At 39.5% G+C, this 144,179-nt stretch overlaps 7 protein-coding genes and 1 pseudogene across 7 annotated transcripts; 4 read left to right on the top strand and 4 right to left on the bottom strand.

The window, feature by feature from the left end:
- The first annotated feature begins 1,317 nt into the window (after nt 1-1,317).
- Nucleotides 1,318-8,343, top strand: LOC143632124 (protein SHORT ROOT IN SALT MEDIUM 1-like). Its single transcript, XM_077100704.1, has 19 exons — nt 1,318-1,426; nt 2,246-2,368; nt 2,451-2,669; nt 2,769-2,851; nt 3,039-3,711; nt 4,144-4,236; nt 4,304-4,359; nt 4,532-4,649; nt 4,745-4,956; nt 5,038-5,101; nt 5,186-5,359; nt 5,473-5,503; nt 5,583-6,787; nt 6,919-7,068; nt 7,165-7,539; nt 7,612-7,791; nt 7,901-7,942; nt 8,029-8,091; nt 8,226-8,343. The coding sequence occupies exons 1-19, from the start codon at nt 1,340-1,342 to the stop codon at nt 8,313-8,315; spliced, it is 4,038 nt and encodes a 1,345-aa protein (XP_076956819.1). The 5' UTR covers nt 1,318-1,339; the 3' UTR covers nt 8,316-8,343.
- Nucleotides 8,344-27,095: 18,752 nt separating this feature from the next.
- On the bottom strand, nt 27,096-32,914 carry LOC143632149 (high mobility group B protein 7-like). The gene is made up of 6 exons (XM_077100726.1): nt 32,805-32,914; nt 32,379-32,458; nt 32,231-32,282; nt 27,451-27,508; nt 27,305-27,349; nt 27,096-27,197 (listed from the first exon to the last, which is right to left on the bottom strand). The coding sequence occupies exons 1-6, from the start codon at nt 32,912-32,914 to the stop codon at nt 27,096-27,098; spliced, it is 447 nt and encodes a 148-aa protein (XP_076956841.1).
- Nucleotides 32,915-37,268: 4,354 nt separating this feature from the next.
- Nucleotides 37,269-38,579, bottom strand: LOC143632095 (high mobility group B protein 7-like). Its single transcript, XM_077100679.1, has 8 exons — nt 38,415-38,579; nt 38,257-38,339; nt 38,103-38,157; nt 37,920-38,015; nt 37,777-37,834; nt 37,624-37,668; nt 37,449-37,547; nt 37,269-37,372 (listed from the first exon to the last, which is right to left on the bottom strand). Exons 1-8 carry the CDS (start codon nt 38,537-38,539, stop codon nt 37,310-37,312), a joined length of 624 nt encoding a protein of 207 aa, XP_076956794.1. The 5' UTR covers nt 38,540-38,579; the 3' UTR covers nt 37,269-37,309.
- Nucleotides 38,580-54,423: 15,844 nt separating this feature from the next.
- On the bottom strand, nt 54,424-60,253 carry LOC143632125 (ADP-ribosylation factor GTPase-activating protein AGD4-like). The gene is made up of 19 exons (XM_077100705.1): nt 60,176-60,253; nt 58,672-58,748; nt 58,468-58,568; nt 58,311-58,381; nt 57,886-57,948; nt 57,636-57,680; nt 57,384-57,449; nt 57,267-57,314; nt 57,067-57,162; nt 56,899-56,940; nt 56,619-56,822; nt 56,402-56,533; nt 56,111-56,329; nt 55,939-56,022; nt 55,606-55,866; nt 55,390-55,502; nt 55,233-55,317; nt 54,723-55,156; nt 54,424-54,647 (listed from the first exon to the last, which is right to left on the bottom strand). The coding sequence occupies exons 1-19, from the start codon at nt 60,221-60,223 to the stop codon at nt 54,533-54,535; spliced, it is 2,304 nt and encodes a 767-aa protein (XP_076956820.1). The 5' UTR covers nt 60,224-60,253; the 3' UTR covers nt 54,424-54,532.
- A 5,242-nt stretch (nt 60,254-65,495) lies between these two features.
- Nucleotides 65,496-69,902, bottom strand: LOC143632126 (uncharacterized). Its single transcript, XM_077100706.1, has 9 exons — nt 69,810-69,902; nt 68,347-68,936; nt 66,744-67,273; nt 66,557-66,607; nt 66,355-66,462; nt 66,180-66,275; nt 66,005-66,103; nt 65,876-65,935; nt 65,496-65,594 (listed from the first exon to the last, which is right to left on the bottom strand). The coding sequence occupies exons 2-9, from the start codon at nt 68,888-68,890 to the stop codon at nt 65,529-65,531; spliced, it is 1,554 nt and encodes a 517-aa protein (XP_076956821.1). The 5' UTR covers nt 68,891-68,936; nt 69,810-69,902; the 3' UTR covers nt 65,496-65,528.
- Nucleotides 69,903-82,111: 12,209 nt separating this feature from the next.
- Nucleotides 82,112-88,454, top strand: LOC143632150 (pre-mRNA-processing protein 40C-like). The gene is made up of 16 exons (XM_077100727.1): nt 82,112-82,386; nt 82,536-82,661; nt 82,851-83,084; nt 83,639-84,125; nt 84,204-84,367; nt 84,777-84,814; nt 85,810-85,888; nt 86,029-86,451; nt 86,541-86,624; nt 86,714-86,854; nt 86,982-87,088; nt 87,229-87,352; nt 87,445-87,588; nt 87,663-87,809; nt 87,912-88,034; nt 88,127-88,454. Exons 1-16 carry the CDS (start codon nt 82,114-82,116, stop codon nt 88,442-88,444), a joined length of 3,012 nt encoding a protein of 1,003 aa, XP_076956842.1. The 5' UTR covers nt 82,112-82,113; the 3' UTR covers nt 88,445-88,454.
- Nucleotides 88,455-96,510: 8,056 nt separating this feature from the next.
- Nucleotides 96,511-99,045, top strand: LOC143632096 (uncharacterized; annotated as a pseudogene).
- Nucleotides 99,046-107,394: 8,349 nt separating this feature from the next.
- LOC143632097 (subtilisin-like protease) lies at nt 107,395-109,587 on the top strand. The gene is made up of 3 exons (XM_077100680.1): nt 107,395-108,495; nt 108,688-108,691; nt 108,728-109,587. Exons 1-3 carry the CDS (start codon nt 107,395-107,397, stop codon nt 109,585-109,587), a joined length of 1,965 nt encoding a protein of 654 aa, XP_076956795.1.
- Nucleotides 109,588-144,179: the final 34,592 nt, after the last annotated feature.

Below are 144,179 nucleotides of genomic sequence, written 5' to 3' on the forward strand. Positions count from 1 at the left end.
ATGTTATCATCCTGTAAGTGTTTGAGAGCATGAATAGTCATGAAAATAGACATTACAATCAGTTTAATGCTTAAATTGATCATGCAACAGCTCGCATGTGAGTAAAAGTCACCCAAATTTGTTTGATGCTAAAATTGGGTAGCCAAATGCTATCAAGTGTCAACTAATCAAAAAGTGAGAACAAAACTTGTGTCGTGTCGTTTTGTGTCGTGTCGTTGTTGTAAGTATAAAAAAAAAGATGTTGGGGGTCTTCATTATGTATACACATATATGTCTTAGTGTGTGCAAATTCTAGCGGTCAATGATCAATACTAGCAGTATAACTATAGTACCAATATCACGTTACTTTGCTAGAATTTAACTATGGTAGGGCCTTTGAAAAACATTGTTATTGTTATTATTGTGAAAACAACCTATCAACAACATAAAGAGAAGATAAAGATTTAAGAAGAATTGTTATGATATCACCAAATAACGATACTAAATAACCAGACATATACACACTTTTGGTAATACAATGAATATATAGTTGTCATCACCGCTTTGATAAGATGATTATGAAGGTTTTCTTTAATGACTTATAGGACTAGGAGTGTTTTTTTCTAAAATGAGAACAGTCTACGGTATGATTGGGTGAGCGCGGTTTTGAACCCCCATAACCCCTGGCTCCCTGGTCCTGTCCACATCCTCTGGGGAACCTTCTCCCTTGATGCCATTTAACACCTGTCGCACTACTACAAAAATTGAAACCCTTAGACGTAATACAACAGGATAAAACCCCATTTTGACTCGGATTCAAACTTACGAGTTACGACCTCCCGAAGGAAGCCTACTTCTTATATTCATTGCCATAATTTACTGGGCTAGCCCCGAAGGTTGTTAAAAAATTATTGATTAGTTTTCCATTTTTATTCTATATCAATGCTAATTCTTTATCCTTAACGAAAGCAGGCCCAATTATAAAGGGCCGGTTAAAGTCTAACGCAACCGGTACTTGAGAACCTTTCTAGGGCTGCTAGTTTTCCCCCAAATTGGCTTCCGATTGGTTCATAACACAACACAGTTCGATTGGTGAACTCAATTCAGCTGGCGATCGGCTTACAGGTACCCTTCACTCCATACAACCTTATGCTAATTTGATTTCATTGCCCAAAAACCCTAATTTCCCCCTTACAATTGAACTTGTAGTGAATTGAATGTTGTGAAATTGATTAGCCTGCCTATGCTATAAGTTGTCAAGGTTTTAATTGAGTCAATTGATTGACGTGTTTGGAGTATTATTATTTTATTATTATGTAGGGTTTATTGAAGAAGTTACTGGTCTGGTGAGAATATTATTATGTATTCTTCGAGAGGGAATAATGCTTATGATCAACAGCAGCCAAAGCCACAGCCTTACTCTTCTCAATCGGCTTATGGTCAAAATGTAAGCGTCACATGTTAACTTAGTTTGTTGTTTTATGTTGTGATTATTTACACTGTGATCTGACATGTTATATGAATCATGAAGAAAGAAAATAAAATCTATTTTACAACCAGCTTGCTATTTTAAAACCAGGCAGTGTCTTTTATATGTTTTAGAATCACTTTGAAACCAGCCAAAGCCTTTTATATTTTCAAGAATAAGGTTTTTCGGTATAAAGATACTTTCTAGTTTTATTGTTTTTTTCATTCTGTCTATAGTGTTCCTATTTGGAATAACAATCATTTCCTTATTAAGTTCTATATACTACAGAAGCAAAGCTCTAGCACGGTACCACTTTTCTCAAATTTGCTATTCGGTATTGGCACGGTATTAGATACTGATTCTCATTCCTACTAAAAAATGGTCGAACACACCAGTTTAGCCTTTTTGGTATCAGTTTGGTGCATGTACCGGTATTGGTTCTAAGATCAATGGATTAGGGAAAAAGAACCAAAGCGGTACCGAGTACCAATAAATTCGGTACGGTATTTGGTACCCAGTTTTGTTTAGATATGGTATTGGTACGGGTATGGTGCCGATCTGGTCCCTACAAAGCTCATTACAGCAACATCTTTTGGAAAGTTTATTTGTTTTGGCATTTAAACTCGCAGGCTTTGTAATCTGTCTCCTTAGTGTTTTTTTTAATTATGTAACAAGCCACTTTTATTTCTAGTAACATCCTTAGTGAATTAAATGTTTGAATGAGATTTACTGTTCTTTTCTTCAAAAGAAAGAAAACTTTCTTCCTCTTTCTGACTTTTCCATTGTTGTTTTGAAAAGCCTGGATCTGATGGTGTCTCAAGGCATTCAGCTTTGTTAGGTAGCCATCCATCTGCTGGAGCTCATTATTGCGGTCAGTATTCCTCATTGTATGGTTCAACAGCACACAATAGTGCTTTACAGGTCAGTGAACTGTATGGTCAGTGAAATTAGTTTTAATTGGGTATGTAGTTCAGTGTATGTGACCTGTAATGCATCTATGCAGGTTCCAACTTCTAGTACCAAAGGAGCCGGTTCATCTGTTCTAGAAGGCCGAAGTGGCTATGGCTCGCCAAAATACCCATCTGACTACCCTTCTGCTAGTCGGAAATATGATGATAGGCTTTCATATGCTGAACAAGCAAGTGCATATTCCGGGAGAGATTTGCCAAATGATCCACCTGCTCGGTTTGCTGATTCAATTGCTTTTGGTCATCAACATAAGGTTTTTTGACTCAATATCTGGTTAAAGTTTTTATGCGTATGTTTTAAATTGCACGTTAGATTATACCTATTTAACCTTGAATATAACGCTTTTGGGCAGACTGATATTTATGATCGTTTGGATGCGGCTACCGCACTACGACAAGAACTGCTACAATCTGCTTCTGTAGATGGGAGTTCCAGGTATACTTATTAATTCTTTAATAGATTGTACTTTTATTTGTTCATAAGTTGTTATTGCTAATGAACGAGATACAATAGATGTAATGGATACTGATGTGATGTCAACAACTTAAGAGGAACTCTTGAAGTAACGATTGATAAGTTAATAATATCTTGTAAGACTAAGTAGCAAAACGGTTTCTGGCAGACAAGCTGATTATCTAGCAGCAAGATCAGCTACAGCTCGCTCGGGCCAAGAACTTTTGTCGTATGGCGGGAGATTTGATACTGATCTTCATGGTTTATCGATGACACAACATGCACCATCGATTCTAGGGGCTGCTCCAAGGAGAGAAGTTGAAGATCTAATGTATGCTCATGGTGCTGCTAATCCTGGTTATGGAGTTAGCCTGCCACCTGGCAGGTCATATGTTTCAGAAAAGAGTCTACGTGGCACGGCCCTGGACCCACCAGATTATCCAGGCAGCATTCTGGCACGTGCGGGTTATTCGAGACTCGATGATCGAAAAGATGACGTCGTATATGCTCGGGAAATCGAACAAAGAGAGGAAGATCGTCGTAGGGAGATTCTACGAGAACGCGAACGGTCCCGTGAACGGCATAGGGAGCGAGAACGGGAAAGGGAACGAGAACGAGAGCGTAGGAAGGAACGAGAAAGAATGTTGGAAAGACAGGAGAGGGAAAAAGAACGTGAAATTAGGCGGGAGCGGACCCCACCAAGAATCTCAAGGGACAGAGGTCGTTCCTCATCAGCAAAGCGAGGTCGTTCAACATCAGCAAAGCCCGGGAAGTCTTCAAAACGGGAATCACCTAGGCGACATTCACCTGTTAGAGAAATACGAAGAGAATATGTCTGCAAGGTAAAACAACACATCAGACCTTTTCTTATTGGCTATCGTGATCTCCAATTCTTCCTGTTGACTTCGCTTTTACTGAAGATTACTACCCGTTGACCATCGTCTATGTGTGCTTTCTGTGCTTTCACATTCGTGTTCTTTTGTCTCTAACCTATGGTGCAATTTCTGGGATTAGTGATCGCCCATCTGTCATGAGTTGTTCTCTTCAGTTACCCTCAACTCGTGTTCTGTTCACCCTTGTTGGGATTTGCAGACATCAGCTTGGTGAAGATGTCTGTAGAAATATTTTGGGTTCATCCTCTTTGAAAGATAAAGTTTTTTGGCTCCAATTACACCATATATTGAGTTCATTGAACTTCGAAGATATTATGACTGCTCTTTTGAATGGATTCATTTTCTCATACATTTCAATGATTAAAGTATTGTATATTGTAGGTTTACTCATCCAATTTGGTGGACCCTGAGAGAGATTATCTGTCCATGGATAAACGTTATCCTAGGCTATATGTTTCACCTGAATGTTCCAAGGTACATTTTTTTTTCAAATTATTATCTTAATTCTTCATCTTGTCATTGAATTGAGTATGTGTTCCAGGTTGTTGTTAATTGGTCAAGGGAGGACCTGAGTATTCCTTTTAATACCCCTGTTAGGTATGATTGCTGATATCTTGCTTTATTTCTTTTTGTTCACTCATTTTTTGTTTGCTAGCTCATATAATATATATTCGTAAGTTATTAAGGAACTTGACTGAAATTATGATTTGACAACCAACATCCTGAGTCCTGACCCTTTTTTGTTAACAATTTTGATGCTGTTGAACAGTTTTGAACATGATTTTGTGCAAGAGGAAACCTCAAGTGAGCATAAATCAGCATCCGCTGAAACATTAACTAATGATCATGTAAAATTGGAAAGTGGAACTACTCGATGGAACGCCAAGGTAGATAATTTCAACTTTAAGCATTTACAGGCTTGATCTTTTCTGTAGCATACAGTATCATTTCATATTTTATATTTTTTACTTGTTTGATTCAGCTGTTATTAATGAGCGGACTTAGCCATAATGCTTGGGAGGAATTGTCATCTGAAAGAAAGTATGAGGATCGTATCCCCCATCTTTGTAATATGCTTAGGTTTGCTCTTCTTAAAGATGGAAGTTCTTTCATGCCAATTGGTGGCTCATGGAACCCTGCTGATGGCAATGATCCTTTAGTAGATAAAACTGCTTTAGTTCAAACCGTTTTAAGGTTGGTTCTTTTGTGATCAATTTTGTGTTTTTTGTCTTTGTATTTCATCTGTCTTGTCTGAATTTAATTTATGATCTTTAGGTATGCCAAAGAGCTCACAGGACTTGACTTAAAGAACTGTCGAAAGTGGAATCCATTTCTTGAGGTAATGCAAAATTTATTCTTATATATTAGTTATTTCTTCTATTCTTTTATGATTATAATTATTTTAATTTTTTGACATTTGCAGGTTCACTATGACAGAATTGGAAAGGATGGGCTTTTTAGCCATAAGGAAATCACTGTACTCTATATTCCTGATTTATCTGATTGCTTACCGTCAATAGATGCATGGAAAGATCAGTGGCTTGCTCACAAGAAGGCAGTTGCAGAGCGAGAACGCTTGGACGCTCTTAAAAAGGAGGTATAAAAAATATAATATAAAGGTTATCAAATAAATGTTAATATGAAACATTATTAACCTTAGAGCCTTTCTGGTACAATTTCTTTCCATCTGATGGTTTGTTTCTTCTGTAGAAATCACGCGAAAAGAAGGAAACTCCAAAAGGTAATATTTTGGATTGCTTTATTTTTTTTAATTAAGGTTGTTATTGAAATGTTGATTTATCTCTGTTGCTTCTGCACAGACAAGGAGTCCGGGAAGAAAAAAGATTCAGATAAGGTTGCAAAGACAGAGAAAAAGATTGAGGCTGGATCAGCATCAAAAGTTAATGGAAAAGGAAAAGATAGCTCTAAAGTGAAAGCAAAGGAAGCTGGCAAAGATGGGGACAAAGCCGTTACTGTGAAGAAAAATGGGGACAAAACCATTACTGAGAAGAAAGACGAGAAGAAAACCGTTACCGAGAAGAAAGACGGGGACAAAACCGTTACTGAGAAGAAAGAGGAGGGCAAAGCTGCCACCGAGAAGAAAGACGAGGGCAAAGCCGTCACCAAGAAGAAAGACGAGGGCAAAGCCGTCCCCGAGAAGAAAGACGAGGGCAAAGCCGTTACCGAGAAGAAAGACGAGGGCAAAGCTGTTACTGAGAAGAAAGATGCAGGCGAGACAGTTGTGCAGACACCTGGTAGTGGGAAAAAGAAGATTATTAAAAAAGTTATTAAAAAGAAGGTTGTTCCTAAAAAAACTGAAAATGCACCCAAACAAGATGGCGATACAAACATGGAGGGTATTGGTGAAGCTGCTGAGTCATCTAGTACACCTTTGACTGCTAACACTTCTACTAAAAAGAAAGCTGTCAAAAAGACTCCAGTGGCGAAATCGGTTAAGAAAGAAGATGAAGTTAAAGAATCCGAGGTTTCTGAGGATAAGACAAAAAATGATGATGTGGTAGGTGCAAGTGATAAAACTGCTGTTAAGAAGAAAATAGTTAAAATTAAAAAGATTACTAAGAAAAAGGTAGCTGTTAAGGTTGCGAATACCAAGGATAATGTGGTTAAGGAAAATGAAGCAGCAGGGTCAACTATTGGGGAGCAAAATGCAAGCAAAGTCAAGTTGGAGAATAACGAGTCAGCCTCTGAGGCGGTCCCACCGAGTGTTGGTGGTTCAAATGGAACTGGAAATAAAAGTGAGAAAGTTCAAGTGAAGGAAGAGAAGAAAGTTAAAGTAGAGGGTGGTTCTAACACAAATGAGAAATCAAAGGATGTAAAAGAGAAGAAAGCTAAAGTGGAGGGTGGATCTGACAAAAAAGAGAAACTGAAGGATGGAAAAGAGAACAAAGGCAAAGATGTTAAAACTGAATCCAAGGGTAAAGAGGTAAAAGATAAGAAAAAGGTTGAGGAGCCACCTAGACATCCCGGGTTGATCCTCCAGACAAAAGGCAGCAAGAATAAAAAAGTATTTTTTGTTTTTTCATTTTCTTCTTCTTAATCATCTTTTGCATTGTATGCATATTGCAAAATGTTCATTTGATCTAGTTGTGTAATGCTTTGCTTACTTTATTTAATTGTCACATTTTTCTGCAGCAGCTGCATTCATTTTCACTTTCACTGGACTCACTCATGGATTATACTGATAAAGATATTGAAGAATCAACATTTGAGCTATCTGTATTTGCTGAAACATTTTATGAAATGCTTCAATTTCAAATGGGTTCTCGGATATTAGCATTTCTGCAGGTGAGTATTTGCTAAAGATATGATGTTTACAGTTTATTTTATAATTCCATTTTCAACTATAATGTTATTAATCCTTCTTGTTGGTTTCTCTGTTAGAAATTGAGGATCAAGTATGTGGCTAAAAGGAACTTAAGGAAGAGACAAAGGGAAGAAGCTTCTGATAAGAAGGAAAAAGAGAAAGCATCATCTGCTAAAAAATCATCCCCTAAACGCCAAAAAACTGATGATGTCGCTGTCGAAAACAAACCAATTAAAACTGAAACATTGGTTGAAAGTGAGGAAAAAACTGATAAGGATGAAAACATGGTTGTTGAGGATAATGCAGAGGACACGAAAGCAGAAGATGAGTCAGTAAAAGATGAAGATTCTGAAGATGTAGAAGAAGAGGAGGAAGTAGAAGAAGAAGATCCTGAAGAGGAAGAGGAAGAGGAACATGAAGAAGATGAAAACATGTCTGATGCAGAAAACCAGGCACGTGCTGACTGTTCTAACTAAACAAGAAACTGAAAATTCATATTTTTATTAAATGATATCTTTTTACAGGAGAAAGCTGAGGAGGATAAAGTTGGCATGGATGTGAAGTCTGAGAAAGCGGATGAAAAAGTCAAAGGTGAGCAAGAGGAAAGTGTTAAAACAACTGTGAATCAGGAGAAAAAGGAAAACCAAAAGGTGGACACGAAGAAGAAAGAAAGTGCAGTTACCATTGACAAGAAACTTTTGCAGGTATGTCATTTTTAAATGTCATTCTAGTGAACCATTTATATTATACTTTTTTTTGTTAAAACATTTAAATATATATGTTTTTGATGTGCACTTGCTTTTTTGTTAACAGGCGTATAGGTTTTTTGACCGAAATCGACTGGGCTACGTCAGGGTAACTTGAGTTATTAATTAATATTAGCTATTTTTTGATTTGAGAGTGCAATGTTTTAATACCATTTTTTTCATATGTATTTGCAGGTTGAAGATTTACGATTGCTCCTGCATGCATTGGGAAACAGCATGTCTCACAGGGATGTCAAGGTTAGATTAATTGTCTGTTTAGCCCTTGTTTTAGATGGCATTTTCAGCCCAATAGGTTAAACTTCGCTGAATAGAGAACATGTCAGCATACGTTAAAAGTAACCGAACCGAATTTGTTATCTTTGTGGATTCAGGAACTTGTACAAAGTGCATTGCTGGAGAGCAACACCGGGAGGGATGACCGTGTGCTTTACAATAAGCTGGTGAAGATGACTGATATCTGAACTGTAAGACACTGGCATTTTAGTAATTACTTCTACATGCCAAAATCATTTTGATTAATCACAGCAACTTGTGCCTTTCGCAGTTCATGGCAGATCGCTTATAGTGTTCTGGTTCATAGCAACAACTATATGAATACTTTGGATAGATGGTTGAAGTTTGATCTATACAAGGAGGTCTATAATAGGTTTGCAGAAACAGAGATTGTGATAATTTAATTGTAAAATAATTGGTCAAAGACATGTTGCTTGACTTCTTGCAATATTATCTTTAAGGACAATTATTTTCGCAAGACATTGTCAGGAGTAGGTTGTGGTTTAAGATGTATTTCACAAGACATTCTTGCAATATTCTCTTAGTGCTAGTTAACTTTCACTATTATATCTATTTTTATTTTTGCTCCCATAAATTTTATCCTTGATTTTGTGAAATTGTTTACTAATTTTTTGAAAATAACGTTAAAAGTGGTGGAAGGTTGATCAGACATCATATAGCGGTGTTGATAGCCTAAAGACAATGGTACATGCATGATAGTTGAGTGCAATGTGTCTTGTGTCCAAGACTTGATGCAAAACTACTGAGCTGGGGGTCACATTGGAAGTAGTCTCTCTATTCCTATGTGGTAGGGTAAGGGTTGTCTATATCTTACATTCATCAGACAACACCATAGCTTTGCTATTAGTGAGATCTACTGAGTACGATGGTAGCGGTGGTTGTTGTCAGGTTCAGTAAATTACAACGCAACTAACATCCACTACAAGACCAGACAAAATCATCAACACTTAGCACAGGTCCCCCACAACCACCTCCCTTCCTCGCCCTTGACTATGGTGTTCATGAGTATAACCAACTCCAATGTTAGCCTTCACACGGACTATTCCACGTAAGCTGAGGGCGACCTCATGTCTCATGTGTAGCACATTGACGATTTTCTAAGTATTATTTTCTGTTATGACTGATTTAAGGCTTAGGATCAGTTTTGAGTTTGGGCTCAAATTAGTGACAAGAAGAACACGGGCTCGGGCCCACATTGGTTTCTGGTTCATTAAGCTATTAAACTAGTTTAGAATAAAAAAACTGTTGGACGACTACCTTACTCCATTTTCCACATTTACTATTAATATGTGCTTTTAGGGTTTAATAGGGTCTACTCATCTCCATTCCTTTGCAAACCATGAGATTTCAAAGAGGCAATTGTGTTAAGGTGTTCAATACCGGAGATGAATTCATGGGTTCGTACTATCTGTGCAACATAATATCTACCATAAGCAGTAATGAATGCATCGTTTCTTACAAGACTCTGGTTGAAAGTGACGGAAGCGGCCCTCTAAGAGAGATTATGTTGATTGACAAGATACGTCCGGTGCCACTGGATATACTGTGACATTTGTCGCTTTGGGTTCGATTTGTAATTGTTTTTGTATTGTAAACCCGACCCGTATTGTAAACCCAAACTTGGTATTATATTAAGACCGGGCCAACTTACACTCGCTTAAAACCGAGTTTGAGACTTTAATTAATAAAAATGCTTAAACTTGTTTAAGCTGCTGATTTTATTGAAGTAATTCATATATTTAAATAGTTTGGTAAGTTGAATTAGGATTTGGTGCTTTATCAAGTCCCGAACGGACTAAGCCAAACAAATCTTTAAAAGTCGGATCTTGATGCATACATTAGTGGGATCGTGCATGCTAGCACTAAGCCAACTCCCCTATGTAAAACTTAACAAAGGTTAAGTAAAACTAAAAATCAAAGACCCGGTTTCATGTAAAACTCATTTTATTTTATGCATACTTTATCAACCGTATTTTGTAAAATATAACTTTAAATCCTGAAAACACAAGCATTGTTTTTACGAACTACTTTATCATTTATATTCTATCTTCAAGACATAATATTAACTCAAGATCTTTCAATCTAGGACGCGCACGTTAAACCGTTGGACTCGCTTTCTTGAAGTTTTTATTCTAAATATTTCTTCATCAAAGTCACTTATTCCAAGTGAATAATGTCATTGTTTTCGCTTTTATACTTTGGGGTAGCTTGCATACTTACTCAAACAAAATGATTTAAGACTTGGATCCTCAAACCGCAAACTCTTACTTAGAATAATTGTTCGATTGTGTGTTATATCCCTCATATGATTAATTGTTAAATGTTTATTGCTTTTGTTGGTTGGCCTCATCCTTATCCTCATCCTCAATAAGTATGATCATACGCCCTCCTTGTAATTTGGTAGTTTTTACCTATTAGAAAGGAGCCTCATTTATTTATGATTTGTATACCACAATTGTCATTATTTGTGGTTTCACATAAGAGTTGTGGATTTTACCTCATATTACATATACAAAAATCATGGAATTATTCACCAACATTCGTGCTGACAAAATATTTTTATGCGACGTTACAGGTTTGATTATTGGTTGATTGAAGATTTGAAGATGTTATTTTTATTTTTGACCATTAGGTTATTAGTTAAATGAACTATTTATTTCCTTGTATTATGTTGTATTTGTATGAACAAGATGTGTTGTATTTGATGTTGAATGAAATGAATGAGTTGCTTAAATATTGTCACTTTAATAGTGTCGTGTGCATTGAAACAATCACGCCGCACCCCGGCATGTTCCACCGCTTTTGGTCGTTGTGTGACATATACAGGTTAACAATTTTAGTATCGGAGATGAAGTGGATGCCTATGACAACGTCGGGTGGTGGATTGGAAAGATTATTATCATAGAGGGATCCAATTACTTGGTGAATTTCGAATACACAGGTCAACAAATTGCATACCCAAAAGAACATTTGAGACTTCATCAAAACTGGAATTCAGCAGATGGTTTTTGCGTTTATTCTAAGTAACATTATTGTTTATTTGAAATGTAATGTCTTCATGTTATCTTGGGTAGGGGTGAGCATCTCACGAATTGTACCTATCAAACCCGTGTAGACCCATCAAACCTGTTAAACATACCCGGATTAAAAACCGTTTCCGGGTTCCGGGTTTGAAAATCATAGCTAAATGGGTTACGGTCCGGGTCGGTTCTATACTCGCCGGAAATGCCAAAACCCATTAAACCCGTGAAGTTTAAAAGGCAACAAGATTCTTGGAAAGTCATATACTTGGTTATCCTTTATTATAGGAAACACAATCGTCATGAATAACTTTCTAAAACCCTAGATATTCCTAACCTCTAAACACGTTTAAATTGGACGGCTTTTGTTTCTTTAACTTCAAGCTAATTTCAAGCAATCCAAGATCTGGTTGTTTATTCTTCTTCATCAATCTGTCTAATCAAATGTATACTTGTGTTTTAGATAAATATGTAAGTGTGTGCATGTATAGTTAGGGGTGTAATATGTAACCGGATATCTCGAATTAGTGTGCCCAGCTTTGAGTGAATCCAGCTTTGGTGTGTCTTCCTTCAAATGCATAATTTGCAAAAATGGTTCTCATGGTGAACACGTTTAAAGGTTCCAAAACCCGTTTTAAACCCGGTGTCACACCTCGATTCAGGGCCTAGGAGTGTGACAACCAGTTGGTACATGTTTTGTAAATATATCAGAGTTGCGGGTTTATTTTAGCGAAATACTTTTATAAAATATTAATTTACATTGAAAACTTCTTGGGAAGTAAATACCCGAGTATACGGTTACAAAATATTGTTTTATATTATTACAAGGATTTTATTGAAAATTGAGCCATCTTGTGTCGCGATCATCTATCTCCATGACTCTGAATCCTTGTCTATAGCTACCTGCACTTAATTACCTGCAATGGGTTGAGAAAATACGTCAACGATGAGCTGATGAAACGTTGACCGGCTCTATTAAATAATTTATAACAGTCGTTAAATACAAACATAGTTTTCTGTTTCACAATCTCAGCAGGAACGCCTGTCATTCCCGGGATTTGTACCACTTAGCCCCTGTTTGGAGACAGCTTCCCCGAGCTATGTTACCCTAATTGGAGAACCGGTTATGACTGACTTGGTTTTGCATGCCAATTGGTCGGTTATGTATGGATCCAGACACATGTATAATCGGTCTTAGCTGCTTTTTATTTTATATTTTGTATTATAATGATTTAGAGATATAAAATCTCATGCAAACATTTATCAGACTCTTTGCAATAAACAACCTGTTTACTACAGGAGTAAAAACTGTCCTGTCTGTAAAAAGTTTAACGTATTCAACTGTGATTGTCAGTTTGGTGTCGTTTGGAAACCTTTTCTTTTAGTATGCTGTTAACCTATATTTGAAATAGGTTTGCATAAATATCTTGACGGTGTTTCTTGACTAATCGGCAGACCTTAGGTCTGATTTAACCTTGATAGAGTTATAGTCGTTTATGAAAATATACTTGTATTTACATATGCCGTTTGGGATAGCATGCTTTGGGTTAGTAGGTTTTATCACGTTGATAAGTTTATCCAGGTAAGTAACGGGTCCCGTGTTTGATTGGGATTTGTACAAATTACTTTTCTTTATGCAAGAAACTTATTACTAATGATATCGTCCTTACAGTTACTACATGCCTGACGTGTGCGAATATATATATAAAAAATTTTAATAAAAGTTTCACACAAATCGGGTTTTAAAAATGGTTTTCACCAACAACCAAACCACACACGAAAGGCAAGTGTACCTATCGTTTGTAGCAAAGTATAGGTAAGAACCGAGTGTCAATCCATGGACACGGCGAACTTTTGATAATAAATCTTTGTAATTAATTTAACCAAACAAGCAATCACATTGATTTTTCAAATTACTAAACTAACATATAACAATAACAAAGCAAATAAAATAAAATACAACTAACAATCAATCCAAACAAAGCTACTTAGACTATGCATCCACTTAAACTTAGTGATAAAATGACAATGACAATGGCAAACATCATGTATTAAGCATCAATATCAAATTCCAATCAAGACAACCTAATACTAACAACAAAACATCATGATGGGTATTCAACAAGTTATTAACCATAGATTAGTAAGTTTATCAAAACTACCTAATCTCACAATTAAAGGAAAGCTAGTATGAAAACAACAAACTAACCACCTAAAATCATGTAAAATAGACAAGTTCAACAACACTAGTTAAACAAATGAGTCTTATAAATTAGTTAAATATAAACTAAGGATTATGGCCTTAATCTCTAGCAAACATCAACCAACTCAAAGAATCATGGTATCACCATACAATTTTCCAATATCAAGTGATATGTTTCATACTTGTTAAAATTCATAACCAAGTTAATTTCCACTAGTCATTCCTAACTTAGTGATATAAACAAAGTATGCATACACAAACTAAGTTCATAAACAAATACTCAACACATAGTTTTCCAACATATTATGGCTAAGCATCTATCAAACTAACAAGGCTAGGAATTAAAACAAGCATTCAACCATTAAACTCTATTCAAGAACATATCATAAACTTGAAGACACCAACTTGCCAAAATCATGCATAGATAAAATATCACATAAGTAGAAGTTTCAACATAATCTAAGTAACAAAAGTATTAGCCCATAAGGCTTGATACAACAAAAAAATTGTAACACCCCGACCAAAGGCGGATTATACATCGGGGCGCCACATATTGTTTCATTACTCGTGACACTATTGGGTGTCAATATTTAATAAATATATTCATTCACGCACGCGCAACGTAAACACAAGATAATATAAATCAACATAAATCAATATATTATAAGGCAAAATATTCGAACAACAATAACTTGTCTTGATACATTTTAATCTAGGTCCAAAAGTAAAAACATCCTACGTGACCACAAGCTCCAAATGTAGCTACAGCAAACCTGAACATGTGTTAAAATAAAACGTCAAACACTTGCGTGTTGGTGAGAAATCAAGTTTAATACAATACATAGATAACAATAAATCTGCGCGCAACACGTGTATGTCTGGTGTTTAACAAGGGTGTAATCAGATTGTGATCAAGCCTAAATAGATCATAGTTCATAGTTCAATCCGTGCTCCCAAATGAGCACAAAAACAAGAAAACATCTGTGCAAGTGTAAACAAAGAAAACCGTAACGATAGGTCTCCCGTGTTCATCCAATGGATCCATGAAAACTTCGGAATAGGCCGAACAAAGCGGTTAATGATACACACATACAAATAAACAGCCATGTAAAACGTCCTCAACACATGGGATACTGCGCGACTAAAGTTCATAAACAAGTTTAAGACTCTAAGTTTGTATGAACACATGAACATCCCAAAACATTAAAAATAAAAAGGGATTAGATACGAGATTACTCACTTGATAAACGGTGCGGTGAAAGATAAAGCAAGAACCAACTTTAAACAAGCACAAGTTAACCTATAATTAAATATTATTGTTTTAAATGATTTGATTTAAGTCTTGACTATAAGTTAGCATAATTAATAAGTAAATTATTATATATAATATATATTACCGGAAGAGCAGGGCAGAACAGGGAGGAAGACGGAGGCAGAGAGGGAGGCGGCTGAGGAAGAACAACGGCAAGGAGCAAGAGAGAACAGGAGAGTTTAAGTGCTTTGTGTGTGTAGTGTTATGAAATTAACATTATTATTTATAGGGAAACCCTAGGAAACACAATCCCTAGAAAAGGGGAAAAATCTCAAAAAGCAAAAGATTCCAAAAGCAAAAGATATCAAAAGATATGGCAGCTGCAGGGGGCAAAGGAAAAGCTGACAGGTAACAGTAAACAGTCAAGAGCGGGTCAGATAAAGGTACTGGTCAAGCATGGAAAAAGCAGATCTCAAAAGATAATGTCAGTCACTTTTCCTGCCAACCAATGGGGTTGGTGCGCATGCTACGCCGAAAGTAACTTTTCAGACATAAGACAGGTTAGGTCAACAGCACAAAAGATAAGATATCAAAAGCAAACAAGCAAGTTAAAACAGAAGAAAGGACACAAGACAGCGCGAGAAAGCTGCGCGCGCGAGAGGCTGCGCACACGAGAAGATTGAGCGCGCGAGGGCGAAGGCAGACAGAACAAACCTTAGCGCGCCGCGGGAAGAACTAAAATCCTTAGCGCGTCGCGGGAAGAACTACAAATCCTTAGCGCGTCGCGGGAAGAACTACCATTCTTAGCGCGCTGCGAGAAGAACTACAATTCTTAGCGCGTCGCGGGAAGAACTATTGTTCTTAGCGCGCTACGAGAAGAACTACAATTCTTAGCGCGCTGCGAGAACAGTCAATCTTCACGTAGGCTTCCTTGTAAGGAGTCTAGCGCGTGGAGCTGCGCAGACAACCTTAGGCGGGAAGAAACAAAGGACAAACAAAGAGAGAAGGGGGGGAGGTTCAAGGCTCAAAGGGCGGGACGGCGACAAGAGGGAAAAGAAGGCGGAGAGAAGAAGAGGGACGGGACGACGGAAAGGAAGAGAGAGGGAGAGGCGGGAAGGAAAATATTATTAGTAATATATATATTTTAAATGTCAAGTTTTAAAAGAAAATAATTAAATTTTAAATCATAAAAAGAATCGGATCAGAAAACGGGTACCTGGGTCGGGTCGGATCGGGCAGATGTCACAAAAATCAAAGTAGTTTTATAAAGCATTGTTAAGAAGAAATTGCAAACTAAGATGAATGATGATTGCTACTTGAATGGATGATCACACAAGATGGAAGTCTTGAATTCTCTCTAGCAAACACACAATAAATTTCCAGCAATTTCAGAGAATTCCCCTAAGGCTCCACACTTGAAATGGAGGTAATGGAGGTGTATTTATGCTTTCTGGACGTCTAGCACGGGCCCATGCACGGTCATGCATATAAGTGGAAAGTCAACTCCCTGCTTTAGTCTGATCAAAAGGTCAGATTTCTCTGATTTGGCACGGTCATCGGCACGGTCAAGCACGGTCGTGCATGGTCTTGCACGGGCATCCGCACGGTCATGCACGGTCGTGCACTTTTGAATTTTTGTGGCATTGGAACCTGCACTGGCTTGCATTGGTAAAATCTTCTGGAAGCACGGTCGTGCGGGATCGGCAGATTGCTGATTTTGTCCACGAGACGCCCTCTTTTCATGTTTTCTTTGTCGGGCGGGCGCCCGGACTTGCAAATTCACAAATAACCCAAATAAGTACCAAAAACAATGAATTCGCATGGAGTTCGGCTAAAATATGAGGAAAATTTGGTGTAATAAGATGTACACTTTGTGTTACATCAAACATACCCACACTTGAACTTTGCTTGTCCTCAAGCAAATAAAACAAACTCCACAATAGCAATAATAACCCGCAAGCAATAATCATTCAATTCTTTAATAAATCAAGTAAGCATTGTATGTATATATATATATATATATCCAAACAAGCCTAATAAGAATGAAGACATAATCTAGAGAACATTACAAATTTTCATCACATTCCCACCTTGCAAACCTCACAATGTTCACTCATACACTCGGCTATATTCAGTGATCATGCGTGTAATAGTGCATGTTGAGAACACTCGATGCCAAGACGATGACTAAGCAAGGCATAGGCTTGTTTAAGGGTCAAATCAAACCGACACATACATGGCATAAAACACGAGTACTTGAGGTTGTAACTTGGCTTAGGGTTAGAGTGAGGAATTTTTTTGGGAAAAGTGGCTAAACGGCTAGAAAATCCAGAACTAAGTTAGCTATAAAACAAAATCTAACTAAACCAAATGGTTTAAATGGGCCGAGAGCTAACAAGCCAAAAATTTCTCTTTGAAATCAAGTTTCACCTAATATGTGATGAACTAACTTCTTATTTTTCTCTTCTTTTCTTGTAAGGAGTTTTTTTTTTTTACATACAAACTTGGAAGATAGCATTGTGTTTTCCCAAGTGAACAACATACAACATGAAAGAAATACAAAAATAAACTAACTAACTTAGCCGAACCGGATTTCTAACCAAAAATGGGTGAAAATATAAAAGGCTATATGGCTAAGTGGCGATAAAAATAGGGTGAAATAGAAAAAACACGGGAAAAAGCTAAACATGGGCTACTAAGCGGATAATGTGTGTAAGGAAAATATAAATGGAAAAATGGCTAGACAAAGGGTTTATCCTAAATTCCTCAATGGTTTATGCCATGTATATGTATATAGTTTTAAAATGCAATCCCAAAAACAAGTTCTACCTTACAATAATCACCCGGCTCACTCAATTGCCCGCAAAAACATGAGAAAAAATATGATGAGGCCAACTCAAGGAAACGGGCGGAATGGGTAACTTTTGCAAGGTAAGAATGTGAATCTTGTTTGTCATGCTTAAAGGTATCTCTTTTTAAAGATTTTCGGCTTGAATGTCTTAAAGATTTATGCTTTGGCAAAACAATTAAAGTTGTATTAAAATTGCTTAGTGGTTATTATTTGCTACAAAAATTTTCGTAGAAGTTTTGTAAGAAAATTTAAGTTTGGACAAACAAATTTCACAAAATTCCCTCCCCACACTTGAATTGTGCAACGCCCTCGTTGCACAACAAAAAACTATAAAAGTAAGTGCAAAAGAGAGAACAGAAAACTCCCCCGAAAAATGCAAAACTGCCAGACTAGAGACCCGGTTAGATCCAAGTGAAAATCCGGCAACACCAATTGTGCAATAGGACCACCTGCAATGACAAAGCAAGACAAGACAAAACCACAGCAAGACAACAGAATGCAAAACATAATCCAAAACACATCCAAAGATAGCATTCATCATAAACCCGAAAGAGAAAGAAAAGTCTACAAAACACAATGAGAACTACCAAAGTCTAGAAAACACAATTAAAAAGAAACTGCTAATCATCACTCATATCATCGAATACTGAGCCAGTAAGCTCCGCGTCCCGGTTTGCGAAAAGGGAGGCACCGTACGGATCGGCGGACATGGTGAACTAGCCAGGCTGCGCTAGAGGGCTCTGGAAAGGATCAACATAAGGGTGGGACGACGGGCCGGGCTGCGAAAACTGTGCGTCAAAGGGCGGTGGCTGCTCGCCTACGGTATGACTTGAAGAAGACGCGCCGTAAGACCAAGAAGGCGCAGCCGGGACCGTGAAGCCACTGTGGGTCGCATGGGCCTGTCCATAGGCGAACATCCACTCAAATCCACGGCGGGTGTAATCAGCCGTGTAGTCAAGCAGACCCCGCTGATCGATCTGCTCCGCTCGAAATTGCTGCTGGGCAAACTGGAACTGCTCCTGGTTGAGGCTAAACCGGTCAAATATCTGCCATAGATGTTCGTAGTCCATCGGTATCAGACCTGGCTGTGGCTCCTCCTGACCAGGTATGTCATCGTCATCAGCAGGGGGTAGCGGGTCCCAACTACGACCCTGCCTGTCAACCAATCTAGTCCGGTTCCCTACCGCCCTCACAATCCTCATTGCCTGGAGTTGGGTCATATCCATGAGAATCCCCTCACCCATCCTCGTCAAATTCCGAGCAGCTGGTAAGTCTATAACTCCAAGTCGATGGGCGAGCTCAGTGATGAGCATCCCAGCACAAATGGAACTACCTGAAGTGGACCCACCTGCTCGACTGAAACATTCGGCCACACTAAACCCAAGATTACAATCGTACCCGTCAATAATGCAATATAAGTGAAAAAGATCCCGAGTCACGACATTGCCCACACTATCACCGCGGGCCCCAATGCAATAAAGAACACAATGATGCAATAGGCGGTGTAGGGGGTCGAAAAGTAGTGTGGCCTTTGACGAACGGCCGTCATGCGGTTCTCCGGTAACCCGCATCCAAAAGGCGCGCCTATCCTCCGTACTCGGGAAATCTCTCAACCAGTCAAACAAATCAGTCTCAATCTCCTCTTCGATATATAGACCCATAGTGCTAGCCAGGGTGGCGAGCGACCACGTATACCACTTTCCCCCCAACCAAAACCGGACCCCATTATTACTGTCATGAGGATCCATAAAAAAGACGGGCCGACGAATAAATAGAAGGCGCCTCCACGGTGCTGTGAGCAATGCATCAAAACGCTCGCGCTGGTTTATATGTTCAAGCGTCTCATAGCACGGGATACGTCCCATCACGAATTTACCCCTCCTCGGCCATAGTTCAGCAAAACGTTCACGAGCGGTGCGGCTCCTTTCATTATTTCCAGTAAACTGGCAGAACGGGTGCCTGCGGCCTGATATCTGTCAAACAAGAGATGAATGAGCAAAGATGGACAAAAAAACGAGAAACAGGTTGATTGATACTTTGGCATGGTCATGCCAAAAGCAGTGCAAGGCAGTGCGAACTGACAGGACCATGTACAGGGGCTTAAGAGAACAGACTGGTCAACTGGGGAATTCTGGCCGGAAAAATGACCGTGCACGGCCGTGCGGGACCGTGCCGGCGACCGTGCCGTCATCTGCATCAACAAAGAACAATCCGGCAGAATAACGGCCAAGCACAGCCGTGCGTGCCCGTGCCGGCGGTCGTGCGTGGTCTGCAGAAATAGTGCAGACGGCGGTCTGCTGCCATAAAACAACCCATTCGACCAAATTCAACGCAATCAAGCCCAAAATAGGCAAATACAACCCTAAAACTAACCAATACAACAAGGGATTAGGGCAAATCCGACCCAAAAGTGATAGGATTGGAAAAGCCCCAAATTCCTCAAGAACAAACCCTGGAATCTATAAAAAACAAGGAAAAGGAAGACGGAAAGGAAGATTAAACATACCTTTGGTGTGAAAATCCGATGGAGAGCAAGAGATTCGGGGGCTAAGGGGTCAAAATCGCAGGTTTGGAAGAGTGGAATGGATGAAAATGGGGGTAGGTAGGGTATAAAACTGATAAAAACCGTCTGCACAGTTCCCGAGATACAACAGCACGGTCGTGCTGGCCCGTGCACGAGCCTGGGCATGGTCGTTTTTGGCTACCAATTTCCATTCTGCCAACTTGGCAGTATTCCACTCAATTCCAAACCAAAATGGTTCCCGATTCAAACCATTATGAGCCCTAACCCATAATCTCTCGCTCAAAGAACGAAACCAGAAAGAAACGAAGATAGCTTAACTCTTTGAAAACAAACAAGAATAAAACAAACACACAAAATCTACAAAGTCCTAAACATGCTAAATTTTTACGGAGTCGATAGCTAGACTCACACTCCCCACACTAGATCATAGGTGGAGGTCCACAACCTCCAAATAGTGTTTCAAACGGTGACCGTTCACCTTGAAGATGCGTCCATCCTCATGGCCAATCTCAACGGTACCGTACTCGAACACCTATCTCACACTAAAGGGGTCGGACCATCGGGATTTCAACTTCCCGGGGAATAAACGAAGGCGAGAATTGTAAAGCAAAACATGATCGCCCGCTTGGAATTGTTTGTGGTCCTTCAACCGGGTGTCATGAAGCTTCTTGATCCTCTCCTTGTAAATCCGTGAATTCTCATAAGCTTGGCCTCTCAACTCCTCAAGCTCATGCAACTGACCCATCCTGTTTTTACCCGCGCATGTAAGATCAAGATTCGCACATTTCAATGCCCAATATGCCTTATGCTCGAGTTCAACAGGGAGATGACACGCTTTCCCGTACACCAATTTGAACGTATGTTGTACCAATCGGTGTCTTGTAGGCTGTACGGAAAGCCCACAGTGCGTCATCTAATTTTTCGAACCAATCCTTACGGTTCTGATTAACTGTCTTCTCCAAAATCCTCTTGATGCCCCGATTCGTGACCTCAACCTGCCCACTCGTGTGCGGGTGATATGGTGTAGAGAAGCGATGATGGACACCATACCGGGACAATGCCTTTTCCAACTAGGCATTACAGAAATGTGTCCCTCGGTCACTAATCAGTGCTTTGGGGGCACCAAAGCGGGAGAACAACTTCTTCAAGAATTTCACCACCGACCTAGCATCATTTGTGGGCAAGGCTTGCACCTCGGCCCATTTCAAAACGTAATCAACGGCTACTAGGATGTAACGGTGGCTGAAAGAAGTCGGGAAAGGTCCCATGAAGTCGATGCCCCAGACATCAAAAACCTCACAGACCTAAATCGGTCGCCGGGGCATCTCATCTCGTGATGAGATGTTGCTCGCCCTCTGGCAAGCATCACAAGACTGCAACACGTCGTGAGCATCACGGAAGACGGTTGGCCAGAAAAAACTGGCGTCAAAGACCTTCTTCGTCGTGGATGTGGCTCCATGGTGTCCTCCGGTCGGGTCCTCATGGCAGTGTTTCAAGATCTTTCGAGCCTCATCACCATACATACACCTACGCACGAGCTGATAGGCACCAACACGAAACAAGTAAGGATCCTCCCAAAAGTAATGCTTAACATCAGAAAAGAATTTCTTCTTTTTCTGTTGAGTCAGACCCTTAAGCACGATCCCACTAGCAAGAAAAATCGCAATGTCAGCGAACCAAGGGTGATCCTCATCCCGTGTCTCAATATGAATGAGGAACTCGTGGGGGAAATTGTCATTTATGTGAACCCCCACTTGTTCCGATGAAGCTGAGCACTCAAGACGGGAGAGATGGTCGGCCGCGACATTTTCAGCATCCTTTTTGTCACGAATCTCAATGTCAAACTCCTGCAGCAACAAAATCCAACGAATAAGTCTCGGCTTCGCATCTTGTTTACTGAGCAAGTAACGAAGGGCTGCATGATCCGTGAACACAATGATATTAGAAAGGACAAGATAAGACCGAAATTTATCGAATGCGAAGACAACAGCAAGGAGCTCCTTTTCAGTGGTCGTGTAATGCTCCTGCGCATCGTTCAGTGTCCTACTCGCATAATAAATCAGGTGAAAGTGCTTATCCCGCCGTTGACCTAAGACTGCCCCGACTGCAAAGTCACTCGCATCACACATCAACTCGAAAGGTAAGGACCAGTAGGGGGTAGGGGTGTTCATGAAATCCGCAATCCGAAAAAATCCAAAATCCGAACCGAAACCAAAACCCGATTAACCCGATCCGAATTCTTATTCGGATATTCGGATCGGATTGATCCGAATATCCGAATAAATAATTCAGATTCGGATCGGATTCGGATATTAATTTCAAAAAAATTCGGATGGTTCGGATTTTTCGGATATCTGAACTATCCGATTAAATAACATGTGTTTTCATTAGTTTTATTTATAGCACAGGCCCAATAGTGAATAACCCACTAAAATTTTCAATAGCCCTAATTCCCTAACCACCGTTCATTCATTATTTCATTTCAAAAAATGACCAGCCGCTATATTTCTGTTCCTTCTAACCCTAAATCCTAACCACCGCTCCATCGTCCGGCGTCCGTCATCCGGCGTCCGCCATCCTCCGTCCTCCGTCCTCCGTCTGCCACCTGCTACCAGCCCACCACAGCTCCATTGTGTTTCTAAATCGGTATGTTATGGAGCATGTTGATGTGCAGAGTGCTTTTTGGAACACAAAGGCTTTTTGTTTGAAGTTTGGCATGTGTCGTGCACTGTTTTAATTTCTAATTATGATGGGATTTAATTTGGCTTTTGTATGAAGTTTGACCTATGTTCATGTAATGTTTTTATTTTTTGAATTGTGATGGATTTAGACTTTGGTCCCCTATTTTATTTGTGATTTTTCTGTTTGTATATTAATTTAATTAGAATTTTGGTATGTTTGTTAAACATGTTATTTCGGGTTATTTCGAATAGTTCGGATTATCCGAATCCGATCCGAATCCTATCCGAACTAATTCGGATCAGATTCGGATCGGATATGAAAGTTCCCAATTCGGATCGGATTGAATTTCGGATACGTTTCTAAAATTTTCAAATCCAAACAATCCGAACCGAATAAACCAAATAACCCATTATCCGATCCGATGAACACCCCTAGTCGGGGGCAACCATGATAGGGGCATTCACCAATTTCTCCTTTAACAGCTCGAACGCCTGAAGACATTCGGAGGAGAAAACGAACGGGGCATCTTTCTTGAGGAGTTTCGTCATCGGGCGGGCGATTTGGGAAAAGTCCTTTATGAATCACCGATAAAATCCCACGTGACTGAGAAAACTCCTAATATACTTCACCGAATTCGGTGGCGGAAGCTTCGAAATGGTATCAGTTTTGGCTCGATCAACCTCAAACCCCGCCTGTGAAATCTTATGCCCTAACACAATGCCCTCATTCACCATGAAGTGGCATTTCTCGCAATTAAGAACAAGGTTGGCCTCCTCACAACGGGCCAACATTCTCTCCAAATTTCTTAAACAATGATCAAAAGAACTCCCGAAAACAGAAAAATCATCCATGAAAACCTCCATGGAGTCCTCGATCATATCATGAAAAATCGCCACCATACATCTCTAAAACGTGGCTGGGGCATTACACAGTCCAAAGGGCATCCGCAGGTAGGCGAATGTGCCATAGGGACATGTGAATATCGTCTTCTCCTGATCCTCAGGAGAGATGGGGGTATGAAAGTATCCCGAGAAACCGTCAAGAAAGCAATAATACATCTTTCTCGATAATCGCTCCAACATCTGGTCAATGAAGGGGAGTGGAAAATGGTCTTTCCTCGTGGCATCGTTGAGTTTGCGGTAGTCAAAATTTATATAGTTTTGATAACATTACTTTATATAAATGTAACGTCATTTCCTTTGTAAAACATTATTTGGAAATCATTTACAATTAACGACTATACTCTTAACTTGGTCTTAAATAACTATATAACGAAGTAACTTAATCATAATTCCTACCTTAAGCGATCACTCGAGAATAGGAACAAGAAAAGATGAGCAACTCGTCGTATGGCTTCGCTTAATAAGACAGTTGAGTGTTAACAGGGCTTCAGAACCTCGTTTCTTGCGCAAACTTCGAGAAACAAGCCGTCGGAAAGCCAGGAAACTTAGGGCACATATTCCTAGGTTAAATGTGTGTAGAAGACGGTGATTTGGGATGGTTTGGTCTCAACCCGTAGTTGCCCTATTTATAGTCGATTTCAGCTTCCTCCGCGTCGCGTGAAGGAAAGTCTGCCGTTCGCGTCGCGCGAAGCAAGATCATGACACGTCAGGACACGTGGCCTGTACATTCGTGCCACGTGTTGGCACGTGGTTGGACACGTGTATCAGATTACTTAACGTGGTTCGCATAGCGCGAAGTAATTCTTTGCGTCGTGCGAAACATCCTTTTCTCGGTTTCTGTTCTAGCTACTTCGCGCAGCGCGAAATAGTTTAACTATCAGCTTCGTGTAGCGCGAAGAACTTAAGAATTCAGAATTTTCATTTTTAACACTCTAACTTTCAGAATTGACATTTTTAGCCCAAACTTAGATGGGGTATTTTCACGGTATTACACCCGGGCCAGTCCATATATAAACGGTCCGGTTCCGAGTTTGAAAATCTTGTCTAAACAGTTCCGGTCCGGGTCGTACCCGTTGCACACCCCCTAATCTTGGGTGTTATTGCCTTATTTGTGCTTCATCCCTTGCAACTCTTTTATCAATGAAATGCTACCGTTTATGTTTTCTTTATATTATTCCTATACACCAATAAAGTAAGTCAATACTTTATACAAAATCAAACGTTGGTCAGATAAGAAACTAATTATCAATAAACATTTTACTACCGAAAGTAATAAATTATAAGCATCCAAATTGAATATTATTAAAAGGCCTTTTTAACAAATTTATAATCACAACAAAAAAAACACAAACACAATTTAAAAAATAAATAAATAATCCGACGGAAAAAAAGACTGTCGGCTCCGACTGTGCAGTCCCTGTTTCCGTCGGAGCTGACTGTCTTTTTTTCGGTCAATTCGTTTCGTTAATCCGTCGGACAAAACCATTTACCGTTGGTTTCGACGAAATATTTTGTTTCGTGGCACGACATGATAGGTTTGTTAATCGGTCGGATTAGGAACGGTTTCTATCGGATCCGACGGGATTTTTAGGCTAGTTTAGGGATTTCGGTTGGACTTGAGCTAGTTATGAAAATTCTTGATCAAAATAGGCTATTTCGGGGATTTTCACTTATTAGATAGGAAGATGGTTATGTGTAGGCCTATAAACGAACCGAACGTTCGGTGAACTATTCGTGAACCGTTCAGTGGGAGTTCGTTTATGTTCGTTTATTTAATAAACGAACGAACATGAACACATGTTCCGTTTGTTCATTTATGTTCATGAACGTTCGTTTATGTCTGTTTATTTATGTCCGTTTATGTATTAATAGAAAATAATTAAATCTTATCTAGATAGGTCATCTGATTAAAGGTATTATATTTGTTAATTTGTGTTCATTTAAGTGTTTTCATTTAAGTTCGTTTATATTTGTGTTCATTTACATTTGTTCATATATGTTCGTTTATCTTTGTTTAGTTATGTTCGTTTAGATTTTAAACAAGCGAACACAAATGTCCATTTTTAAATAAACGAACATGAATATAAATATTTGTTCGATTAAGTGTCCATGTTCTTTTAAAGTTAAATGAACAAACATAAACATGCCCTTGTTCGTGCTCATTCGATTCGTTTACAGGCTTTCATTATTCACGTTGATGAATACATCGCTCCCAATCTCTAGGCTCTGCCGATTTTATTCGTGTTCATTTGTGTTCGTGAACCGTTCGTGAACATATTAATATTAATTTCCTTAATGAACGAACATGAACATAAAATCTCGTTCGGTAAGTGTTCGTGAACACATTATTTTCTTAACGAACGAACATGAACAAGGCCTTGTTCGTGTTCGTTCGGTTCGTTTACAGCCCTAGTTATGTGCTGACAAGGAAAACTCTATCTGTAGCCTGTGGATGTAGGTCTCCACTGGGACCAAACAATGTTAAAATTCTTGCATCGTTTAAATTTATGTTTTTGCTTGTTATAATCGTTTGTGGGTTTTGTGTTGTCGCTTCTGCATTGCCGCTAACATTGTCATTCATGGCATAAGTATTATTTGATAATGAAATATAATCTTGGAGAACATAATATTAATAACAAACTAATGCTTTGAGAAACTTAAACCTTACAAACGTGATAGCTAAATCAAACTACATAAACCATTTGTTTTATTATTTTCTAATAATACCTTCTTTGTACAACCAGAACGATAAAATACAAAATTGATCTCACCCAAAAAATTAGCACATTTGTTTGATAACCATATAGACAAGTTCATTTTAAAACCATGAATATGTTAATAGCCTCAAGACCTACAGAGTAAATTGTTTTTGAACCCTACATAAAATGGTTATTACTTGTTACTTGGATTATTTTTTCTGTGCATACTTAATATGAATAGAAAACAGTTTACCGTTAAAAGAGAAGGGTACAAAATCGGTTATCGAATAGTTCATCGCAAGTTTAATATAAATTGGTGTCAAATAGAAATCCAAACTAGGCAACCAAAACAGATCCATTAATTTTCAAAAGAAATATTGTTTAGCATGAAGAAGTGATCAACAAAAGTCATGCCTTGGATTACTAGTTTAGCCATAACATAAGACCATAGGTAACATATATATATATATGACAAAAGGTGACTTGAACACAAATCACATCATCAACCTTAACCTTTATAATGAAAGAAAAACCATTCTTCATCCATCATCAATTCCTATTCCGCTTCAAGTAATTCTTGTTTCTAGCAAATCAACCCGCACACTTCAAATAAGTCATGTGATCATAACACACCATGTATACACAATAATAGCAAAAATCAAGAAATACATAATTATAATTCATATGCATAATATAACAGATATTACCTTAATTATTTTTTATATCATGCATTCATATACAATAATATTTATTATATAAATATATTAAATGAAAGTAAATAAAAAACCTCATTTAGGCTCCGTTTATTAAATACTCACTTCTTTCTCATTTCCGGTGACGGATCTGGTTGGATTCTCCAATACTCTAGATGTGCTTCTTGTTGCTTAGCAGCCTTTTCAGTGTAAGGTTTCTTTTCCTGTAAATTGTAACCAAATGTGGGAAATCGGTGTCCATTTGTATATGCACATTTTATTTTTCAAATTAAACAAAAACTAATGGAAATCAAGAAAATCTGAAACTCACTTCCTCTGACATAGCCCTCCATTTCACACCACCCTCTCTTCCAACCTAAATAAACAAATAATAATAATAATAATAATAATAATAATAATAATAATAATAATTACCAAAATTCAAAATCAAGAAAATGTAAAGTAATCAAATATTACCACTGAAACTTTCTTGTTATCTGGATTAGCTTTGTTAAATGATTTCCTAAAATCCTCCCTACACCACAACAAATTATCCCAATCAAATTTAAATTTAAACAGTTTACTTGAATAATATGTAAAATAATTGTGATATACAAGAAGAGAAAGAATGGAGTTGGTGGCTTTTTTCTTGGATCCCTTTCTTTCTTTGATTTCTTCAGCTCTTCAATTAACTTCTTTCTGCTAAAAAAAAAATCAACTTTTGAAGAAACACTAAGCGACCCAGGGCAGATTACGGATAATCTGTGGGTTAAGTAATGTTTCCCACGAGGATGAGGTTCAGCAGAGAAGGTTGTTCTTCAGATGACCTGCAAAACAGACACCGTAAGCTCGTCACTGAGAAGGGGGGGGGTTCCTCCTTGTGACCACCCTCCGGCGTGAGAATCAGACTAGATTGCTCTGAATATAAGTGTATATTAAGAGATTGCTAGATAAGATAGCGAGATATCAGATGATGTCCTTACCATTCCAAGGTGTTGGAGTATTTATAGCCGAAGGTAGGTTTCCTAGAAGGTACAGCCGGCTGAATAGTATTCCTGTTCTACCAACAGTGGATTACGCACAGGCCATGCTGGTTGGTGGATAGACTACGGCCGACAGTAACAAGGTCGGTTGTACACTGTTCCTTTGCTGCCGGCTATGCACTGTTCCACCAACTGTAGGCTGCGCACGTCCCATAGTAAGGGTTGGTGAGTAGGCAGCGGCTAATAATGACAAACAGTACTAGAGGGTGCTCCTCCTCGTACTGTTGTCGGTGAGCTGTCACCCTGTGATTGGTTCATGGGCTGTTCTGGTCAGATCGTCTGTTCTGCCCATACCTTAGTAGGTATAGTACAAAAGATTTTCCAGAAGCATACGGACTGGCTCATTTAGGCGGGAGTATTCCCGCCTTGCTCATTCCTTCATGTGACTACTGAAGTAGCTAGTGCCTTGTGCGTGTAGCCTTGCTGTTAGTGCGGGTAGCCTTCCCTGATGGCTTGTATCCGCAACTGCGGGAACAGGCGGGGTACTTCACCATTGGGAGGCCATGTGGATTTGATGGTACCCCTTATACGCGTCCAGGAAGCATTTAAGGCGAAACGGTGCCAACGAATCCACCTTAAGATCGATTTCGGGTAACGGATAACAATCTTTGGGGCATGCTTTGTTCAAGTCCTTGAAATCTATGCACATGCGCCATTGTTTGTTATTCTTCGGTACCATAACGGGATTTGCAACCCAAGTTTGATATCTACTAACGCGTACGATGCCTGCGTCAAGGAGTTCCTTGACTTGGGTTCTACACGCGTTAGTTTGTTCTGGCCCCATTACTCTGCGCTTTTGTACGATTGGCGTAACAGCCGGATCGCATTTGAGCTTATGCTCTGCCTTACTTCGGGGTACAACAGTCATGTCAGCTGGTGTCCACGCGAAGATGTCGGCGTTTTTTTGTAATAAGCGCTTGAGTAAGGTGCGTGTGGGATCAACAACTGTTGTGCCAATGGAAACGGCCTGGTCAGGGTATTTGCCGTTGAAGGCCCATCTTTCTGGTTCGGTGATGGTTGGTTTAGCCATCTTTGGTTTGGGTTTAGATGAGACAGATGCGATGCATACCTGGGGAATGCCGGTGATCATCGCTACACCCTCAGCTGTTGGCCATCCCATCATGCCGTGGACTGAGGATACCACGGTGTTGAATCTTGCCATCCCGTCTCTTCCGAAGAGAATGTCGTATGTGTGGTGTGGCTTCCTCATTACGACAAAATCCACGTCTTCTGTGCGTGAGTGATTCCCATCCGTAAGAGTGAAGTGGAAAGATAGGATACCCAGGGGGTGTTTGTGCTGCCATCGAACCCTTCCATCGAGGCGCAGATCGTTTCCAGGCGTTCCTTGTCTTCGTCATCTAGCTTGTCGAAGAACTGCCTGTACATCACCGTTGACGAGGCGCCGTTGTCAGCAAGAGTGCGAGAAGTGATGTAGTGCCCCAGCTGGCTTTTGATGACGATAGGGCCTTCTTTGCTGGGTCCTCCTGGCACTCGCGGGAAGCGCACCTCAGCTTCCTTCCACGCGCATGGTTCTGTCGTTCGCCTTTTTCTTTCTCTGATCTTACCATGAACCATGTTGATGCTGATGTCAACGGGCTTTCGTCCGTTGCCTCGGTACCGGTTATCGTTCCTTCCTCCCTTCTTGATTGATGCCACCAGGTGTGCCAGTCTTCCATCCTTGACGAATGCTTCAACAATATCCTTCAAGGATGTACACTCTTCCGTACTATGACCTTTTGTCCCGTGGAAGTCACAGGATTTGCTCTGATCCGCATTAGGTCGCTGCCGGATCATTGGAGCTTTTGGCCATGGTAGCTTTTCAGTGGCAAATATCTCCGTGACGCTTTTGGTGAGTAGCGTCCACCGGTGTTTTTGGCTTGAAGGGTGTGTGTTATTTCTTCCGCCAACAAGAGGGTGAGAGCTGGATGAGGTGTCAAAGTTTACCCTTGACTGCCAAATACCTAGCTTCCTCTTTTTGTTCTGCCGGGCGATCCGAACATTGTTTTCTCTAGTCCTTTGCGTGTAGAGGTGTGTACTCTGGGGAAGATCCCTTCCCAGTTGCTTCTCCGTCTCGGCAAAGCGCTTGGCCGCCGTCATGATGGCATCCCATGTGGATGGCATGCCGTCCTTACCCGTCAATGTGCGGATAAGCTCTGGGTATTCGGCGCCCTGGATGAAAGCGGCGCGAACAAGATCTTCACTTATGTTGCCCAGACTTAGCTTTTTGGAGTTGAAGCGAGTGATGAAGTCTAGTAAAGATTCATCCTCCTCTCTGACGCAGTTGAGGATCGTCCACTGTTCTTCAGTATATTTCCTTTGTTGGCTGAAGTGTTGGCTGAACTTGTTTTGAAAGTCCGCCCAATCATATATGTGGTGGACCGGTAAACGATCGAACCATGCCCTGGCCGCTCCAACCAGAGTCATCTAGAACATATAACACCACGTGGGTTCCGTCCAGTTACTGACGGTTGCCCCCGCAATGAATCTGTTCAAGTGGTCGTCTGGGTCGGATAGACCATCATAAGTGCCAATGTTGGACATTTGTTTGGCACTTCTCGGGGCGATTGCTTCTGCAATGTCTCTTGCGAACTTTGACTTTCCTGCATTTGTTGCAGTTGGTCTAAAGGTTTTGGAGAAGTCACGCGGGTTTCTCTCCGCATTCGTTGGTTTAAAGGCTTCCCCAAAATTCCTTTTCGGTTGGAAGTCCGTTTCCTTACGCTTCCCTTTTGCCTTATGGCGAGGGTTTGCGTCGGTATCGGATTCTTCCCGCTCATCTTCTGAGTACTCGCACTCACTGTTCATATTGAGATGTTGGCGAGTACTGCCGAATTCGTCAGCCTGTTGAACTGAACGCAAGCGTTCATCCAACTCAGCTTGGAACTCTTTCTGACGTGCTTCGGCCCACGCCTTAACTTGATCTAGTGTTTGGCGAGGGACCCTCGTTCGTTTTTCCAACTGGGCATCAGTGAACCCTAGTGGAATATTGTTTACTGCACTTGCCCCGGCTTGGGTAACCGGGGTAGTGTTCGTAAAATTTGTATAACCGCCGGTGTTCCCAGTTGCTGGGGTTGTGGTCACCGGGGTTTCTTGGTCACTTACTGGCCTTGGGACCGGAGTAACGTTAACCATTTCTTCAGAAATTTTGAAAAAACTAAGAATTAGTTCTAGCTTTTCTGCACGGATGGCGCCAATGAAGAAACACTAAGTGACCCAGGGCAGATTACGGATAATCTGTGGGTTAAGTAATGTTTCCCACGAGGATGAGGTTCAGCAGAGAAGGTTGTTCTTCAGATGACCTGCAAAACAGACACCGTAAGCTCGTCACTGAGAAGGGGGGGCTTCCTCCTTGTGACCACCCTCCGGCGTGAGAATCAGACTAGATTGCTCTGAATATAAGTGTATATTAAGAGATTGCTAGATAAGATAGCGAGATATCAGATGATGTCCTTACCATTCCAAGGTGTTGGAGTATTTATAGCCGAAGGTAGGTTTCCTAGAAGGTACAGCCGGCTGAATAGTATTCCTGTTCTACCAACAGTGGATTACGCACAGGCCATGCTGGTTGGTGGATAGACTACGGCCGACAGTAACAAGGTCGGCTGTACACTGTTCCTTTGCTGCCGGCTATGCACTGTTCCACCAACTGTAGGCTGCGCACGTCCCATAGTAAGGGTTGGTGAGTAGGCAGCGGCTAATAATGACAAACAGTACTAGAGGGTGCTCCTCCTCGTACTGTTGTCGGTGAGCTGTCACCCTGTGATTGGTTCATGGGCTGTTCTGGTCAGATCGTCTGTTCTGCCCATACCTTAGTAGGTATAGTACAAAAGATCTTCCAGAAGCATACGGACTGGCTCATTTAGGCGGGAGTATTCCCGCCTTGCTCATTCCTTCATGTGACTACTGAAGTAGCTAGTGCCTTGTGCGTGTAGCCTTGCTGTTAGTGCGGGTAGCCTTCCCTGATGGCTTGTATCCGCAACTGCGGGAACAGGCGGGGTACTTCACCATTGGGAGGCTTTCCCTGCGGGTACAGCTGGCGTACTGCGCGTAAGGTTTTCTCTGAGCATGGTGGGTCCTGCGGGAGCAGTTGGTCGTTGCGCAGACGTCCCTGTTCAAGGTGAGTCTTGCGGGTCCAACTGGGCTCTGCTGGGACCTGCCTCTTCAACTTTATAAACAAAAAACAAAAAAAACTTGATACCCAACCTAACCTTAATTACCTCTCTGCAAGCTTTTTAGCAACTTCGTCGGGCGTTTCAGCACACCTTGTCTCTGTAACAACACACATTCAAATATTAAAATCAGATGTTTAAAGATACTAATATGATTAACCATACATTAATTTAACTTAACTAATATCATTCCTACCCAAATTCATTTTGATTTTGGATTCAAGACCGCAATCGTCCGTGCTAATTAACGTGCCAACACTCTCATTGCACGCTTCGCTGTAGAACATTACAAGCGCATTAAATTAACATACATAAACTATAAATAAGATATGAGCATTTGGTATCGAGTACCAGTACCTAGCCTACACCAAAACCAAGTCATCAGCCAATCAATTTTATTAACCAATCGGTTTTCAGTTAATCGGTTAATAACCAAAACCAAGCTTAGACTAACATTTTTACTTAGAAATACATGATATGAAATTATAAAAGCTAAAAATAATATTCGATGGGATACCAGAAAACCCGAAAACCAATTTTCAGTTAATTTCGGTTCGGTTATTGCTCACCCTAAACTAAAATTAATATGATGAATAAATAATAAATAAATAAGAATGGATACCAATTGGTGATAAGGCAGTTGTTCTTGGGTTGTTTAAGCGTAAGGGAACTGGCTTCTGCTTCGACCCGCTTTCGGGATCGATCAGCGTTGACTGACTTTGACTCCGCCATTGATTGAAGGTTGAATGGAATCAGTGAGAGATGGAGATTAATTGGATCTTGGGTGAAGGGTTTATGAAAAGACGCGGTAAAAAGAGAGGGAAAATAATAAATATTTTATAAATTTACCGCCAAAAGTGGAAAATAATAATATTTTAGAAATTTACCGCCAAAAGTGGTTTCACCGTTTGAAAGGCCAAATCATCCGGGGTCGAAGTTGGGGTTGAAGCAATACGAGTCGTATAGATTTATAGGAGTTGTGCACCTAGTATAGGAATATTTATTTATTTTTGAATTTTTGCTGAACTTTTTTTATCAGATCTCATTTTTAATTATTTTAGCTTTGAATAAAAAAAAATAGGAAATAATCTCTTATAGTTAGAAGCGTTTCAAGGTAAACGATTATATTTTTTTATAGGTTCAAATATGTGGTAGACGTATTTTTACTTATAAATTATGTGTTTTATTTTATAGCTTAGTGAGATGGTATTTCTTACACTTTTTTATTTAAAAAAAGAAAGGAATTGTGCGAATACAACTCATATAGGTCTATAAACTGATTATATAAGACTACACGAGACACATAAACACAAACTGGTATTTTTTAACAAAAGTTGTACATATACAACCTATGTAGACCTATACGAATCATATAGTCACACATGGTGTTTGGATATAAGGATTAGATCGGTACCATACCAGTTCCAAAACTCAAAACTTTAGTACCGATTTGATACCGACGGTATAGGTGATCAAATCGGGTTGGTCAAAGGAACCGGAACCGGTTCAGAACCGGTTCCATTAGTCAACATCACTGTTTAAACCGGTTCCATGGTCGAACCGGTTAGGGAACCGAACCGGTTCCCCAACCCTCGGACCCGGAACCGGTGGAACCGGTTCTGACCGGTTCCTAAACCGGTTCTTACACTTACAGTGTAAAATATTATTTTTTTTTCGTTTTTCGTTTCCGCTGCTTGTGTAGGTGATGATTTGTGTTCTTCTGATTTCTGAAGAGGCTCATGCTACTTTTGTTGTTCACCCACAGAGCAATGGTAAACAACATATTGAACTTAATGCTATGAGTGTCAGCGTGTTTGAATTGATTAGTCTGTATCGTGTATCGTGTAATGGTGAACTTAAATCTGTATCGTGTTACATTTGTTGAGTTTGCTATGTATTATAGTCTTTTGGCTTACGCAAGTCAAATGCTGAATTATAATCAAGAGCGGTGTTATACGATTCGTATTTATATAACATGTTAAATAAAAAAAACAATTAACATAAAATTCATTTTATTTACTTTAAGAAGTTCAAAAAAAAAAGGTTACATGTTTTAAAATATTCAAAAACAAACTAACAAAACATTAAACTTATAAATATAAAGTTGTGACATATTATTTCTAGAAAAGCCTTCTTGTTCGTCGTAATTATTGAGTGGCGACTTATTCATCAGAATTACTTGTAGAAACGCCTTCATGTTCGTCGTGCACTCGAACATCAAGTGGTGTTTCGTCTTCCAGAGTGGTTACGTGTTGAACACGATCGATTGAGTCCAAGTGATCCTTCAAGCAAATGCACATCTCCACCGACTCCGAATTCAGTCTTGTTCTTCTCACCGATATTACCCTGCCACTAAAAGAAAAAGCAGATTCCGAAGCTACCGTAGAAGCTTGGGCGGTTAGTAAATCACGGGCCATGGTGGCAAGAATCGGAAACTCGGTTTCCTTTACCTTCCACCAAGCCAAAACATCAAAAGTGCCATATTCCTCTTCGGATAAACCGGTAGAGAAATCATATGCACTATACATTCCTAGTTCGCTTGAAGGGGTGTTACCCCTTTGTTTTTTAGCCGTTACGTTGCGAACGGTGTTCATAAGGCTAATCATGGGGTCTCGTACTCTAGTAGCACTTGAACTTGATGAAGACCCCCCCGGCGTAGGCATGTGTATGTTTGACCCATATTTATTTATATAAAAGTCATACATAAATTTAAAATTCAAGTTAAAATCATTTTGTGCCTCTGTTGAAAAGTTTGGGTCAACTTCATGCATATCTAAGGCTGAAAAAATTTCGTCTATCACACATTCAACCCCCGTAATATTTAACATTGGGTTTAAAGCGGTGGCGCAAGTAAAAATCGGTGGCAATTCAAGAAAGTATTTTTTTAATTTAAACTTCATTGGTAATATGATGTTTGAAAAATTGGACTTTTATTTTCAAATTCTTTAAGATTGTTAACGATTAAAAATAACTCCGAAAGAACCAAGGGACTTGTCGGATAATACGTTCCCGATAGTTTCGTAGTTGATGTTTTAAAAACTTCAAGAAAAGTCGATAAGTCATTGATAATTTCCCATTTCTCATTTGAAAAGGGGATTGCCAAATCATTCTCGGCAAGACTAGAATGAAACATTTGTAAAGTTTCTCTTTGTTTCAAAGCACTTTGAAACATTATGCAAGTGGAATTCCATCGATGAGGTACATCCCAATTAGCTCCCAAAGCTTTTCTTCCCGTATCTTTACAAAATTTTCTATAATCCATTTGTCTTTTTTTACTTTTCTTAAAAACTTCATGTAGCATTACTCTAAAATCGTTTATAACCGATGTAACCTCATCCGAAGCAAGTCCGTCTTGCACGATTAAATTAATGATATGTGCAACACACCTTGAGTGAAAAAATACACCATTGCAAATCGGCGTATATTTTAATTTTAATTTATCAACCGCCGATGTATTATTCGACGCGTTATCAAATGCAATTGAAAATATTTTATTTTCTAGTTTATAAGTTTTTATAACATAATCTAAAATTTCAAACAAATTATCTCCCGTATGTGGATACTCAAAGAGTTCGAAAGCAATGGTGCGTTTCATCATTTCCCACGATGACGGGTCTACCCAATGAGCGGTGACACAAAGATAAGATTCGGGTAGACCATGTGGAGCCGACCAAACATCAGTAGTTAAGTTTATTCCCGTATTTATATTTTCAAAATATGCAATTAGTACCTCTTTGGCCTTCTTCCACAATTTTAAACAATAACGTTTAAGAGTATGACGACTTACGTGAGTGTATTGTGGTTGAAGCGTATCTCGAATCATGGCGGTTAAGCGAGGGTTGTCGAAGTGGCTAAACGGCAAAGCTTCTTGAATCACAAACTTCGCCATACGATCTTGAACTCGATCAATTTGGTATGTAAATATTCCGCCTTCACTATCCATTTGCGTTTGTTGCGACTCGACGTTCTGTTTCAACGCCCTGCAATACGGTCTTTCGATGTGTTTCTTCAAATTTGAATTCGAAAGTGGGTTTAAATAAATCCCACAAAACTTGCACTGAGCCTTCAATGAATGGTCACTCAATTCAACCAAATCCCAATTGCACCAAATCTCTTGATTACGATTATGAGGTACAATACGAACGAAACTTGGTCCGGCGGTGGAACCTTGACCAACCGATGATTGTGAGGCAGCCATAACAACAAATATGAATATAGAAGAAGAGAAAACAAGAGATTAGAGAACTCAGAACGTTTTAATAGCGTTTTTTTGTATTTTTTTGCGTTCGGGTTTGCGTTTTGAGTGTTGTGATGAACCCATTACACCAAATACCTATTTATACTAGTAGTGTGGTGTTTGGGGAGCCAAAAAACGGCCATTTTTGACCCCAACGGTCAAAAAACGGCCATAAAACCGTTTCCCAACGGCTAGAACTACTCCAACGGCTAGAACCGGTTCCGGTCGAACCGGTTCGGTTCCGGTTCCTACCCGGTCAACCTCCAAAAATGTCAAACCGGTCCCGGATTGTCGGGTTGAAACGGAACCGAACCGGTTCCTACGAAAAACGGGTAGGAACCGGTTTTGTTGTCCACCTCTAACCGACGGTACCAAATCAATACGGATACCGAATCCGAATTTGCCCATCCCTATTTGGATATACCCTAACGTCCAAATGTCACATGCCATAGTAACCATACTAAAATTAAAAATTCCCTTGATGACAAAAAGTTGTTTCAATATAAGTGTGTTACTACAGAAGACATACAACATTATTATAGTTTTAGCAAATTTAGATGTTCCTAGTTCCTACAAATAAACTACTAATCAATAACAAACAACATAAGGTACCACACAAAAATTTGAAGCCAAAAGGTGTAGGATTTAAATCATATATTGTATCCTACATTTTACCTTCATTTAGGTTCGGCATGAAGAAATGGATATCAATTAAAAGTCAAATATAGGATTACTAATTTAGCCATAACATATGACCATAGACAGCAAACATGATAAAAGGTAAATACTCTCTACATAAACTATGCGTTGACCTGAAACTAAATCACACGCCATGAACCACTACACTAACATCAAAAATCAACAAAAGATAACCCAAATCAAAACCTAATCTATTCATCATCAGCCACCACTTCCACTTCCTTCTCAGCTTCAACATCACTTGATTCTTTTTCCTACAACCCACAACAATCCAATTTAGTCATAACACAATGTATAAACAAAAACAGCATAATAACAAGAAACACTCACATCCTTTTCTTTTTCATTGTCAACACCATTTGGATTCTCCAAAGCCTTTTGATACTCTTCTTTGAGCTTAGCAGCCCTTTCAGTGTAAACTTTCTTTTCCTGTAAAAATATTTTTTTCCCAATTAAACCAAGCAAATAAAAATAAAAATAAAATACAAGAAAATCTGCAACTCACTTCTTCTGACATAGACTTCCATTTCTCACCACCTTCCTTTGCAACCTAAACCAACAATAACAATAATAATAATAATAATAATAATAATAACAACAACCAAAAATCCGAAATCAAGAAAATGTAAAATGAAGCAAATTTCATTTAAAATATTACCACTGCAACTTTCTTGTTATCTGGATTTGCTTCTTTGAATGATTTCCTAAAGTCTTCCCTATACCACAACAAATTACTACTATCAATTACATGTAAAAAGATTAAAGCAATTAGCTATCAATATGAGTGAAATTATAGCATACATGAAGAGAAAGAAAGCAGTTGGTGGCTTCTTAGGTTTACTTGGATCCCTTTCCTTCTTCGATTTCTTGACCGACGGTTGTTTCACCGACTTCTTTCTGCATAATAAAAATCAAAACTTTATTAACAAAAAACCAAGAAACTTGATACCCACATAATAATATCATAATCCAAACCCTAATCACCTCTCTGCAGGCTTCTTAGCAGCCGGTTCATGAGCTGTCTCAACGCACATTGTCTCTGTAATGACACAGGTTCAGAATATTAAAGCAAATATGTTCAAGGATATAATCTAATAAAAGAAATATTAACTTAATTAACATCATTATCATTGCATACCCAAATTCATTTTGATTTTGGCATCAAGACCGCAATCGTGCATGCTAATTAACGCCACGGCAACACTCTTGTTACACCCTTCACTGTAAAACATTACAAGTACAATAAATTAACAAAAAAAAAACCAACGAAATTAAACTTATTAATAATAATAATACCATTGGGTGAAAGCGCTGCCGTTTTTGGCTCGTTTAAGCGTAAGAGAACTGGTTTCGGCTTCAACCCTCTTTCGGGATCGATTAGCGTTGACTGATTTTGACTCCGCATTACCAGTTCGCGCCATTGATTGAATTGAAGGTTGAAGTGATTGAGTGAATGCAAAAGATGAATATTGGATAATTGAAAGTATTGGGAGACAAGGGTTTTAATAAGAGGGGGAATAATAATATTTCAGAAAGTTTAGCGCCAGAACACAAATGGCGCCAGTATTCAAATGCAAATTCATGCGGATTGCCAACCTGGCATTAACTCCGCCGTTAGATTTCCCCAGAAAGAAATAAAGAATGCATAATTAGCCCAGAAGTTTTATTTTTTACATATTTCGTTTTCTCTCTGATAACTTTTAAGATTTCGATGTTTTATATATGTGCTTATTTGTATATGCGTGTTGATACATGTCGTCAAAGTTGCCTAACGGTTTTCTTTCGTCTGATAATATATTGTCACACTTTATAATATTTTTTGTATATATTGAAAGATTTGTCTTGGTAAACATTATAATTCTTACCATATTGACTTGCCTTTTGTTTCTTCTTAATTCTTGCCGGCAGTAAAAGAACAGTGTACAGCCGACCTTGTTACTGTTGGCCGTAGCCTATCCACCAACCAGCATGGCCTGTGAGTAGTCCACTGTTGGTAGAACAGGAATACTATTTAGCCGGCTGTACCTTCTAGGAAACCTACCTTCGGCTATAAATACTCCAACACCTTGGAATGGTAAGGACATCATCTGATATCTCAATCTTATCTAGCAATCTCTTAATATACACTTATATTCAGAGCAATCTAGTCTGATTCTCACGCCAGAGGGTGGTCACAAGGAGGAACCCCCCCTTCTCAGTGACGAGCTTACGGTGTCTGTTTTGCAGGTCCCCTGAAGAACAACCTTCTCTGCCAGACCTCATCCTCGTGAGAAACATTACTTAACCCCCAGATTATCTATAATCTGCCCAGGGTTCACTTAGTGTTTCTTCATTGGCGCCATCCGTGCATAAAAGCTAGAACTAATTATTAGTTTTTTCAAAATTTCTGAAGAAATGGTTAACGTTACTCCGGTCCCAAGGCCAGTAATCGACCAAGAAACCCCGGTAACCACAACCCCAGCAACTGGGGGGAACACCGGCGGTTATACAAATCTTACGAACACTACCCCGACTACCCAAGCCGGGGCAAGTGCAGTAAATATTCCACTGGGGTTCACTGATGCCCAGTTGGAAAAACGAACGAGGGTCCCTCGCCAAACACTAGATCAAGTGAAGGCGTGGGCCGAAGCACGTCAGAGAGAGTTCCAAGCTGAATTGGACGAACGCTTGCGTTCAGTTCAACAGGCTGACGAATTCGGCAGTACTCGCCAACATCTCAATATGAACAGTGAGTGCGAGTACTTAGACGACGAAAGGGAAGAATCCGATACCGACGCAAACCCTCGCCATAAGGCGAAAGGGAAGCGTAAGGAAACGGACTTCCAACCGAAAAGGAATTTTGGGGAAGCTTTTAAACCAACAAATGCGGAGAGAAACCCGCGTGACTTCTCCAAAACCTTTAGACCAACTGCTACAAATGCAGGAAAGTCAAAGTTCGCAAGGGACATTGCGGAAGCAATCGCCCCGAGAAGTGCCAAACAAATGTCCAACATTGGCACTTATGATGGTCTATCCGACCCAGACGACCACTTGAACAGATTCATTGCGGGGGCAACCGTCAGTAACTGGACAGAACCCACGTGGTGTTATATGTTCCAGATGACTCTGGTTGGAGCGGCCAGGGCATGGTTCGATCGTTTGCCGGTCCACCACATTTATGATTGGGCGGACTTTCAGAATAAGTTCAGCCAGCACTTCAGCCAACAGAGGAAATATACTGAAGAACAGTGGACGATCCTCAACTGCGTTAGAGAGGAGGATGAATCTTTACTAGACTTCATCACCCGCTTCAACTCCAAAAAGCTAAGTCTCGGCAACATAAGTGAAGATCTTGTTCGCGCCGCTTTCATCCAATGCGCCGAATACCCAGAGCTTATCCGCACATTGACGGGTAAGGATGGCATGCCATCAACATGGGATGCCATCATGACGACGGCAAAGCGCTTTGCCGAGACGGAAAAGCAACTGGGAAGGGATCTTCCCCAGAGTACACACCTCTACACGCAGAGGACAAGAGAGAACAATGTTCGGATCGCCCGGCAGAACAAAAAGAGGAAGCTAGGTATCTGGCAGTCAAGGGTAAACTTTGACACCTCATCCAGCTCTCACCCTCTTGTTGGCGGAAGAAATCACACACACCCTTCAAGCCAAAAGCACCGGTGGACGCCACTCACCAAAAGCGTCACGGAAATATTTGCCACTGAAAAGCTACCATGGCCAAAAGCTCCAATGATCCGGCAGCGACCTAATGCGGATCAGAGTAAATCCTGTGACTTCCACGGGACAAAAGGTCATAGTACGGAAGAGTGTACATCCCTGAAGGATATTGTTGAAGCATTCGTCAAGGATGGAAGACTGGCACACCTGGTGGCATCAATCAAGAAGGGAGGAAGGAACGACAACCGGTACCGAGGCAACGGACGAAAGCCCGTTGACATCAGCATCAACATGGTTCATGGTAAGATCAGAGGAAGAAAAAGGCGAACGACAGAACCATGTACGTGGAAGGAAGCTGAGGTGCGCTTCCCGCGAGTGCCAGGAGGACCCAGCAAAGAAGGCCCTATCGTCATCAAAAGCCAGCTGGGGCACTACATCACTTCTCGCACTCTTGCTGACAACGGCGCCTCGTCAACGGTGATGTACAGGCAGTTCTTCGACAAGCTAGATGACGAAGACAAGGAACGCCTGGAAACGATCTGCGCCTCGATGGAAGGGTTTGATGGCAGCACAAACACCCCCCTGGGTATCCTATCTTTCCCCGTCACTCTTACGGATGGGAAACACTCCCGCACAAAAGATGTGGACTTTGTCGTGATGAGAAAGCCACACCACACATACGACATTCTCTTCGGGAGAGACGGGATGGCAAGATTCAACGTCGTGGTATCCTCAGTCCACGGCATGATGGGATGGCCAACAGCTGAGGGTGTAGCGATGATCACCGGCATTCCCCAGGTATGCATCGCATCTGTCTCATCTAAACCCAAACCAAAGATGGCTAAACCAACCATCACCGAACCAGAAAGATGGACCTTCAACGGCAAGTACCCTGACCAGGCCGTCACCATTGGCCCGACAATTGTTGATTCCACACGCACCTTACTCAAGCGCTTATTATAAAAGCGGGAGAGGAGTTAATCCTATACCTTTCCGCAACAGATAGAGCAATCGGGGCAGTCCTGCTAGTAGAGCGAAAAGGCATCCAGATGCCAATCTATTATGTCAGCCGTATCCTAACAGACGTAGAAACCCGGTACTCTACCCTCGAAAAATTAGTCTTAGCACTTATACACGCTTCACGCAGGTTAAGACGATATTTCCAGGGTCACCCAATCACCATTCTCTCCAACTTCAAACTTGCAAACGTTCTAGGCAAACCCGAGTTATCGGGACGCCTAGCCAAATGGGCAATTGAGTTGGGGGAATACGCGATAAAGTATAAGCCAAGACCAGCCATAAAAGGCCAGGTTCTGGCCGACTTTATTGCAGAAGTACCTGCATCGCGGGAAAAAGAGTGCCAGGAAGAGGCTCAACCCTCTCCAGCACAAGACATCAATGATGTCTGGCGACTCTACACTGATGGAGCAGCCAGTAACGAGGGTTCAGGCGCAGGGCTGAAACTAACCAACCCAGCAGGCCAAGAATACACTTACGCTATTCGACTGGACTTTCCAAGTACGAATAACGAAGCCGAGTATGAGGCGTTCTTGGCGGGGCTGAGAATTGCGCGTAAGATGGGAGTGAAAAACTTGGAAGCCCACGTGGATTCCATGTTAGTAGCCAATCAAATCAACGGGACGTACACGGCCGTGAACGACACAATGGCCCTGTACCTCGCACAAGCAAAATCCCTTATGCGCGATTTCAGCGACTGCAAAGTCATACACGTCAAGCAAAGTGAAAACAAATCTGCGGATGCGTTAAGCAAGCTTGCATCATTAGCATTCACCCACTTAGGAAAAGATATCCGCATTGAACTCCTCGAGGCATCTTCGGTCCCGCACAAGGAAATTTGTGTCATCCAAACCGGCACGGAAACGTGGATGACACCAATAATAAAATACCTTGCGGCAGGCACACTACCAGAGTCAAAAGCACAGGCAAGAAAACTACGCTGTAAAGCGCTGAATTATCAACTCATTGATGACATCCTTTACAGACGTAACTTTCTTGGCCCACTCTTGAGATGCGTGGACAACCAAGATGCTGACTACCTCCTAAGGGAAGTACACGAAGGCATCTGTGGAGTACACGCAGGTCCCCGCGCTGTTGTAGCTAAGCTAAACAACGCGGGATACTTTTGGCCGGGGATGCATACGGATGCGCTGGCATACATCAGAAAATGCAGGTCTTGCCAGCTCTACGCACCCAACACGCACCGCCCGAAGAATGAACTTGTTCCAGTCACCTCTTCATGGCCATTTCAGAAGTGGGCCATCGATGTGACAGGCCCATTTCCTACAGCAACAGGAAATGTTCAGTTCCAAACTTGTAAAGAAAAGGCCTAGAGCCACTTCTAATGGAAATGATTCTCCTTTCACAATGTGTCGATAGCCTTACCTTTATACTTATGAACTTCCCGCACTAATGTGCCGGTATTCACCGCATAAATGGGGGAAGAAGTAAGTCGTTACGTGTGGAAGGCGGCAAAACCCGCATAAACACAACGCTAGAAATCTCAAGTTTTAAGGAAAACCTACACGCAGGACAGATGTAAGTAAAGTCTAGCCATCCTTGTAAGTGCAAGTGACGGTCTTACCCGCACAATCACGAACAAGGAAGCAAAACTTCAACCTACCATCTACCACGTTCAAAGGTTAACTTAATCTGAACACTTAGAAAATTTCAAAGGAAAAGATGAGGAAAACTTCCACGCAGGTCAGATGTAAGTAAAGTTAAGCCATCCTACTAAGTGTAAGTGACGGTCATACCCGCACAATCATGAAAGAGGAAGCGAAACAAACTTATAATTTACCACGTTAAAAAGTCAACTTATCTAAGTACTAAAGAAATTGCTAAGTTAGATCAAAACATGCGTAAGATAAACAAGGCAAAGAACTAACACAATCTTTATTCCATCAAATTCAAATATTACAAAGATAGCTATACAAAAGCAAAAATCTACGCTAATGGTGGAAAGGGATCTTCAGAATCAAGCTTCAGGACCACTTCCACTTGGACCCGCTCCATCAGTAGAGCGTGGTGGTTCAAGGAAAGCTTTGAGAATAGCTAGCCCATCATCAGCAGCAGCGACTTCGTTCACCTTCTCCACCACCGGATGCGGGAAGGCGGCATACTGGTTCACTGCTTGGTCGTAAATAGCTTCAGTATCCACATTATACAAAGGGAAGTTGGAAGGCGGGATGCCTTTCTCAACGAACCCTAGACCAAGCAGGAAGCCGGCCTTTTCCCCATCCTCATGAGAAGCGTTGAGGGCTGCGCTCATAGCATCGTCATAAGACGTCTCTGAGAAGACCCGATGCACAACCTACAAAGAAAAAATACAAGTATCAGAACCTTTTCTATTTACAAAGAAAAGCGTAAAGACATGAAAAGCTTACCTGAGACAACGCTTCTCGAAGAAGCCATTCCTTGGCAACCAGAGCTTCTTGGAGGGCGGCTTGAGCTTGGGTACAGGCGCGTTCGGCTTCACTTTTATTAAGGTTGGCAAGCAACACTTCCTTTGCAGCAGCCTCTTCGACGCCCTTTAGCTTCCGCTCAGTGTGGTCAAGCACGCCCCTCTGGTCCAGGATTTCTTGGAGCTTCTTCGCGTCCTCCATCGCCAAGGCATCATGAGCCTGCTGGAGAGCCTCTAATTTGGCTTTAAGCTCTTCATTCTCCAGGCGTAGAGGCTCAGCAACAGCTTCAGCCTTGGTGGCCCTTTCAGTTGCGTTCCTAGCAGTTTCCTTAGCCAGCCGAAGCTGTTCATTAACAGCTTGGGCAGCCTTGGAGCGAGCCTCGAGACGGGCTTGAACCTCAACTTCAAGGGCCTTGAACGCCTTCTCCTTCTCCGCCGCCGCGGCGGAAAGCCTCCTATTCTCCTCCCGGACAGCCCGCGCCTGAGCTACTTCCTGAAGGCGAGCTGCTTTTAACTTGTCGTTTTCACGACAAAGCAGCTCGACGCGCGGCTGCATCCGGGCCAGGAGAACCCGAAGCTCATTGCTTAGCCTATCCTCCTGGTAGCTAGCCATGGCTTCCCCCAACGCACCACTAGGAGCAGCGTGACGAGCCCACTCCACGCACTCCACAGGGGTGCGAAGGGTTGTTCCTCGGCGAATGTTCCATCGTGGAACATACACTTCATTGGAATCCGACACTGCAAAAAACAAAGAGCAGTTAGGAAAAGATGATTGAAAAATATAAAATAGGCCAAAAGAACCCTACGCACCTGTAGGGTCAATAACAGGCCGATAGCCGCCGAACCCATCACCTGAACCCAAGGGAAATCCATCCAAGAGGTCAGGCAGATGGGAAGGTGGCAGAGTTTGGCGATACGCCCCATGCATACCTGAAGGATCGGCCGTCGTTGCCGATGACGGAGGAGGCATGGTAGCGGCCGCCGCGGTCGCCGCTGCGGAATCCGCAGCAATAGTAACCGCCGGCTCGGTGAAAGATGCTGTAAAAATAGCACTCACAGCCGGCGGTGACGTCATCACAGCTGGAACAGTTGGCTCAAAGGATTGAGCAACTGAACCAGCGGAAGCAGGCGCAGGCGCCTGGGTCGACGCCTCAGGTAGGCTGACCAAGCCTACCGTCATTGGCGGAGAGGTACTCTGTGCTCCACCCTGGAATGCGTCAACATCCACGCCTGCACAAAGAAGACAAGTATTAATGATGGAAAACTATGAAAAAGATAAAAGGAAGTTAGTACTTACGGGTTTTCTTGAGCCTAAAGGTACGGAGAGGCGGGGACGAACCCGACGGAGCCGGCCTCTTTGCGCCGCTCACCGTCGTCTTCTTGGGCTCTTCGGAGGTGACAGTCGCAGCCTCCGGAGCGGTGGTCTTGTCACCACCGGGTTTCCCCGCCACCTCGTCGCTCTCGGTCTCCGAATCAGACCGAGGCACCGGATCGGCAGTGGAGGCCACCTTCTCCTTCCCCTTCCCGCCGGCAGCCTTCTTCTTCCGCACCAACGGAGGACCATCTGCGGATTCCTCATCAGAACATACGATTAGAGGAATTCCAGCAGAGGTTTCAACATTGAGGGGTCGAGGGTTGAATAGCGCCTTACCTGGCCGCCTGGCGCTCAGGATCTAGTGGCCTAGCGGGTAGACCTCCACGAACCGATCCGCCGTTTGTTCTAGGATGGGCAACTCGTTCTCGTCTAGAGCGCGAGTACCCATCCGAGCGGGACCGTCAGCCTCCCGCGGGTTCAGGAGCGACTGCAAGTCGTTCCCCTCTGAAATAAACAGGAAAGAAGTTAGAAGAAATTCAAAATCAACAAAAAGAAACAAAGCATACCGTAAGGGACAGAGTTCGAACCGTATTCAAGGACGATTGGGATCTTTTGCGCATCCGCCTCCTTCCACACCCGGCTCATCCCCAACATCACCATCCCGGACTCCGCAAACCGGTAAACCGGAGATTGGACCCGGGATATCTTCGAAAACCATTCCGCCTCCTCGTAGTTGGAGGCGTGAAGGCTGGGAAGTGCTTGCCCGTTCTTGAATTTCATGGCAAGTGGGATGGCGCGAGCGGAGATGTAGAAGAACTCCCTCTTCCACGAGCGAAGACTGCGCTCGGTTGCGCAGATTTTCAAACCCTTAATCCGGGTTATCAATGTATACCACCCCTGGATGCACCTCCAAGTGTAGAAGGTCATCAGGCGGTCAACATAGGGCTCAATGCCCAGAATCCGGCACACCCACTCGAAGTGCCGAATCTTGGCAATCGCCATCGGGTGCACCTCGGTCAGGTGCACACCGTGCCTCTCCAGGACACGGTAAACAAACTTTGTCAATGGGAACCTAAGATTCCCATAAACAAAGAATGCAGCATATACCCCGATCTTGCCTCTGGGGGCATCGTACACCGTTTGATGGGGTTCAGGAAACTCAGGCTCGAGAGGCTCGAGCATGAACTTCCTGACGACGTACTGGTACAGATCGACAGGCAGAGCACACTGGCACTCGCCAGCAGTACTCTTGTCATCGGCTGTAGATTCGAGATCACGAGACGACATCTTGCAAAAGAAAGAAGGAAACGATTTCAAGAGAATGCTCGGCTGAAAGATGAGTATTCGCCGGAAATCGTTCTGAAGATGAAGAGAAGAGTGAAAGTATGAATTACAAAGAACCCTCTCCCCCTTTATATACTAATCGCAATTAATGCGATGAATTTAATGCGGAGGAGAGAGAAATCGAAGGTGCAATGAAACTATGACACGTGGCAAAAAGCAAGCTGGCAACAGCTGTTGAAAGGACACATACCATTAATTTCGCGGCCACGCGCCCGAAAAAACGGGCCCACGCGCCTGAAAAAGCGACTGGAATGACCAGGTACTGTCACGTTACCATAACTTCCTGCACGTCCTGACACAGTCAGAAGAAACCGTCGCACGACGTTTCAGAGGTTTGGACTGTTCTTATCCTTTCACCAACTCTTCGAATTTCAAAAAAAAAAAAAAAATTTCAAAAAGATTCAAAAGTAAGCGGGAAAATACCCCTTACCTTGGCAACCAAGTAACCATAAGACGGGTGCGGGTACAGTGTCAAGGCAAAACCCTTCACATACTTAGCACCCGCAGGGAATTGACGCCAGGAATACCTTGGAAGTAAAGTAACCGTAAGACGAGTGCGGGTACAGTGTCAAGGCAAAACCCTTCACATACTTAGCACTCTGCAGGGAATTCAAACCAAGAAGGATCTTCTGGGCCATGCTTGCGGAAACGGGAGTAACATCCCCGCATGACGGGAACGTCGAGAACTATATTGTTTGAAACTCCATGATGGGATTGGTGGTTTTAGCATAATTGATCAATATGTTGAAAACTACCAAAACCCCATGGAGAATCCACACAAGTGGGACTCAACGCTCCTGACGTGCGAGGAGGTTACAAACCTACCCGCTTCACACCCAAAGATCAAGCAGAAAAGTCGGGAATTTCTGCGTGACATCAGGAAAACCGCGGGAAGAATCACCACGGAAAACCTAAAACTAAACCCTTTTCAAAACCCCTTGCTAAGTCCAAAAGTTCACCTCACTTATTAATAATTCATGAGAAGAACATTGGACTGGGGGGACTTGAAGAGGTAGGTCCCAGCAGAGCCCAGTTGGACCCGCAAGACTCACCTTGAACAAGGACGTCTGCGCAGTGACCAACTGCTCCAGCAGGACCCACCATGCTCAGAGAACCTTACGCGCAGTACGCCAGCTGTACCCGCAGGGAAAGCCTCCCAATGGTGAAGTACCCCGCCTGTTCCCGCAGCTGCGGATACAAGCCATCAGGGAAGGCTACCCGCACTAACAGCAAGGCTACACGCACAAGGCATTAGCTACTTCAGTAGTCACATGAAGGAATGAGCAAGGCGGGAATACTCCCGCCTAAATGAGCCAGTCCGTATGCTTCTGGAAGGTCTTTCGTACTATACCTACTAAGGTATGGGCAGAACAGACGATTTGATCAGAACAGCCCATGAACCAATCACAGGGTGACAGCTCACCGACAACAGTACGAGGAGGAGCACCCTCTAGTACTGTTTGTCACTATTAGCCGCTGCCTACTCACCAACCCTTACAATGGGACGTGCGCAGCCTACAGTTGGTGGAACAGTGCATAGCCGGCAGTAAAAGAACAGTGTACAGCCGACCTTGTTACTGTTGGCCGTAGCCTATCCACCAACCAGCATGGCCTGTGCGTAGTCCACTGTTGGTAGAACAGGAATACTATTCAGCCGGCTGTACCTTCTAGGAAACCTACCTTCGGCTATAAATACTCCAACACCTTGGAATGGTAAGGACATCATCTGATATCTCAATCTTATCTAGCAATCTCTTAATATACACTTATATTCAGAGCAATCTAGTCTGATTCTCACGCCGGAGGGTGGTCACAAGGAGGAACCCCCCCTTCTCAGTGACGAGCTTACGGTGTCTGTTTTGCAGGTCCCCTGAAGAACAACCTTCTCTGCCAGACCTCATCCTCGTGAGAAACATTACTTAACCCCCAAATTATCTATAATCTGCCCAGGGTTCACTTAGTGTTTCTTCACCTATAGAAGCGATCTTCTTGAAAACAAAAGAAAAAATACATACGAGCCTCCTGTTATAATACCAAATGGGGAAACTATTCCTGTTGAGGGAAGAGGTGACTGCATATTACCAGGAGGCATTAAACCGAAGGGAGTACTAAACGTCCCTGAATTTAATTGCAATCTTCTTTCGGTTAATCGACTAACCAATGATCTTCAGTGTGTCGTGACCTTTTTTCCTAGTTTTTGTGTTATGTTGGGGCTCCGTTCGAGGGACTTGATTGGTGCGGGTAAGTGGAAGAGAGGTTTGTATCGAATGGGGATGCTAGGGAATGAAAGAAAAGCTTTATCTTCAACATTAAGTACATGGCACAAGAGGTTGGGCCATGCCTCAAAAGGTAAACTCAATCAACTTGATTTCTTGCAAAATATTTCTGTTAAGAATAAGAATAAGGTTTGTGATGCTTGTGCTAAGGCAAAACATACTAGTTTACCTTTCCCAATTAGTACTATCAAAACCAACTCTTACATTGTGACATCTGGGGTAAGTACCGCACACCCTCCTATTCTCGAGCAAATTATTTTCTCATTATAGTAGATGACTATAGTAGATCTGTTTGGGTTTTCCTTATCAAACAAAAACACGAGGCTAGTGCTTGTTTGATTAATTTCCACAGAATGATAGATGTACAATTTGGGAAGTCTATCAAAAGAATTAGATGCGACAATGGAGGTGAATTCACATTTAATCTTATGATTGATTTTTATGCTAAACAGGGAATTTTATTAGAAACTACTTGCCCTCACACGCCCCAACAAAATGGGGTGGTAGAACACAAGCATAGGCATTTACTCGAAACAGCCCGAGCATTACAATTTGAAGCTAACATGCCTAAACGTTTTTGGGGTGGGTGTGTCTTAACAGCAGCGTACATTATAAATTGTCTACCTTCCTCAGTTGTTGAAAACAAAACTCCTTATGAGTTAGTTTTTAATAAAAAACCGGAATACGATCATATGAGAGTATTTGGTTGTCTTGCATATTTTAAAAACAATGACACAAAAGGAGATAAGTTCGAAATGAGGGGGAGGCCCGGGGTTTTTATGGGTTACCCACCAGGATCAAAAGGGTATAAAGTCTATGATATAACAAGTGGCAAAATAATTAACTCTAGAAATGTCATGTTTTATGAAGAAAATTTTCCGTTTGCTGCTGTTGCTCAAGAAACAAATAAAATTGATCCTTTTGATCATTCATGTGGGCCAATCCATGGCTTTCATGGATCAATCTATGATTTATACAAAACAAAAGATGGCAGTACCCAATTTGACAAAAGGCAAAACGAAGAAAATGATCAAAGCCCAACCAACCATAACTCAATTAATGATGACATTCAAAGCCCATCAAGTGAGGCCCACCAAAAGGTTGATGACTCGGTTGCCCCGCAAGAAACAACAATCACTAATCAGCCTAATGAAGATGTTGATCAACACATTAAATAATCAACCTGATGAAAATGTTGGCCCAGTCGGACCAACAAGCCAAGACGAGCCTAAAGCTGTGGAAACCAGGCCCAAACGGAACTGAACACATCCGAAACATCTAACCGACTTTTGTGTCAAACTTCCACCATCGATCGACACTACACAACCCGCTTCCAACCAAGAAACATCCACGGTACACCCTATTGCTAACTTTATTTCATATGAAAAAATTTTTAATTCTCACAAGGCTTTCCTAACGGCCATCACCTCCCATGATGAGCCCAAACATTTTAAGGAAGCCATGCAGGATGAAAGATGGATAGAAGCCATGAAAACCAAAATACGAGCTCTCGAAGAGAACAAAACATAGACACTTGAAACATTACCTAATGGGAAACATGCCATAGACTCCAAATGGGTCTACAAAATAAAGTACAACCCAAATGGGGAAGTAGAACGGTATAAAGCTCGGCTCGTCGCAAAAGGATTTACACAATTAGAAGGGGTGGATTTTCATGACACCTTTGCCCCGGTTGCAAAATTGGTCACGGTGAGGGCCCTTCTGGCCGTTGCTGTAAAAAAAGCAATGGATCATTCACCAACTTGATGTTAATAATGCCTTTTTGCACGGAGATTTGGACGAGGAAGTATATATGAAGATTCCTTAGGGATTCTCTAAAGAAAATGAAACTCGTGTGTGCCATCTTAGAAAGTCACTTTATGGTCTTAAACAAGCCTCTCGTAATTGGTATCACAAATTTACTACCGTCCTACTTAGTTTCGGTTTCTCCCAATCTAAGTCAGACCACTCCCTTTTTATACATCATCGAGAAGGAATCTTTGTAGCTGCCCTCATTTATGTTGATGACGTAATTCTAGTGGAAATGATCTGGTTTTCATCCAGTAAACCAAGACTCACCTCGACAATAAATTCAGTATTAAAGACCTTGGTGTACTAAAGTATTTCCTTGGTATTGAAGTGGCACGTACCTCGGAAGGTTTAGTCCTAAGTCAAAGAAAATAGACTCTTGACATTTTGGAAGGTTGTGGGATGCTAGGTTGTCGCCTGATTGCTTTTCCGATGGAGCAAAATTTAAGGTTAAAAAAGAATGAGACGGAACCACGAGTAGATGCAAATCAATTCAAATGCTTAGTTGGGAGGCTTTTGTACTTGCAGGCTACTAGACCTGACATCGCTTACTCTTTTAATGTGCTAAGCCAATTTGTTAGCGACCCACGGCAAAGCCACATGGAAGCCGCTACTCGAGTTTTACAGTATTTAAAAACAACTCCTGGTCAAGGCATCATTCTCACTCGAGAAGGCGGAACCAAACTAACCGCCTATTGTGACGCCGATTGGCTTGGTTGCCCCTTCACTAGGCGATCAAGAACAGGTTATCTTATCCTCTTGGGTGGTGCCCCCATATCATGGAAAACTAAAAAGCAGTCTGTTGTTTCTCACTCATCAGCAGAAGCTGAATATAGGGCCATGGTTGCAACGGTAAGTGAAGTTCTATGGATGCGATGGCTATTAAAAGAACTCGACATCGCCCCTACTGGTCCAACTCCCCTATTTTGTGATAATCAAGCTGCTCGCCACATTATCACGAACGAACCAAGCACGTAGAAATGGACTGCTATTTTGTTCGTGAAAGAGTGGAGTCTCGAGACATTCAACGAATGAACATTGACACAAAAATGCAGACTGCCGACTTGTTTACAAAGGCATTGGGAGCCCAACAACTACGTTTTCTACTCGACAAGATGGCATTCGAAATCTCCATGCTCCATCTTGAGGCGGAGTGAAAGATTTGTCTTGGTCAACATTATAATTCTTACCATATTGACTTGCCTTTTGTTACTCCTTAATTCTTGCTACTCATTATTTTGAGGCTCCTACCATGTTTAGGTTGATTACTTCCATGTATTTATATGGTGGCTCTCATATTATGTATTAACAATAAGACCACAGAATATGAATACAAAAGAATTGTCTTGTTGACACTATCATAATTTTAGATATATCGCTAAGAAGTAGACAACATTGGTATTGTTGTTATCTCAACTGATATATCGCTATAAAAGAAAATCCAAAGATGGTTTTTCTAAAATGATAAAAGGGCACGTCTAATCCTATTTCTAAATCTACGGCATTGTCTGTTGGTAATTTTGGACTTCAAGTCACAAGTTGGTGAACTTAAGAGACCAATAATGACAAGTAGGTTATAGTTGGTTATGTGTTTTTGTAATTACAATATGTTTTCTAATTGCTTTATAATTATAATTGGTAATATCTTTGGTAGCAAGTTAAAGTGTCTACATAAAACGAGTTATTGTTAGACATTATAGAACACATGGATGCAAGGAACTTGGGATTTATCACGAGAAATACTAATTATGTGTAATATGTTTTTTTTGGATTATATTTTCTCTATGACATACTGAGAGCTATTCAATATTGATTTTGTGTGTGTTTTCATTTCGTGTCATATCAATTCGTTCTTGAGTCTTGACTGTCAATTATGGATCACAAACTCGATTTTGTTGGGAGAAACAACACAATTTGCTTATCTATATGCCACAAACAAGTCCATTAGCATACAAATGATAGAGATACCTTTGGAGATACATGCACACCAAAAGTTGATTTTTATTTTTATTTTTTTATGCTTTGTTTGTATACATGTTCTATTTCGGTTGACCCAACTAACTGAAGAAATCTCATTTGAATTTTATTCATTTTGTTCGAAATTTTTGTTTATTAATATAAAAAAATTGAGAGTTCGTATTTGCTAACTACAGAAAACCTATTTCTCTTATTATGGTTTTCATTGGATTCTATTTTATTAAAAAAGCGATAACTGCAGTCACCACTTTGACGGGGTGGTAAGGAGTTTTACGTTAGGTTCGCCTAAGTGTTTCTTTTGTACGACGTTGGGGATTTTAATCCCACTCATGTGACATATTCCCAGGTTTAAGTCTGGGTGAAGCACCACTAGGTGGATGAGGCCTCACGACATCAAACCCTTCCTTGAGGGTTTTCCAATCGTTTAGTTAGTGTTCGTCATTCAAAAGAATAAAGTGATAACTTAACACGACTAACTTTTATAACATATAGTCAACCGTGATTTGAAGATTAGATCATTCATGTACACACATGACACAACATTACAAATAAAATCATTTTCATAATATACCCCCAACGTTTTCCACATTGGTTTGAAACATGATTAAAAAAACTTGAATCTTGTTTGGTTTATACGTATATAAAAGATGGGAAGAAACATAACACCCGAAAACAGAAATGGCAAATTTTTCTCCAAAAGTCACAGTTTTGGTGTTTGTCTTTCTATTGATACGTGATCATCATAACACCATTAATGTTGACGTCGTTTCAGGTAATCAGGCAATCCTTGTCCCATTTCTATACATGCGTACTTATAAGCTAAAGTCATCTCACTAGCCATTTTGTAAGTAAAAACGTAAATCCAATGACTTATCTTTTTCGTGTGATTAGATACAGAATTCGCAAGTACACAAAGATTGAGAAATTTGTTACAGAAACCTGTTGCCTTGAAGAAAGATGGGGGGAAAAGGAGTTTGCCGTCACCGCCATCACCAATGAGCAACCAAGGTTCACACCAAAAGGGCGTCCCCTCTCATTCACTATAATCACCATTAAAGATCTACCATCAATGAATTATACATCTTTGTGTGTTGTTAGATTGATATTGTTCTGTATGCAGTGGTTTCTTATCATTTTAATAGTTGGAATTATTAAAAATACAGTTGTTTTCTAGATGCTTTGAACACTTCAATACAATTTAATTTAAGGTAAATAATTTATAAAACTTTATATATTCATGGAATTCGTTCAACGGTCTAAAATATAATTAGCAACCGAGCTTTTCAACGAAACGAACACGCTTGTATAAATCTGTGCCAAATTACCGAGCGAGCATCTTTGTAAGAGACGGGTACAAGTTGAAGCACACAACAGAATCACTATCCACAATATAACACAAAGCAAACTCACAATATAACAGATACATTTCAAGAAAACCCTTTGTATTTCTAACCATTTCTCAAACACGATAACATGAGACAAAGCGACAAAGCATTACATCACAAATGCAACCAAAAAGGCCTGTTTACAGTCATTTTAAGTACAAAAAGATTGTGGGTTTACCCCTTTCTCACGCAACCTATCGGGTAATAGTAATTAACAGTAAATTAAAACCTCATTTGCTCTCAGAAAGCAAGATTAGCAACTCATCATCAGTAATCGCCCCCATCTCCATAGCCCGTTCGAGTGCACCCTGACCACCACCATCTTTAATCGATGCAATCGCCCCTCTGAAACACAATACATCATATTAACAAGAATCTGTGACAACATATAACAATTAAGACTAATAGTTTTAATATCACCTTCTAATCATATACTTTGCCAGTTTGTTGTTTCCAGAGAAGATACAATGGTGAAGTGGGGTTCTCCCATGGTAATCTGACCGGTTTATATCGGCACCAAACTGTAGCAGTAACTCCAGCATCACCTGATAACCTAAGTTACAAGCTAAATGCAATAATGTGCACCCTTGAAGACAACTTTCCGGCTTACTAGGATCCTCCATCTTTTTACACAATAATGGATCAGATTTAGAATGTTTAGAAGAATCATGTTCATGAAACATATCCACACCCGCCACCTCATCATATGTAGTGTTGATGATGCTTGTATTTGATGTGGCAATAAGGCGGTACACCTCTCGTATATTGTTGCTTTTAACTGCTTCCCAGATTCTGGTGGTGTAAGGAGTACTAGTTGCGGTTTCTTGTTGAGAAATTAACCGTTTCTCCACATACTAGATTAAATAAACCAAAAAATGATTCAAAATTTTGTGCCTCATTAAGTATTGGGATGATTAAATAAATGTATACCTTGGCAATGATGTACTTCTCCCTCTGTTGAAATGCATCTCTAGGGCTAGGTTTGTTAACTGCAATAGTATCTGATCCATTCTCACTACATAATTAATTTCATAAACTGAGGTTAGTGAGATGACAAAAATATTTAATTGTATTAGTTTATACAAACCTAATTTGAAGTAGATTTTCCCATATGGAGTTGCAGTATGCATTGCCCAAATTCTGGAACAACTCAATTACAGAAGGTTCCCAAACCTTCACATCAAAGTTGATTGATCTAACCTGCATCAGTTAAACCAGCCAAATTTTGTTATTTGACCCATTTGAGATGAACCGACCCAAATCAACAAAATGGGTCGAAATAGCAGTGGTTAAAAAAAGGCACCTTTGATATGTGAACTCCTAGATTCCGGTGGACCCCAGAACATTCGATGCACACTAATATGCCTAAATTAAGAGATGCCCAATCGGGTTCAGGTGCACCGCATTCTGCGCATAAATCATTTCCGGGAATCTCTTTAAGAATACTGGAAACACTATCTGCTGGATTAATATTCATGTTATCAAGTATAGATCCCATGTTGTCAACTTGCGAAACATCAGATTCTTCACCAACTGATTCAAGTGTACTTCTGTTGAAATGCGTCTGCAGAGTACATTAGAATCCAACTTGTAAAACATCAGATTCCACTAGATTCAACTGATTCAAGGTTTTTACCTGCTTCAGGTGAGAGTTTAAGAGTGAGGCAATCACTCCTGTTACTTTGTTCATCCAGTCAATCCTATCAGCTTCATTTTCAGCCTGCAAAAACCATATACACAAAAAGATATGCATTAAGTAACAAACTTTTCATAATTCAAGACTAAAAATATGAAAACAAAAATTTGACCTGCAATGTGTAAGTTTTCATGGGTGAAATAATCCTGAAACACAAACGCAGATCTGAATCCTCAGCATCTGCTTTAATCGTTGAGGTACGAAGATCAACCGTATGACATTCTAAGTTTTCATCATCATGTGATGCTGCCCTGTTATGCCTTGATCTAAACCTCCCAAACATACGACTATGTTGTTCGGTTGATGCAAGTGAATTTGTTGATTGTGTGCCCTAAACCAACATATGAGTCATTGTCATAAAAAGAAATGAAATTTATATAAATAAAGTGCAGTTTTAACACACCAAAGGTTTGTTATGCAAAACCCTATGATAATATAAGTTCCCCCGACTATCAAGTACAAAAAACCGTCTTTTCCAATCTGCTCTTAAACTTGAAGATCGTTTAAGAAGATAACCTTGCTTGATGGTTTGTACCTGGAACAAATTTAAATACATTAGGGGGTGTCTGGATGTGATTTTGAAAATAAAATAAAAACAATACAAAAAAATATTTACTTACCGTTCCTTTTGTAGTGGACTGCATTATTGCATCTATATTTTTATCAGAACTCATTCTGATGCCATTAACACTACCACCATGCCCCAAATTATTAGGCACTGCTTCTTTCATTTCTTCTTCTGTCCTAAATTCTTGAATCCTCTTTGCAAGTCTATCTTGTTCAATACTTGCTTGTTCTTTAGATTGTTGGGCATAGGTCAAAACCTAATATCAACACAAAAAAACGTTATTTAACATTAAATATAAATACTTAATTATAAGAATATGGTGAAAAATTAACTTGATGAATGAAAGGCTCCATCTGACTCAACAATTCATAGCCCTAGAAAGTCAAAACAGTCAACAGTGTGGTTAGCACAAATTCGGCACATATTGATATGCAAGATAAAATATCCAAAATTCCAAACTTTACAAAAAAAAAAGGAAAGAAAAAGAAAAGAAAACGCACCAGTTTAAAATATCTCAAGTGAGCATCCATTATTGCACTTAAGGATTCCAGAAACGTGTATTTCTTTTTCGCTTCTATATTCATGAGAGAATTCACCTGCATTCCTTGAAAGACACCAATGAGAAAATCTTAAACCTTATATTTTGAATACTATGACAAAAATATATATACAGAAGGGATTGCATATTAATTAAACATACTAGATTGAATCTGCTCCTTTCAAATGCAGATTTTGCGTTTTGTTGTTCCTACAAATAAGATGCAATGCATGTATTTTATACAGAAAAACACACAGCATTAAATACTACTTACTATACCTCCTCTAATTCAGCAACGACTTCATCCCGTGTACTCTTTTTCAAAGATGCTACCTTCTCACGAGCCTGCAATCATTGAGAAATTATATGCCTTAGCTTTTATGAGTATTAGCACATAATTGATAAGCTAAATGAGAAAGTTCTTTTTTCGTTCACGAATAAAATGCTAGAACATCGCCTAATTATGCGAAGGGTTTGCCTAAACTGAAGATTAAACAGGAATAATATAATGAGAATTCAAAGTGTATGTACCTGATCATATGCATGTGAAGCTTTATCCAGTCGTTTACGTGCGTCCTGAACAAAACAAGATGTGGATATATAACTACTTTATATGATGGAGAACTGGAATTATAAATGTGTCAGGATAATGAAAAGGATTGGATAGTAATAGTATCTAATGCGATTTTAAACCTACTTTTCATTAATGATAATAGCCTCTGCGGCTTAAAAATAATAAAAAAATATCGCACGCAATATAAAATAGCCTTAAGAGGATCACCTTTGTGGCTTGAAGATCCTCAGACAAAAACAGAGACAAACGATCGACAAGCAAATGTTCAACCTGCAAATATAATATGAAGTTGCTTCTTAAAATATTTTAAAGACAGTAGTTATTGCTTTTTTATTATGAGCATTGTCGAATAACAAAAACTAATGTAACGAACTCAAGATTTTAAAGTTTGTAGTTAATGCTTTTTATTTTTAAGTATGTGCATTCTACATTTGCCTGACAAATATTATTGTAACGAATGATGTACAATAACACCCCTGGTATATCTGTATGGTATTATACATTTATCAATTATCCAAGCTTAACGCAGAAATCTACATGAGTTGGGTTATATGAGTAAATAATCATTGATATTTTTTTTTTGTTTCTTTGAAATAAATGATCATTAAATTTGAAGCAATTCATTTACTTACCTGAGAACGAAGAAGCTCCTTAAAAGTTTCAATCTCACGAAAAGCATTAACAAACTTCGACATTATTGGACCTTCAGAAACACAAAAAAAAATGGAGTAACTTCTATGTATTTAGTAAAAGTAGCACCCAAAGCAGGGTAAGTTACCACTAACTAACCTCCAATAGATACACTGATAGGGTCATCTTGGCCACCACCAAACGCCTCTAACGCATCAGCAAATATAAGATCCACATTGCATGCTTCTCCAAGCCCGTCCCTGTGGTGATAATATAAACATTTACTATGGATCTACATGGTTCTATAATGCATTAAACCCTAACTTTATTGATAACTAAATCAAGAACTGGTTCATAACTTACATATATTTTTTGCTCCCTTTGTGTAGCTTCTGACAACGCACTTTTAGCTCATCTGTTGTCTGTTCAAGATATCGCACCTATCCAAAAATGACACTATTTAAGACTACAACAAGGTATGCAGTTTTAATTTACTCATCAGAGTATGCCTAATTACATGAATTCATTCCATCACTAAAAGAATGATTTAGCGAATATGATGATTTGTTTATGATGCATTATATACAGTAGAAACTCTATAAAATAGGCAAATCACCATTAAGACAAGAACAAATTATACCTATATGCATTTCAAAACTACATCTATAGCAGTAATTCACTATTGGCCCACGTGGCATTCATTGAGTCAACCGAAATTTGGTTCTTTGTTTTTCTTGAACCAACTTATGTTTCAACACCTGAATTTTAATAGAGTTATCATACAGCCCCTGAACTTTAATAATTCTTTATCTTTAAACAGTTTACGTTGCTGGTTTTCACCTGGGTTCAAGCCCCGTTCCCCGTTTTCTCCAAATTCTTTTAGTTATTTTTTCATTTTTCCCCAGAACTTTTATGCTTACTTTTGTCAAGTTTTTTAATCCTCTCACGATTCCGACCGAATTCTGTGTCCCCGCCGCAGCGCCACTAGTTTCAAACATTTATAAGTTATAACATTACTTGGAAGCATTTCAGATCCAGAAACTTGGGGATATATGTATGGTAATTTTCAATATTATTTACTCAATCAAAAGAGTAAGCTTATCAAATCTGCAACATTAGCTAGTCCTCATTTTAACATTATAGGTTTCCACAAATCACTAGCATCGATATCCAAAATTCAACTCAATGAAAACTGCTAGGTTGCCACAACTCAAAGCACTATAACAACCCTAACTTCAAACCTAATTTACAAGCAGGTCAATTACAGTCGAAGCAAAACCTAGAACTTTAAAATTTTTGATGAATTATATTCAATAGTAACTCCATAATCACCATTAACACGAGAACAAATTTCAAACACATTTATAAGTTTTTACATTACTTTAAACCATTTCAGATAAACATCGTTTCTTCAAGTACGTGTATCGAATCTGCAACATTAACTAGCCTTCAACTAACATTCAATCCAAGTTGTCCCCAAATCACTAGCATTAAACTATTAATAACCAAAATTCAAGTCAGCAAACAATTGCTAGATTGCCACAAGTCATGGCACTAAAAACCTAACTTACCGACAGGTACGATACAATATAACGGAAGCAAAACCTAGAACTTGAAGTTTATGATTCATTATACTCAGTAGTAACAGTAACTAGTGTTCAATGAACATTGAATCTAGGCTTCCCCAAATCAGTAGCATTAATAAACAAATTGAAGTCAATAAACAGTTGGTAGATAAACCTAACTTACAGGCAGTTAGATTAGATTAGAATCGAATTAAGCAAAACCTAGAAGTTGAAGTAGCATAATAATAATAATAATAATAAGGAAGAGAAGAGAAGAGAAGAGAAGAATTGGTTAAAGCAACCTGCTTCTGGAACATTGGAGAGTCATCGAGCTTGATAAAGGCAGTCATCTGTTTCTGTTTGTGTTTGGAAACGGGGAAGAAGAAACTTGACTGAATCTGAAGAATGAATATTGGGTGCCTTTGTCTTCCGCCAAATTCGGGTCGGATCGCGGGATGCTCATCTTATTATTATTATTATTATTATTATTAACTGTCATTAGTAAAGTAAATCAGTTCGGAAAAAAAAAAGTGAAGTAAATGTAATGATGATGACGGTGGTGATGATGATTGTGTAATCAAGGGGTTAAATTGTTTTTATTTTTTTGTTAGATTGTGATTTCTGGATATTATTTTGGTGAATAATATAAATTTAAAATTTAGATTTAGAGAGTTGTGGGTAAAATAATAGGGTTTTGAATGATTAAATCTCTTTTATTGAAGATATGATTGACTAGTAATAGAAAGGGTAAGCCCTTAATGAGGAAAACATCTATTTTAACCCGATATCTGTGTTTATGGATTTTTTAAAAATGAAAATAAGGTAGACGGTTTTAACAATCTTATTTGGTCATCTGGTATACATTATTGAGTTTCACAGGGTGGCCTACGTGGTACCCGTGAGCTCATTGGAAAACTGAGTCGTCCTCCCCTTGGTCACTAGTGATAGGTTGCAAATGAGGGTGGTCACGTAAGTCATTGGTCCCCCTTCTTCCAATCAACTTATTTTTGTTTATTTTTTTCATTTTCCTTTTTTATTATTAGATAAAATGGAATTGCGGAGAATGATGAAAAGGTATAACATGGGTTGAGTGATGGGGTTGCAAGATGGAAGAAAAGCTAAGGTGGCGTGGACATGACGAATGATGAATAATTAGGATAAGGACCCATAACAAATGGTCTTATGTGTTAACTAAAGCAAAAGGTATAAGTTTATTATACGATTATCAAAGTTATCTGCTTAACATTAGTTTGTATTGACCAACCGATTACATATATGGTATAGTTCTTGAGAGTGCGTCACTAAGAATTTCAATCCAAAAGGTTCTAATGTTACTACTAATTGTAATTTTACTATTCTTAATGAGTTATTTCAAAATCTTGTTAAACAGTGTCGTTTTGATTTAAACAATGTGATAGTTGTTTTTATTCTTCTTTTTTTTTCTTATCTATGTTTCTTCTCCATCAATCCATCAATTTTGAAACTTCTTGCTCTCAAACATTGAGCTCTCCCAAGACGGTATGCATTAGGGAATTGATATGCAGTTTCGCTAGTTGATTAGCTACTCTTCATCAACATGTCAAACTCATTCTATCATTCCCATCACCAAGAAAACTACGCCACAACGCAATCAATTGACATTCGGTTTGATTATGCAATCAAGTGGTTTGCAACTGGTTTTAAAATCATATTTATATATGTGTGTAAAATCGGTGAAACTTGAATGAAGGTACTAGCTTGAATTTGGTATATGATTTGATCATATTCCATTTTAAATGAGGGTACTAACTTTTTGATTTTATTAAACCGGTAGATCTTATTTTAAATAGTTTTAGTCGAGGTGGATGAAAATGTAATGTGGTCCCTTGTATGTGTAAGGGTTAACTACTTCACAATCATGAGTTGATCATAACTCCCACATTGGATTTGGGCCATCATTCTAAATTGGGTTAAAACATGGTGTCGATTATAGAGCTATTGGACCTCCCTTGCAAGAATACAAACAAGATGGAAAGTGAGATTAGCAATCTTTTTTTTTGTAACTTTTTGATTGATTTAGAGAACGAGAAATAACAAGTTTTTCAGGAAGGTGATAAATGGGAGATATCGTTTTTATGGAGCAGAAGAGCGAGCTTGGATTGGAAAGATTGATGCATATTTAATTTTGCAAACTTGCCAATTTTTGTCACTTTGTATTTTCGATTTGTATGTGTCACACCACGTCTTCGGGCCTAGGCGTGTGACTCACAGTTGGTACCGCTTTTGTTAATTTATCAAAGTTTGCAGCGGAAAATGTTAATTTAAAATATTTACTTTCATAATATAGGGAATTAAATACCCTTGTTTGTTTTACAAAATTTATTGTTTAAAACAAGTTTAATATATATGCTTCATTACAAAATTAACTGAGCCATCAGCTGCATTCTATGCCTAGTGATCTTCTATCTCCACTGGCACATCCATCTCTATACCTTACTCTTGGTTACATGAAAACATTTTGAAAATACGTCAGCTATATGTTGGTGAATACGCTGACTTAATAAAACATTTTCACAATTCGTAATGACACAAAACCAATAGTGTTCAACGACTCAGTGGGTCTCAATCCCATCTCATCGGAACTAAACATACGCACAAACCACATAATCGGACTTCACTCGCCCTAGAGACAGTCACTTGCCTCATGGTTAGTATGTCTGTAGTGTGCCCACTACAGTACATATATGTAAGGATCCAGACACATATGTATTTTAGTCTGAGTGCTTAGTACTACCTTGTATCAAAAATTTTTAGAGGATTTGAACCAACCCTCATGCAAATATTTCCATAACTCTTTTACATATGGATAACAGTCCATAGTTGTAAAGAGTAAATATCTTTTCAAAAATACAGTACATAGACGTATTCACGTCATAAAACATTTCACACTATAAAAAGGTTTGGACGTGTTCACCTTTTATTGATTTCAAGATTTCTCACCAACAGATGTCTGATCTTTATCTCGGACATATAGTACGAGAATAACGTTCTATAAATAACTAGATATATGATTTAGCTTTAGACCTTAAGTCTATTTGCATAACCTTTACCTTGATATTCATTTCATTTTATAAAGCATTTATATAATACGTTTCTTTATCATGAAGAAACGTATATATATTTCATTTCTTCATCCATAAGATATTTACCTATTCTAATAAAGTAAAATAAATGTGGACACTTGTCATGTTTTGGTTAATTCTTACAATTTTTTCCCTCCAAAACTAATATACCATAATATATGTAATAAATCAATAATTATTCACTTTCCTTTTACACTATATTTATATAATATCTATATATTTTTATAAATATAAATATTAACATATTATTTTACTATATATTCCAAAATACTTGGTGAATTCCAAAAATCAACAACAAATCATGTTTTTCAAATGAAAATTGTTTCGGGTTTTTGTGGAACTTAAATTTGATTTTATGGGTCAAAAGTTGGTAAATAGATTGTTTGGTACAAGTTAACTACATTTAGGTCAAAATTTGTTACGAGTCAAAAATAAAAATTTTGAATACTTTTAAAAGTTTGAGAATGCAAAATAGATTTATCGTCAAATTTGTTATGTGTTCAAAGTGTTGACTTTAAATTGTCAAAAGTATGAAAGTTATAATTTTAAACATGATTCGGGTTTCAAATTTATTTTTAAGTACATTTTTTTGAAATAATCAAAAGGTTCGGGATTTGGTAAATTAACTATTTTTCCCTCAACTATTGAAATTTAAGAAAAGATTACGAACACTTTCGACATGCCAACCCCATGCCTATCAATGCTTCTAACTTTTATCAACTTTGAAATATTTATGTCAACATTAATTTTTTCATAAATGGTGATCAGAACGTTGTAGGGAAGCATGTCATGCAAAACTATGCTCAAATGAAACAAAATATTCATAAAATTGAATAGGTTAACATGTTATTTTTTATATTGTCATTATGACAAAGTCGAGAAGCCCTCTGAAACTTTTCAAGATCTTTTGCATGGTGTATCTCAGAAAAACATAGTTTTTGAAGAACATCCACTGCTACAATTTAATGCCCTAGTTTCCTTTGATGGGTGGTAAATTGATAAATATATCAATAAAGGTAACGCCGCCTCTTTTGTATTTAGGCTGGGTGGTTAGAACTACTATCGTATGATAAGTCTTATTTCCGAAATTGGTTCATAACTAAAATTCTTTGGTTATACATATATGAGACCGAGAATGAATTTTTCAATAGAAAGAAGTATTCTCGGGTACGTTTTTACACGGACAGTTTTTTTTATTAAGTTCATTTAAAAAATCATTTTGTGATATAAATAAAATCAATTTGTGTACACATTGTATAGATACAAGCATATATATAATACAATTTTTTTCATATACGCTATATAATTATTTTTTTACTTATAATTTTATAATTTAAATTATCCCATGTGTGACACAGGATCTAAAACTAGTATCTTTATAATAGAGAATAATATTTTATTCATAATCTTATCTTATGAAAGCTACATTTCACTTATTATTTGATCAAGGTATACCCCCGACTAGGGTCTAGGCCATATATAACAAAATAATCGGGCAGAACCCCTACTCTTATCTATGAAATGCTTAAACTTCACGTGGGTAGCGCTCCTACTTGCACGTACTTTTAGACAACGAGCGTATCGGAATTGTCGGGGTAATGGCACGGAAGCCGAGGTAAAGTGTGAGATGTGAGGTGATGGAGACTTCATCCCCATGGCCGGCTATTTATAGCCTGAATCTGTGCATCTTCGCGTATCGCGAAGGTGCACTAGCCTAGGTGAGTCATCGCGTAGGCTTGCCACGTGTCGCCACGTCTGCCACGTGTCCCGTGACGTGTCCTGCATCTTCGCGTATCGCGAAGTTGCAACTCAAATTCTTCGCGTATCGCGAAGATGAAAAATTTCAAATCTGTTCATTTTTAGTCCCTGATCTTTTGGTAACTTGCCACATCTCGATTTCGTCTCTATGCAAGCGTGCGAAGTGCAAAGTGTGCTATCAAAGCGTCACATTTCGCCCTTCACTCGAGCCCGTGCCGGAGCCCATGCGCGTGCGCGTCGGGTGCTTTGCACCCTCCCCTAGGACTAATGAGAGTGGTTGGCCATACAAGAACATTACATGGATAGCTCCTTCCTTATAAAGTGATTTCAATTATTTCCCACTTTTCATGTAGGATAAAGTTTCCTTACTTATTTCCTTAGCATAAAAATGCTTTCTTTTCTTTATCATACTTTTCCCATTACTTACCTTATGAATATTTTAGTCCTTTAACTTTATAAACTTGTCAAATTTGACTCAAAATTTTGTGAGTGTTACGGTATGTTTGACTATTGAGCTCTTGTTACTTGCAAGCTGCTCTTTTCTTCTCTTAATGAATTTAGTTTTTTCAAAAAAAAAAAAGGTGCAACTAGTCAAAAGAGGTAGCCATTCATTGTCCGGCGAACATGAATTAAAATGTGATAACTAGCAAATGTTCCCATAAAATACAAATGTTCCCATAAATATTTTCTCAATCTTCTCCTGTGGCTTTTTCATGGTCCACATCATATGCATACAACACATTGACAGGTCACAAATGAATTCAAAATCATCTCATCATAGCAAATATGATTCCACCACGACACGTCCGAATTTCTCTTGCACATCTTTCGGCGTTTCTATCTGTTAATAAGAATCAAAAACATAAATTTAGAGAATTCAAAATCATCGTTTCATGTATCGTGATTTAAGAATATAGTTTCTGAAAACGCCTAAGAGGGCTCCGAAGCCCATGTGGGCTCATCACTTCGATGCTCCAAATGGAGAGGCCTACTTATGTACCCCCTCAAATTAACAATGACAGTTTTAAACCATTTATTCATGTTCGGGTCGATTTGAGTTATGTCCATCCATATCAATCATATGAATACATTAAAAAGATATCTTAAATGTATGCCACTTACCGCATTCAGACCCTTGAAAAGAGCTTTCACAGTGTTATGTGGATTTCTTGACCCGACAACCTAAAACAGTACACGTTAAGAAGCAATCAGATATTGTTTGCCCAAATGAGAATTGAGCTGCGTTATTACCTTGGACTTCACATTCTTTAAACCAGCTAGATTTAAGATAGTTTGAACAGTTCTGCCTGCTTTCATGCCACCCTGAGTCGGCCCGGGCCAAAGATACACCTTTAAAAAAACTTAATTTAATTAAACTGTCCACTTTTATTTCTATTTTCCATTTTTCAAGGGTCTCAGCACAAACCTTGGTTTTCTTATAAGAAGTCTGAATGGCATGTGCAATTGTATGATCTTCATGTCGTTCTACATAATGCAGATTTTGAAAGCATTTCTCATGAGCCTGTTTAATTACATAAAATAGTAAAAATTGTGATTGATTATTAGTTAACATTAAAAAAAACATAAAAATAGCGAATTACCTTCTGACATGCAGTAGGGACTGCTGGGCCTTTTGCCTTGGCAAAACCAACGACACCATGATAATTACCACAAGCAAGCATTACTGTGTATTTAACAAGCTGCCCTCCCTAAAAAAACAACAATCACAAATTTAAAAAAAGAAAAAACAGAAAAAAAAAACTTCTAAGTATAACTAATAAAATCTAAAAACCAAAGACTTACCTTTGTAACCTTACATGTCCTGTTAACATCAATAAGTTTCACATCAAAACCCTGTCATTAAACAAAACAAACCTTAGATATAACAAACATGAAATAAATTACAAGATATAAGAAATCTCAGCATGCCAAGTCAGCATTTTCTAAGTATTAAATAATAAAGCATTAAAGCCAATGAAAAAATGCTTACTTTTCTAAACTGCGGTCTTCTTATCTTCTCAGTCAAGGAATTTCTTTCTTCAGCAAGATCTCTAATTTCTTCCTCCAAAACCTTACCTTTTCTTCCAAAAGTATGATCCAACTGTGCTAATTTCTCTTCAAGCTGCCTATCAATAAAATTTAACTTTTCCAACACTAAATCATCAGTCCTTTTAACATCATCAAATTCTTCTTCTTCATCATCATCATCAACCCGTGATGCACTTTTTAACAATGATTTTCTGCTTTCAGCATCAGAATCTTCAGCAGGATCATGTTGTGATTGCATGTTTTGAATGACACCATAGTTAGCAGGGTTATTAGGATCATAAGCTTCCTTCCACTTAACTATTCTGATTGACCTGTTCAGCTTTTGTTGAAGAAGAAACTTGTCTTTCCCAGTGGCTTCTTTCAACCGGTTCATCAAGTCACCAATCACACGGTACTCAGGCCGTAAGGCTAAATGTTTCTCCTCAAATTTGTCAATTTTATTCATCCACTTGAATGCATCATCAAGGTTCTCTGATCAAAGATGGTATCATCATTTCAAAAAACCAAGCATAAGCTTATATTATAAACAAAAGTATATAATAACTACAATGCTAGCTAAAAAAATAAAAACAGGTTTGCACAAATATCAATCTAGCATGAGACCTTTAAACAACTGAATGAACCATCTAATAGAATCTTCGTTTATGTTCATTTATTTAATAAACGAACAAACATGAAAAAAGCTGTTTGTTCATTTAGTCAAATGAATGAACATGAACACATGTCGAGTTCGTTCATTTATGTTCATGAACATTTGTTAAATTAAATTCATTTATGTTTGTTCGTGTATATATTCATTAAAAATTTAGGTTCATTACAATTTAGTATAAATTCATGAAATTAAAATATCACCGGCCAGTTTTATTATTATTTTTTAGGTCCAACAGTTTGATGTTCACGTTTACTTTTAATCGGTGTTTGCAGTTTCCTGGCTTTTTTCAGGCTTCAAAAACACCTAAACAGATTTGTGCATATTTAAAAAAATCTTTTGAATTCTCATAGTCTGTTCTCATCCTTCAGAAACTATCATGTTTGTTATGTTCGCAAACCATTTGTTTACACTATCAATGAACAAACATAAAAGAACATGAACACGTTCAATTTCTTAACGAACGAACAAGAACAAAAAAACCCAGTTCGTTTAATTGTTTGTGTTCAATCATTTGTTTGGTTAAAGTTAAGCAAACAAACACAAGCATGCCCCATTCGTGTTCGTTCTGTTCGCCTAAAGGCCTATCTAGCATAGTAGCAGCTAGAGGTGGCAAAATATATGGATTGGATAACTGGCCAAAATGAGAAACTTGTGCAGAACAGGTTGAGTTGACCTAAAACACATTGTCCAATATTTTAGTTTCTCAGTCTGCCAAATATGATTACAGAAATCACATTATTTCAATAATAATCAGCTTTATTTTTATAATCTGAATGAAAAGGTTTTTGCATTGAAATACATTCTGGATGGCGTTTCACCCACTCAACTCTTTTAAACGGTTTCCTTAAAGTTTAGTAACATCGCATACAAAAGGTCAATGAACAAAACATACCCGATTTAGTGAAATTATCAAGAAGCTCTTCATGACGTATCAATTTCTTCTTCACGATTTCTTGTCTTCTATGAATGGCTTCAGGAGTGAACCTATGGTCATCTTCTTCGCTTTCAGAATCAGTGGGTTCTTCCCTCATGTTAAGTATACGCGGGTCAACCTGTTTTTGATTCTCTTTCTCCAGTTTCTCAATAAGTCGACTCACGCCCATGTAATCCTCATCATCCTCAGCATCTATATCAGCTGTACCCAAACCCGCCTTCTTTCTCTGCTCTCTCTCCCTCTGTTTTTCTCTCTCTACTTCAGCTAAAAGCTCACGAACGACTCTATCACCAACTGAGGATGACATGGATAAGAATCGCCTGTTCCCATTATTCCAATTTCGATCACAAGATTCTATGTGATTTGTAGTAACTGTTTGGCTAGGAAGAACATGCTGCCATCGTTGTGATGTATGAAATGTTCGGGAAAAAGAATAAGGTTTCAGTTGGTTGAGAACGGCTTTTGATGCCCGTGATTTGCTCATGATGTTGAGTGCGGACATTTTCTTCACCACTGTGCAGGTTTCATGCCAGGTATGTTAGCAGTGCCTGCAAAGGTTGAATCGTCTCTATAAATAAATTACAAGTTACAACAAGAAAACAAACTAAACAAAAGTGCACGCTTCGGTCTGAGTCGGTTTTGGGCTACAACCAAACCGAAAACAAAAACTTCGGTTTTTAAACTTTTGAAAACCATTCGGTTTCGATTTTCCGATTTCAGTTTCTCAGTTTGGGCTCGGTTTGGATTTGTTATTTTTGGTTTTGCCATTTGAGCTTGTTAATTTTTTGCCAAACAAAAATTTGTCCCAAAAATATTAATTTTAGGCCTAAATCAATTTGTTAATTAATAACCAATTGATCATTATGCATTTGAGCAAAAATATGGAGTTATTTATTAAATTCTTAGAAACTACTTAAAATAAAAAAATGAAATAAATATGGTTCGGTTTGAGTTTACGGTTTTTATTACACACGAAACCAAAACCGAACCGTAAGTTAGGTTTTTACAACAACATCAAACCAAACCGTCATTTTTGTTTCGGTTTCGAATCAATTATTTCGGATTCATGCACACCTTACTAAACAGAGCATGGAAAATAAAACAAATATCAAATCATGCCTAAATATGAATCAGACGTGTGTTTAAAACTTTAAGGACTCTTTTGAGTAATTAGGTTAACAGCTAGCAATATTCAATATAACAGAAATGACATAACATTACATGATTCATTTCATGTTACCATGCCACTAATCTGACAGAAACGAAGATTGCAAAGTGAAATGGCAACAGAATCAATTCTAGGGTTCATAATTGGTACAGTTCTACAATGTAAACACAATTTGATGCAATAATGACTGCTGATAACTGATTTCTAAGTAATTGATCTCGTTTATGAGACTCGCCTACGTGTCACTTACTACCTGTGTAACACCCGTTGTTGCCTGTAGCTACAGTTGATTACGGAAGACGATAGGCTGCAGTGATGGCCGATGCTTGCTTATTTTCCGGTTAGGGCAGATACAAATTTGGGCCCTGTTATAATTATGGGCCTATTTTTACTGGACTTTCACCGGATGGCCTTTACCAACTTTGCTAGTGGAATTAGAGGTGCTTAAAATACACGATCCAGTATACCTGACTTGAAACCAGTTTTTACCCGCTGGTACGACCTGGCATTGAATTTCTTCCCGTAACTGGTTCCACCTTTACCTGGTCAAAACACGGCCAGATCCTACCCAAAACCCGGTCAAATATCCGACTGTACCCGGAACCAGTTCCTACCCGACCCGATGTTGACTTTTATTGACTCCGGCTTCGGTTCCTAAAAATACCTAGTTTGTGCACCTTTATATGAAATCATATGAAATTATAGCATGTGGAGGTGTGAAAAAAATTGATTTGGCCTTGGTAACCCGGTACCCAACCCGGCCCGAAACTAGTTAAAAACAACTGGTTTGTAACCTGACCCAACCCGTAGGTTTGGCACAAATTCATATTCTCGTTCTTTAAAAACCATTTCTTTTCTCAATCCGGTTTGTAACATGGGCCGAATCGGTTTGATAGGTTTGGAATATTGTCTTTCAAAACCGGTTTGGCCCAATACTGGTTTTGAACCCGAACTGGTTTCAGATAAAACCCGATTTGCACTGTTTAGAACCAAGTACTCAGGTAAGGATTATGAGCGAATATTAATTCGATAGATAAACTCGAAACTTGAAACATTTAAGATAGTGCTGGTTTATATGAAAGGTAGGGCCGAAACGTGTTTTTTTTAAATGACAACTTTTATTAAAAAAAGGCCAAACTAACAAGTCGCTAGGGCCCACAAACACAACTTATAAATGTTAATAATTAATAATATGTTGATAGTAGATAACGTTTGATTCATTATATATATTCGGTGGTGTGATATTTGCATAAAGTGTCACGGCCAACTCACTCACTGAAGAGCCTACCCATGAGATAGGCCTCATAAGTAGGTTCCAAGCCTCCAATCCAACAAATATAATAACAAGCCCAACGAAAGGAGCCCAACGAAAGAAGCCCAGCAAGAAAATCATTCTAGAAGGCTATTTGGAGGGAAACGGATTTGGATGGAAACTGCCCACTGCACGCCTAATCCGATTGGTGGCCCAATGCATGGTTGTCCCAAGATAGGGGGCGTAACCTGCAGGATAAAGATCCAGGAAGTCTTAGGATCGGAGGAAAGCAAGATAGGCTAGTGGACATATGAAACATAAATGTAACCAATGGATATTATGTATAATATCTCCCCTCTATAAAAGGAAGGAGGAAAACAATGTAAAGGCATTCAATACTGGTTCATATAAAACCGATCACCATTCTCTCTATCTTGTTAGGAACTTTACCCCCTTCGGGAATAGGTCCCAATATTGGCGTCATCCGAGGGACCTCTTGATCACAAGTCTCGTTTCAAAACTGTGAAGAAGAATAGCTGATCAAAACCCAAGCAACATACCGCCACCATTCCCCTTAAGCTCGGGGAAGAACAACATGGTAAAGAAAGCAGGAGAAACAAGCACGACTAGACAAGAGGCGGGTACACAGCAAGATGCTGACGGACCCGTGCTAGTCGAAGACAAAACTGAGCAAGACGACGCGGGAGGAAATGAACCGAGAGATGAGGGAAACAAAAACGAATGGTGGAAGGTGACCCCCGAGTTCATAAGAGCTCACAAAGATGCCTTGATGGATTTCCTTGATGAGCAAGAGAAGAAGGAAAGACTAGAGGCCCTTCGAGCTCGGCTCTCGTTCGAAACTCCGGGACCATAATAGAATGTAGACGGCAGAGATGTTACCGACGGAGGTCCCGACACGTTGCTAGAATTTTTGGTGACTCTCATTTCTTCAGTCAAGGGAAAGGAGAAGATCCATGGGGACCCTATGGAAGCCCCCTACCGACCCAGAGACACGTCTGATGTCTCTAAGTTCACCAAGCGAATAGTGGAAGCCCCACTACCCCCAAAGGTACGATACCCTTCCACGGTGGATAAATACGACGATGCGCAGGACCCCGAGGACCACTTGCATGCTTTCAGGGAAGATGGGCTCGTGAGTGGTTGGTCCACGCCTATGTGGTGCCTCATGTTCCCCCAAACTTTGACGGGGCGAGCACGGGTCTGGTTTGATAGTTTGGAACCAGGAAGCATTGATGGCTGAAGAGCCTACCCATGAGATGGGCCTCGTAAGTAGGCTCCGACCCAACAAAGATAATAACAAGCCTAACAAGGAAAGCATTCTAGAAAGCTATTTGGAGGGAAACTGCCCACCACACGCCTGATCCGGTTGGTGGCCCAATGTATAGCTGTCCCAGGATGGGGGCGTAACCTGCGGGATAAAGATCCAGGAAGTCATAGGACCGGAGGAAAGCAATATAGGCTATTGGACATATGAAACATAAATGTAACCAATATATATTATGTATAATGCCTCCCCTCTATAAAAGGAAGGAGGAAAACAATGTAAAGGCATTCAATACTGGTTCATATAAAACCGATCATCATTCTCTCTATCTTGTTAAGAACTTTACCCCTTTCAAGAATAGGTTCCAACACTCACAAAACATGAAATACAAAACCATGTGAACATGATGACATAGTTGTTTAACTCATTTACTTGAAAAATATGACAATGTTTGTTTCAGATTTTGTATAATATATATGTTATTTTTAATATAATGGTTGTAATATGGAATTCAGGCTTGGATCCACACTCATGTAGTCATGTGGCTTGTCGGGTTTGACCCAACAGTATCTTCTTATACAAAATGCCACATAAACATTGGGATTACTCTATATAATAGCAACCAAGTTTTGAAATTGTTAAAATCAGGTTACTCATAAAATATTTTGTTCCATTCAGGTCACTAAAGTTTATTTTTTGTTCCAATCATAAATATTTTACATGTATAGCAGGTTATATAGGTTTTTTTTAATTATTTTTAAACAGTTAGACATTGCATAATATTCTTTTAAAAATTGACAAAATTAGTAAAAATCGAGAAGAACAATTTTTAAATTGCAAAAAAATAAATTTGGAAAATTAAGAAAAATTACAATATAATTAATATGTTTCTATGTATATATATATATTAAATATTTTAATAACACCTGACTATCTTTTTGAAATTTTTCTAAAAAAATGATGGTTTCTTATAAAAAAAATTGTAACATAAATTTTTTTTGTTTTTTTTGTTTTTGTCATTTTTCGCAATTTAAAAAATTAATTTTCTTAATTCTTACTATTTTTTTTTAATTTTAAAAAAATTGCAATGTCAAACTATTTAAAAATAAAAAAAAACTATATGACTTTCTATCTAGGTAAAATATTTATGACTGGAACAAAAATAAAACTTTAGTGACCTTATTAGAATAAAATATCTTATAAATGACCTAATTAGAACAATTTCAAAACTTGTTTATTATTCTATAAGTAATCTGAAATCCTCTAAAACACTAGGGGGGTGTTTGGTACAGAGAATTGGGGAGTGAGAAATGAAAATGGAAACAATTCTCTTGTTTGTTTACGAAAGAAAGAGGTGAGAAATGGAAATAAACCATTTCCATTTCCCTGATTTAAAAAAAGCGGAGAAATCATTTCTCTAGGTTTCATTTCTCACTTCCATTCTCTTCCTTTTCACTTCTATCACCAGCTTCCTCCTTCAGAGCACCGCAACCCAAAACAAGGTATGGTTCAAATTTCCGATTAACAGATCCATAAGCATTCAATCCATATATATCAGCTTCCTTTTCACTTTATTATTATTAATCGTACGAACTGGGTTTTGAGATGTTGAGTTCTGTGTAGTTTGTCTGTGCTTGTTGTATCAAGTTGGTTTTTCTTCCATCTGTGTGTACCCACCGCTTTCCCACAAAACCTTAATCATAATCAGAAATGCTCTTTTTCTCTCCCTCTATGTGCGATGTGATGGTCGTTTGTCGCCCCTGTTTGCCTACTGTTGTCGGGTTCAATTTCTGAACCCTAGGTGACGGTGGTGTGGTGGCCTGGTTAGGGTTTCTGATGTAAAGCCCCGTGACTGACGGCTGTGGGTCTTGTTTGCTGTTTGTTAAACCCTCATGGTGGCTAGCGGCCATGTTCAACAATAATTTTGTTTGGTTCTATAATTATCTTTTCAGCTAATTTGCTTCTATAAATCTATAATTTTAGTAATAGCTACCATTATGTTGCTTCAAGGTCACTAATGATCTGAAAACAATCTGTTATACATAGTTGTGTGATGTGTCATCCCTTATTTTGCTATGATCTGTTATATATAGTTTTGTGATGATTCATTATGTTGACAAATGAATATTCATGTAGACGTCTGGTAGTAGCATGTGAAGATCCTTGATTACATATGGTGATGGCAAAGTTTCAAAAGCTTGTGAGATATTTGCTTACCGTCATATTTAATTAGAATTTCTGGATAACAGGTGGATCTAAGCTAGTGGGATTGAACAGGCCAATACACTTTTGACATTACCAGACTTGTGAGTAATATCTTAAATATCACATTAGTTAATTTGGTTGAAATTATGATTAGTTGTGGTAATTGATAATTAGTGACTTGGGAGAAGCAGACTCAGTTTGTCCACCTCTTGGTAACACATCTTTTAAAACACTGTGAGTACTTGAATTTTTCATACTAATGAAGTATTGCCAGTTTATTCTTTTTATTTATTTTAAATTTTATACTGTTAGGATCTTAAAGCGTATAGGGACCATAAGAATAGGGCTTCTAGGCCTAGACTTCAGCCCCCTACAACCGACTTAGCACACTGCACACCACAGTTCCGCTGTTTTACCAGTTGAAAAATGACCATGAGATGATCATTTTTTTATGTTATTTTTCATGTAAGGACACTCTAAACCTGCATTTTGATCTATGTGTTGAAGCATATGGCACATTCTTATATTTAGTTTTAGTTTTGTCTCATGAAAATATATTATATACATAAATTGTTATATTTAGTTTTCTTTTATCTCATGGAGGTAACTTAAATATATACAGGGGATCCTGCAGGGTTATAGATGAAGCAGCATAAGGGTGGGGGCACACTCTTCTACAAGACTCCACAGATAAAGAACTACACAAACTGAATAAATGTTTGCAGAAAGAAGTGTGACATTTTTTTTAAATTTCTACTTTTATAAATGTTATTAATATACACATTTTGTCAGATATGATATTATGACTCTTAAGCAACATTTTGGGATGAAAATAATGAAACCTGAGAGAACGAAAAACTGAAAGTAAAGGTAAATATATATATAAGCACACAATCAGTTTTGTTATTTGTTTTTTTTACAGTTATTGATATTATTGTTTTCAACTTTGACTATAGATGCAGAAAGAGAGAGACTGATTGCAGACTAAAACTAAAAATCTTTCACTTACTAAAGATGGGTAACAAGCGTATCTTTGTTTCATTCTGTTTATTAAGCTTACATGTTTGCTGAACTTTTACAAATGGCAGCCAACCCCCTTAATTGCTGCTGTAATGACAGACAAGAAACTGGACATGTCATAAGAAAGTGGAGGAGGAGGCGGAGGCGATGGCGATTGATTGATATTGCTGAGTTGAGTTGGAAGCCCAATGTCAAGAGAAGAATAATGATTTAGATGATGCCGAGATCAATTGTTAAGTTGCAAGAATAGTAAGTCACTTTTTTATATAATAAAATTGTTTTCATTTATATCATGTCTTCAACTGGTTTATATTATGCTAATAGTTATTTTATTTTGGTTAATCTTTTGTAGAAAAAGGCAAGAAAAGGATTTGAAATCTCTTGGATAAATAGGTGATGAGTACTTGCTGTTTTACAGATTTGAAGAATGTAGAAAGTTGTCTATTTGGATCTTAGATCTGTCTTGAGCTAATAAAAAAATTCTTCTTTTCTTGATGACTCAGGTGAGATCAAGTTTGAAGATTACCTTAATTACGTCTTAATGACCAGTCAGTGATAGCCGATGGCCATGAAGATGAAGATGGAAAAGACTAAAATGGTGAAGAAAGAGGGCAACACAAAGAAAGATAGTATGACATTATTACATTAAACAACCCGTCCACCGGAGCCGTCCACCGGAGCCGTCCACCGGACGGGTATAAAACTAGTTATTGCTGGTTCAAGAAAAATAAATGGGAAACACATCTGATCTCTTCTTTTACAGGTAATTAGTATGCCGTTTTAACTATCAATGTGGATAAACTGTTAATGTTTGGTAGTATTAGTATATTTCTACTTTCTTATGGATGAATGTTGGCACATTCTGTATCATATTGCAGTTAACTTTCTGTTACCAAGGATGTGATAAAAATATATGATTTTGGATCCGCACGAGCATTCGTTCACAACCACCTTACAGCGAGTATGTTTCAGCATGCTGGTGAGTTATCAATCATCATTTTTAATAAATTTTACATGCAAACAACTTGTTACCAGATTATCTTTGTGCTAGCTAGTGAAATATATTTTGTTACCTGGTCCTGTTAGTTACTTAGTGGAAACAAATTATTACCTATTGATGGAATTTGTGAAGAATGATCGACTTTTGTGGCAAACTTCATATTCCGGTGAAATTTTGTATTGACATTGATATTAATTTTGAGATGTTTGTAATTTGTATTTTATGAAATATTGTATGAAATGTATTTGTAATGTTCAATGTATTTATTTTATTATATATTTTGAGACATTAATTGTCATTTAATGTGAAAATTAGTAATTCATCCAAAAAAATTATTATTATAAAACACCTAAAAACATGACACGCAAATGGGCGTAAAAAATGCATGTAAAAGACGTGTCATAAATGAGTGTCAAAAACAGATGACACACAAATGCACGTCAACTTTTCTTTATGACATGGCCTTCCTTGAAATCTCTGTACTACCAAACAAGAGAAATGATTCTCAGCTATATTTCTCTACTGAAATCTCTGTACTACCAAACAGAACAGGCAATTCTCATTCTCCAGACCAATTCCATTTCTCTGCAATTCCATTTCTCTACAATTCCATTCTCTGTACCAAACACCCCCTAGAGGTATCTTATGAGACATGAGTGGGATATTTTGATTTCTCCCCTCCTCTCTATTTATATATATGTGTGTTAAAAACCATTAAGTAGTTATCACATATAAATTACTATTCATAAATCTAGCCAATTATTTTTTCACGTGTGTGCTAAGGAGTTAACTTTAATATTATGTTCATGTTCTTTTATTTCTATAATTAATAAACCATTTTTTTTCACATCATTATAATTAATAAACTTTTGTTCACAACATAATGTTACTTAAAATTTTGAATACAAACGAGTTTCAGTTTAAGTTTCGTTCAAAACCGATTTAGGCCATATATAACATATTTTTAACTTTTTTTCACAACATCATGTTCTTCTAAATTGTGAATACAAACGACAACGTTTATATGCATACTTTGATATAAAGCAAATAATTAAGGATAGTAGTAAAACATAATTTGTTTTATACCAAAATACCAATTAATATTTGAACACGTATCTCAAATTTAGGTCCAGACAATCTTAAATCATATTTATTTACATGATTACTTCAAAACATATTTTATATAAGTTTATAACCGCTTTAAACAACAATTTCTTCCTATAAGTCAAATCTCTTTTTAGGTTGAACACCTAATTTCGAGCAACAGTTTTAAGCTAGACAGCTAGTGTTATTGTTAAAGTTAACTTAATTTTCAGCAACATTGCAATCATCCTCCAGGGCATCAAGCTACAACAAAAGAAGAGAATAATCTATAACCTTAAAACATTTGAAGACTACTTAATAGAATAGGTAGAAACTAAACTACGATCCATCAATTAAGTAGTAAAATTTTATATCTATACTCACCATCTCCAACAAAGATTATCACCTATAATCAATTACATCAAGGTTGTAAACAATTTATCTTTAGGCTCAGATCAAATCCATGGCTGTAATTGTAGTTGCTTGTTTCCAAGAACCACAGTCGCCACGCCAAGAGTTTGTCATCATCACCCAAGAACCCAAATGGTGTAGCACAATTGTCAAATCATTCTATCAAACACCTCGTGTGCAACGTATATTGGCTCAGAAAATCATCACAGTCTTTCTAAAACTGAAATGGGCAGACACGCATTTCATTGAACACCTCATGTGCACCGCATCCAACGTCACAATGGATGCAAGGCACAACATGTTGTAGTTCTGCCGTCGCCATAGACGACAGGAGCCGCCGGCAACGACGGGTCAACACACCGCTGCAGACATATGGTCGTTTCGCCGAACAGCTCATGTGCAGCACAACTAACGTCGTAATAGAAGCAAGGCGCTACGTAACAGGTCCACCGCCGCTATGGACGGTTGGAGACGCCGGTAATTGCGGGACAACACCCCGCTATCCCTCTGTTTCTCTGTAAAAAGGGAAAGAAATACATGCAAAGAGGTTTGGTGTAAAACCATCACAGTTTGAAACACAATTGCAAACCTATTCACCCAATGGAACCTACAGAGAGAGACACCGATTAAACCCATAGCTGTTTATTCTCTGAAGAGAGAGACCGTCGAGAGAAAGCTTGTCCAAGGGCATAGAACATGTGTAAAAGTAAGAGTGATAAGGTGGAGTACGTGTAAGCCAAGAAAGACAGTGAAAAATGTACAAACTATGATGCATTATACACAACTCTTTTAAGCGTAATTTTTAAGGAATAGTGAAAGTGTAGTTGATAGTAAGTTGTAAAATATAATATATATATATATATATATATAATTAAACATATCAATAACACAATAAAGTAAAAAATTAAATGAGATACAATTAACTAAATAAACTATACCAACAAATATACAAATAAAATAATGTTTAGAAATCCGAATTGTAGATGAACTTTATGTGTTTCCTGCTATCACCATATTAATTATTTTATGTTTTTAATTTAATAAAAACTCAAAAAATGAAAAGACATCCAAGGACAAAAGGAAAACTTGAATGTTTTTTGCTTTTTACTTTTTACCTGTGAATTTAAAAGACCCTGAGCCTAGTAACTACACAACAAAACTCATTTATGTTATTTTCTTCTTCCTTTTCCAACTATATTTCACCGGAAAAAATAAAATTCCATCAAACCTTCCTCACTTTATCTCTTTATATATTCTTAGGAGTATCATAATATTTGCTCAGGGATATTCTGATACATAAAATGAAGAAGAAAAAAATAATTTTGCACTAATTTTACACTTTGGCGTGAAAGTTAAGGGGTAACCCGGGCACCCCTGGGTAATCCGTAGATCTGCCGCTGACATACATGACAAATATGCTGTTGACTTAATCGTTGAATGATGATCTTTCAAGACTTGTCTCAAATCCCCTTTTCCATGTTGCATGCCGACAAATACGACAAATTTAAACCAAAACGAACCTAACAACCAAAATCAAATGACACCTTAAATATTTCAGCAAACATTAGTAATTACAAACCATATATATCACGATCGTTAAAGTTTTTGAGCCGAATGCAAGAAAAAAAAATAGGCCTTAAGTAAGAGTTTTTTTTTATTGGAATTAAACAATAAAATTTGTAAATATATTTATTGGATTATGATTTGGGTTTTTCAACTATTTGTTTTGTTTTTCTTGTTATGTATAAATATGTAGAGGTGCACAAATCGGTTTTTTAAAAAAACCGGTTCGGTTATTAACCGGACCGGTTTTTTTTGGCCCGAAAAAAAACCGGTTCGGTTAATAACCGGACCGGTTAATAACCGGTTTTTGTATGTCAAAACCCTAACCGGTCTAACCGGTTTAGAAACCGGTTAGAACCGGTTAATAACCGGTTAACCGGTTTTTTTTTTAAAATAACCGGTTAATAACCGGTTTTTTTCATAATAATCGGTTTTAAAAAAAACCGGTTTTTCCATTAACCGGTTTTGGCTCTAAAACTTGTAACCGAAATACGAACCGGCGGTTTGTAAACCGGTCAAACCGGTTTTTAAAAAACCGGTTTTCGTAAAAACCGGTTTCCGGTTTAAACCGGCAAACCGGTTCCCGGACCGGTTTTTTTGACCATCTCTATAAATATGTGCAACTACATATTTTTTTTTTGAAAAATTCGGGTCTATTGGGTGATCAGATCGGTAGTTGTCCCCCCCCCCACCCAAAGGCAACACTACGATATATTAATGTAAGTGCTTAGTTACAATGTTACTTTGGTCTTATATTAGTGTAAGCTATTAGGTAGTCGGAACAACAAAGTGGTGCATGTGAGCTTCTACAACCACTTTTGTTTTTTCTAAGCCAATGTTTTATCTTTTTATAATTTAATAAGACAATAGTTCAATCCAGTAAAACATAAAAGTCAATGTTTTTTTGTTAACAACTTACTAAGCCAGGAATACTATCCAGTAAACATGAAAATCAATATTTTTTTTAACAAATTATTAAGCCAAAAGTACTATCTAGTAAAACATGAAACCGGTGATGAACGCCTGAAATTATACTGCGACGTAACTGTTCGAGGTTACGTTTTGCTGTGCAAAGCCAAGCCTCTGCCGACGAACCGAACCGCCGAATGTTCTGCCGCTGCCAAGTTATTTATTTACAAACTTTATTATACATAACGAAAGAAACCCGACCCGCATCCATAAGGCTACAATCCATACCGAATAAATCGAATACGGGTTTAGGAATTGACCAGCTAGCAGTAAAAACAAAACAAAAGAAAAAGAAAGCCCTAATTGAATTGAATCCAGCAGAGTGAGCAAAACCCTCTCCTCCGTGACCGTGCGTTTGCTCCGTCGCCGGTGTACTCCACCGTCGCTGTCTGCCGCATCGTCATTTGAGCTCTAACGTCATCCACAAACGCAGGTAGGTTCCTTTGCAATTTACTAGTATACTTTTCTACATTCTATTAAGAACGCATACAGTTTTAATTTGTACTGCCGTTTGTAAATCACGTGTTACGAAATACTATATGCGATTGAGTTGTAATTAGCTTAATTACTCTATTACTGTCTAGTGCTATATGTTTAATTTATTCATAACCATTCATTACAGGCTCTCCTATACCGTTTCTGATTAACTGACACCGAACCGAACCTTATGCTTATTCAAAATGTATACCTCTATTTCCATCTTTTATACCTGTATTTCCAGCTTCGAGCATTTAAATTTATACTGATACTAACTGACATCGAAACATCATAATTGAGAAACATCATAATTGAGCTTGGACACCATAACTCAACCAATTTTAACTAGAACAAAGGGAAAAAAAAATATAAAAAATACACTGGCCACATAACCCAACTTAACCAAAACCGACCATTCGGTTATCATTATGGTAATGATTAAGCAGTCTTCCATGGCCGAACCTCGGTTATGGTTATGGTTATGGTTAAGCCCCCATAACCAAACCTAGCCGACTTTGCACACCCCTAGTACTAGTTTCCATAGCTGGTATTAGCATCTGGTGCTGGTAACTTTTATATGAGAAGTCACTGATTCTTTACTCTACACCTATGTTTCTGTTAAAAAATTAAGCTGCACGCTTGCTGTTCTACAAGTGTTAAGTGTAGATAAATTTTTGCTGTGATTGTTGTATCTCTACTTGTTTTAAGATGTTCAATGCTTTGCGTTTCAAGATTGAATGTTGTAATTGTTGTGTTTGGTTGTGTACATAGTTTGTGAGTTTTGTTAGATTAAAGTAAATGAAATAGATGTGTAAATTGCATATTACTTGTTGAAATTTAGATGACATTTGTGATTAGTCACATCGGCATGCTAGTGGTTTGCTACATTGAGGAGTTACTATCCTATTGTAACAGCACTGGCAATAATATATAATTCAAATGACAGTTCTTACTCACTGTCATAGTATTTGTTTTGGTATTTTGAAATAATAATCGGCAACTAATACTGTTGACTGGTGCTTGAGCCGGACTTCTCCATTTTTAGGAGTCCTTAGATGATAGTGGGATGGAGTTGGTTTAAGTGGGGATACTATGGTGATTCGGTGAATTTAAAAGACTCGGATAATGCCAACTTTGATTGTTTTTTTCCCATCTTATATAATAATGTTCATGCCATAGACCAGGACATTATATTTAAAAGTGGAGACATTAACTGTAGTTGTTTTAGAAAATCATTACTTAACGAATCCCAATAATTTTTCCTTTCTGGATATTATTTTGCATATAAGATAATGGAATCAACATCTCAAGGGATTGGTGCTGAGCCAGCTGTAGAAGGGAAATCTTCTCCACCTTTGACTACAGTTGTTGCACCTGCTTCGATTGCTGGTACACCCACCTTAAAGGATGAAGACACTACAGACACTAAGTCAATGCATGACTCTGACTCAGCAAATCATGCTAACTCACATGGTCATGCTGCTTCCACCCCTTCATTTTCATACAATGTGCCTCCAAATGCTAATATAAATTCTGAGAGCCCTCATCAGTCATCATCCAGCACTGTTAGTGGATCCCTTTGTGACCTATCGTTTTTGTGTTGCTGGAAGTGTTTTAAATTTTCAATCAAATACTAAATTACGTCACATAATTTTCAAAATTATTGCAATCCTTGTGTATGTATTGCTAACTAACTTTTTGATTATAACTGCAGGCTATGATAAACTCACCAGGTTCTTCATCACTTCCTAGACCTCCACCTCCTGCTCCTGCTAGTTCTGGTCCTTCATTTTCATACAATGTTCCACATGCCGCTATTGTTTCTTTCCATTTGAAAACGGTAGGGATAACTACAAAACTATCGTTATTTCACATTCTTGAAATAAGGTTATAAATCTTTAACCTTTTTCCAACATGTGAAAACTTATGAACGTATTAAGCTAGTTAATTCTCTTAGGAGACTGTTAGTTATGCTTTCTGTTAACTGCTTTACATACTTGTGATGTTTTTGTCTTTTACTTCTTTGTAGGTGGCTGACTCAGCAAATTCTGAAGTGCCTAAAAATGTCTCAGTTTCTGCAACATCTTTGCAACCTCCTGTTCCTGTGCCTGGACAGCCGACACACCCCAGTTCATTTTTGCAAGGAATGACTACACAGGTCAGGCCATTGCCATCGTCTGTTGCTGTTCCAAGAGAAATGTCATCTAATGCTGCTAATTTTTCATATAATGGAAATCACCAGTTACCTCAGATGGACCAGTCTGTATGTACATTCTTTTAAGTATTATAAATGAAATTTTCTGCAGACATGATTGGCTACACCTTTTTACTTCTTATGTTGACATAATCATAGGTTCTGGGGATTTATTTATTTATTTGGTAGCTAGTATGTATGTTATGATCATAATTAGTCTACATGCAAACTAATTCTGTAACAAAAAACTTGGACCAGGGACAAATAATGTTAGGTAAGTTGGCTGTTGCTACAACTTGGGTATTGCTAGAAGAATTTGATGCTTATTGGTTACTGCTTCCATTAGAAAATAAACACAATTTGACATTTGACGCGGACAACTTAGGACGCAAATTGATATAAATTTATAATGATAAACGTTGCTCGTTGTTTTGGTTTTTTGTTCATAGCTAGATATCTATCCTATGTGAATGTACTTGAATGCATTATGCACCTCCTTCTTTTGGGAAATGTAATCTTAATGATGCCGTGTAAGCTAGTTGTTTGTGTAGGATGCAAATTGTTTATAATCAAAGAAGCCTTATCTTGAGACTAATTTGCCATGGTTAATGTGTTTGTAACAGAGTATTACAGGACCTAGTGTGTCCTCTGCTTCATCCGCCCCTCATTCTGTTTCACAGCATGCTTATCCAACTTTAGGTGTCACATCATCAAACCCAAACTTTGCTTCACCATCATTTAGGATGTCATCTGGACCGCCTTTTCAACCGTCTCCAGGTGCACCAAGGCTTCCTGTAACACCTGGTCCTCCCGGGCGACCTCCAGCCACCCCTGTTCAACCTAGTTCATCTCCTCAGCAACCATTTTATGCCACATATGCTTCGAATCCTCCCATGATTGGCCCACCTCAGGGAGTCTGGCTTCAACCTCCACTAGCTGGAACCTTGTCAAGACAACAACTTTTACCATATCCACCTGCTTTTTCTGGACCCTTTCTTTCGCCAGCTCAACGCATGCCACTGCCATCGATCCCACCATCCAATGCTCAGCCTACTGGTACTTCAATTGGTGTTTCAGACAGCATGTCACACGAATTACCTCCAGGGACTTGTATGTGTGAATATTGTGAATTTGTGATTTTCAGAATATTGCCTGACTTGAGTATTTATGTAAATGTATGTTTTGCAGACAATAGCAAGCCTCCAAATGCTGTTGGTGTAAAGGAAGAATCTATTGCTGGTGATGTGTTGGATGCTTGGTCAGCACACAGGACTGAAACAGGAATCATTTACTATTATAATGCTGTTACAGGACAGTCTACATACCAAAAACCTGTTGGTTTTAAGGGAGAGGTACATTTTGCTGTCTTGACTGTTTTCTGTGATAATATGATAAATACTAAAACTGACTGTATACAGTATACTGTATATGTGAGTTTAATACCCTAGTTTGTGTCTTTGTGATGCCCTTGGTAATTGTACTCTATAGTTGTTCAAAACATCACTCATGCGGGTTAAAGTTATTGATAAGAAACCTTGCTGGTTTTACTCTTACATTTAGCATATAGGGTAGTAAAGGAAACACAAGTGTAGTTAATGTGGTTTTCTCTAATCTCTCATTTAAATTTACTTAGTTGCCTTAATTTGTAACCAACTTGATGTTTGTTAGCATCATTGTACTAATGCATTTCTGTGTGTACCTTCCCCAGAATGAACTAATATTTTCTTTTCTCTTTTTTTGTCTTCTACTTCCTGTTGGCAGCCTGATAAAGTTTTTGCACAACCGACTCCAATTTCATGGTGAGTGATTTGCATACTTTGCTTGTTTACACCGTTTTTTCCTTTTCACTCGTACTCATGTTTACACCGTTCTTTCTTCTTGTGGAGAGAAATATAATAGGTAACATAGATATTTTGCTGTTCTTGAGTAAGGTTATATCAGTGCTTTTAGGAAGAAATATGGTGATTGACGACCTTGGCCCAATATCAAAACAAAAGCAGTTACAATGAATTTTTATTTTTATTGTTCAATTATTGCTACTTGTCAAAGTCATGTTTTCGTGAAAGGAAACACATTAAAAAGGGTGTTATTTTTTATGGAATTAAGGACTGGCTCTTGTTTCAATGTTGTTTCTGCTGTAGCGCTATTTTACTCATAATCTCACATTAAAAACTCTATATATGGGGTTCTCTTTTTGCCGTGTGCATTTTGAATCCTAATTATCTCACCTTCTAATCTTTTATATGCTTTATTATATCTTTTCTGATATTCCCCTAGATCTTGATTTCAAGCTCGTTTTTTGATAGAATTGGTAGAGACGGGTGGTTGTGAGCCAAATAAGCAATCAAAAAACAATAAGATAGACAATAGAAGATCGAAAGCTATGATATCATTAAAACCCGAACATAATTTACTCAACTTTCTTTCCACCGCGGGAGCTCCCCTGGGTGGTGGCTCACATAAAGACCCACCACAACAAATGAGGCCCTATCACACTTTTTATAGTCCCTTGAGCCTTGTTCTTCAAGCTAACTGCGTCTGCTGAAGAACCGTGAACTGTCGCTGGCGACACTAGGAAGTGTCACAATTTGTCTCAGCGACACTTCTAGAGCCACCAGGATTCATGAAGTTTCTCAAGTGTCAGGGCGACACCAATACCTTTGGCGACACTACTGGTGTGAAACCACCGGATTGTTTTATTGATATCATTCTCAAATTTTGGACCTTACATTTTCATTGTAGCATTACTTTACTGCAGGTTTCTGTTTTTTTAATTAATTTATACATTCTTCAGGGAGAAGTGTGCTGGCACAGATTGGTCATTAGTCACCACAAATGATGGGAAAAGATACTACCACAATTCCAAAACCAAGGTAGCACAATCTTATGTGCTATAATAAAGTTTTACTATTTCAAGTTGACTTGCATTTTTTCTATATTGATATGTAAAATCAACCGCATGTCCACATTTTCTATTTCTATAATAAACTAATTCTTCATCTGCTTTGTTCAGCTGAGCAGCTGGCAAATACCAACAGAAATGACTGAGTTAAGAAAGAAACAGGAAAGTGACGCTATAAAAGAACAATCAACATCAGTACAAGACGTAACTACTTCAACTGAAAAAGGATCTGGTCCATTAAGCTTGAATGCCCCTGCTATTACCACAGGTGGCCGTGATGCCATATCTCCTGTCTCATCATCCGCACTTGATTTGATAAAAAAGAAACTGCAAGATTCCACAGTTCCAGCTACCACTGAATCTGATCTAAATGGTTCTACACCAGTTGATCAAGTAGGGAAGGGCTCACATAGTGAGAATGGAAAAGACAAGGTTAAAGAGGATAATGGTGATGGAGCTATTTCTAACAACTCTTCAGATTCAGATGATGTGGACACTGGACCAACTAAAGAGGATCGTGCTATGCAGTTTAGGGTATTTTTTATTTTGTTGATTATTGTTATTATAAAACAATTTTTCTACTATTTTTTTAATATTAAGTCTTTTACTTGTGGAATTTCCAGGAGATGCTCAAGGAGCGTGGGGTGGCCCCATTTTCGAAATGGGAGAAGGAACTTCCTAAATTCGTGTTTGATCCGCGTTTTAAGGTTTGCCAAAGGTCCAATATTTGTCACTTGTTAGGTTACCAAAATGATATTTTACTGTTGCAAGTGTAGAAATAATATTCTTCTTGCAGGCAATACCAAGTTATAGTGCTCGAAGAGCCATATTTGATCATTTTGTTAGAACACGTGCTGAAGAAGAACGCAAAGAAAAACGAGCAGCGCAGAAGGCAGCAATCGAAGGTTACAAACAGTTGCTGGATGAGGCGAAGGAGGTTTGATTTAAGTCTGTCTCTAATTTAAATCTCAAAAGTTCTTTTTTTTAGTCATGATCCGTACTACAGATAAATTTTGATCCATTTGAGTTATAATTTGTTGCCATTGTTGTCATCTATATTTTAGGATATCAACCACAACACTGATTATCAAACATTTAAAAGAAAATGGGGCCATGATCCAAGATTTGAGGCCTTGGACAGAAAAGAACGTGAAGCATTACTAAACGAAAGGTAACTCGCTGTACTTACATAAAGAACTCTTTGCAAAATGAGTTACAATGAATATGTTTGCAACACAGAATCTTAAATTTCATGACCTTCATGTATTTTTGTACATTGTTTCTAAAATTTCTATATGTATTCTGTTTCAGGGTTGTTCTACTAAAGAAGTCTGTTGAAGACGAGGCTCGTGCAAAACGTGCAGCTCTTGTTTCAAGTTTCAAATTGATGCTTAGGGAAAACAAGGACATTTCCCCAGCTTCTCGTTGGTCCAAGGTTAGTAATTAGTAAATATGTTGATATTTAGATTGAACTTTGGTCTTACTCATTGATCACATATTAATTTGTTTTTGACTTTTATCTTGAAGGTTAAGGATATCTTTAGAAATGATCCTCGATACAAATCTGTTAAGCATGAGGACAGGGAAGATATATTTAATGAATACATTTCTGAGCTAAAGGAGTCTGACGTGGAAGCTGAAAGGGCAGCAAAGGCAAAACGTGATGAGGAGGTATGCACAAGACTTAGTATTTGAAAACATGTTTGTTATGGTTATCATAAATGCTTACTTTATAAATAACACAGGAGAAATTGAGGGAAAGAGAGCGGGTATTGCGTAAGCGGAAAGAGCGAGAAGAACAAGAAGTCGAGAGGGTGCGTTCAAAAACTCTCAGAAAGGAAGCTATTGAATCATATCAAGCATTACTTGTAGAGACAATTAAAGATTCACAGGTAATTCTTTTATCAAGTTTTTTTTAAGGCAATATTTCGTACCTAATTAGTTTTAATTGGTGATAATAGTTCTTGATGTTTATCTTTTTATTTTTTGTCCAGGTTTCATGGACGGATGCGAAGCCTAAACTAGAGAAGGATCCTCAAGGGCGTGCAGCCAACTCTTATTTAGACCAATCAGATCTCGAGAAGCTTTTTCGTGAACACATTAAGTCATTGTACGATGTAAGTTGTATTAAACGCTTCAAATCACAAATTTAGACTTTTTACAGTTTTGATTTGTGTTTCTTTTAACCTTGTGTGCTGTCATGTTTCAGAGATGTGCGAATGAATACAAAGCTTTGTTAGGTGAAGTAGTAACCGCAGATGCAGCTTCAAAAGAATATGAAGATGGTAAAACAGTTTTTACTTCATGGTCAACAGCCAGACAACTGCTCAAAGACGACACACGGTACAACAAAATGCCAAGGAAGGATAGAGAATCTTTGTGGCGGCGGCATGTTGAGGACCTGCAACGAAGGCGAAAGTCAACAGTTGACCAAGATTCGGAAAAACATGGAGATGGTAAAACAGTTAGTTCAGTTGATTCTAGGAAACACCTTTCAGGATACAAGAGAAGCCATGATCGTAGGTAGATTTATATGCGGCTATATGTCATTTGATAGCTTATCAGCCTGCCTATGATCTCTAATATATATTTTTTTCTTTTTTGTATACTAATTATGTTTCGGGTAAAGATATTACCGTATCGTTTGGTTAAGGCGCCTGTTGTTATGGTTAAATTAGAATTTTGTACTTTTGTTTTGTTTCTATATGATCACTAGAGTTGATCAAAAAAACCGGTTCCTGGAACCGAACCGGTGGACCCGAACCGGAACCGAACCGGTTCCTACCCGTTTTTGGTAGGAACCGGACCCTATCTGATTCAACCCGATGATCCGTGACCGGTTCTTGCAATTCTGAGTGGGGGCGGGTAGGAACCGGAACCGAACCGGAACCGGTTAGGAACCGGTTATATCCGGAACCGGTTAGGAACCGGTTCTAGCCGTTGGATCGATTAAGCCGTTGGAAATCGTTTTTTTGGCCGTTTTTTGACCGTCGGGGTCAAAAATAGCCGTTTTTTGGCTCCCCCAAGCACCCAACTACTAGTATAAATAGGTATTTGGTGTCATGGGTTCATCACAACACTCAAAACGCAAACCCGAACGCAAAAAAATACAAAAAAACGCTATTACAACGTTTTGAGTTCTCTAATCTCTTGTTTTCTCTTCTTCTATATTCATATTTGTTGTTATGGCTGCCTCACAATCATCGGTTGGTCAAGGTTCCAACGCCGAACCAAGTTTCGTTCGTATTGTACCTCATAATCGTAATCAAGAGATTTGGTGCAATTGGGATTTGGTTGAATTGAGTGACCATTCATTGAAGGCTCGGTGCAAGTTTTGTGGGGTTTATTTAAACCCACTTTCGAATTCAAATTTGAAGAAACACATCGAAAAACCGTATTGCAAGGCGTTGAAAAAGAACGTCGATTCGCAACAAACGCAAATGGATAGTGAAGGCGGAATATTTACATACCAAATTGATCGAGTTCAAGATCGTATGGCGAAGTTTGTGATTCAAGAAGCTTTGCCGTTTAGTCACTTCGACAACCCTCGCTTAATCGCCATGATTCGAGATACGCTTCAACCACAATACACTCACGTAAGTCGTCATACTCTTAAACGTTATTGTTTAAAATTGTGGAAGAAGGCCAAAGAGGTACTAATTGCATATTTTGAAAATATAAATACGGGAATAAACTTAACTAGTAATGTTTGGTCGGCTCCACATGGTCTACCTGAATCTTATCTTTGTGTCACCGCTCATTGGGTAGACCCGTCATCGTGGGAAATGATGAAACGCACCATTGCTTTCGAACTCTTTGAGTATCCACATACGGGAGATAATTTGTTTGAAATTTTAGATTATGTTATAAAAACTTATAAACTAGAAAATAAAATATTTTCAATGGCATTTGATAACGCGTCGAATAATACATCGGCGGTTGATAAATTAAAATTAAAATATACGCCGATTTGCAATGGTGTATTTTTTCACTCAAGGTGTGTTGCACATATCATTAATTTAATCGTGCAAGACGGACTTGCTTCGGATAGGTTACATCGGTTATAAACGATTTTAGACTAATGATACATGAAGTTTTTAAGAAAAGTAAAAAAAGACAAATGGATTATAGAAAATTTTGTAAAGATACGGGAAGAAAAGCTTTGGGAGCTAATTGGGATGTACCTCATCGATGGAATTCCACCTGCATAATGTTTCAAAGTGCTTTGGAACAAAGAGAAACTTTACAAATGTTTCATTCTAGTCTTGCCGAGAATGATTTGGCAATCCCCTTTTCAAATGAGAAATGGGAAATTATCAATGACTTATCGACTTTTCTTGAAGTTTTTAAAACATCAACTACGAAACTATCGGGAATGTATTATCCGACAAGTCCCTTGGTTCTTTCGGAGTTATTTTTAATGGTTAACAATCTTAAAGAATTTGAAAATAAAAGTCCAATGTTTTCAAACATCATATTACCAATGAAGTTTAAATTAAAAAAATACTTTCTTGAATTGCCACCGGTTTTTACTTGCGCCGCCGCTTTAAACCCAATGTTAAATGTTACGGGGGTTGAATGTGTGATAGACGAAATTTTTTCAGCCTTAGATATGCATGAAATTGACCCAAACTTTTCAACAGAGGCAAAAAATTATTTTAACTTGAATTTTAAATTTATGTATGACTTTTATTTAAATAAATATGGGTCAAACATACACATGCCTATGCCGGGGGGGTCTTCATCAAGTTCAAGTGCTACTAGAGTACGAGATCCCATGATTAGCCTTATGAACACCGTTCGCAACGTAACGGCTAAAAAACAAAGGGGTAACACCCCTTCAAGCGAACTAGGAAGGTATAGTGCAAATGATTACTCTACCGGTTTATCCGAAGAGGAATATGGCACTTTTGATGTTTTGGCTTGGTGGAAGGTAAAGGAAACCGAGTTTCCGATTCTTGCCACCATGGCCCGTGATTTACTAACCGTCCAAGCTTCTACGGTAGCTTCGGAATCCGCTTTTTCTCTTAGTGGCAGGGTAATATCGGTGAGAAGAACAAGACTAAATTCGGAGTCGGTGGAGATGTGCATTTGCTTAAAGGATCACTTGGACTCAATCGATCGTATTCAACACGTAACCACTCTCGAAGATGAAACACCACTTGATGTTCGAGTGCACGACGAACAAGAAGGCATTTCTACAAGTAATTTCGAGGAAGAAGTCGCCGCTCAATAATTACGACGAACAAGAAGGCTTTTCTAGAAATAATATGTCACAACTTTATATTTATAAGTTTAATGTTTTGTTAGTTTGTTTTTGAAGATTTTAAAACATGTAACCTTTTTTTTTTCGAACTTCTTAAAGTAAATAAAATGAATTTTATGTTAATTGTTTTGTTTATTTTTCATGCTATACAAATACGAATCGTAGTTTAGAATCCAAATCGCAAACGAAAAACGAAAAAAAAAAAAAATTTTACACTGTAACCGGTTGGAACCGGTTAGAGTGTAGGAACCGGTTAGATAGGTTAGGGGTCCGAGGGTGGGAGAACCGGTTCGGTTCCCTAACCGGTTCGAGCCTGGAACCGGTTTAAAATGGGGTTTTGAATATAGGAACCGGTTCCGGTTCCTAGTCCCAAACCGTTTTGAACATCCCTAATGATCACCAATTAAATTATCTTGTCTAATTTGGCCACCTATAACCTTTTTTTTATTTGAACTACTAAATATTTCACTTGCATGGTTTGAACCATTGGCTTTCTATTTTATTATGTTCTAATCATCTTACTGTCTTTATCACCTCACCAAAGTTGGAACGACCAACGAAAGCCTTCCTGGTTGTAAGTATCTTTTTTAAATCTAAAATAATATTTCATTCATGGAAATAAGTTTGGTTCATTTTTTTTAATCTATGAATGATATATTATTTTAGATTAAAAAAAGATAAGTTTGGTGATAAAAATAAGTCTGGTTCATTTTTTTAAAGTAGTTTGATACGTTTGTTTTTGTTAAAGCGAATTGTTCAGTTCGTTTAGTTTAGTAAAAAAAGAAGTTCGTTTTGTTTATTTGTATTGAAAAAAGGTATTTCGGTATTTTATTTTTGTTAAAAAAGTTGTTCGATTTGTTTATTTTTGATAAAAAAATAAGTTTGATTTGCTTTTTTTTTTTGTTTTGTTAAAATATAGTTGTATTCGTTTATTTTTGTTAAACGAAATGAACTAAACTGCTTGTTAAGAAAAGTGGTTTGGTTCGTTTAGTTTAGTAAAAAAAAGTAGTTTGATTCGTTTATTTTTGCTAAAAGATAAGTTTGGTTTGTTTATTTTTGTTAAAAAAATAAGTTCGGTTCGTTTAGTTTTGTTAGAAAGGTAGTTTGATTCATTTATATTTGTTAAAAAATAAGTTCGGTTCATTTATTTTCTGTTAAAAAGATAATTTGATTAGTATATTTTTGTTAAACGAAATGAACTAATTGTTAAAAAAAAGTGATTCGTTTCGTTTAGCTTGATAAAAAAATATTTTGTTTGGTCCGTTTATTTTTGTGAAAAAGTAGTTCCGTTCGTTAATTTTTGTTGAAAAGGTGGTTCGGTTTGTTTATTTTTGTTAAAAAAATTAGTCTATTTCATTTATTTTTGTTAAAAGGGAAGGGGACTTAAGGCGACCAATTAGGAAAGTTCAAGGACTCAGAGTGACAATGCATATATATAGAAGTGAAATGTCGAATCTACCCCTGGAGCTAACATTGTTAACTGACGGCAACTGGCAGGGACTCAAATGGTTCATTTTTGAAACCACAGGGACTCAACCAGTTCAAAAAAATTTTCGGAGACTCACTATGCCTCCGCCTTAAAACCACAGAAACGCAAACAATAATTTCTTTCATATAAATTTGTTTTTACTTCTAGCTCTCGTTATACCAACATTCTCAATATAAATAAAGCAATTACTAATTCTTTTACTACGTTAATAAAAGATAACTAGGGGCGGTTAACTTCGACTCGCTAAGTCGCTAACTACACTCACTACAGGACGGCATGCGAGTTCTTTTACTTCGTATTTCATAAATTAATAAATTTTGTACCACTCATTTTATTTATTTATTTTACTAAACAAATGTCTGCGTGACGTGGCGGGTGTTTGAACACAGACCATGACAATCATGTAACAATTATGGGTGTTCATGGTTCTGTTTGAAACATTACAACCGTTTAAATTGGTCATCGGCTAGGCTTCACAGTTGGTATTTTCTTTACCTTTTGGTTTCAATTTTCAATGGTTTAGTTTCTTTAACTTTTGGTTTCAACGGTTTTTTCTTTAACATGTTTAACTTAAAAAGACTGTCAAAATGGGCCTTGAACTAGAGGTGTTCATGGTTCGGTTTGAAACCGTGAAACCGCCCAAACTGGTCATCGGTTCGATTTCACGGGTGGTTTTTTTTTTCTCAAGTATTGGTCGATTGGTTTCAATAATTTTAAACCGTAGTGAACGGTTTGGTTTACGGTTTGTACCAAAAACCAACCGTAAAAACCCGGACCGGACCATATAATTTAATCATATTTAAATATTTTAGATATTTTATATTATATACATATATGTATCAAGACTTTTGTTAAATACAAACTGGTAGCGTAACTGTATATATATTATTCATATTAATTATTCTCTAAATACTAAATGAAAGATTGGTTGAGCACAAAGTCCGAACTCAGTAACAAGTTGCAATGAATATGCCATTTTGTCTTATAAATTATTCTTTTTTCATGAAACTATTAAACTCCTGATAATATGCATTTCATGTTTTCGAAATGCTTGTGTTTAAACGTCACGACAGTCACAACCTAGCATGCCCAAATCGTGAAACCAAACCGGAACCAAACCGTTACTAACGGTTTGGTTCGGTTCGGTTCGGTTCGGTTTAAAAGTTCAGCGGTTTGGTTTTGGTTTACAAGAATCAATAACCGTTACTAACGGTTCGGTTTACGGTTTGACCCAAAAACCGTGAAAACCGGACCATGAACACCCCTACCTTGAACACCCATATGTAGCATGCTAATTTTTTTAATTGAAAAAAAAAACTCCAACAATATAATACTTAAGTTAAAGAGATATAGTGTTCTTTTTTACAGTGCAATATTTAAAAAAAAAATATTAACGTATGAAAAAGTTATGTCAGTTTAAAAATTATGGGGGAAAGTAGGTTTAAAATTAAAATAAATAATAATAATAATAGACAAAATAGCAAAAGATGTCCTTTATGTTTAATCGTTTTTTCAAAAGTCATCTTTTAACAAAAGAAATGGCAGAAAACATCCTTTACGTTTAAAAACTCTATCACATCATGTCATTTGGCCTAACCCTGTTGACTTTTCTAGTTAAGTTTGGTCACATGCAAGCCAAATGAGGGTAAATTCGTCTTTACTCTTGAAGGACCACTTGTGTAAATCCATGATATCCATCTCTCTATGTAACCCGCATCTTCATCATCTCCCTCTTTACACACCATGCCAATACCATCAACAATCACTACCACCATCTCCAGCCACCATACATACCTGCAACCACCCACTTGCCACAACTATCAACGCTATAGTCCACCACCACATCTTCACCATCACCGTCCTCACTTGCCACCCACTCCACCACTGTCAACATCACCCTCCACCACCATTGCATTCAACTTAAGTAACCATTGCTGGATTTGTAACTCGACCCGAGAACCCAAATCCACCAGACCACAAAACCTAATTAACATACAACAACAATCGAACATAATCGGAGCAGCCAGCTGCACACCACACCACCAAACAACCATAATAACACCATCGCACTTAAGATCTAAAATTAGTGTTCTGAATAGCTTATTAGGTATGAAATTAGGGTTTCCGGCAGACAACCACCACAGCGCCGTTAAGATCTGAAAAACGGAACCCTAATTAAGGTTTTGGTACACTTACCGTCCCTTTATTCATTTTGCCGTTAGTCCGACTGGACTTCTAATCATTGTCTAATGCTTTAATCACCACCAATCGCTGCAAAGGGGGCTTCTTCTGGTCGCCGGAAAACGAGAAGGCTTGTACCCTCTGCTAACGTCGCAAACAAGCATCCTCGTGATGACCAAACCACGTTACTATATACCAGTTTCGTGGCCGCTCTGATGGTGGTGGTGTTAGTGACGGTGGCAGGTGGAGGATATGGTGGCTAAGAGAGAGACAGGTGAGAGAAAGAGACGGGGATAAGAGATTGTGTAATTGTTCTATATAATATTTTTATTTATTAAATAAAATGTGAAGTATAGAAAATATTATTTAATAGTAAAAAAAAAAAATAGTGATCGAGAAAAAAATATTATTTAATAGTATAAATAATATTATTTAATAGAAAAGAAAAAAAATATTTTTTCAATGTAATTATAGTGATCGAGACAGAGAAGCTACTAGAAATACTCTAGCCTCTAACTTTAGTATTATTATCATCATATTACCCCTGATTTTTAATAATTTTTATTAATTTAATAAATTTAACCCCTGAACTTTAATAGAGTTATTAGAGTATTCTCATCCCCAATATCTCCAAACCAAAAATTACACTAAAACTCACTTTATTTTCTCTCTTCATTTCAATTAAATAATACTTTTTATACCTTTTATCATTATCTTTTCTCTTTCCTTTACTCACAACCACTTTCAAAATATATTAAAAAATTATAGGGGATGAACAGTAACTTTTCAAATATACAGAAAAATCACTGCTTTTTCTAAAATATAAAAACTCTTCACTCACAACACCCTGAATCACTCTCTAAATTATAAAAACACCCCTCACATAATATGAGGAGTTGGATGAGAATGCTCTTAGTAGTTCAATTAAAATTAATATTTCATTCTTTTATAATTTAAGTTTTTAAAATTGTTTGAGGGTAAAAATTTGTAAATGTTTCAAATGAATTGAAAGTGTATGTGAGATTTTATACTTCAAAAACCATAATGCCCATAATGTGATATATGCTGTAACATGTGTTTGGTAGTTTGTAAATTACTCAATCACAAATGTCTTAACTTGCCATTCTCTCCTATATTATATATAGCATAAATATATAACAAAATCAAATAACAAGAACAATATCAATTCCTCGTTGGGCGACGTGACGATATGTTGTTGGACCAGCCTTTACCTTTTCTGATTTATGTTTTTAAGAGCATTCACAACATACCCTCTATATTTATGATTGAGTTTTCTATACTCTATGGAGTAGCTGTAAGTGGTTGTGAGTGAAAGTCATAAGTAAATTTGAAGAAAAACATTAATAAAAGTATAAAAAATATTATTTAATAGTAAAAAAGATAGTATTATTATTGTCATTATAAAAACCGAGATAAAAAAAACTCTTATGCTTTAACCTTTAACTTTAATATTATTATAGTATGTTCATTGAACTTTAAAAACTTTTATTATTTTAATAAATTTATGTTTTAACCCCTGAACTCTATTATTTTATAGAGTTAATATTTTTTCCTTTTCTTTTATAATTTAAGTTTTAAAAATTGTTTGTTTTCTCTGCCGTAAAACCCCCCATAAACCCTTGTTCCACACCAAACCAGACGGCTTTCAGTCTCAATAACCATCGAATTCAAACCAATCGATTCCCAATAACCAAATTCAAAACAAATGTTATCATCTCCATGTGGGTTCCTCTAATCAGGTCAGTTTCTCGCCGGAATTTGCCAAAATATGACCTCCTTTTCCGATTCAGTTCAATCTCATCACTTGCTCAGTTACCTTTATCCGACGTATCAGATTCCGGGTCAGAAGAAACCCACCCATTTTCCAAAAATAACAAAAATACTAGCTTTTTGATCAGGCCCACCAAGTGTTTGATAAAATGTCTGTTACCGAAACCCTGGATTACTTAAAAGAACAGCCCGGTACCGCGTTGGGTTTCATCGCCCAGTTGAAAGAATGTGGGTTTACCCATGATGTTACAACTTACATGGCTGTTATACGGTTTATGTGTCACTGCGGTATGATTAACAGGTTAAAGGTTTTGTTTTTAGAGGTTATTGAGGATAAAAATGTGGTTCTTGGGTTTACGATTTCGGATTTGTTTGGTGAGTTGGTGAAGGAGATTAATGTGGATGATCGGAATTTGTTGGCTATTGCGGTTGATGCTTTGATTAAGGCGTACATTAGTGTTCGGCAGTTTGGTGACGCGTTTGAGGTGTTGTTGAGGATACAAGGTCGGTTTGTTCCGTCTGTGCTTACGTGTAATCTTTTTATGAACCGGTTGGTTGAAGAGGGTGAGGTAGATACGGCTGTGGTGGTTTATGAACATTTAAAGATGAATGGTTTTTGTCCGAATGTGTACACGTATGGGATTGTGGTTAAACGGTTATGCAGGACGGGACGTGTGAAAGAAGTTGAAGATGTGTTAAGAGAAATGCAGGAAACTGGAGTCGAGCCTAATACGTTTACTTTCGGTTCGTATATTGATGGGCTTTCCTCAAACGGAAACGCAGACTCAGGTTATGTGCTGCTTAAAATTTTGAGAGATTCACGTTCACCCATCGATGCTTTTGCTTATGCTTCTGTTATTCGCGGTTTTGTAAGAGAGTCGAAGTTAAAAGATGCAGAGAACGTGTTTTTTGAAATGAAAGAGTCAGGCATTGTGCCTGATGCTTATTGTTACGGGGCGTTAATCCAAGGGTACTGTACAAACAAGGAGATTCAAAAAGCCTTGGCTCTTTGTGGTGATATGAATGCAAACGGTATCAAAACGAATTGTGTTATTATGAGTTCGATCATGCATTGTTTGTGTCATTTGGGGAAGTTGTCTGAAGTTGTATACCAGTTCATAGACGCATTGGAATCCGGGGTTTTTCTTGACGAGATCTCCTTTGCAATTGCTATTGATGCTCTATGTGAACTAGGTCAAATGAGTGATGCGGTTGTGTTGCTGGAAGTGATGAAATCAAAGAATATGAAACCAGATGTTAAGCACTACACAACTTTGATCAAAGGATATTGTAATCTTAAAGACCTTAAAAGCGCTTTTGACATCTTTAACAAGATGAATGAGAAGGGTTTAAAACCCGATACAGCTACTTTCAATGTGCTTATTGACGGGTACTCAAAATGCGGGCTTTATGAGGAGACAATGATTCTTTTAGATAAAATGAAAGCCCTGGGTTTAGAGCCCACAAGTGTTACACATAATATTGTAATTGAGGGCTTATGCAAAGGTGGAAAGGTAGAGGAAGCAGAATTGTTTTTTAGTAATCTTGAAATAAAGAGCTTCGACAATCATGTTGCTTTGATGAACGGGTACTGCAACTCAAATAATTTAAAAAAAGCTTATGATTTTTTTCATGATTTATCCAAGCAACAAAAAGTCGAGCCACTAATGGAAAAAAAATGTTGCTTGAAACTTCTTAGTGGCCTTTGTGAAAAAGGTGAAATCGATAGAGCATCAAAGGTGTTTAAAACGATATTAAAATCAGAATGTGGGCTGTCTAAGATTATGTATAGTAAATTAACAGCTGCATGTTGTCGGGCTGGAGATATGAAAATGGCCCGTTGGGTTTTTGATACGATGAATGCGAGAGGAATACCAGCTGATGTCGTATCCTACACGATTATGATACATGGCTATTTTCAGGTGAATTGCATAAAAGAAGCTCATGATATTTTCAATGATATGATATATCGCGGTATACAACCTGATATCATAACTTGTACAGTATTATTTGATGGTCATTCTAAAGTGGAACGGAAAAAACGTAGCAGTGGAGAAAACGAGGGCGAAAAGAGATATTTGATTAAAATGCAAGAGTTGGTTCCTGATGTTATTTACTACACGGTTTTGATTGATCATTATTGTAAATCAAACAACCTTCAGGAAGCCAGGCGTTGTTTCTTTGAAATGATTGAAAGCGGTATACAACCAGATACTGTTGCATATACATCTCTAATACGTGGCTACTGTTTTTGGGGATTTGAAGAGGCTCAAACACTTTATAATGAGTTGCTATTGGCAGGGGTCCCGTCGGATGCACTGACCAAGTTATTTTTACAAAGTGCACAAAAAGCAGTAAGGGTTAATGATAGCTAAACCTCTTAGTAGCATGAAACTATGCGTAAACCACTTGTATGCACTCATATAACGCCAAAACCAAGGTAACGCGAGCTTATAACAAAGTTGACTTGCATTATTTTTGTGTTGACATGGAAACTCAGTTTCAAAGATTTGTCTGCATTTGTGATGCTTTAAAAGAACAATCAATATCAGGGCAAAAGGCAACTACTTTTAACTGAAAAAGGATCAATATCCATTAAGCTTAAATACGCACTTGATTTGATAAAAACACAAACTGCAAGATTCTACAGCACTTGCTACCTCCGAATATGATCTGAATGGGCCCACATACTGATAATGGAGAAGATAAAGTAAAAGATGATGACGGTGATGAAAATATCTCGAACAGCTCTTGAGATTCAGATGACGTGGACGAGGGACAGCGTGCTATCCAGTTTAAGGTATCTTTTATTTTGTTGATTATTGTTATTGTGACACCAATGTTTCTCTAATATATAGTTTTAAACTTGCGGAATATCCAGGATGTGCTCAAGGAATGTGGGGTGGCCCGTTATCAAAATGGGCGAAGGAGCTTTCAAAGCTTGTGTTTGAAGCACGCTTTAAGGTTTGCTAAAGTCGCAGCGTTCGTATGCTAGGCTTCAGGTTACCAATATGATATTTTACAGTTGCTATTTAATTGTATATGTTGTTTAAAAGTTCTCATAGAAGACAACGGTTTGAATCATCTTGTACATATAAAATTGTAAGTTGTATATTTTTTATTGTTCATTTTGTATATGATATTGTACTAGTATTTCTCACGAATAACGAGAGCATCATTATTATTTTTTGTCATTAATTTTAATAGAAAAAGGTGACCAATTTCCTACATATAGGTGTTTTCTGTAAAAGAAACAGTTTTGATTTTTTGTTTGCCTGCCCGTACGGCCATATAAAGTATAAACCATAAAGTTAGGACAACGTGTTGTATATCATATTTTCTGTATAACTAGTATTTGTGTCCACGCGACGCAGCGCATAACCGTAGAAAAATGAAAGCTTGAAGCAGCCTCGACGACTTGTACGTTTATAATTTGCTGACTTGTACATTGTTACTACTCCTCTTTGAACAAAATATAGTTTACGACACTAAAGAAATCTCTTTATTTCAAATGCAACTCCGTTTGCATACTGGAATGTTGAGAGAATATAAATTAAAAAAAATGTCTTTATTTTTGTATGTTTTTTTCAAGTTAACGAAACTTAAGTTTACAAAGAAAATAAAATTATTAAAAAGTTAAATGAGTTATAGACATCTACTGTTTACGGTATAAGTGGTGAAATTGTAACTTAAAAAAAAATGAACCTGAAGCACTTTGTGTTATGACATCAAATTTAAAACAGGATTAATAATAGTAACCTTTCGCTTTTTACTCAAATGAGTCAGCCATTTTAGCTAGAAATAGACCAATTAAAGGGATACCTCAACAATTCAACATCAAGAGTAATTTAAGAGAACAAACTCATACAAACCGTCACATTATCGCCAAATTAGATTCCAAATTTTCTCAAAAACCTCACTTTCTTTCACAACAATAAATCTCCACAAACCTTATTAAAAAATATTAAAACTATATATAATGGTGTGTGTATATATATATATGTGTGTGTACGTGAGAGAAGGAAGAGAAAGTTGGGCCACCATGCTATGTTGTCCCCCCTCAAGTTTGCAAACAACGACTTCGCCGCACAAACTTGACTCCACAACAAAACAATGAAGTTTGTAATCCCTTTGTCCATGTGATGCCACCTAAATCCAGACCTTGGGATATGAAGGTTGTTGTGAATGCTCTAAAATAACATGTAGGTACTATACACGCACATCCATTCGACATGAAACTAGATCAAGAATCACCTTAAGGAATACATTGCTTCAACTAAAGACGCCACTCGTCAATATATGCCATTTTGTCATCATCCATGCGCCTGGTAGTTCACATGTCTCGAGTCTTTCTATTATCTTGGTAGTCTTACCAAGAAGCTTAGCTGCAACCTTGACACTAGCCTCTCTTTTCTCTATCACATTTTCATGGCATTTCATTGTTATGACTCGTATTAAGAAGGTTCTCCACAAGTTCTCCATTGGAACTTTCGTTGATTTCAGTTGCGACAATTTCTTTAGCTTTCTCAGAAAACCATTTAAGAATCTCTGTTGCCATTTTCTCTTTAAAATTATTTTTTGCTAGAGGATTGTCCAACCACTTGCATTTGTTTTCGACCTCCTGCCATAACGCCATGCTAGCCTTTCGAAGATTTACATATTCGTTTGAACAGTGGAGCCTTTCTTCCACAAGATGGGTGTAGGAAAGACCTTCACCAACACTTTTGAACAAGTTCTCAACCGTGTCCTCAGGAATATTTGGGAGAGCAACAACAATGCATGCTAAGGTTACTATTGGTAAGCTCCAACTGTTAACATGTTCAAAAGGAAGTTCCAAGAGATTGTTGTTTTGCTCCTTTGCGGCCTTCAACAAGAAAGAGTTCATAGATTTTGTAATGCCTTTCAGTGTTTTTTCAGCAATCTCCACCTCATTATCAATTTGTAAGACATAGTTGCTAACGTCAGCATCTATATCGTCCGTCCTTGGGGCGACGGGTGGAGTAAACCACCTTGCCTTCAATGACTTCCAGTGATATAAAACATTAGCGACAATTATTGAAGTGACTATGGCTATGAGCGATAACAATTTGCACGATACTACAACTATCTTCTGGAATCCAATGCAAAGGCTTAAAATGATGTTTTTTGGATTGAATATGAGACTTCTTGATTTTCGACCGAGTGATATAAAAGGTATAGGACTTTGTTTCCACTCCAGATACGGGGTCGATCAATAACTCTAGTATGAATGCAAATATTCACAAGCATGGTGATAACTAGAATAGACAAATCTATTACGTTTGCAAGTAGAGTCGTGTTGTCCATAGACGCCAAAGAAGGCATTAAGTTGGCCATCATGGTGCACATAAACCCCAAACTTCCTAGCTTGGTTGCCTGGTTCATATAACCTGGCATCGCGCTACTTAGATCAACTGGCAATTTCATGGCAACAGCGATCACCGTGATAGATGCAGCATTCAGAGAGAAATATTTGCTTGGAAACCAGAACTTTCTATTCGGAAACCATGCAACAAATCGGAGGCCATGGCAATGATGCAAACAAAAGATGCTACTGAAATGTAGATCCCAATCCAAGCCATAGGTTTGCTATACTTGTCACCGGTTTCCATATCCGCTGCCATGTTACAAGAATGAACCAACTGGATGATGTCACTAAAGTTACTAGACGGGTTGCGGTTCAACGTGTTCACAATTTCAATGCATCTCTCAAATGAAAAATGGTATGAATTCATGATGGGATGCTTAGCCAAGTAATGAGTAAGTTGATGCTAATTATTTATAAAAGAAGATAAGCACCTCTTTTATGATCATTCACACACATTGCGATGAACCTTCCTTCCATTCAATGCATACAGTTGAGTGACCATGGACTTAATTATAAGACGGTGACATACTTTGACAATTAAGGGACCATACGTTATTGAAATCCATAGCATTTATTGATCGGTTATGGCGGTTTCGGTTAATCGGTTTTGATGGTTATAGCGAGCCGGTTATGGGTTGGTTAACCGTAACAAAGACAATGCAATTGAGCCTAAACGTTTGGTACAAAATATTAAAAAACACGACATGACATAATCCACCAAAATATATATTCGGTACTATTAATACCAATTATTTAAAAAAAACGACTTTATATAATTCATCAATGATATTCAAGTTGATTCGATTACTAACGCTGAACCAAAAACATAAAAATGTACAATCCAAGATGTTTGGTGAAAGTTAACCCCAAACATATTATTGGTTATATAAATGGTTCGGTTCGGTTATGGCGGTTTGGAATTATCTTTAAGCAAAATCGACCCGTATTCAGTGGTTTTCAAAAATTCATTAAACCGACCTATTGGTTATGTCGGTTATCGGTTAAAATCGGTTTGGTTATGGCGGCTATTGTTACGGTTTATTCGAGACAACCGTCAATCTCCCAAGAACACAAGAGAAGAAGAAAAAAATAGACCCCAAATATTGATTCTTTCTTATTCTTTTTCTTAAATGAGATTACAGTATATAGGAAAACAAAAACATAAAAATAGAAAAAGATAAACAATAAGGAAACACAATTTGACTATAATAAGGAAACTAAATAAAACATAAACTTAAATAATAATGATAATAAACTTATTAATATAACAGGATCATATCAATTCCCGGCCCCTTGAAAACGTCATTGTCCTCAAGGACGAAATGTCGTTGCCATGGCGGTCGCCACTCGAGTCGTACAACAACAAGTAGGGTGGTCTCAACGTAGCACCACGGTGGCCACCATATGACTCTTCCTGTGTTATTTAAGCCAATGTCAATAGACGACCACAAGGGGCGCAACACCGGTTCCCTTGTTGCACCTTTTAACAATGTCGACGCCAACGAGCTAATTGTATTGTTGTAAATTTGAGTGGCATCTTTATTAACCATTAAATTACCATTTTGTTGCTTATATTTACCGGTTGCATGCTCACCTAAGGTCACATCCTCCAATCCTTTAGTAACTTCCTCATTAACAATGGTTTCATGATCATACTTGGCAACTGCATTGATGAAACTAGCGTGGAATTGAGTAAGCATTGTCGTAGTGAAATCATCCCAGATGAGGAAATCTGAACTCCGAAGCCAACCATTAAACCACCAGAATGGTTCATCATCGAAGGATTCAATGACATAGGGAAACCGTTCGTCGCCATAGATCGCGTAAAAGAGGAAATATCGTTCAGCTTGAGAGATCCATAGGGCAGGATTTGATCCAGTGAAACGAGGTAATTGTGGATGCTCCCACAAGAGTTCTTCCAAAGCCATATAGGCTAAGGCTCAATGAAAGCACCAATTGATACGGTTTATTCGAGACAACCGTCAATCTCCCAAGAACACAAGAGAAGAAGAGAAAAGAGACCCAAAATAATAATTCTTTCTTATTCTTTTTCTTAAACGAGATTACAATATATAGGAAAACAAAGATATAAAATAAAAAAAGATAAAAACATAATTTGACTATAATAAGAAAACCAAATAAAATATAAACTTAAAAGATAGTAATAAACTTATTCATATAATTCTATCGTATCATTTTGTTTGTCTTTTACAAAACTTCATATCCGATTTTTAATATATATCTCCAGTCAATTAAATGATATTTATTTATTCTCTTTTTATTATTTTTTTTATCTTTCATACATTTATAGTCACTAACAAAATTACAAGGAATCATATGGGGTTGGTGGCCGGTTAATAAAAACAAAGCGTTCAAAACATCAAGGAGTTTGCTTTTCAAGCCTTTCAAATGATAGAAATTCATGTTCAAAAGAAAACATAGCGATTCTTTATATATATGGAATCACCATTCAAAGCAGTGGCGGATCTAGGAATTTTTTTTGGGTAGTGTACTACTTTTAGATGCTTCAATTTCATAGAGTCGTGTATAAAAAATTCCGGATCGGTTCAAGGTTTGGGTCAGTTTGATGGTTCGGGCAAAGTTCATTACATAATAAAAATACAATAAAATAATAAAAAAGACACCGTCATTAAAAGTTAAAAAACACATAATATAAATACAATAGTCTTTACGATCCAAGGAAGAGTAGCAAGGCAGGAAGAATGGCAACGGACCAACGATGCCACGATGGTGTGTGATCGGCCGGAAAAGAAAAGCAACAGCGGTGGTCGGAAAAAAAAAGCAGCCACGATGGTGTGTTGTTAGTATGAAGGGGGAGAGTGAGCGAGAGAGGCAGGCGATGTAACTTTGTGTGTGGTGGCAATGGACCAACGGTGCCACGGTGGTGTGTGGTCGGCCGGAAAAGAAAAGCAACAGTGGTGGTCAGGAAAAAAAAAGCAGCCACGATGGTGTGTTGTTAGTATGAAGAGGGAAGAGTGAGTGAGTGAGAGAGGCAGACAATGTGTAACTTTATGTTTTATAAAACCCTAATTAATATAAGGCTGAATTTTAAAAAAAAATTCATAAAATTTGCTAGTATACGGAATCAAACCCATGACCTTCAGTTTACAAAGTCAACAACTTATCAGCTAGACAAATGCTATATTATAAATAGGAAGGGTTCCTTCCTAATTTATAAAGTGATTCCTCTAATATTTTCTATATATCAATACACTATTATTTTGAAACTCGGATGGTTCTGAAGAAACACCCATTTACCATGTAAATCCGCCCCTAATCGAAAGCATTCACATGTTCACATTGTGCTATCCCTCAAATCTATCTACAAATCACCATCTTCTAAACTTATCCCACATTTTTTCAAAAACTTCCAAGTCAAATTCTCCACATATATCACTATCCTAATTAAATAATACTTGTTTATTCAATTTTTGTTATTATTTCATTTTTTCCACTCGCAAATACTCACAAAAAATAATTAAAAATGATTATGGAGTTGATAGTGACCTCTTAAGTATGAGGGTAGTGTTGTTTCCTCTAAAAATTTAGGGTTATAGAAATGAGGACGACGGATCTAACGGAGTAATGTCAAATAAATTTCTTTTTATCATTTTGTTAAAATTTAGCGATGAGGTTTGTTATGGGAAACCCATTTTGAATGCTTTTATTCACACCATCTATTTCATATAATAAGAAACGAGGAGTGTGAAAATTGTAGAAAACCTCGAAGTTTTCTATTATTTATTTAAAGTTTTCTTAAGGGAAGCTCTATTGAATTTGCCCTTATATATTTATTACTTTTGGAATTAATGATGCAATATCATCTATATTATATTCAATGAGTTGATCTTACTCTTTAATGACCTTAATCCACAACTTAATACAAATTAAATCCTCAATTTGACTGAATTAGGCCAATATTTATAGTTCTTTATTTACCTAATTAGCTTCAAATATATTCCACTACGTAAATGAGTTTCAATAAAAATCAACAACATAAAATCACCCTAGGAAGTGTTCTTAACCTAAAAACCAATTATTAATCCTCCAATACATAATAATGTCCAAACGCTTCTCAAATACAAGTATACAAAATGTCACTACGTTCCGACTAATGGCAAGTATGGTCCCTCAACTATTTAGCTCATAAGTTAAGTTTCTAGTAAAACACTTTTGGTCCCTGAACTACATTTTAGCAATTTATACCCACAAATTAAATGACTTGTACTCTAAACTTCCATACTCATACAAGGGTATTTATTAAATTTATTACATGATAAAACAATAACCAATTTACCGAAATCTTCTTGCATTTGTTTATTAATTTTATTAATACGGGCTTTTAAGTAAATTGGTTTTCCTTTAGTTTTGGTAAATATATTAATTAATTCAATATCCTGATTTTACTCCATATTAATTCAGTTTAATTAATAAACTGATTGTCGATTAGCTATCATAGATTGGTTTTCTTTTTTCTTGATAGTGGGATACCTACTTAGTTTAGTTATCCAAAGCTTGAAGCAAGAAAGTTATGCCATTTCAATAAAAATAGAAATGATTCTTTCTTGGGCCCATAAGAATTCACACCATGTTTCTACATTCAGAAACACACAGAATGTTAAACCAAAACCAATTGTAGTTATCTTCAATGAGCCAAGTTTATTGGCCATTTCGTCCGATGATAAACAAACATGAAGACGAAGAAAACCCTCCTTAATAGCAAAAACGACATGCGTATCTAACTGGCTAACATTCTGCACAAACAAACTCAAAGCTGGCTGAGAAAGTGATTGTTAACAGGCTCGATACCTTTGCAGTTTTTGGTAGATATAAGAAACTCAAGTATGTTCCTAGATAATAAACCAAAACGAGAATGACAACAACGTACTTGCTGATTAAGGATAAATATTAAGCCTGAAAGCAATAAGAAATGTGTTTTAAGTGATAAATCAATCTTCTTTGTCTTAAAAGCAAGATATGGCACTATGAAAACTAGCAAACTTTCAAGGGGTTTAAACCTACTTTTAACAAAGAGAAACTTGTAGAAATGGACAAACGAAGGAAAACATAACTAGTTTCCTAATTCTAGATGATTGGGTAAGCATAATATATGTACCATATTATGCGTGTATCAGTAACTACGAAAGTGCTGCAGTTTGTTACAAGATTATTCCTAAAGAATAATGTCATACTCGATCGGGTCCACTCAAAGGTGATTACAAACGAAACTCTATTTCACAGTTTCACCTCAATGATATATAAATACCCATTAGGAGTAGCCCAAGACATATCCACAAGTTAAATCTTCAGTCACCATAAACATTGAGAGACTTGAGATACAAAATGTCGCCAACAGTTGGTCTTGTGTTCCTTCTCACTTGCACCACCCTTTTCAATGTACTTCCCACCAAAGCCACTGAACTTAAAACTTACATTGTCCACTTAAGTTCACCTGAAGTCCAGACCCTCAACACTGATGAATGGTATAATTCATTTTTGTTAAAAGTAGCTGCGCGATCAAACGGGAAACCAGAGATGGTTTTCAAGTACCATCACGTGATTACCGGATTTGCTACTAAAATGTCAGCCGATCAAGTAAAGGTGATGGAGAGTTTGAGTGGAGTTTTATCTGTGCGGCCTGAAGGTATGTATCAGTTACAAACAACTCGTTCACCTCACTTTCTGGGCCTGCACCATAATTCAGGTCTGTGGAAAGACTCAAACCATGGGAAGGGAGTCATAATCGGGCTTATAGACACTGGAGTTACTCCATCGCATCCCTCGTTTAAGGACGATGGTGTCCCCCCTCCACCGTCGAAATGGAAGGGTAAATGTGAAGTGGCAGGGTCATGTAATAACAAGCTGATCGGATTAAGAAGCTTTGTTAACGGAAGTTCTCCGGTAGACGAGGAAGGCCACGGGACACACACTTCAAGTACCGCTGCAGGGAATTACGTACACAACGCAAAAGTTTTCGGATTGGGGAACGGCACTGCAAGTGGGATGGCACCACTGGCTCACGTAGCCACTTACAAAGTATGTGAACCCTTAGGTTGTCTAGGCAGTGCTGTCTTAGCAGGTATGGATGCAGCTATTGAAGACGGTGTTAATGTGTTGTCACTTTCACTTGGTGGATTTTCCAGGCCCTTTTATATTGAAAGTATAGCACTTGGCGCCTTCAGTGCCATGCAGAAAGGGATCTTCGTGAGTTGTGCAGCAGGTAATAGTGGGCCAGCTAGTGAATCATTATCAAATGAGGCCCCATGGATCCTTACGGTTGGTGCTAGTACAATCGATAGAAGATTCCAGACAACAGTTATTCTTGGAAACAAGAAGAAACTTCATGGTGAATCGTTGTACCAACAAAAGGGTTTTGAGCAGAAGCTTCGGCCTCTTGTTTACCCCCCAAAAGGGTGCAATGAAGGGTCGTTGGACCACATTGATGTCAAGGGGAAGGTAGTGTTGTGTGATCTTGATGAGCACATTCCTAATGTTTATATGGGAAGGATAGTTAAGGAGGCAGGAGGAGCTGCCATAATTATTGCTAATGACATTTCTAATGGTGAGAGTATAGCAGCACATCCTCATGTTCTGCCGGCTTCATATGTCGGTTACAAGGAAGGGGCTGAGATTAAGAAGTATTTGAGCTCAACTTCTTCTCCCGTTGCAACTATACGTTCTGATGGAACTGTAGTCGGGATAAAATCAGATCCAGAGATTGCTTCTTTCTCATCAAGAGGGCCTAACCTTGCAAGTCCTGGAATCCTAAAGCCAGATATTACTGGACCCGGTGTGGACATCCTTGCAGCATGGAATGAGCCGGCCGACAACCAAACAGGAACCAAAGCAGCATTTAACGTCATAGAAGGTACATCGATGTCTTGCCCTCATCTTGCAGGCATAGGCGCGTTGCTCAAAAGTGCGCATCCAGAATGGTCTCCAGCTGCTATCAAGTCTGCAATAATGACCACTGCTAGTCAAGTAAACCGAAACGGAGAGCCCATCGTAGAAGAAAGCGGGTATCTAGCTGACATACATGCCATTGGATCTGGTCACGTAAACCCACCAAAAGCCCATGAGCCAGGCTTTGTTTTTGACATCCAGCCCGATGACTACATTCCTTATCTTTGTGGGTTAGGCTATACGCCCAAACAAATTGAAATCATCGTTAAAAAGAAATGTAATTGCTCAAAATCGATAACAGAGGCAGAGTTGAATTATCCTTCTTTCGTGGTATCTCTAAAAAGAGGTGGCAGCAAAACATACTCAAGGATGGTGACTAATGTTGGTTTGCCAGAAGCTTACACAGTCAGGGACACTTCTGTACCAGAGGGTGTAAGTGTTAAGGTTGTGGTTCATAATGATGAGGGTGTCATGGGCTTCACAGGAGTGCAACAAAAGCGAACATACGATGTAACGTTTAGTCGAGATGCTAAGGATAAGGAGAAAGCACCATATGGGCAAGGGCATATGACGTGGGTATCTAACACCGGAAAGTATACAGTTAGAACCCCGTTTTCATTCAAGTTTGAATGAAGATCCAGATATTGTATAACATGAATTAACATCTATGTAATGTATGGTTTTATATATATATAATAATAAAGTAATATGATTGGAAGGAAAGAAAAGGTAATATAAATGCATGTTTTCATATGTTCCTGAGAATTCATGTGTTTATCTTGATACAAACTTAATTAAAAATTAAAAAAAATATATATAGAATCGTTAAGTTCGAGATCAGGATAATTGCTTACTAGTTAAGTGCCTAAGTGAACCAATACTTGAAAGCTCTGAATCAGCTATTAAAAATGAGTGACCCGTGTAACACCATGATTTTTCCATACTCAAAAGCAGTCTCTCTCACCAGCCATTAACAGGCGATAACTCATAATTATGCCATAGCAGATATGAATTCATAACTCAGAGATAAGAATGTGGATGTGCGAAAATTTCCGTATGATACTCCATACACACATACATACATAGCATTAATTACAAACCAATAAAAATGATTTACTTAGATCTTTGTTGGAGGTTAGTCAATTCTTAATAAGTGTAAGTCAAAGTAAATAGTATTCTTTCTATAAGTTCAGGGGTCATTCTTCGAAAGTTAGTGAAGTAATGTGGCAGGTTACATTAGTTTGAGGGACTGATTGTGCTCAATTGAAAGTATGGTAGTCAGCAGATCATTAGATTTGATTTGTAATTTGTTTCCAATTTCTCTTGTAAATCATTCGATTGTTAATCCGTGATATTAATAATACTTGAATTTTGTAATCGATTGTTCGTTTCTTGGAGGTAATTTCACTAGAATCTTCTGCATAGAGTTTGCTCCAAAAGCTTTACATTTTCTTAAAATTGACTTCAAGAAGAACATGTTTTGTAAGTTTTAATGGCGTATTTAAAATCAAAAGGTTAACTGATTATAAAGGCATTCTGCTTGTTTGAGATCACACCCAAAATGGACAGATCAATTACAGATCATGTGCAAGATGCCACAATTAGGTAACCCTAGTAAGCAATGTAAGTGTTTTATGGATCTAAAAGTATTAGCAAAAGTGGAAAGAAAGGAAGAGTTTTGAGTGCATATAAAAGTGTACCATAAACATGGCTGCATTTAATTGATGGGATTTACATCCAGTGTATCAAGAAAATAACTCATTCTAATATACAAGATAATTGAATTTGTTACCTACTTCAAATCAAGCATTGCAGCTAATATCTGAGTTGGGAAATTGTTCATCCGATTTGTAAGTCTAGCTGAAGGACAACAGATCGTCATTAGAAGCGGAGTATACGAGAGGCTGGGCCTCTAGCGTGTACATTTCACATGCCAATTTTTACAACAAGACTGGTCACATGAGGAATGGTTAATTTCATGTAGTTGCAGAATGCTTCAGCCTGCACAAAAGAAATATTAGTATTAGACCAACATGAAAAACTTGGCAAGTAAAAAGATATAATATATGCAGTGCATAACTGAAGAAACACTAAGTGACCCTGGGCAGATTACGGATAATCTGGGGGTTAAGTAATGTTTCCCACGAGGATGAGGTCCAGCAAAGAAGGTTGTTCTTCAGGTGACCTGCAAAACAGACACCGTAAGCTCGTCACTGAGAAGGGGGGGGGGGTTCCTCCTTGTGACCACCCTCCGGCGTGAGAATCAGACTAGATTGCTCTGAATATAAGTGTATATTAAGAGATTGCTAGAGAAGATAAGATAATGATCTCAGATGATGTCCTTACCATTCCAAGGTGTTGGAGTATTTATAGCCGAAGGTAGGTTTCCTAGAAGGTACAGCCGGCTGAATAGTATTCCTGTTCTACCAACAGTGGGCTACGCACAAGCCATGCTGGTTGGTGGATAGGCTGCGGCGGATAGTGACAAGGTCGGCTGTATACTGTTCCTTTACTGCCGGCTATGCACTGTTCCACCAACTGTAGGCTGCGCACGTCCCATAGTAAGGGTTGTTGAGTAGGCAGCGGCTAATAGTGACAAACAGTACTAGAGGGTGCTCCTCCTCGTACTGTTGTCAGTGAGCTGTCACCCTGTGATTGGTTCATGGGCTGTTTTGGTCAGATCGTCTGTTTTGCCCATACCTTGGCAGGTATAGTACAAAAGATCTTCCAGAAGCATACGGACTGGCTCATTTGGGCGGGAGTATTCCCGCCTTGCTCATTCCTTCAGGTGACTACTGAAGTAGCAAGAGTTAGTGCCTTGTGCGTGTAGCCTTGCTATTAGTGCGGGTAGCCTTCCCTGATGGCTTGTATCCGCAACTGCGGGAACAAGCGGGGTACTTCACCATTGGGAGGCTTTCCCTGCGGGTACAGCTGGCGTACTGCGCGTAAGGTCTTCTCTGAGCATGGTGGGTCCTGCGGAAGCAGTTGGTCGTTGCGCAGACGTCCCTCTTCAAGGTGAGTCTTGCGGGTCCAACTGGGCTCTGCTGGGACCTACCTCTTCAAGTCCCCCCAGTCCAATGTTCTTCTCATGAATTATTAATAAGTGAGGTGAACTTTTGGACTAGCAAGGGGTTTTGAAAAGGGTTTTTAGTTTTAAGGTTTTCCGTGGGGATTCTTCCCGCGGTTCTCCTAATGTCACGCAGAAATTCCCGACTTTTCTGCTTGATCTTTGGGTATGAAGCGGGTAGGTCTGTAACCTCCTCGCAAGTCACGAGCGTTGAGTCCCACTTGTGTGGATTCTTCATGGGGTTTTGGTAGTTTTCAACATAGTGATCAATTATGTTAAAACCACCAATTCCATCTTGGAGTTTCAAACAATATAGTTCTCGACGTTCCCGCCATGCGGGGATGTTATTCCCGTTTCCGCAAGCATGCCCAGAAGATCCTTCTTGGTTTGAATTCCCTGCGGAGCGCTAAGTATGTGAAGGGTTTTGCCTTGACACTGTACCCGCACTCGTCTTACGGTTACTTTACTTCCAAGGTATTCCTGGCGTCAATTTCCTGCGGGTGCTAAGTATGTGAAGGGTTTTGCCTTAACACTTTACTCGCACCTGTCTTATAGTTATTTGGTTGCCAAGGTAAGGGGTATTTTCCCGCTTTTGAATCTTTTTGAAAATTTGAAATTCGAAGAGTTGGTGAAAGGATAAGAACAGTCCAAACTATTGAAACGTCGTCCGACGGTTTCTTCTGACAGTGTCAGGACGTGCAGGAAGTTATGGGGACGTGACAGTATATGGTCATTCCAGGCGCTTTTTCAGGCGCGTGGGCGCGAATTTTCGGGCGCGTGGCCGCGAAATTACTGGCACGCGTCCTTTCAACAGCTGTTGCCAGCTTGCTTTTTGCCACGTGTCATAGTTTCATTGCACCTGCGATTTCTCTCTCTTCCGCATTAAATTCATCGCATTAATTGCGATTAGTATATAAAGGGGGAGAGGGTCCTTTGTAATTCACACTTTCACTTTTCTCTTCATCTTCAAAACGATTTCCGGCGAATACTCACCTTTTCAGTCGAGCATTCTCTTGAAATCGTTCTCTTTTTCATACCTGCAAGATGTCTTCTGCTCACGATCTTGAGGCTACAGCCCAGGAGGCTGGGGTGTACGCCGAGCACCCGTCATCCACGTCCGATAAGGATGACAAGAGTACTGCTGGCGAGTGCCAGTGTGCTCTGCCTGTTGATCTATATCAGTACATCGTCAGGAAGTTCATGCTCGAGTCTCTTGAGCCTGAGTTTCCTGAACCTCATCAGATGGTGTATGATGCCCCCAGAGGCAAGATCGGGGTATATGCCGCATTCTTTGTCTATGGGAATCTTAGGTTCCCTTTGACAAAGTTTGTGTACCGTGTCCTAGAGAGGCACGGTGTACACCTGACCGAGGTGCACCCGATGGCGATCGCGAAGATTCGCCACTTCGAGTGGGTGTGCCGGATTCTGGGCGTTGAGCCCTTCGTCGACCGCCTGATGACCTTCTACTCTTGGAGATGCATCCAGGGGTGGTATACTCTGATAACCCGGATCAAGGGTTTGAAGATTTGCGCAACCGAGCGCAGTCTTCGTTCATGGAAGCGGGAGTTCTTTTTTATCTCCGCTCGCGCCATCCCCCTTGCCATGAAGTTCAAGAATGGGCAAGCACTCCCCAGCCTTCACGCCTCCAACTACCAGGAGGCGGAATGGTTCTCAAAGATATCCCGAGTCCAATCTCCGGTTTACCGCTTTGCGGAGTCCGGGATGGTGATGCTCGGGATGAGCCGGGTGTGGAAGGATGCGGAGGCGCAAAAGATCTCGATCGTCCTTGAATACGGTTTGAACTCTGTCCCTTACGGTATGCTCTGTCTTCTTTGTTTATATAGGTTTGTCTTCTAACTGTTTTTCTTTTATTTCAGAGGGGAACGACTTGCAGTCGCTCCTGTATCCGCGGGAGGCTGATAGTCCCGCTCGGATGGGTACTCGTGCTCTAGATGAGAACGAGTTGCCCATCCTTGAACAGACGGCGGAACGGTTCTTGGAGGTCTACCCGCCAGGCCACGAGATCCTGAGCGCCAGGCGGCCAGGTAAGGCGTTATTCAACCCTCGACCCCTCAATGCTGAAACCTCTGCTGGAATTCCTCTAATCTTGTGTTCTGATGAGGAATCCACAGATGGTCCTCCGTTGGTGCGGAAGAAGAAGGCTGCCGGCGGGAAGGGGAAGGCGAAGGTAGCCTCCACTGCCGATCCGGCGCCTCGGTCTGATTCAGAGACCGAGAGCGAGGAGGTGGCGGGGAACCCTGGTGGTGATAAGACCACTGCTCCGGAGGCTGCGACGACTGTCACCTCCGGAGAGCCCAGGATGACGACGGTGAGCGGCGCAAAGAGGCCGGCTCCATCGGGTTCGTCCCCGCCTGTCCGCACTTTTAGGCTCAAGAAAACCCGTAAGTACAAACTTTATTTTTAACTTCATAGCTTTCCATCATTAATACTTATCTTCCTTGTGCAGGCGTGGATGCTACCGCATTCCAGGGTGGAGCGGGGAGGAGTACCTCCGGACCCATGACGGTAGGCTTGGTCAGCCTACCTGAGGCGACGACTCAGGCGGCTGCGCCTGTTTCAGTTGGTTCAGTTGCTCACCCAGTTGAGCCAACTGTTCCAACTGTGATGACATCACCGCCGGCTGTCAGTGCCATATTTACCGCATCTTTCACTGAGCCGACGGTTACTTTTTCTGCGGACTCCGCAGCGGCGACCACGGTTGTGAGTTCACCTACGGTGAGTTCACCTCCGTTGGTTCCTACTACCGCGGCGGCCTTCACCATGCCTCCTCCGTCATCAGCAACGACGGCCGATCCTTCAGGTATGCATGGGGCTTCTCGCCAACCTCTGCCTCCTTCCCATCTACCTGACCTCTTGGACGGATTTCCCTTGGGTTCAGGTGATGAGTTTGGCGGCTATCGGCCTGTTGTTGACCCTACAGGTGCGTAGGGTTCTTTTGGCCTCTTTTTTTTTTTTTTTTTTTTTTTTTATATCATCTTTTCCTAACTGCTTTTTGTTTTTTGCAGTGTCGGATTCCAATGAAGTGTATGTTCCACGATGGAACATCCGCCGAGGAACAACCCTTCGCACACCTGTGGAGTGCGTGGAGTGGGCTCGTCACGCAGCTCCCAGTGGTGCGTTGGGGGAAGCCATGGCTAGCTACCAGGAGGGTAGGCTAACCAATGAGCTTCGGGTTCTCCTGGCCCGGATGCAGCCACGCGTCGAGCTGCTTTGTCGTTAAAACGACAAGTTAAAAGCAGCTCGTATCCAAGAAGTAGCTCAGGCGCGGGCTGTCCGGGAGGAGAATAGGAGGCTCTCCGCCGCTGCTGCGGAGAAGGAGAAGGCGTTCAAGGCCCTTGAAGTTGAAGTTCAGGCCCGTCTCGAGGCCCGTTCCAAGGCTGCCCAAGCTGTTAACGAACAGCTTCGGCTGGCTAAGGAAACTGCTCGGAACGCAACTGAAAGGGCCACAAAGGCTGAAGCTGTTGCTGAGCCTCTACGCCTCGAGAATGAGGAACTTAAAGCCAAACTAGAGGCGCTCCAACAGGCTCATGATGCCTTGGTGATGGAAGACGCGAAGAAGCTCCAAGAGATCCTGGACCAGAGGGGGGTGCTTGACCAGACTGAGCGGAAGCTAAAGGGCGTTGAAGAGGCTGCGGCTAAAGAAGTGTTGCTTGCCAACCTCAACAAAAGTGAAGCCGAACGCGCCCGTACCCAAGCTCAAGCTGCCCTCTAGGAAGCTCTGGTTACCAAGGAATGGCTTCTTCGAGAAGCGTTGTCTCAGGTAAGCTTAACTTCATAATGTCTTTACGCTTTTCTTTGTAAATAGAAAAGGTTTTGATACTTGTATTTTTTCTTGTAGGTTGTGCATCGAGTTTTCACGGACACATCATACGACGATGCCATGAGCGCAGCCCTCAACGCTTCTCATGAGGATGGGGAAAAGGCCGGCTTCCTGCTTGGTCTAGGGTTCGTTGAGAAAGGCATCCCGCCTTCCAACTTCCCTTTGTACGATGTGGATACTGAAGCTGTTTATGACCAAGCAGTGAACCAGTATGCCGCCTTCCTGCATCCGGTGGTGGAGAAGGTGAACGAAGTTGCTGCTGCTGATGATGGGCTAGCTATCCTTAAAGTTTTCCTTGAACCGCCACGCTCTACTAATGGTGCGGGTCCAAGTGGAAGTGGTCCTGAAGCTTGATCCTGAAGATCCCTTTCCACCATTAGCGTAGATTTTTGTTTTTGTATAGCTTCTTTTTTATGCGGGTATGCACCTAGCAATCTTTGTAATATTTGAATTTTGATGGAATAAAGATTGTGTTAATTCCTTGCCTTGTTTATTTTACGCATGTTTTGATTTAACTTAGCAATTTCTTTAGTACTTAGATAAGTTAACTTTTTAACGTGGCAAATTATAAGTTTGTTCCGCTTCCTCTTTCATGATTGTGCGGGTATGACCGTCACTTACACTTAGTAGGATGGCTTAACTTTATTTATATCTGACCTGCGTGGAAGTTTTCCTCATCTTTTCCTTTGAAATTTTCTAAGTGTTTAGAATAAGTTAACCTTTGAACGTGGTAGATAATAGGTTGAAGTTTTGCCTCCTTGTTCGTGATTGTGCGGGTAAGACCGTCACTTGAACTTAGTAGGATGGCTAAACTTTGCCTACATCTGACCTGCGTGGAGGTTTTAAAAACTTTTGAAATTTTTACGTTTTGTGTTTATGCGGGTTTTGCCGCCTTCCACACGTAACGACTTACTTCTTCCCATATTTATGCGGTGAATACCGGCACATCAGTGTGGGAAGTTCATAAGTATAAAGGTAAGGCTATCAACACATTGTGAAAGGAGAATCATTTCCATTAGAAGTGGCTCTAGGCCTTTTCTTTACAAGTTTGGAATTGATCTACATGTAACATTTGCGTAATTGAGCTCCATTCCATGTTCTTGGGATGGGAGTGCCATCGAGCCTTTCGAGCCGGTACGCGCCCTTTCCCAGAACTTCTTTGATAATGTATGGCCCTTCCCAGACCGGGGCCAGTTTTCCTGGGCATTGTTGGTTCGAAGCCTCGTTGTTACGCAGTATGTAGTCTCCTACATTGAAGTTGCAGAGTTTTACCCGCGTGTTGTAGTACTTTTGCATTTGTCGCTTGTAGTTCTCTTCACGCACTGCGGCTAAGTCTCTGCGTTCCTCGGTTAGCATAAGGTCTAACCGTCTTTCCGCATCATTGTCTTCTGGCTGAATCAAGACCCTTGGTGAGGGTAAACCAATTTCGACCAGGACCATGGCTTCAGTGCCATAAGTGAGACTGAACGGGGTTTCTCCCATACTGGCCTTTTTCAGCGTTCTGTTTGCCCAAAGGACGTGCGGAAGCTCGTCCACCCAGCCGGATCTGTGTTCCAAGAGTCTTTTCTTTATGCCTTCGACGATGCTCTTATTTGCTCTTTCTACCTCACCATTACCCTGCGGGTGCGCCACTGAGGTAAAAGTGTGGGTGATTTGAAGTTCTTCCAGCCACTTTTGTAGCTTCTTGTCAGCAAAGTTGGTGCCGTTATCGCTCACCAAATTCTGTGGAAGTCCAAAACGACAAATAATAAATTCCCAAATAAATTTTTTGATATGTTTCGCGGTTGTTTGGGCTAGGGGTTTTGCTTCTATCCACTTGGTGAAGTAGTCGATGGCTACCACTAGGAACTGAACATTTCCTGCTGCTGTAGGAAATGGGCCTGTCACATCGATGGCCCACTTCTGAAATGGCCATGAAGAGGTGACTGGAACAAGTTCATTCTTCGGGCGGTGCGTGTTGGGTGCGTAGAGCTGACAAGACCTGCATTTTCTGATGTATGCCAGCGCATCCGTATGCATCCCCGGCCAAAAGTATCCCGCGTTGTTTAGCTTAGCTACAACAGCGCGTGGACCTGCGTGTACTCCACAGATGCCTTCGTGTACTTCCCTTAGGAGGTAGTCAGCATCTTGGTTGTCCACGCATCTTAAGAGTGGGCCAAGAAAGTTACGTCTGTAAAGGATGTCATCGATGAGTTGATAATTCAGTGCTTTACAGCGTAGTTTTCTTGCCTGTGTTTTTGACTCTGGTAGTGTACCTGCCGCAAGGTATTTTATTATTGGTGTCATCCACGTTTCTGTGCCGGTTTGGATGACACAAATTTCCTTGTGCGGGACCGAAGGTGCCTCGAGGAGTTCAATGCGGATGTCCTTTCCCAAGTGGGTGAAGGCTAATGATGCAAGCTTGCTTAACGCATCCGCAGATTTGTTTTCACTACGCTTGACGTGTATGACTTTGCAATCGTTAAAATCGCGCATAAGGGTTTTTGCTTGTGCGAGGTACAGGGCCATTGTGTCGTTCACGGCCGTGTACGTCCCGTTGATTTGATTGGCTACTAACATGGAATCCACGTGGGCTTCCAAGTGTTTCACTCCCATCTTACGCGCAATTCTCAGCCCGGCCAAGAATGCTTCATACTCGGCTTCGTTATTCGTACTTGGAAAGTCCAGTCGAATAGCGTAAGTGTATTCTTGGCCTGTTGGGTTGGTTAGTTTCAGCCCTGCGCCTGAACCCTCGTTACTGGCTGCTCCATCAGTGTAGAGTCGCCAGACATCATTGATGTCCTGTGCTGGAGAGGGTTGAGCCTCTTCCTGGCACTCTTTTTCCCGCGATGCAGGCACTTCCGCAATAAAGTCGGCCAAAACCTGGCCTTTTATGGCTGGTCTTGGCTTATACTTTATCGCGTATTCCCCCAACTCAATTGCCCATTTGGCTAGGCGTCCCGATAACTCGGGTTTGCGTAGATCGTTTGCAAGTTTGAAGTTGGAGAGAATGGTGATTGGGTGACCCTGGAAATATCGTCTTAACCTACGTGAAGCGTGTATAAGTGCTAAGACTAATTTTTCGAGGGTAGAGTACCTGGTTTCTACGTCTGTTAGGATACGGCTGACATAATAGATTGGCATCTGGATGCTTTTCCGTTCAACTAGCAGGACCGCCCCGGTTGCTCTATCTGTTGCGGAAAGGTATAGGATTAACTCCTCTCCCGCTTTTGGTGCTGTGAGCGTTGGGAGTTCGATCAAGCGTGACCGAATCTCCTGAAAAGCTGCTTCCGCTTCTGGTGTCCAGCGGAAGTGCGTTTTCTTTAAACAGTTTCTCAACGTTGACACGAAAGGAAACGACTTATCCGCGTGGTTTGCCAAAAAGCGATTAAGTGCGACTAGTCGTCCATTCAGTGTCTGAGCCTGTTTGATGGTGGTAGGTGATTCCATTTTGATAATGGCTTCGACCTTTTCAGGGTTCGCTCTGAAGCCATCTTTAGTGACGATGACCCCCAAGAACTTCCCTTCTTCCATTCCAAAGGCACACTTGCTCGGGTTGAGCTTCATGTTTATCTTCCTGAGCGTGTTGAAAGTTTCTTCTATGTCTTTCAACATCGCTTCTGCGTCAGGGCTTTAGATGACCAAGTCATCCATGTAGACTTCCAAGTTCCTCCCAATTTGGGCATGAAACTGGTTGTCCATCAGGCGTTGGTATGTGGACCCGGCGTTCTTAAGTCCAAATGGCATCATTTGATAACAAAATGTACCATCGGGCGTCCGAAAAGCGGTTTTGTCCTGATCATCAACGGCCATGTGGATTTGATGGTACCCCTTATACGCATCCAGGAAGCATTTAAGGCGAAACGGTGCTAACGAATCCCCCTTAAGATCAATTTCGGGTAACGGATAACAATCTTTGGGGCATGCTTTGTTTAAGTCCTTGAAATCTATGCACATGCGCCATTGTTTGTTATTCTTCGGTACTATAACGGGATTTGCAACCCATGTTTGATATCTGCTAACGCGTACGATGCCTGCGTCAAGGAGTTCCTTGACTTGGGTTCTACACGCGTTAGTTTGTTCTGGCCCCATTACTCTGCGCTTTTGTACGACTGGCGTAACAGCCGGATCGCACTTGAGCTTATGCTCTGCCTTACTTCGGGGTACACCAGTCATGTCAGCTGGTGTCCACGCGAAGATGTCAGCGTTTTTCTGTAGTAAGCGTTTGAGTAAGGTGCGTGTGGGATCAACAACTGTTGGGCCAATGGTAACGGCCTGGTCAGGGTATTTGCCGTTGAAGGCCCATCTTTCCGGTTCGGTGATGGTTGGTTTAGCCATCTTTGGTTTGGGTTTAGATGAGACAGATGCGATGCATACCTGGGGAATGCCGGTGATCATCGCTACACCCTCAGCTGTTGGCCATCCCATCATGCCGTGGACTGAAGATACCACGGCGTTGAATCTTGCCATCCCGTCTCTTCCGAAGAGAATGTCGTATGTGTGGTGTGGCTTCCTCATCACGACAAAATCCACGTCTTCTGTGCTTGAGTGATTCCCGTCCGTAAGAGTGACGGGGAAAGATAGGATACCCAGGGGGGTGTTTGTGCTGCCGTCGAACCCTTCCATCGAGGCGTAGATCGTTTCCAGGCGTTCCTTGTCTTCGTCATCTAGCTTGTCGAAGAACTGCCTGTACATCACCGTTGACGAGGCGCCGTTGTCAGCAAGAGTGCGAGAAGTGATGTAGTGCCCCAGCTGGCTTTTGATGACGATAGGGCCTTCTTTGCTGGGTCCTCCTGGCACTCGCGGGAAGCGCACCTCAGCTTCCTTCCACGCGCATGGTTCTGTCACTCGCCTTTTTCTTCCTCTGATCTTGCCATGAACCATGTTGATGCTGATGTCAACGGGCTTTCATCCGTTGCCTCTGTACCAGTTATCATTCCTTCCTCCCTTCTTGATTGATGCCACAAGGTGTGCCAGTCTTCCATCCTTGACGAATGTTTCAACAATATCCTTCAAGGATGTACACTCCTCCGTACTATGACCTTTTGTCCAGTGGAAGTCACAGGATTTGCTTTGATCCGCATTAGGTCGCTGCCGGATCATTGGAGCTTTTGGCCATGGTAGTTTTTCGGTGGCAAATATCTCCGTGACGCTTTTGGTGAGTGGCGTCCACCGGTGTTTTCGGCTTGAAGGGTGTGTGTTATCTCTTCCGCCAACAAGAGGGTGAGAGCTGGATGAGGTGTCAAAGTTTACCCTTGACTGCCAAATACCTAGCTTCCTCTTTTTGTTCTGCCGGGCGATCCGAACATTGTTTTCTCTAGTCCTTTGCGTGTAGAGGTGTGTACTCTGGGGAAGATCCCTTCCCAGTTGCTTCTCCGTCTCGGCAAAGCGCTTGGCAGCCGTCATGATGGCATCCCATGTGGATGGCATGCCGTCCTTACCCGTCAATGTGCGGATAAGCTCTGGGTATTCGGCGCCCTGGATGAAAGCTGCGCGAACAAGATCTTCACTTATGTTGCCCAGACTCAGCTTTTTGGAGTTGAAGCGAGTGATGAAGTCTAGTAAAGATTCATCCTCCTCTCTAACGCAGTTGAGGATCGTCCACTGTTCTTCAGTATATTTCCTCTGTTGGCTGAAGTGTTGGCTGAACTTGTTCTGAAAGTCCGCCCAATCATAGATGTGGTGGACCGGTAAACGATCGAACCATGCCCTGGCCGCTCCAACCATAGTCATCTGGAACATATAACACCACGTGGGTTCCGTCCAGTTACTGACGGTTACCCCCGCAATGAATCTGTTCAAGTGGTCGTCTGGGTCGGATAGACCATCATAAGTGCCGATGTTGGACATTTGTTTGGTACTTCTCGGGGCGATTGCTTCCGCAATGTCCCTTGCAAACTTGGACTTTCCTGCATTTGCAGCAGTTGGTCTAAAGGTTTTGGAGAAGTCACGTGGGTTTCTCCCCGCGTTCGTTGGTTTAAAGGTTTCTCCAAAATTCATTGTCCGTTGGAAGTCCGTTTCCTTACGCTTCCCTTTTGCCTTATGGCGAGGGTTTGCGTCGGTATCGGATTCTTCCCGCTCATCGTCCGAGTACTCGCACTCACTGTTCATGTTGAGATGTTGGCGAGTACTGCCGAATTCGTCAGCCTGTTGAAGTGAACGCAAGCGTTCATCCAACTCAGCTTGGAACTCTTTCTGACGTGCTTCGGCCCACGCCTTAACTTGATCGAGTGTTTGGCGAGGGACCCTCGTCCGTTTCTCCAACTGGGCATCAGTGAACCCCAGTGAAATATTGTTTACTGCACTTGTCCCGGCTTGGGTAACCGGGGTAGTGTTCGTAAAATTTGTGTAACTGCCGGTGTTCCCCCCAGTTGCTTGGGTTGTGGTTACCGGGGTTTCTTGGTCACTTACTGGCTTTGGGACCGGAGTAACGTTAACCATTTCTTCAGAAATTTTGAAAAAACTAAGAATTAGTTCTAGCTTTTATGCACGGATGGCGCCAATGAAGAAACACTAAGTGACCCTGGGCAGATTACGGATAATCTGGGGGTTAAGTAATGTTTCCCACGAGGATGAGGTCCAGCAAAGAAGGTTGTTCTTCAGGTGACCTGCAAAACAGACACCGTAAGCTCGTCACTGAGAAGGGGGGGGGGGTTCCTCCTTGTGACCACCCTCCGGCGTGAGAATCAGACTAGATTGCTCTGAATATAAGTGTATATTAAGAGATTGCTAGAGAAGATAAGATAATGATCTCAGATGATGTCCTTACCATTCCAAGGTGTTGGAGTATTTATAGCCGAAGGTAGGTTTCCTAGAAGGTACAGCCGGCTGAATAGTATTCATGTTCTACCAACAGTGGGCTACGCACAAGCCATGCTGGTTGGTGGATAGGCTGCGCCCGATAGTGACAAGGTCGGCTGTATACTGTTCCTTTACTGCCGGCTATGCACTGTTCCACCAACTGTAGGCTGCGCACGTCCCATAGTAAGGGTTGGTGAGTAGGCAGCGGCTAATAGTGACAAACAGTACTAGAGGGTGCTCCTCCTCGTACTGTTGTCGGTGAGCTGTCACCCTGTGATTGGTTCATGGGCTGTTTTGGTCGGATCGTCTGTTTTGCCCATACCTTGGCAGGTATAGTACAAAAGATCTTCCAGAAGCATACGGACTGGCTCATTTGGGCGGGAGTATTCCCGCCTTGCTCATTCCTTCAGGTGACTACTGAAGTAGCAAGAGTTAGTGCCTTGTGCGTGTAGCCTTGCTATTAGTGCGGGTAGCCTTCCCTGATGGCTTGTATCCGCAACTGCGGGAACAAGCGGGGTACTTCACCATTGGGAGGCTTTCCCTGCGGGTACAGCTGGCGTACTGCGCGTAAGGTCTTCTCTGAGCATGGTGGGTCCTGCGGAAGCAGTTGGTCGTTGCGCAGACGTCCTTCTTCAAGGTGAGTCTTGCGGGTCCAACTGGGCTCTGCTGGGACCTACCTCTTCAATAACTCAGTTAAATCATATAATATAATATAATATGTCTACACACACACGCACCAGTGAAGCTAAGGAAATTAGGTTAAGGTAGGACTGCTCAATGGTAAAGGATGCATAAAAGTGAAGCAGTGGCAATGTAGATCATTATATTTGATGCTAATTAATTATTAAATAGAGTTCAAAGTGTTGTATCGATGATGCAATTGAATGATGATTGACAGAGGCAAAATAATTAATTAATTAGCATCAATCAACTTACTCACTCCGCTCAGATTTTCCGGCCGACAGTGGATTGCCGGAAGCGAGAATTCCGGTAGGGTTTCGGACGCAGATACTGGTGTAGGGGCGGGTTATACTTGACCCACGTACAACGGATTATTATAGGTAAAAGAAAACGGATTTAAGTTCAAGGTTTAATATCACACTTAGAGGGGAGAAGGGGTAGAGGCCAACTTAAATTGACTTGAGATGAGAGGATTATGCATGATTTGCTAGAACTAACCTCTCTGAGGATATGGTTGATGATAGGATTTATTGGAAACGTAGAATTAAGTTTAATGACTTCTAGTGAGAAAGTAATACCTTAGGGGCTGCTCTTTATCTTATTTTGGTCACACGTCACTATATAGTTTTCTTTTTGTATGCTATGCTTATTATTATTATTATTATTATACTATTATCATTATAATTACTAAGTGTTATCATTAATTATATCACTGTTGAACTTTGATTGTCTATTATATTTTCACATACATATGATTTTTTAGAGCTGAGGGTCTCTCTGGAAGCCACCTCTCTATACTATTGGATAGAGGTACGGTGTGCCTACATTCCACCCTCCCCAGACCCTACTTATAGCTCTGCTATTGATGGGATTTTTCACTGGGTATGATTGATTGATGTTTAATATTACACTTTAATCCCCGAGAAATAATAAAAAACTTGATTTCTTTTTTCTTCAAACGACAAAAAAAGAGTTCCATTTTTTTGGAGGAAATCTTATAAACGTTGGTTTTTTTCTTTTCTTTTTTTAAATATATATTTGATATTTGAGTCAATTGCACGTACGGTTCATGTGGTTTAGCCTAAGTAAAATATTTTGTGTTGGAATTAATTACCGAACCGTCCTTAATTATATGTGGCTTGCGGTACAGGGAAGGAGTCTTTGAGTGCAAGTAAAGTTAGTTAAGAATCAGAGATAATTATCAAGTTTGGATTAATTATCTGAATTAATTGTTTATTAGCAAACCTAGTTATAGTTTAACAAGTCTAGGTGTTAGATCCCTTTTGTTTATATTAGTCTTTTGTATTGGTAATTATGTAATGGGCCATTTTGTTTACTTTGTATATTTTAGGCCCAAAAGAAAAAGTGTAAAGAAGTCCATTAGGCATTTGATGTATCCTACTTCTCATGCATGCTTCCCTATAAATAGGAAGCATGCCATGAGAAGTAAAGTGGTTGTTAAAAGTTGTGAGTTGTTGAATCCAATAGAAAACCTTTTGCAAACTTTCTTTTCTCTCGGCTCTTTCTCTCTTTTCCTCTCAAACCATCAAAAATAAAATCTCAAGATCCGAGACTGCTTAGGCGGCTTAGTGTGATTTGTAAGGCCCCGAACCTGGTGACCCTACTTTAGCGTCGGATTTACTCATAAACACAGTTCTTCAAATCAGAGTTTATTAAAACTTTTCGCGGAATATAAAACATCAATCATTTGTTACAAAACATTAGATCTTTTCTTTGATACCATAACACAAAACTTTATATTTAAAACATCTTTACTTCTTTCTTCAGATGCCAGCCGTTCAATCCATGCCGTGTGTCATCCTCATGCTAACTCTATAATCAGCTCACCTGCGTGCATACTAAAAGTCAGCTACGCTGAGTGAGTTCTAGTTAATCGAACGCCATACAATACATACACATACATACATATCTGTAGATACATATCCATACTTCACTAGTTACCCTTCTGTTCTACATACATACTTGCTACCATACATACATACATATCTACAATCACTAACCTCAGTCTACCGAGAGTACGTTCATAGTTCACCGTCTATACCTGTACTCAAGGTCGTGAACACGTACAAGGTTTGCAGTACTTACCTATGTTCACCATTTATGGTACGTACAAGGATCGCGGTCCTTCCCTATACCATAGTACATCCACAACACGTACAAGGTTCGCAGTCCTTCCCTATGTTGCAACCTAATTCATAGCACGTACGAGGTTCGCAGTCCTCCCCTATGCTACAAAATCAGCACGTATAAGGTTCACAGTCCTTTCCTATGCTGAAATACATCCACAACACGTACAAGGTTCGCAGTCCTTCCCTATGTTGCAACCTAATTCATAGCACGTACGAGGTTCGCAGTCCTCCCCTATGCTACAAATACAGCACGTATAAGGTTCACAGTCCTTTCCTATGCTGACGCCTATCTACATTACGTATAAGGTTCGCAGTCCTTATCTACGTTTACATATATCATCTACTTCACGTATAAGGCTCGCAGTCCTTAACTACGCCATTACCAGCCGAGTCTATGTCCGACAGAAGCTAGAGGGATTTGCCATCCTAACTTACTATGTCGAACGTAGAACTCACATGCCATTCGTGTACCTATATACACATACTTACATTATAACATAAGAACACTCTAGGCATTCTTTACCTCATTCATTTAACAACCATACCCCTTGTCGTTACGTGCAATATCCGAAGATCGTTCACGCCCCGACAAGTATTCATTTGAAATATTCATACATCTTCGATATATAATATTCGTACCTTTATTTTTAACCTGACAGTACGCGCAATATCCGAAGATCGTTCGCGTACCGACAAACAATCATTCATATCTATCACACATATCACATATGACATACACTTATCACTTAGGATAAATGTATTAACAACACATCGAGTATGCACACAGCCCCGAAAACATAACAAGGAATGGGGCTAGAAACTCACCTGAACACGGTTACGTTCACCGTTAATCGTAATTCCTTTCTTCAGCTGTGCACGGCTGACTGTATAACAAGTACACGTATTAAACAACTATCACTACTCATATCATCTTTCCAGTCTTAACTACTACCAACAACGAACGGGGGTCCGGGGGCAGCGCCCCTGGCAGCGGGGTCTAGGGGCGGCAGCCCCTAGCAGGGTCCAAGGGGCAGAGCCCCTGGCTGGGGTCGAGCTGCCAGGTCAGCTTGGAAAAATTTTATTTCCATTAACTGTCTTAACACATTTTTCATTAGATTTTTAATTTATTTTCTAAACGAACTTGACTTTAGGCGAAGTTAACCCTCGGGCGAACTTAGCTCTAGGCGAAGTTAACCTTAGGCGAACTTAGCTTTACAGCGAAGTTGCCATCAGGCGAACTTGGCTTCAGGCGAAGTTGTCATCAGGCGAACTTGGCCTCAGGCGAAGTTACCAGTTAGGCGAACTTAACTTTACAGCGAAGTTGCCATCAGGCGAACTTAGCTTGCAGGCGAAGTTTATCAGGCGAACTTAGCTTGCAGGCGAAGTTCATCGCTTTGAAGGCGAAGTTGCCCAGTTGCAGGCGAAGTTGTCCAGATCAGCCGCTGTTCGGTTTCTGTCCAGCATTTTGAGCGATTTTAACACCCTTGCTATGGTTCAATATCACCCACTACGCTTCCCGACCATTTTCGGTCGCTTATACACTAAAAAGCTTGGATCTTTAAACTTCAAAGATCAAGAATCATACCTTTTTGAGCTTGTTTGGATCTCGTTTAACTTGTTAACACATTAATCGCTCTCTCTCTCTCTCGGATCTGCCCGTTCCTCTCCTCAGCCCGGCGGCGGTGTAGATGGTGTGTGTGTTTTTGGAGTGTGTGTGTAGAAAGTAAGGAAATGAAGATATTTTTGGGTTTAGGGTATATTTATATCCCTGAAATCCCATGGACCTAAGGCCCATTCTCATTTAACCCGTCTCCATTAATCCAACACTAGCCCGACTCATACCAACTCCTACTCTATTATTTATTTCCTGACAACCCGAGTAAACTTTCCCTCTATTAGTAAGTAATATAATTAATATCACTTTGAAATTTCGGGATGTTACATGATTTCCGCTAGCACTAAGCTCGGTTGATCCAAGACTATTGTTAAATCCACCCACCTAGGGACCTACAATTGGTATCAGAGCTTCGGCTCACCAGTTGAGGGTTTTTGGATCACAACCTTGAGTTTTGATCTTGAGAAGAAGAAAACAAGTGTTCTTGCAAGAAAAGTTCACAAACACCACAAAAACAAGAAAAATACAAAAAAAAAATAAAAAGAATTGGGCAAAATCTTCATAAAAGTCTTAGAAAGTGTTGGTGAAAGTTTCAAGTGATCAGGTTCTAGATCTAAAAGGTTTTGGGTTTAAAAGTGTTAAAATTGGTGTTACGGGTTCTTAAGTTTGTTAAAAATTGACAAGTAAAAATTTCGCTTCTCATGGCATGAGAATCTGTGTACCAACTTTCAACCTAACACTGACAAGTTAGGTGAACAGATCCCTAGAAAGATTGCTTCTGGAAGCTTAAACTTTTCCGCATCGCATAAAGGTTTTTTTGCTTCGCTTGAAAATTTTTTCGCTTCGCTTGGGGTTTTTCGCTTCGCTTCACTGTTCACGTTTCGCTTAGCATAGCACTTTTTCGCTTCGCATCACTGTTCATCAGAAGTTTTTCGCTTCGCCTGGGGCAACTTTTTCGCTTCGCTTAGCTGAATTTTTCGCTTCGCTTGGCTTCACTTTTTCGCTTCGCTTGAAAAAGGGTTTCGCGCGAAAAACTTACTTGTGTTGAATTTTCAAGCTGTTTAAAGTTTGCTAAGTGTTTGAGACTTCAGAAATCATGACAAGCACGGATTCTGAGCTGTTGAAGGGGTATTTGTTGTTGGAAAACCAAGTGGGAACGCCTACAAAGCCACCAAAGTATATGACCTTGGATGATAACTTTGCAGACTTCAAATGGAGATTCATGAACTATATCTCATTGACTGAGACTGATTTGATGAGATGTTTTGAACAAGGTCCTCATGTTCTCGTGACTCGTACTGATGCTGGAGAAAAACTTAAGACTCCAGAAAACTATGACCAAGCAGACAGGGACCTGTTAGCACAAGACAAGAAAGCCTATCTCATTTTGATTATTTGCCTTTCAAATGAGATCACTGAAACTCTTCGTGAACACACAAGTGCCAAGGGTTTGTGGGAAGCACTTGTTGAGAAATTTGAGGGTAATGCCGAAATTAGGGAAAACAAGAAGGCCCTATTAAAGGAAGAATTCAATATGTTTAATCATCATCAAGGTGAAGCTGTTTTAGATTTGGTCAAGAGATTTGAGAAGTTGATGGTAAGAATTAAGGCTGCAAGTGTCAACATTGCAAATGCTGAGGTCAATCACAAGTTGATGAATTCACTACCATACAGCTGGAGCACCAAAACCATTACAATCAAAAGAACTACAAATCTGAATGCCATGACAAACAGTGATTTGATCTCCACAATCAAGTCATTTGAGATGGATGAACAGATGAGAATGAATAATCATCTAAGTTCCATAAATCAAGCTGGAGTGAGTTCTGCTTCCTCAATGCCAACTGCTTTCTTAAGCAAGACTCAACAGAATGTGTATCCTGTGACCACTCCTAAGTACTCCCCAAGTGTACCTTCACAACCAACAGTATTCATCTCAACCAACAATCAATCAGATTCTTCCAGTACAAGTTCGTTTCAAAAGGCAGTCGACAGTGTGGTTGCCCAAGAATTAAAAGCTCAAGGGATTTCCTCATCTTTGAAAACTCAATCAAGAAAACCTTCAAGTTTCTGTGAAGCACTACCCATGTTAAATGACTCCAACATCGCAATAGTTCACGCTTTTCTGTCAAGCCATGAAGAGTTGATGCAAGGATATCTTTTGCCACCACAGTTTGAAGCTGGAGATTTAAGAGATATCAATCAAAAGGATCTTGAAAAGATGGATATCAAGTACCAAATGGCAATGGCGGTGCAAAGAGCTACAAACTTTATGAAGACATACGAGAAAGATAGCTTCAATGATTCTGACAGAAAAAGGATTGGATTTGACAAGTCAAAGCTGCGATGTTACAACTGTGGTGAAATGGGTCATTTCTCCCGAGAATGCACGAATCCATCAAAACCCGCAAATGATATTCGTGTGATTGAGGTGACAGAGGAAGAAAACAGCAAGGCTGCAGGAAAAAGGCATGAGGTGCAGAAACCAAGCAGCTCATCACAAAGAATTGGAGGTCATCCACACAAGGGCAACTCAAGCTCAAACTCAAAGGCCCTCGTCTCCCAATCGGAGGTCCAAGTTGGTGTGGATTGGGATGATCAATTCCAAGAGCTACAAAATCCTCTCAACATGGCTGGCATGGCTTTCACAAACAATGAAGCTTCTTCGTCTGCTACTACAAGTTCTGATGTGTCACTATATGATGAGGTAAAAAGAAATCTGTGCACTCAAGCTTGCGTAAATAAGGTTACATATTATACATATCTTCAGGACGAAGTTTTGAAAGAAAATGCAAAACTTCGTCAACTAAATGCTGAGTATGTGAAGGCTGACAAATATGTTGAAAAGATTAAAACACATCACGATGATGTTGCAAGTCTTAAACTTAAAATCTTTCAAGGAGTGCACAATGTCATCTATTACAAAGACATAATAAATAAATTAAAAGATGAGATTGAAAAGTTAAAACTTGATCTTTCTGATAAACGTGAAAAGGAAAAACAAGTTGAAACATTTGAAGCATCATTTGAACAATTAGATGATCTTATTGGAGTTTAGAGAAGTACTAAAGTCAAAACGGGGCTAGGTTATGATTATTCAGCGGTGCCTCCACCAATGAATGATAATTACACTTGCCTACCCCATTTTAGCGATAATACTTCTCCTGATGAAGAGATGGCCTATGGTATTGGTAAACTACCAAAATCAGTAAAATTTGTTTCTGCTACCTCTCCATCAAAAGCTCAAATTCCATTATCTGATAAATCTAATCTCAACGTGTCTTGTGTAGCAGGTGATTTAAATGGTGATTGTGGGAAGGTTAACCAGGGTTGTAAACCAAAAGGAGCATTAGAACCCCATTTTAAATCCTGTGTGGGTCTAACAAAAACGATTAACAATCCTGTCTGTAACAAAGTGTGTGAATCAATGATAGGAAGTTTAATGTCTAGATCAAAAGATGTATTTTGTGAATCATCAAGTGATGACAGTTGTATAAATGTTTGCAATGAAAGTGAATGTTCCTCTTTTGATTCTGAATGTGAAACTATATTTGATGAAACCGTTGAAGTCAAGGTTAATGAACAGACTAGTCAAAGCTGCTCATCAACTGATAATAAGGTTGAGAACTTAGTAAAAGAGAAAATTAGTTTTGTGAATGAAAAACCAAGCACTTCCTGTAAATATATACCACCTAAGAAAACTTCATTTTCTCAAAATACAAATTATAACAATAGTTCTCAATATTATGATCAATTTGATAGCGCCTATTACTAATCTCGACAGAAACCTTGGCAATCAAATCATTTTGCAACTCATCATTCAAATGCTCACAATTATCAGTCAGGTAGAGGTCACCAACATGTTAACTCAACTACATCACCTTATTTCACATATCTCAGTGAGCAAGAAGTCTATAAATGCAACCAAAGAAAGTGCTGTTTTGTCTGTGGAAATCCATCTCATCTTGCAAGACATTGCAAAAACTGGCACAAACAGCAACAGGATTTAAACAGTAAGTTTGGTCAGACATTTTCTAAGAGTCATCCTAAGAAAATGTCTAACCAAACTCACTCCACTGCTAGTAAGCCGGATTTCAAGTCCAAAAGAAGTGTGTAGGTTCCCAGCCGGATCTACACGGAATATCCCGTTCTACGTAGGTGCGGAATCCCTACGTAAGACGTTACGAGCGTAGAAGACGATACGAGTTAACACTATCGAACACATGTTACAATAAGCAAAGACACTTTGTATTGCAACCGGAAACACGTGATATCAATCACTGATTATAGAACTCGTAAACACGTAAACTAAACTTGTTACAAAATAAGCCGTAACCTAATGAATATATATCACGACAACTTCGCCTGGCATGTTCAGGCGAAGTTGTCACTAACTTCGCTTATCTAACAAGTTCGCCTATATCAGCGAACTTGTTAGCTAACTTCGCTTACATACAAACACAAATCCAAACAACTCGATTACAGACACTATATACTGAACTACTGACATCATGCACCAACAGACTCCCCCTTGGCAGTAGCTTCATATCTTTATGTTCAAACACGTGTCTAGTAATCTTCAAAAATCTTGAATCTTCATCTTTAAGCATGAACTCCTTTACGTACACAAACTGATACAATTCTTTGATATTTCTTCGCTTCGTCCTTCCAAGTAGGAATATAAAATATCTTCTTCTCATTCAGCACCTGCAGATCAGCTTAAGACAAGTTCACTAGATGCATCGGATCATAGACTCTCAGCAGCTCTTGTTCATCTTCGTCCTCCATTACTGCTTCAGCTTTTTCACAATCTACATACCACCACTTTAGATCTTTGAGAACATCCTTGGGCATTTGTTTCATCGGCACTTCTTTCAAACACCGGATCGGTTTATACTTCATAATCATCCAAGGCTTGCCATCTGCTCTCAATCCTATATCTTTGTCTTCAATAAGTTTTCCCTTTTGTGGTTTCAACAGCTCGAACTTCTTTTCCTTTATACTCTCCTTCCATACTATCTTCCCGATGACTCTAGCCATATTATCATCACTTCTGTTTATCAATCCCAATCTGGCTAAGTCTTTCACTTCACATTCAGGCAATGTATTCAACGATCTCAACAGCCTTTTGAAGTACTGAACACCATCATACCTTTTAATCACAAAGAGCCTCAACTGCTCATCATATATCCAGCAAATGATCCCCTTTCTCGATTCAGCATAGCCTCTAATGTTGTAACTCTTCTTAAACATAGTAGGGACCACCGGTTTCTTCGTTTTTACAAACCACTGAGCATAGCCTTCTTTCCATCTTGGCTGCTCTTCCCATTCCGTCTCATCATTTCCCATATCTTTACCCATATCTGTCTTATCAACATCTGGAATTTCATGCTCCACATTCTCCTCTACTATCTCTCCCTCTTCTATCTCATTATCAATAACTATCTCTGCACCAATCTTCTCTATCTCTTCAACTGGTAATACGTCATCATCACCTATAAACTCATCATCCATCTCCTCAACATCCACTACCACCACATCATCACCACCAGCTGCACTTGTCGACTCCCCCTGAGTTGTGGAAGTCCCAAGAGCTTGTACAGTTCTTGGCAACTCACCACCTGCACCTTTCGATGCATTGGGATCATCGTCTCTATCATTTCGCTTCTTAGTCTTCAGCTCATCGCCTTTACAGCTCGTCTCCCCCTGAGATGCCAAGAACTCCTTCAAAGCATCAATTTTTTTGCCATGTTCTACCAGCAGGGACGACTGTATCTGATTCTCTGCAACAAGGCGCTGAATAGCATGGGTCTGGATAAGATTCACCCTTGATTGTTCTGCCACGACCCGTTCAAGTGCTGCTATTCGTTCAAAGTCTGATAGGGTTGCATCGAAATCAAACCTCAGATGTGATATATCTTGAGTGTACTGAGGAGGGATTTCCGATGTAACCGGGACCTCAGAAGTAGGCGTATACGTAACCGTAGGTGGCAACGTAACTGGTAATCCTGCAGTTGCTACAACCGTCGACTCAATAAATCGTGCCACGACCTCCGTTGGAGTAAGAGTTGGAGGTGGCAACGATACAATGTCCGGAGCCGAAAGTTGGAATGTAGTGGGTGGGAGGCCGAATGCAGATGAAGTAGCTACCACGGGAACATCCGTAGCGCTTGGCCTTGTAACTTGTAATGTTGAAGGGACCATTGTCATACCGGACAGTGCGGGTGGAGTGAAACGTACCACCCTTGAGCTCTCACCAGCTCCCGAACCTGCACCTATCCGTTCCCTTCTTGATCTGCGAATCAACTGATGTACCTCTTCCTCATAGTCTTACTCGCTGTCATCATCAGTTCTCTTCCTTTTCCCATGAGTTCGTTCTTGAGTTACCAAAATTCGTCTCGCTTCGGCCAACTCATCTTCAGAATCAGAGTCAGCCACCGTTGTAGCTGCCCTAGTCACATGCACACTCGAAACTCTTTCAACTGAGAATTGCACATTTTCCTCAGGGTCCACCCTCTCCATATCAAAGAATCCTTGACCACCAAACTCTGCGTCAAGGTCTACATTCTCCTCCGGTGACACAACAGGAGCAGCAGGTATAGCTTGAGGTGCTCCTGCCTGTTGTGGTGCCGGGTCCCGAAACTCGTCCCCACGAGCAGGCACATAATCCGGGTTGATCAAGTACCCAAAAAGTGGAGTATGTCGAGGACGGAGCTCAGGTTTGCTCCTCGCACTGGAGGATTTGCATTGGGCGAAGATCCGTTTGCTCACACTTTCAACGTATCTGATCGGGCGGCGCTGAGGTAGCATTGGAGCAACATGATTCAAGATCATTTGGATGAATCTTGGATACATGATAAATCTCTCACGCGCCACCGCTCTTCTCTGTCGATCGATCTCGTAGAAGACCATCTGACTAAAACTGTAACGCTTATTATAAGTCAGAGCAGTCATCGCCGACTGCATGGTCGTGCCCATGCCATCAGTACCCGCCTTTCTCCCTGACATGCATACAATCATGACATGCATGAGAAAGCGCCACTGATCGAGTAAGAACCCCTTCCGTCTCTGAGTATCCCCCAAGGGACCAGAGTATCCCATCCTCAGAAACGCTCCATCTCGGAAAGGAGCTACAAAGTCTGTCGGGTCATCCCTCGTCTCATCTCCAAACCGTAAAGCCGCCCGGATTTGTTCAGATGAGAACTGAAAAATCTGATTGTTGACGGTTGCGCGCATCACCGGGGGCTCGACGCGACCGTCATACTCCACGGTCTGCCAAAAATCCTCAATGTTTGGCAAGGATATCGGCAGAGTTGTTGTAATCGCGTGGAATATACGCGAGCGTAGTAAGAATGTGATGATTTCGCGGAAATCATCAACACCACTCGCGTCCGGGTCTAATGTTATATACATGTTGTGACCCGGGAAGAACTGTCTTTGGTTATCTCCACCGTCATCACCGCCTGTACCACCTGCTCCAGCTACAGCAGCCATATCTGCAACAAACAGGCTAAGTTGGATAAACTTCAAAGCAAATCACAAGTTCGCCTGTTACCATGAGCGAAGTTGTGATCTATTCTGTATAGGCGAAGTTAGAGGTGGGGCGAAGTTGGGAACAACTTCGCCGCAACTTGAACTTCGCCGGATAACAGTTAAGTAAAAAGAGCCAGGCGAAGTTAATGATAACTTCGCCTAACCACAACATCACCTCATATACTGTAACCTAATTAATTTTTAGGCGAAGTTGAACCTCAGGCGAAGTTACGGATAACTTCGTCTAAACTGTAACTTCGCCGAATATGAAACGGCATCAGTTAAGGTTTTCAATCGACGTGAATCGGGTCAATTTGGAGATTACGGACTCCATAAAACTTGATTTTATGATGAACTAGACGTTTAAGTTGATTACGACTACGTGAAAACACGTTTGAAAAACGGTTGTTTAAGGTTCCGAAGGTCAGAGGTCACGATACGGGGTCAAAAAACGTTTGAAAAACGGTTGTTTAATGACAATGATTATATGAATCGACTACCCTACACACCTTTAATCAAAGATTAGAACTGAGAAAATGATAACACAGATGATAATCGATAACTTCGCTTAGGGTTACGAAAGTATAAGTTCGCTGGTTTGTGAAATAACGAACAGTCTGACCTTTAAAATCCTTTATATAGGGTCAAAATTTTACAGGCGAAGTTATGGATAACTTTGCCGGTATTAAAATTTTCAAAACAAACCCTATAATTTGAACAATTTGCAATTAAGTTTTAAAACAACCTTTAAAGTGTTAAATGATACGATCAAGACCAAGTAACCAAATATAAAATCATACAACTACATAAGTAGGAAAATTTTAAAAATAAAGTACACGGGATCAAATTTCAGTCTCGATAGGGACTACCATGTTTTAGAAAAGATCCGAACAGGAATCATACTAATTACGTGACTGTCACACAGATACGTGTGCAGTTGTATTATGACATAAAGAAACAGGTTGTAAGCAGGTAAATTTCTTAGAATGGTTTTCATCGTTTCTGTGATACGGGTTATGTTCAATTAAGCTCAAAACTTAAGTGGGCAACAACTCAGAGATTATGATGCCTCCTATCTATTCTCAAAGCGTATTTGGCTTTCCCCAAGTCTCCCCGAGTTGACCTCGACCCGTAGTGTCTGATTAAATAGTAAGTACTCTTCGATCTTTAGACTCTTCTTCCCGTTCTCTTTATTACACCTTGATTGAGAAGTATTAATATTATGAACTCTAGAATGTCTCAATAACTCACACATTTTTTTTTAAGTATTTACACAACTTCAGAGTAGTAAACAACTGCAAGTCCCGAATCTGGATCACTGCAGTTTCTTGACACGCTATCTTCACGGGAATCAGAACACTCACGGGCTCGTGTATGACTGGGTAATCGCTTTTCTGCCTATCATACGGAAAGATATCTATGGAGACATGCACAACTCTTAAGGAGTTTCCACGTAAAATCGAGTAGATTTAGTTAGTATCACTTCTACTTTTACGCACCATAAAAAGCTACCATGACATACAATGACTGTTCTAAAGTCTTTTAGGCCTAATAACTTCACTAGTTAAGCACACAGAATCAGTATATCTATCACTTTCCAAGGTTGGATCAATTTTCTGTTAAACATAGTAAATTAACTTCTTACGAAGTAGTAGACTTGAAAAATAATTTCATCTCCCGCAAAGAAAATTTTAACTTCAATCGCCCCGATCAAATTGAAGTTTTCAGGTAAACGGCTATCCTAAAGATCCAATGGATCAGCTGGACCGACCACATACAAGTATGTGTCCTTCTAACTAAGTATGATCGACTAATTTTCAGCGAAAGAATAAAAACCCATCATAAACCGCCCCGGTCACTTTCAGTCATCTGGTTAATGGCTATCCTCATATTCTACAAGTAGAAATGAGGACCAAACATATCCGAAGATATGTCCTTAAAACTGAGGCAACCGACAAAATTCTAAGCGATAGTGACGTTTTTTTTTTAATCAAAGTCACAAAACACGGTTACTCGGGATTGATCATCCCATTCAGCTCAACAAGGTTTTGAAAACGATTTTTGTCAAAAGTTTTAGTGAACAAGTCAGCGAAATTATCTAACGTATCAACCTTTTCGAGCACAATCAGTTTCTTCTCAGCACAATCCCGTATAAAATGATGACGGATGTCAATATGTTTAGTTTTGCTATGCTTTACGGGATTGTTAGTTACTGAGATAGCAGCAGTATTATCAATGCAAATAGGAGTATGAGTGAAATTCAGACCATAATCGCGCAACTGTTGTTGAATCCAAAGAACCTGGGAGCAGCAGTTGGATGCTGCCATGTATTCTGCTTCACAGGTTGAAATGGCGATTGAGGTCTGCTTCTTGCATTGCCATGACACTAATCTGCCTCCAAGAAACTGACATCCACCTGTTGTTGACTTCCGACTCTGATTGCACCCTCCATAATCAGAATCTGTGTAGGCGACCAACTCCAAGTCTCCTCCTTTCGTTTACCACAATCCCAGCTTAGATTTGCCCTTGAGATACCGTAATATCCTCTTCGCACCCTTCAAGTGAGATTCCTTCGGGTTTGCCTGAAAGCGAGCACAAAGACAAACTGCAAACATAATATCAGGTCTAGAAGCAGTTAAGTACATTAAAGAACCTATTATTGCCCGATATTGGGTTGGGTCCACGTCTGCATCGTTGTCTGAATCAGCACCCAATTTATGGTTGACGCAGACTGGAGTATCAAATGGAGTGCTGTCCTCCATCTTGAAGCGTTTGAGAACATCATGGACATACTTAGTCTGATGAATGAACATCCCATCTTTCTTCTGATCAACCTGCAGTCCTAAATAGAAAGTTAGTTCACCCATAGCACTCATTTCAAATCTCTTCTTCATGACGGCCTCAAACTCCCGACACATGGCGACTTTTGATGCAGCAAAGATGATGTCGTCCACGTAGACTTGCACTAGAAGAAAGTCGCTCCCTTTTCGCTTGAAGAACAGTGTGCTGTCAATATTTCCCCTTTCAAAACCATTCTCAAGCAAGTAGTCGGATATTGTTGAGTACCAGGCACGAGGGGCCTGATGTAGCCCATACAGTGCTTTACTTAGCTTGTATACGTGATCAGGAAAGTCTGGGTCAGGAAAACCCGGAGGTTGCTCAATGTACACAACCTCATCGACTTTGCCGTTAAGGAACGCACTCTTCACGTCTAACTGAAATACCTTCATCTCCTTATGTGCAGCAAATGCCAAAAACAAACGAATGGCTTCCAATCTTGCTACAGGAGCAAACACCTCATTGTAATCGATCCCCTCTTGCTGATTAAAACCTTTTACAACCAGCCTCGCCTTGTTCTTGATAATAATCCCTTTCTCATCTATCTTGCATTTGAAAACCCATTTGGTGCCAATCGCATGCACATTCTTCGGTTTTGCAACCAAGTTCCATACCTCCATCTTTTTGAACTGGGCTAACTCTTCTTGCATGGCTTCGACCCACGAGCTGTCCTTGAGAGCCATTTGATAGTTCTTTCGTTCAATCTGGCTGATGAAGCAGGTGTACAAGCATTCGTTTATGATTCCAGTATCTTTAATGCTTGTGTAAACACAGGTGTGCTCATTCAAGCTTTGTCTTGTTTGTACACCGTCGGACAGATCACCTATCACATTCTCCAAAGGGTGATTTTTGTGAACTCTCGTAGTCGGAACCGCACTGACTTGCAGATTGTCTTCCAGGTTCGAAGGTAGCTCATCAATGGGTGATTGCTGTTGAGAGTGAAAAGGATTGAAGAATTCCTCTTCAGTAGAGGCAGCAGGGGTATCGACAGCATTTGACGAGGAAGGCTGACATTCATCGTACAGCGGTCTTTGCACAACATTGTCTTCCTCATCGTAAATCATCTTCGAAGCTATTCTTTCATCTACTTCTGCACAATCCAAGTAAGGCATGTTAAAAGATCTAAAAAGTCTATCATAGTCGAAAACCCCAGCGGGTCCCGTGCTTGGTTTTGGTGATTTGTAACTTGTGATATCAGTGTTACAGACCACCTCAACCTTGCTGGTCGATGTATTAAAGACTCGTCTGTTGGGAGTCCCAACAACGTATCCGACCAAAATTCCTTCGTCGGCTACTTCACCAAATTTAGAATTTGTCTTTAATATCGAACACGGGGACCCGAATGGTTCGAGACCACTCAAGTTGGGCTTTCTCCCATGCATAAGTTCATAACATGTTTTATTTAGTCTTTTAACGGTTAACACTCTATTAAGGATATAACAGGCTGTTGCAACAGCTTCAGCCCAGAACACCACTGGAAGTTTCGAATCAGCCAGCATGGTTCTGGCTCCTTCAATTAAAGTTCTGTTCTTCCTCTCAGCCACTCCATTTTGTTGCGGAGTATACGGAGCGCTGTACTGGTGTTCTATTCCTTTCTGTAAGCAGAAGAGCTCCATTTGATAGTTCTTGAACTCTGTCCCATTGTCACTCCTGATGTATTTAACTCTTTTTCCCATAATATTCTCAACCTTGGTAATCAAATTTTTTACCATCTGAACAGTTTCATCCTTTGACTTCAGGAAATATACCCATGAGTATCGAGAGAAATCATCAGTGATCACCAAGCAGTAAGATGTTCCACCTAGGCTTTTTGCATTCACGGGACCAAAGAGATCCATGTGAAGTAAGTCTAGGGTACTGACTATTGAATTAACCTTCTTGGTGTGATGGGATTTCTTGTGTTGCTTTCCCTTTTTGCACGATAAGCATTGGTCTTCAAAGTTGAAGTTCTTCAAGGGAACACCCAGCACAAGCCCATTCTTGACAATGTAGTTCATTTTCCGAAGATGAATATGCCCCATTCTTCTATGCCATAATTTGGACTCCGATTCAGTTGCTTTCGACAGAAGACACGATTCTTCTGTGGCCATCTCAGTCGACCTCATGTCCATAATATACGTATTCTTTTCTCTTGGAGCCTTCATAACTATCCAATCCTCTGGTATCTTGAAACCAGGATATAGCACGATCGCCTCATTCTTGGTAAAGTGTACGGTGTAATCTTTGTCACAGATCTGCGATACACTCAGCAGATTATGCTTCAGTTCTTCAACGAAATTTACTTTCTCTAACGTCATCTTTCCGTTAGTCACCGTCCCAATTCCTGTGATCCTTCCACCGCTCTCTCCAGCGAAACTCACTCTTCCTCCCTGAACAGGTTTCCATTCGTGTAACAAACTCTTGTTACCCGTCATGTGCCGGGAACAGCCGCAATCCACAACCCATAGATTGTTTGCAGCCCTGTTCAACTGTTCCTGCACGATTAAAGCAGATGATTAAAATCTGGGAACCCACGACCTATTGGTCCTGGGTCGATACATCCTGTACTTTGGCTGTCCAAAGTTAGTATCGGAATAATTTCTGTAAGTCCTAAAAGGATACATTCTTGTAAATTGACTATGAGGCCATCCAAACCTTCGTGAATTATATGAATTATTACTTATGGTTTGGTTGTTAGCAGTGAAAAACTGAGATCGATTTCTTTGAAAACCAAGATTAGTCCAATGTCTGAACTTTGATGAGTTTTCATTTTTACCATTATAGTGATTAGTTCTATTCTCAGTTTTTGAAGGCCTCATACCTCTGAATCTTTGCTTCAGAGGGCAATCAACAATTAGGTGTCCTAATTGATTACATCTGAAACAACTCCTGTGTTCAACTTTCTTTTCAATAGTTTTTTTAGATGTTGAGGCTGCATTACTGCCCGTTTGTCTCACATATGGTGGGACATATGGGTTTAGTGGAGATTTCTTTTCAGTTGTTTTATGTTTCTCTCCACTTTTTGGTAACACTGCCTTTTCTTTTGTCTCACTCGACTCGGATGACTTGTCCGAGTTTGATGAGACAGGACTAGGAACAGAAATCTTAACACTCGAAACAGACTTACTTGTTTCGCCTTTACTAACTTCTGGTTCTTTAATAGTAACCTTAACCGGAACTGTCTGACCAAAATCAACATCAACAGATTTCTGATTACTAGGATCATAAGTGTAATTATGATTGTAAGGTGGTGGAACTTCATGATATCCAATTCCTCCCCTTTTAACTGGGGAACCTTGATCACTAACGAGGTGATCAAGTATAGCGGAGGAATTTCTAAATTTCTCAAGTTTCCTGTTAAGTTCCACCACTTTCACCTGGTGATCAGCTATCTGTTTATCCCTTTCAGCTATTAGTTTGGTTTTTTCTTCTAACACTTCATAGCTCAGATCAATTACTTGAATTTTTTCAGCTAGATTTGCTTTAAGACTTCTAATATCTTTCTCACTAGCTTTTATTTTTACATTGTAACTATTTTCTCTAGCTTTAGTGAAATGATGATCTTCTTTTAAGGTTTTAAATTGAGCATCCAAACTAACAAACTGATCAGTTATAGTTGTCAATTGTTCAGACAGATTTGCACATTTAGTACAAGGGAGTTTAGTACTTACCTCGGTAAGCTGGTCTGTCACTTCTGCCATGTAAGCTTCACTTTCGCCAGTCACTTTCTCACTATCTTCAGTTTCGATGTTTGCCAAATTGGCCTGTTCGAACACTTCTTCAACATGCAGATTCCAGTTGTATTCTCCATTCTGTCTGGAAATCATGGCTCTATTCTCATTAGCACCCCCACTCTGTTGTGTAGACCTGTTTTGACTGCGTTCTACACGTTCATTTGTGCACTCCATAGCAAAGTGGCCATTCTGCTGACAGTTATAACATCGCACTTTTGACTTGTCAAAACCCGGTCTCTCACCAACAAACTTTCTACCTGTCTTCTTCATAAACCTCTTAACCCTTCTCACAATCATCGCCATCTGCCACTGTAGATCCATCTCTTCCAGATCATCAGCATCGATCTGATCATAGTCTTCATCCAATGTTGCAGGATCAACAATCTTAACATGAATGTAATTTTCATACGAAGCAATGAAAAATGAATAGAGAGCAAACTGCTGTTCAGCAGATTTAACACTCATGGGCATCTTTGAGTAGTTGTTGTTCGAAACACTTGGGGAAAAACTACTCTTGGTTGCTTGAGGTTTAGAAGCGTTTGATCCACCAGCTACAAAACACACATCACCATTCATGTTGAGAGATACATGACCTTCACGTGTTGAGTTAGCGCCCGAGTCTCATTTTGAGTAGTAAGCAGACGATTCAGACTTCGAACTTGAACTTGAGTTTACTTTTGCACCATACATTCCTGGATCCTGAACCTGATCAGTTGGTGTCTCTTTACGAACCATGTTAAGTTCAAAAGTTCTTAGTTTGTTGACTGCTGTTTCCAAGTCATAGTCGGCAAACTCTTTGTCTTCTCTCATCAAGACAGTGTACATCTCCCATTTCGGTGGGAGAGCATCAAGAAGCTTTTCAACAATCTCATCTTCTTTGTAAGTAATGGAATAGTTGCTGAGTTCGGTCATCAAATGATAATATCTCGTGATGATATCATCAAGTGATTCATTCTTCAGATACTTGAACACCGAGAATTGAGTTTTTAGAAGTTTAATCTTTGATGCACGAATCCCCACATTACCCTCAAATCGGTTTTCAAGTGCTTCCCAAAGCTGTCTAGCAGTTTTATACTTTCTGAAGGTGTGTAGAATCTCTTGTGGAAGAGCCATTGTTATCGCTGCATGAGCTTTGCTTTCAGCCTCATACATTTTCTTTTCTTCTTCTTCCATCTCTTTGTATTTCTTAATCTGATCACGACCCTCATACTCAGCAGTTGGTGGAATGTAACCATCCTGTATGCACACCCACATTTTAGCATCTTGGTACTTGACATATTGCTCAAACCGATCTTTCCACGCTACAAAATCGGTTCCTTTAAGCATCTTCGGTGCCTTTGTAGCTGAACCCGCTTCCACTTCCATCTTCACCAGTTCCGTAATGTTTATTGAAGACATCTTTCACGAAACACAAAGAAACCCGAAAAATAAAAATTTTATTTTTAACAGTACTGTAGGCGAAGTTGTGGATAACTTCGCTTAAGTCTGAACTTCGCTGATTCTGAACTTCGCTCCCCTTGTTAAATTCGCCTGATTCGGCGAAGTTGAGGATAACTTCGCTTAAGTTAAGCGAACTTGGGAGGTAGGCGAAGTTGTGGGTAACTTCGCTTGAGATAAGCGAACTTGAGAAGGTAGGCGAAGTTGTGGATAACTTCGCTTAACCTTATATCTTCGCCGAAACCCTACGAACAGTGACGGCAACTTCGCCTGATGAACACGATGGTTTTGCAGGTTTGATTTCTGGATTTTGCGAGGTTTGTGAAGGTGTAATGGGTTGTTTATGATGGTGGGAGGTGAGTAGGACACAAAAACTCGGTAAACTCGTCCCGCGAATAGTCGAACGGAACAATTTCTACACCCGCGTGATAATCCCGAACCACACAATCACGAGCAAAAGCTCTGATACCAATTGTAGGTTCCCAGCCGGATCTACACGGAATATCCCGTTCTACGTAGGTGCGGAATCCCTACGTAAGACGTTACGAGCGTAGAAGACGATACGAGTTAACACTATCGAACACTCGTTACAATAAGCAAAGACACTTTGTATTGCAATCGGAAACACGTGATATCAATCACTGATTACAGAACTCGTAAACACGTAAACTAAACTTGTTACAAAATAAGCCGTAACCTAATGAATATATATCACGACAACTTCGCCTGGCATGTTCAGGCGAAGTTGTCACTAACTTCGCTTATCTAACAAGTTCGCCTATATCAGCGAACTTGTTAGCTAACTTCGCTTACATACAAACACAAATCCAAACGACTCGATTACAGACACTATATACTGAACTACTGACATCATGCACCAACAAAGTGAGAAACCAAAGAAACCATTTTGGCTAACCCAAAGAGAAAGAAAAAGGTTAGCAAAGGGGTCTGAAGCTGAAAAGCACGAGAACCCTTCAAAGGTTTTCACCATGGCTGATCAAAAGGATTTTGTGGTTAAGTCCAAACCTAAGCGAAGACACTCCAGAAAACCTTTCCAAAACCGAGGAAATCATAATTCAAGTTTCTCGAGGGATTGCTCTTCGGATTCTGATTCACCAAAGGATTATATCTTCAGAAATCATAAAATTAAACTTGGTGATTTTGTGTTTAACTTTCCCGAGACAAGTGTGTCTTGGGAAACCCTCCACTAACTGGTTGTTCGTGTGTGTAGGGTCAGCCTGGACGACCTGTCAACAATATTTGGTACTTAGACAGTGGCTGCACCCGACACATGACAGGAGACGAGTCGCTGTTGTTCGCCATCAAACCATTCAACGGTGGTCACGTTTCTTTTGCCGGTGACATTGGAGGAGAGATAACCAAACAAGGGAAGGTCTCGAATGGTACTTTGACATTCGATGAAGTCAATATGGCAGAACAGCTAAACCACAACCTGCTCAGCATCTCTCAAATCTGTGATAAGAAATTCTCAACCCTTTTTACTGAAAATGAGTGTCTCATTCTGAAACCAGGGTTTAAGGTACCTGAGGAGTGGATTATGATGCGTATT

Source organism: Bidens hawaiensis, unplaced genomic scaffold (genome assembly GCF_021521415.1).
Source record: "Bidens hawaiensis isolate Kalapana, Puna unplaced genomic scaffold, B.hawaiensis_p1.1 tig00006365_1, whole genome shotgun sequence".
Taxonomy (NCBI): domain Eukaryota; kingdom Viridiplantae; phylum Streptophyta; class Magnoliopsida; order Asterales; family Asteraceae; genus Bidens; species Bidens hawaiensis.

Excerpts from the sequence above, each read along its gene's own strand:
- LOC143632124 (XM_077100704.1), top strand. The coding sequence starts at position 1,340 with ATGTATTCTTCGAGAGGGAATAATGCTTATGATCAACAGCAGCCAAAG. Across the intron at positions 2,369-2,450 it reads CACACAATAGTGCTTTACAG|GTTCCAACTTCTAGTACCAA; the intron begins GTCAGTGAACTG and ends GCATCTATGCAG. Across the intron at positions 7,540-7,611 it reads TGTCTGATGCAGAAAACCAG|GAGAAAGCTGAGGAGGATAA; the intron begins GCACGTGCTGAC and ends ATCTTTTTACAG.
- LOC143632149 (XM_077100726.1), bottom strand. The coding sequence starts at position 32,914 with ATGGCGGAGTCAAAGTCAGTCAACGCTGATCGATCCCGAAAGCGGGTC. Across the intron at positions 27,509-32,230 it reads GCTAAAAAGCTTGCAGAGAG|GGAGGATTTTAGGAAATCAT; the intron begins GTAATTAAGGTT and ends GTTGTGGTGTAG. Across the intron at positions 27,198-27,304 it reads GGAGGGCTATGTCAGAGGAA|GAAAAGAAACCTTACACTGA; the intron begins GTGAGTTTCAGA and ends TACAATTTACAG.
- LOC143632095 (XM_077100679.1), bottom strand. The coding sequence starts at position 38,539 with ATGGCGCGAACTGGTAATGCGGAGTCAAAATCAGTCAACGCTAATCGA. Across the intron at positions 38,340-38,414 it reads GGCAGCGCTTTCACCCAATG|TGAAGGGTGTAACAAGAGTG; the intron begins GTATTATTATTA and ends AATGTTTTACAG. Across the intron at positions 37,548-37,623 it reads GGAAGTCTATGTCAGAAGAA|GAAAAGAAAGTTTACACTGA; the intron begins GTGAGTTGCAGA and ends ATATTTTTACAG.
- LOC143632125 (XM_077100705.1), bottom strand. The coding sequence starts at position 60,223 with ATGACTGCCTTTATCAAGCTCGATGACTCTCCAATGTTCCAGAAGCAG. Across the intron at positions 57,681-57,885 it reads AGGATCTTCAAGCCACAAAG|GACGCACGTAAACGACTGGA; the intron begins GTGATCCTCTTA and ends TGTTTTGTTCAG. Across the intron at positions 56,823-56,898 it reads TGGAGCCTTTCATTCATCAA|GTTTTGACCTATGCCCAACA; the intron begins GTTAATTTTTCA and ends TGTTGATATTAG.
- LOC143632126 (XM_077100706.1), bottom strand. The coding sequence starts at position 68,890 with ATGTCCGCACTCAACATCATGAGCAAATCACGGGCATCAAAAGCCGTT. Across the intron at positions 66,463-66,556 it reads GGACATGTAAGGTTACAAAG|GGAGGGCAGCTTGTTAAATA; the intron begins GTAAGTCTTTGG and ends TTGTTTTTTTAG. Across the intron at positions 66,104-66,179 it reads CTTCTTATAAGAAAACCAAG|GTGTATCTTTGGCCCGGGCC; the intron begins GTTTGTGCTGAG and ends GTTTTTTTAAAG.
- LOC143632150 (XM_077100727.1), top strand. The coding sequence starts at position 82,114 with ATGGAATCAACATCTCAAGGGATTGGTGCTGAGCCAGCTGTAGAAGGG. Across the intron at positions 84,815-85,809 it reads CAACCGACTCCAATTTCATG|GGAGAAGTGTGCTGGCACAG; the intron begins GTGAGTGATTTG and ends TACATTCTTCAG. Across the intron at positions 86,855-86,981 it reads TGCTGGATGAGGCGAAGGAG|GATATCAACCACAACACTGA; the intron begins GTTTGATTTAAG and ends TCTATATTTTAG.
- LOC143632097 (XM_077100680.1), top strand. The coding sequence starts at position 107,395 with ATGTCGCCAACAGTTGGTCTTGTGTTCCTTCTCACTTGCACCACCCTT.